Consider the following 108,932-nt stretch of genomic DNA (forward strand, 5'->3'; position numbering starts at 1 on the left):
CTTATTAGAGCTGTGATTAGATAATAACACTCCTGCAGATGCCCCTGGAGAGATGGTGGTGCTGGTGGTGTTGGAGGGGGGGGGCATAAAATGTTGCTCCTTTTTTTTTGGGAGGTGCAGGTAGGAATGTGTGAAGGAAGTGTTGCTTGGATGTCAGGCGGTGGAGAGAGCAGAGAGGGGATGGAGGACCAATGCTGTTCGGCTCTGAGCCAAAAAAAGGACACAGCTCTCAACCCGTGTGTGTGTGCGTGTGTGTGTGTGCGTGTGTGTGTGTGTGTGTGTGTGTGTGTGTGTGTGTGTGTGCGCGTGAGTGTGTGTGGAAACCTCAACAAGAAGAGCAGCTAAGGTACACAGAAGCCATGATCTAGTTAGAATGAGACAGTCTTATTGGAGTCATGATTAGATTATGATATTCCTGCAGGCCTCATATATGGAGAGAGGGGGCACATAAAAATGTTTCTCTGTTTTATGGTAACATCACCGGCGGGATAATGAGGACCCTCCACGGTCGGTCAGGAAAAGGTTTAGACTTTGTGTCAAAGTGGTTGTTTTTAAAATTGTGTTCCACAGGGCGCCGTTTCGGGGTCCTTGACTTATTCCCAGAGGGGACTCGACCCAGCAGAAATGAAGAAATCTGTAATTCAGTTATAAATGAATTTGTCCAGCATTGAGAGAATGTTATGGGAGCGTAGCTTTGATATCCAGATGTGTTGATCTGTATCAAATCACATTCATCAACAAAAATCTCTCTCAGATAGAATGATTAGAAGGAGGTCTGCGGCCGTTATCCTCCGGGTTGATGTGTTGAAAACATGTGTGAACGCCTGCATTAGGGTTTGTACTCTGCCTGCTGCTGAGACAGTGCCAACTTTAGTGGTTATGTAAGACAAGTCATCCCTCTGCCCCTCAAGATGTTCATTGCATATGGGCCTGCTGCCATTATAAATTAACATGGCGAACAGTGTGTGCTTTTGATTCTTGTTCCCTGCGTGATGTATGGCTGAGTTCGGAAAGGATCGCCGCTCGCGGATGGCGTCCCCTCGTTTCTCAAACTTCCCGCGGCTCCAGATATTTTTCGGACATCGGCAGCTAAACAGGAAGCATGTGCATTAATCATTTTCAGTCAAAAAAAGAAAGTCCTCCTACTCTGAGTTCTGTTGTGAAGATGGAGGCAGGCACCTTCATATTTAAAGACACTGATGAATTAATCATTCTCCCAGACTGTGCCCAAACAACACCTAATGGGCCACACGGCACAGAGAGCATCCAGGCCTTTTTATAAACTTTGGTTTATGAAATCATGGATATTCTTCATGCATTTGACTCAGAAATAGTCCAAATGCACAATTTTTAGAAAACAGCTCAGACTGTTATTTATTCATAAAAATGCTAATTACAGGCCTCAGATGGGTTTGGCAGAGGAGGGTGGAGGTGCACTTGAATTACCTTAGCTTAAGTGGATCCGAATTTGATCTTGTGCTTGTTGTTATGATAACGGTGAGCAAAGATCGAGACAAAGATTTAGAGAAACGTTTAAAAATGATCACATTGAGGGAGCATGCGCTGATGTTCCTGCTGAGCATTTCATGATCTACAGCAAAGATTTGACCATATTGACAAAACACTAAAATCATGTCACTTCTCACATGTTACAATTTAGCAAATGGACAAAAAATATGTCAAGAGTCCTTTTGTGTCAGGATTTATTTCACTGACCACACTGTCAGCTCCATGACCAATAGTCTGTCACACTGACAAATAATGATATCTTGTCAGTCATCACATACTTGAGAAATTAAGCAAGATTGGACTTTATATGAAATTACATTAAATTGGAAAAAACGTCCTGTGTAGTTTAATGAATTAACACCCCATAATTACATGTCATTGCCCTCGTCATTGTTCTGGAAACAGTGACGGTGAAAGGAGGATGGGGGATGGAAAAACAGCCGTGTTTGGAACCCTGCAGCGGTCGATGATTGACTGATAAATGAGAGTAAACAGTGACCTCTGTTAACTGTCACAGCAGAGCACAGAGAGAGGCTGAGACACACAACAGAAGAGGACAGGGACACAAGATACAGAGGAGAGGAGAGGAGAGGAGGAGAAAAGGAAACAAATGGACTTGAGAGAAGAGATAACTAAAAGCAGCAGCCACTGTCAGACCCGAGACCTCGCTTCCTGTAAAACAGGCGCTGCCGTGACAATATCTCTTATATGTGGGGCAAATTATTCACTCCTGCAAGTGCACACAAAACACACTTTGGCACTTGCTTTCACACACGGATGCTGTAAAGCGGCAAACATCACACATGTGCGGACATATTGAGGAAAGTAGACCGAGAGACGCTGGAGGGGAGAAGAGCCCACGGAGAGAGATTAACAATGACGAAGAACATGGGTGTCAACTCGATAAGGGAAAACGTGTCCGGGTGCAAATTTTAATCTAATGTTTTTAGGAATAACACGAAGAGCAAAGTCAGAAATTTTGTTTAGAGTTTATTTGCCAAATGTGAGACAATTAGTTGTTTCCACCAATATTTGGACCTAAAAATGCATTACATTGACCATTTAATAGCATATTTTCATGAGTCTTGAGTCATTTTCGACTCCAGGAGCACTGAGGGGGTGCCGTGTAGATCTGGTTCTGCTCTTCCCTCAGCCCTCATGCATTGGTTCCCTGCTCTTTTGATCAGCTATAGCCTTCGTTCTCTTCTCTTCCACCACCTCTGCTGAGCAATTAAAGGCTAAAAATACTGATTGACACATAATAGAGATAATAGATTCTGCACAGGGATCCATTACCACCCATTGTATTATTGCAGCCAAGATGAATTCGGGCCCTGAAAAGCTAAGAGATTTTTATTATCTGAGCTCAAGCAGCAACCTCCAGGGATAAAAGAAGTAGCCAATAAGAAGTGACAAACTGCAGTTCCTCGAATGGCCACTTGAGGCTGGCTCTAAAACCGAGTCCCCATAGACCCCCATATTTAAATACATATAACTCACTCATTTTAATTATTTTAATGCTTAAAGTTATGCATAATTATGGGCATGAAAACTAGCCGCTATGTTTTAACCAAGCTTTATTTGGCTTGCCTCAGCTCCACCCTGATGCCACCTCTTTGCCCATTTTTGGACTAGCAGGGAGTTTGGTGGCGTCAGGTACTGCCGAGATGGCGACGGCCACTGTCCCTGAGCTTCACAGTGGCTCTTCAGAAACCTGTCACAGAGACTACACCCATTGTTTCATACGCTTTATGGGTGTACCTTATCAGTTCTTCAAGGCTTCGAGCAGCTACCACCAAAATCAGCCCATCACCAATAATTCAGTCCAGTTCCTAAATTCAGGATTGCGTCCCTCACCAGAAGAAGAGACGGGTTGTCCCTCTTGGCAAGGCAAGACAGAGGAGACAGACGCAGGCATTGCTTTAAAAAGTACTGTGTTTGTGCGTCTGCTCTGTCTTGTCTTGCCAAAGGCGACAGACATTCAAAGTTGCCCATAGCTCACGAAGTTTTACTTTCTCAGCAGCAGCAACAACGCAGAACATAGGCAGAACTCAACTTCTGCCAAACTGAGTCCTGTGGCAAAACAACAGGACGGGTGCTGTCCAACGAAGAGTTAAAGCCACGCAACCGGCCATCGTTTCCATCTGCTATGATGACACGGTACTCACCAAAGTTATTGCTGACATATTTGAAGCATTCAACGTTGGACATAAGTGCAAGGGTCAAGAAACAAATTTATTTAATTACATTCAGACGAGCATGATTTAAGAAATGTGAGCGATAATGTGGTCAAACTGCACTGCAAGATTGTGATTTTGTTTAAATGGTAATACCATAAACACAACATGGCTCATGCTTCAAGTTTCAGTTTTAAACAAAAACCACAATCTTTCTCTCACCTTGACCGAGTGTTTAGTTGCTACAAGCAGACATTTTATTGGAGGAGAAGACAAATTAAATACGATGCCAGTGAATGATTTGCAAATTCGCTGAGTGTCGACATTTTGCAATTTGCCAGGTCTGTTTATTTACAATATATCCAAATTGTGTTGATAAAAAAACTTTATATTGCGATCAAAACTTATTTGCTGTTTCTAATTAGCAGTATATGAATGCAACGTCTGGGAGACGGAGTAGAATTTTTAGGGATTTTGTCATTTTTAATGGACGTGTGACAAACAGGAAGTTAATGCATCTTGGCTCATAGTTAATGAAATGAATGTGAATGAATTTAGCTGTGAGCACATGACATCTGGGAGCCTGAAGACCAGGGTTCAGGAAGGCATCCTGCTCACACCATAGACACTGCATGCAACCCGGTACTCCATATGAGACACAGTATGTTTACTAATGTGATATCTTCTCATTGGATATGCAGCCATATCGTTTCATAATAAAGAGCAGCACAAACATCCCACTTAATTATAAAACCGTCTTTGATTATGTAATAAAACAATATTTCTCTTGGGAGTTGATTTGCTGTACTTCAGCTTAATGGGATGTAAATTAAATGGCTGTTTATTAAATCTGAAGTTTAAAATTTAACTGTAAAAATGAACTTTTGGACTTCTTTCCGTCATGTGTTGCCAGCTCTTACGTAATACTGTCCTGTATTGGCATATTGTGTCTAATGAGATTACGTATCATCTGTATGTATTTGCACTTTTCTTCCAAAAGTCGTCTCTGATCATTCTCAACCTCATCATGATCACTTGTTACCATGACAACTCCCTCATAGGACCAATCGCCCACCTCTCTCTCTCTCTCTGTCTTCTCTTTCTCTGGCTGTCTCTCTCTCTTTCTCTCTCTCTTTCCTTCTCTTCATTGTCTTTGTCATGACTCCCCCTCACCCATCAGTCACTGCCATCACCCACTTTAATTTCTCATCAGAGAATTCCGATTGCTCTTTTTACCTAATTTATTCGTTTTTCTGTCTTTCTTTGGTACTTTCTTTAATCGGATGGCTTCAGTGGAGGAAAACTCAGCAGCTTCTCCTCTCACCCGCCATCACAGTCACAGCATCTGGCAGAGAACCCCTCCAGCAAATTCAGCGAGGTCAGTCCACTATCTCGGCCAGGCTCTTTGGGGGATTTTCCAACCCCCCACCCTTAGCCTGGAGCAGTTTGGACAGGCCCCGTATGCAGTATGTGTTAAGGTCAGGAACCTCAAAGTCCTCTGGTGAAACTCAGTGGCAGGAGCTAGCGGCTGAGGTTTTAAGAGGAGTCTTACACAAGCTGCTACTTCTGAGGTCAAAGGGGGCTGCACTGTGGAGGGAAGTGCATGGAGCGCTGGCAACCAACTGCTTCCTGGCATGGCTGGGTCTGGGTCAGCGTGCTCTTTCTGAGAAATGTTAATGTTTGAGCACTGGGTCTTCTGCATGATGGGTATATAGACGGGCTTGCATTGTTGAATTTTGTCCAAAGTCCAAGTTGGACATTTACAAGAAGAACATTTGGTGCGGCAGCATTGGGTTCTTGTGCTCCGAAAACTGTTGGCATAGCCTCAAACAGGATCTGAACACAGCTGAAACTTTCAATTTTATCTTTCATCTTGGAATTTAAGCATTTATATAAATTATGAATTCTTTTACAATCGTGTTTGTATTTTGTATGGGTTCATAATTTATCCCAACATTTTTCCTCAAAGTGACTAAAACATTTTCTTTTTGTTATCAGTGGCTGCTTGTATATGAATGGGCGCATAGTAATGAACCCACAGCAATTTATCACCAGACTATGCAGCTACCTTCATCTCTACAGAGCTTTATAGCAGCTCTCAGCTCCCTGTTTTGGTTGGGAACACTGTAATGTGTGAAATAGACATGAAATTTAATCTATAGGATTTCTGTACATGCAGACAAATTTTCATGAGCATGACTTTTAAACTAATACATTTCACTTGGAAGTATCTTTCATGCCTTCCACTGCGGTGTTAGCAATAATAACATTAAATGCACAACGACTGGTTAGACTTTCAAAATAAAGCTCACTGAAGAGCATTTCTGGTGGCGGTCGAAGTTTAGGCACCAAAACTACTCTAGGAAAAAACACAGTTTAGCTTAAAAGAACTACTTTCTTTTTAAATAACCAGCGCCGACCAGTGGTTTCACACAGGACTCGAACCCCAGCTGTGTGACAGTCCTGTTTTCGTTCTTATGCAGGCTTTCTTGCTCTTTACATAATGTTCGTCCTTAATTTGAAGGTTTGGCTGAGTATCATTAAAAAAATAGAACATCAGTGTCCTTGCACATGAATCTCCAGACTTTAAACTTAGTGACTGTTTCCTGCACGGTTTCTGATACTGAGCTGTTGGAAAAGACAACGCCGTACACCACCTGCCCACTGTGACTCGTTAGAGCCAGACATTTCCTTCAAGAGTTGGTGGAGAGAAAAACAGAGCTAAAAGGAGGCTGGTTAACGGTGGCCAAAAACAAAATAAAAATGAACACTATTCTCCTTTGGATCCACCAGATCTGTCAGTGAACCAGTTTGCCAGCAAGTTTTTGTTGCTGCCTTAAACACAAACTCATGCTTTACCTTTTTATTCTGGCTTTCTGAGTATTTGAGCAAGCAACAGTTGCTTATTTACGCATCCAGTAGTCACGCAGCAGCAGTCAACATTATCATTCATTTGGAGTCATTTTGTGTCCACCTGATGAATGTAAGTCCAATATTCAGTCTATTTTACTTCTGTTTGTGGTCTAATGAACTCCTGAGAGAAATATCTGCCTCTGTTGCTGCTAAATGTTCCACCAGCTAGACTCTAACTGTGTCTGGTGCTGGGCAGGTAGAGCAAAGCAGGTTTTTAAAGCTTCCTGCCGTGGCTGAAAACGTCACTATGAGAGCTGAAACCAGCAGTGGAAGAAACACTCAGAACTTTAATTTAAGTAAAAGTGGCAAAACCACAGTGTAGAAATACTGTGTTACAAGTAAAAGTCCTAAATTCAAAGTATTAGCATCAGAATATACTTAAAGTACTAAAAGATACAGATTGGTCCATTTCAGAATAATGTGAATTATATTATTGGATTATATTTAGTGACGCATTAATGTGTGAGCATCAATTTATTGTTGCAGCTGGTAAAGGTGGAGCCACTTTATATTCTGCTGGGTAGGTTAATCCATGAAAATACATCCTAATTTATGTTTTCATTATATTTTGTGTTATAATCCGAATCAGCAGAGTAACTAAACTATAAAGTTAATGTAGTGGAGTAAAAAGTCTAAACTGTGTTTGAGTGAATGTACTTAGACACTTTCCACCACTAGCTGGAGCTCACTGTGAAGCTGAGGGAAGCTGCAGATTCAGGTCATCATCTCTGTATGTTCGTCACTATTAGCGACCACTTGCACGTCGTCATTGCTTTCAAATTGTCATTTGATACGTCGTTATTAAAAAAATATTGATTCCCGCTGCTTTAAACTCTGTGTGCACAAGCATCCATTCTGTCTGAATGTGTCTTACTAACATAACTGAGCTTGAAAACTGTTAAATTTAAAGACGCTCCTGTCCTTAATTTAATTGCTGATTAGTCTAATGACCTCTCAGACCAATGAGAGCTCGCTGGATGCCTCTTATTCTCTGACTGGTGGATGTATATTTTTGTCTAAGTGAATGATTTTGTCTCAGTTATGGATATTTGGGGGCTGCAAACGCCAGTTTGTATGGTGGGAGAAAAGGGTCTGACTCACTATGTGGAGGGTTGGTGGAGTTGATTTTACTGCTATTTTGAGATGTGCACTTCTTTCCTTCGGTCTTCCTTTCTTTTTTTCTTCCTCGTCATATTTACTGTTCCGTCACTTCTTTTCCTGTATCTCTGCCGTTAGTAATGTCTCATCCCATCCTGTCTCTAGGAGTTACAGGAGCCACAGCGCCAGGAGACTAATCTAATCATTAAGGGCCTGCTCTTGAGTAGTAAATAATTTTTTTTTGGCATATCACAAGGTTTGCGAGTGTGTGTGTGTGTGTGTGTGCATGTGTGTGCATTTACGAGTGCTGTGTAATTCTCCTCACTGTTTTTCACCACAGTCCTCCGAATCCCCCGAGGACAGCAGCAGCAGCCCCAGACCAATTTTTGTTCTTTCTTTCTTGTTCTACAGTGACACACCATGCTCTATATTTCACGTCACTCCGACTAAACTGCTCTGCTGTTGAGATGTCCACTTTAAAGCTTGATGCACTCCTTCTGTATGGATTTGGCTGCCATGCCAGCAAAGCACTTTGCCTTGAGAGAGGAATTAAACGCCTGAGGTTTTTCTAAGATAGATTAAATAGGGAGGGGAGCTGAGAAGGCTGGGCTCATGGGAGGGGCACTACCCAAATATAGAGAACCTGCCAAATGCCAACGGGTGTGGGCGAGGAGGCTGGCCTTTCTGATGTGTGTGTCTGCACATGTGAGTGGGTGCTTGCATGCATTATGAGGATTTGTAGGACGTGTGTAAAAAAAAAAAAAAAAAAACATATGCCTGTTCCTGTGTGTATGGGTGTGAGCTTGTGTGCAGGTTATATGTGTGCAAGATTCAGTGGCAAACATTTCAACATTATCAAACATTATCAAGTACAAAGCAGCATAAAAAAGGAATGGTAGTCGAGTTTGAGAGCTGCTTTGTGCTTATTTGCTTTGGCATTGAACTTACTCATCTCTGTCTTACTGATGTCTTCCAGTTCAGGGTAAGTGAAGCGATCGAGTGAGAGATAAAACAAAGGCAGATAATGCTCAGAAAGCCACGCAGGAGCGGGTGAGGATGACTTGGAATGGGAATTGCGAAAACACAGCGCAGAGCCGAGCGAGAGCCGGAGGAAGGTTTTGTTTGTTACGCCTCACATGTTTGGTTACTCAAGCTAATGAGCAGCAATTAGACAGCAGCCAATTAACTCTGGCCATCAGACTGAGACCGAGGGAGATGAAAAGAGGAGGGGCGAGGAAGTGAGCGAAGGGAAAAGAATTGGGGAGGGGGGTGACCTGGGAATCACAGGCGCTGGAATCTGACGTTCGTGTGTGTGATTGCATGCAAATGAATCGTGTGTGTGTGTGTGTGTGTGTGTGTGTGTGTGTGTTGGTGTGTGTGTGTGTGTGTGTGTGTTCCAGCAGGGGGAGCTGTGTAGGCCCATGTCACTGTAAGTGCTCTACATGACCATCTGGCTCCCACTGTCAGACTGGATGCTGAACTTATGCTTAACTCTTTCACTGCCAGCATCTCTGTCACATCTATACGATAAAGACACACGTGAACACACACCACGTTCGCCTCACTGAGGACAGTTAGAGATAAGCACATATTTAGCGATTATCGTTATTAAATACGCTGGAAAACGGGACAGTTCAGGCCACAGGATCGGAGGTGTAAATGATTGACGATACAGTAGATTCATGCAGACGCGTGATTCTGAAGCTTCCCTGGCAGCCTGTTCGCTGACCAGATTGTGTGGCTGCTTCAGGCTGTGGAGAAGAAAGCAAATGGTTAATTTCTCATTCTGACTGCTGATGCAGTGTTCCAGCTGAACCCCTTGGAGAGTCTCTCGCTCTCGCTCACTCACACACACACACACACACACCTACAAATACACACTGTACTGTAGTGCTTGCCATTCTTCTGAGTAGCCCGCTGCCCTCCCTTTAATTAGGCTAATTGAAATGCGAGAATAACCATTTTCTTGATTGCTCATTATTTTGGGGCAGTTTGAAATGAAAAGAATGCTTATATATGCGGAGGCCAAGAGAGGCGGTCTTACCTCTCTCCTTGGTTGACCCCGTTGCTTGGCGCAGATGAGCCTGGCCCCCGCAGGATGAGGGCAGAGGGCCGTACTCCAGGCCTGCCTGAAGTCTGCCTCTTCATCGAGCCCTGTTCTGCTCTTTTGACTCCTTGCACCTTTGGCATTCTGGCCTCTACCTTGCCTCTGCATTTCCAGGGGGAACGTCCCCGGCCGGTGGCCTTGGTGTTGTTTAAACAAGAGAGTCAGGTGGGATTTTCCAGACATCCTTGAGACAAATTGTGAGAGACGGTTTGCGCTTAAGTGCTCTTGGCAGGTCTACAGGTGGTTGGGCGGCTTTTCCTGTGTTCTTAGCTACTCCGCAAACCCCCAAGCAGGCCCACTGTTGGCCCTTAGCTGTGACAGGAGTCTCCCCAGGGCATCCTGAGCTTATGGAGAGCGGGGGGGAAAGAGAAAGAGAGAGAGCGAGAGGGGATTTGAGGGAGAGAGATAGACGCCAGAGTACATCTGGAGCAAGGAGCTGGGGAGTATATGTGTGTGTGTCTGTTTGACAGCCTGAGAAAGTGTTCATATGTTTCGTGTCTCCCTGACAAGGAGGTGAGTCATTCCCTCAATACACACACACTAATGCATCCACCCGAGCATGCACACAGATATCCACACACACACAGTCTTATACACACACACACACACATCTCCAGCTATCGACTAGACTGCACGGGGGCAGATCACACGCTCATCATTAACCCTGCAGAACCGGCTGCAGCAGCGTACAGTAATATTCACCTCGTGATGTGACATTTATCATATGTACACATACGGAGTCATTTGCCTTCGAGGAGCTATGTGATTTCCTCATTAACTTCTCGAAATGTAATGAGTCATTGAACCAAGTTCTATGGCTCTGTTAATTATGGCCCCTTTTCAGCAGCTCTCTCCATGGCAACCTAAAGTTCTGCCTGTCACCACATGAGAGATGAGGGAATAAAGACATTTTCCCATTATGCTGCCACCCCAGCGTGCATATTTCTCCTCAAGACAGGGGTTGAGCTGCTGATCTTTCAGCGCCCTCTGCTGGCAGATAAGATAACATCTAGCATCAAGTTGTCCTCTGTGCAAGGAAAGCGAGTGGTAACTATTGACATTAGCAGTGCAGCCGCTGATGATCGAGCAGTGTCAGTAATATAATAGAATAATTATACAGTTTTGGTTCATGAACAATTAGAAATTAGTTTGTAGTAAATTTATTTTAATTTAAAGAGGTCATCACTCCTGCACTGAGTGGGTGTCCACATGTCACCGAGATCAAGAGCTAATACTGTTGAGCAGTTTGTATTTGAAAGCTCAGTTGCATCAAATTGAATATCATGAGGCTATTAGCATGCAAATGAGCTGTTTCCACTCATTATTGTTCTGACAAACAAGCACCTGGTAATGGGTGCGCGTTTGCATTGCAGCTACAGTATGAAATGAGCTTGAGCTAATGAATGTAAATGAGCAGAGTTCAGAGTGGGGTTTGGTGAGAGCCGACTAGTTTGCTCCAAACAGCGTGATTGGAAGATGCTAACAGAGCATGTCAGAAGTAAAGAAGTTGGGTACAAGATGTAAATTGAAAAAGTCCCTATCTCTAAGTGTTGCTCTCACCCTTTCAGTGTTTAAAATGACTGGAGCGTAAAAACAACTTGCTACCCTTCAGCTCTTCCTCTAATATGACAGAAAAAGACATTGAGCCCTGGATGCAGATCAAATTTCTGCACCACCAATTACAAGCTTCTGTGCTGTGTCTAAAGTGGCCCACAGGTGATGCTGCCAAGTAAAATGTCCAGAGAGCTCTTGAATTTCACACCATTTGTTTCCTATCGTGTGTTGTTTACATAATCTTTATTAATTGAGGTACGAATGAGGGCCAGTTTCATCCCGAAAGACTCCAGAAATGAAGATGAGTGTGATCTGTCACAGTATTGGCAGAGAATTTACTGGTAATAACCTTTTTCTTTTAAGGGTTTGGTGGATCAAAGCCAAGACAAAATACAGTCTACACCGTAAGCGAGCTGGCAGAGCACTTCACTGCGGGAAACGAATACACAGGTCGCAGACTCGGTTTGTCATTCCCCATAAATGTACTCTTCTGTTTGTCGAAAACAAGATGAAGGATGACTCATGACAAAGGGACTTTTTCCCACTCGCCAGTCGACCACTGCCTGTGGCGGTGTGACTTCCCTCACTGCAGACCATTTTTAGGTGTCGCGAGGGGTTTATTCATTGGTGAACTTCTTTTTGATGGATTGTTACAGGCAAAGCTGCCTGTTCATTCCTTATAGTGACCAGCTGTCCCTCGGTGTTGTCAAGGTGTGCTGAAATGAAGTGGAGCACCAGACATAAACTGACAGGTGGTGGATGGCGAGGACGCACTGTGGTCTTCGTATTTCACTACAACAAATACAATTTTATTTAATTTTCCATCTTATCATATGACAGCCCATTACACTAGAGATTAAGATTTGAATAATATTATACCTCATTGTTTAGGGGTCCCCTCAAAATGATGATCTTAAAAGATACGAGGACACTCATCCACTCTTCTATGACATGCAAACCTGTAAGCAAAACCACTTTATATCTCAGGATATATTCCCAAAACTATGAATTTCACATTTGGATTCGAGTAAGAGAAGGCTTCCTCGGCCCACGCTGCACCCTTCCACCAAGTTTCATGAAAGTTGGACGTGTAGTTTTTCCATACAAACTAACAGATAAACAAACTGGACGAAGACATAACCTCCACGACGCCGCTAACTATCCTCTGCAGCTCTTATCGGCTTTGCAGCACATTATCATCAGTTTCAGCTCCTTGTTAGCGGCCCACAGCCTCACTGTTTAGGTTTGCTCTCACTGCAGGCAGCTAATTCAGAGAAAAAACTCTAAAATCCTGCTGTTCACTGCAGACAGACACAGTTAGCAACTAGCTGGTGAACACAGTGAAGCACTTCAACAGCTAAAGGGCCAAATATTTCCTGCAGCAGCTGGTAGAGAGCAAAAATGAGTTAAAGAAGAGTGAATATTGGATTTTACCAGGCGGCCAGAAACATGACTCCAAATGAACGATGATGTTGCTCGTTAACTGGGAGTAAAGGACTGTCAATGTGGACAAAGAATTAGTTTTTGCAGGTCAAATCTTTGATGTTTCTGCAGGAGCGTTTTTAGGTTGTACTTCTGCTATTTATAGTATAAAAAATGATCTGAGTACTTTTACCGCTGACACTCCCCGACAAGCTATAGTCTCAAACAAAAAGCACCTGTTTTCAGTGTACAGGTACTTTGTGTTCTTCATCTTTTGAAGGTTCTCCTTTGTCAGACATATGCCGCAACGGGAAGGGCGTCAGAGCTCAGCTGAGCCTGTCTTTGTGACTACAGATCCGTCTACAAGCAAGAAAACTGTCATCAGGTGAGGAAATTCCTTCCAGGGTGACATCATTATCTCCATTACTCCCGTGGAAACAGACATTCCTGCATTCTCCTGTCTGCTTGTATTTACTGCAAAACTCAGTGAGTGTATGTGCGTGTGTGTGTGGAGAGAGAGAGTAACAATACACCAGGATTTATCATTGCACGTCTTGCTGTCGGCTGGCTCAAATATAAACACTAGTGTGGTACAGTCTGCTTGGCTGATGGCCATGTCTCTGTGGTGGCATCATCACGATAAAGACCAGTGTTTGACCTGGACACACTTCTCTTGACACGGACACGAGGCTTAAAAGTGACTGTTGTGTACCAGTGTGTGTGTGTGTGTGTGTGTGTGTGTGTGTGTGTGTGTGTGTGTGTGTGTTTGTGTGTGTTACAGCTGACAGCTCTGCACATGTTTTAACATCCACAGGCAGGACTTCAGGATGCCGGAGGATGATGGCATAGTGACTCACAAACTCAAACACACACACGCACATGCGCACACAGACACAAACACACACACACTCATTATTCCAATATTAAAATCAATAGTGCTTATTTTGTTTGTGTAAGAGTTTAATTTTATTTCCAAAAGACAGGCAGCTTGCAAAAGAAAAAAAGGATTGCATAGTTTTACATGACAAATAAAGACACACAGCACCCACACAGAGACTGTCGAAGGCCAACGACGAGGCAAACCCAGCAGCTTCTGGAGGCTGTTTCCTTACTTTGGTACAGTATAGCAACAGATGATTAGATATTACAGGCAGACGGGAAAACTATCTGCTCCCCAGTACTTATCTTAAAGGAACAGGGACTTGCTGAGAAATTTCAACGTTTGGTGTCAAACTGTGAATCTGATGGAGAGCAGAATCAGTTTCATCTCTGAACGTTGTGTGCAGAAATAGCTTTGCATCTGGCACACATTTAGACCCGGGGCCTGTTTGTCAAAAGCATCTGGATGCTTTGATGAGCTTAGTCCTAAAATGAAGATCATTTTGGCATTACGAAGTTTGTACATAATGGATCCCAGCTCAGAGCAGAGACTGGAAACAAGGAGAAACTCCAAACTCGCTCCATCAAAATTAAAAAAAAAAAAAAAAAAGATAGATGGACTGCACTTTTCTACACTGGCTGACAAAATAAACCACCAGCTCTGCAATGAATGGACAAATGTGTTTTCCTCCTCAACCTCAACTGCCCACATTTACACATAATGTCAGTGATAACACACAACAAGGTGTCCAGCTACAAGAAAATAATGAATGAAGAGGAGGCAACGAAGGCCAGTATTCTCCAAGTCAGAGTGCATTATTGTGTTTACACCACGGCCTCAAACCAAATGACAAAAACATTATGTGTAGATTTTCATGCATTTTTAATGTTGGTGATGCAACATGAAGAAAAAACATTATTATCACATTTGCCTGCAGACTGTTACCTGTTGACATTAAGTATTTTGTTGATTTGCCAATATAAGATGATACCAGGCACCTGCCAGCCAATCAGTATGTTCTGCTGGCAGATTATATCTTGTTAGCGAGACATCTAGTCATCAAAACATCTGTATAATAGTCACGTCTAAGATGTTGCATGCAGTCACCAGGTCAGTTAAATCATGAAGAAATAATCCTGTTAAATAAAGCATTTCTTTAAGGACAAAGCCTTGTGTTTGAATTTCTGTTTATAAAACCTACGATAACTGATTGTTTTGGCAAACTGTGAACACAACACTGACGTACTCTCACCTTTCTAGCTGACATGTTGAACTTGATGGCAAACAGTTCCCCAGTTACACATCCAGCAGGTACAGAGCAACACTAGCATTCATTTGGTGTCACGTTATCGGCCAGCTAATTAATGTAAGTCCAATATTCACACTCTTCTAGCTCTGTTTGTCTTCTCCAGCAACTCCTGAGGGAAATACCTGGCGATTTAGCAGCTAAACGCTGCTCTGTGTTCACCAACTAGCTGCTAACTGTGTTCTTCTGTCGCTTGCTGCAGAGCAGGTAGAGTCCAGAGGCTTTTATTTAGAGCTTTTCAGCTGAAAACTGCTGCCTGTTGCGGCTGAAAACGACACTGATGGGAGCGGTGAGACTGAACCAAAAGGTTGTGGGCCAGAAAATCAAAACAATGAGCTGAAATATCTTATAAAGTCCCGTAAGTTGAGGGAAACTGCAGAGTCTGGGGATATTTCTCTGCAGGCATGTCAAATCCAGCTACTTCAAATAGATAAACAAGATAGAAAATAAGATATCACTGGAGTTCCAGGAATGTGTGTTGCTGCTGCCAGTCCAGCAGTTCCTTTCTGTACTTCACACATAGAGATGAAACTGATGTCAACCTTCGCGTCTCACTGCGTTTCACATGCAGCACATCTATCCAGCTCACTCCGCTGTATGGCTGCCACAGATTAATCCTAATCACAGTATTAGCATCACTTTCTTCACGAAGCTTTGTGAGCATTTTAATAGCAATGTGTTGAGACAATAGCAGTCCTGTAATGCAATTTCAGCACCAAAAAGTTCGTTATATAACATACTGCAGCATTTTGTACCTTTTTTTTTTTTTTTACATTAAAGCATTGTTTATCATATGGCTTCAATACAAGTGGTCTATGCATACTGTATATATTAAAACATTTGTCGAAATCCTTCAAGAGATTACACAACCTGCGTAGTTTTTTTAAAATCTCTGTGTGCTAAAATATCCACCTAAGCACGATCGCACTGCACCATCACAAACCAGATCTTTGGCTACCTGGTGTTGCTCTTTACAGCACTGGTTTTCGTGACTTCACAAATGAAACGATTCATTTCCAGCCTGGATACATGAACTAAACCACCTCGACGTAGTTGGCCGGGTAAAGCCCCTCCCACCCGTCGTCCTTCATCCCCCGGCACCATCCCTGATCATCCTCATCCTCGATCTTCACAAACTCCTCACCTGCAGGGAGACAGAGCCATTGCTTTTTTTTTAATTTTTGAAAAGATTAGGATTAAATCTAACATTTTTTCCCCCAAAATTGACTAAATTCTATTTCCTTGAGTAACTGATTAATAGTTCGTTTTATGAAATCTCACAAAATAGCAAAAAATGAGCACCATAGTTTCCCAGTGCTCAAGCTGATGTCTTCAGGTACAGAACCAGTGAATTGTTGTCACTTTTGCCTAGAAAGCTTTTAAATGATTAACAAAATAGTTGACAATTGATTTCTGCTGATCAGCTACTCGAGTAATTAATTAATCATTAAGACATTTACAGTTGGGACATAGATAGAAAGCCAACTTATATCAATTTCATGCGATAATGTACACGTCCGCCTGCAGTTTATAATTGTTGCTGCACACAGTGCGGTTCAGTCGGGTGATACATGTGTGTTTACCTGCTTTTAATGACAGCTCATCTGTCTCCTGGCCAACATAATCATACAGAGCTCTTACTCTCACTCCTCCAATCATCACGCTGGTGGAAGAGACAGAAAGACAAAAAGAGGAGACAGACGATTGGATGTTCGATCAGCCACACAGCTTCAGATCAGCGTACGAACAAACGTCCACTCTGGGATGAATTTACCCACCTCCTCTCTATTGTTCCTTTCTTTTCTACTTCTTTCTTCCCTTTTTTGGCTTTCTTCTCGGGCGTCCATTCCTAAAAAGACATTTGAGCACAATGTATCGCATAAATTGAGCTTAATAAATTCGACTAATAGAAACGGTGTGATGACCCGTGCCATGCACGGCGGCTTTGTTTAGTTTTTCTCTTGATTCTTGCCAATGCCTCAGTTAGTTAGTGCTGTCTCAATCACGCCATGTTTTATGTAAGAGTTTTTGTATTGTCTTAGTCTCTACACTTGCCCTGTCTTGTTTGTAGATTTGTTAAGTTTCCCATTGTGTCTTGTGTTTTGCCTGGCTTTGGTTACTTCCTGTTTTATTTTGAAGGTTCATGTTATGTGTCTTTGTAATGCTTTACTTCCTGTGTTTTCCCTCCCGTGTGATTGTCTGATTGTTTTCACCTGTGCATCATTAGTGTTCCTCCCTAGTGTATTTAAGTCCGTGTCTTCCCCTTTGTCCTTGTCGGGTCGTCGTCAGCATTACCCTGTCTGTGTCTCATAGTCAATTCCATGTATCCTTGTTACCCATGTTCCTTGTTAGAGTCCAAGCCTTACCATAGCCCTGTAAGTGAGTGTTCCTTGTTGCGTTTCTTTGTTCTTGTCCGTGCCGTGAATTGTGTGATCGTCTCCTTGGTTTGTCTTTGTCCTTTGTTTGCCACAGTTCCCGCATGTTGTCTTCCGCCTTGTTGTACCCTTCTGTTTGAGATCCCACGCCATAGTCCTTTTGTTAGTGTTTTCTGTTGGTAGATCTAATAACCTAGTTTCTGTTTTCCCTTTCCAGTTCTTAGCATAGCCATTGTTTTCCTCTTGTAAGAGTGATTTTCCGTTTGACTACTTTTGTTATTTAGATTCTTGTTTCTCCATTTTCTAGGAAGATATTTTGAGTTGTTAGTTTTTCATATCTAGTTCTTGCAGTTGGTCAGTTCCCTTTTTCATAGCCCTTTGTGCTTTCCTCCTTCAGGAGCGTTTTTGGTTTTCTAGGTTTGTAGCCATAGTGTTTTAGTTTTGTCATGTTTCATGTATGTGTGTTCTTGCATTGTCTTAGTCATGCCATGTTTTATGTTAACATCAGTTGCTAGTCTCGTCTGTGTCCTACGTGTCTTGTTCCAAGTTAGTTCTTGTGTTTTCCCCGAGATTTGGTTTATGTTGAATTAGTTGTGTTTAATAAATTTGTTTATTAGTTGAAATCCATAGTCTACGTCCCCTTTGTTTGTCTGCATTTGGGTTCAACCCTTAGTACCCCTCTTAGTTCCCCTCCTAGTTTCCCCTTAAGTCCCCACCTTCCTGACAAACGGTTGGACGCTAACATGATGAAATACCTGGAAGTGAGGCCAGTCGGTGGGCATGCCGGGCCCGTGGGTGTTTTTCCACCAGCGCAGGTCCTCGTGCTCATCGATGGCCATCAGTGTGTTGTGGAGCTCATCATACACAGCTCTCACACTAAATGAGCGGTGGAGAGTAAATAAGACATAACATAAGACTTAACATAACATCCAACTGCTATCACTGCTTACATATCACCTGACACAGCGCTCACACTTTAACTAGCTGAGGCGTTTAAACAGCTCCGAAATTTAAATAGCTTTTTATTGTTTGCAGTTCAACTTCCGTCACATCTTAATCTTTAAATAACAATTAAACTGCTTTCACCTCAATGGACGTTTCAGCTGCTTTTATTGCTCAGACACTTTCTGTCATTTATGCTGCTTTCATCTCTTACACTGTAAAATTCTCATTGCCTTAGAAAAACTAAGTACATTAATCTTAAGATTGTGAGTTAGCAGGACTTATTAGTTATTCTGAGTGTGCACTATTTAAATTAATTAATTAAACTAATTTAATTAAATTAGCTCATGATTTTTAAGGTCCACTTCAAATTAATCAAATAAAATAAACTAATTTATTTTGCTAATTTTAATCGCTCGCTTATTCTAGTGTCAGAAAGAAGGATCTGGCCTCTTTAAATACCAACTGGAAGAAATAATTTGTGAATACTTTGACCTGTTAAACACAGGTGTTATCTGAGCCAAACAAACCACAGTCAAGAAGCGGCAAGACAATTTCACAAATGCTCAATTCATTGTTATTTCCTGCATTCAAATATCAGCCTAATGGAGACAGTTTGCTTAAAGTGGTGCTCATTAGGATTTACAATGCATCGTAGTCTAAGCATGATAAAATAAACATGCAGGAATGTAGGAGGTTGAATACTTTATGGCGCAGCTGTATAGTTAACGACATGGTAATCATTTTAATTTAACCTGCTGATGTTTCTCTGATGGTTATACCGTAACTAAAGTTGATCTAAATTTCTAATTGGCAGATAATCTCCTTGCACTGCCATCCAGAGCATTTTAAGTAAGTGTTACCCCAAAACTAAGAAGATTAATGGAGTATATAATTTCTCTCATCCACCCCACATCCCCCTGTGGCCCCTGAAGATTTTATAAAGTAATTAAGTCGCTGTGGAAGCTATTTCCTTTATCAGCGTGGAAGTGAGTCACTGAGAAACACTTGTGCGCCATGTGTAGTGGAACAGCATTTAATCACATCTTAAGTAAGTCAACTTATTGATTTTAACATGCTTAGCTCTAAACACACAGGCAGACACAGGACGGAGAAACAACAAATAAGAAAATCTATCCCACCTGTTTAACCCCTGATTGTGATCTTCATCTAATGAGCAGAGACAGCAGCTTAGCTGCTCTCACACCCAGCACACACACATGCAAAGCGCCATGGCTCACCTCTCGTTGTTGGTGATGTCCAGGTGTTTGTGGATGGAGAGGAAGGCCTGTTTGAGGAAGACAATCCTCTTGCGCTCCTCGTCCTGCGATTGGTCAAAGATGGACTCCATCTCCTCCATGTAGCGTGGAGCGTAGCGGTTCACCTCCTCCAGGACTTTCTCATAGCGAGCACGAACCTGGAAACATTTAGACATACTTTATATACTCTGACCCCAACCCTAACCCCTTATTTCATCTAAAAGAATTAAGAATAACGCAAAAAAAGATCATAACTTTTGTTGAGATCGAGTTCTCAGTGTGGAGACCTTCCTCCCAACTCTTCCTCTTGGAAGTTCACCACCATTTCCTCCCACTACACTGTTTCGATCCACTTTTGCTAGCTAGCAGCCTTGTTCCTCCCTGCCTTTAGTTGGCATGAGCTTGGCTTCCTGGCGTCATGGATTGTCAATCAATGAAATAGCCTAAAACAAGCAGCATCGTTGTGAGCTTGTGTGTGTGCAGGAGATACTGAACACTCACAAAATAACTGCTCTGAAGCACCATGAGTAGTCAAAAACTGCTTTTAATCAGTGACAAAAACTGATGAAGAGATGAAGACTAATCAACAGTCCCAGTCACTCATTAAGACGCAACATGAGACCCTACCTTCTCGGCCTCCTGCTGAGCCAGCTCTCTCTCCTCCTGGATCTTCTTCTGTTTGTCGATGGCGACGTCCGGGTTTCCCTGAGCGTGTGCCTCCCGCTCCCTGGCTGCCTGCTCCTTACGGCTCACTTTGTGGTACGCATTCCTGGCTTTATCCAGCTGTGGACAAACCAAAAACTAGATTATCTACAGCTGTGGTTGGACAAGGAACATATGTCTGCCAAATGGACATGACAGCAACGACCATCTCATGCATACAAAACCAATCCAACCTGTATGTAAAACCTGAGATGCACCTGCCTCTGTAAAGCATCTTAGCCAGAATATAAACTAGTGGTGTATTAAGTCTGTGTGGTCTAAATATAGATCTTCAATTGAGGCCATTTACTTAATGAGTACCCATTTGTGATGCTGCAGTCACTTTTAGTATGTATGAAGTATTGATTCCCTGAGGGGCTTGCGCATATTTTTGATGCAAATATGTAATTTTGCTTTTGATGAATGTCCTTTGCTTTCAAATCACAGACAAGCTCTGATTCAAGTGGCTCATTGCTTTTGAAGGCATAAGAGAAACTGTTGTGAAGTGGGTATCTTGCTTAAAGGTCTCCGTTCAGCGTCAGTGGAGTCCTGGACTGGATGGGAAAACGTGAGCTGAGACTGCGACAGACAAAATGCTCCCAAAAACAAACACCAAAATGCCGCGACTAGAGGAGCTAATTAACTATCTAACCCCCAAACTGATGTTAGAAGTGCATGTGGTGAATATTTGTTTGGTGGCTTGCTCACCGAGCTAAGGTGCGGGATAAGACGTGTATTAATTTCTTGAGATAAGAATAGCTGGAAAGCTCATGTGGGCTGTTGTTCAGGGTCTGAGGCTCTTGTGCTGTGTAGCATGTTGCTGTCTGGCTCTGATCTGCCTATGATAGAACACTGCTGTAGTGCTTTATGCAAGATTTGATTTTCTGTACTGAAATAAGGTACGAGAACTCAACAGTATTCCCCCAAATTAATGCAAAACTAGGGGCCATTATTATGAAACCCAAAAAATGATTTTTTTCCCTTTGTTTTCAATTTTTTTTCTCAAAGGAGAAGACAGAAGACATAAAAATTCACTTCAATTTCAGCTGGACTTGAACAGGTGCAGTGGCATCAGGCACTTTACATCTTTGAATGTGACTCTGTCATCCAAAAATGAAGCCTGGATTCATCTATTTTATATCAGCTTTTAATCATCAGTATGATCCTTAAAAATTCAGACCTTTTTAAGTCGTTTGGCCCACGGCTTTTGAGCACGTATAAAGCCCGTCTCAGTGTCCTGGGACTCCTTAAAGCCTCCAAATAATTTCTTGTGGAAGGTGTCTTTCTGCCAGGTCCTGACCCGGTCTCCATCCTCCGATACCAGGGAGCGACAGATGGAGGCATGTAAGGAGGCCAGTCGGTCAGCGGAGGACAGAAAACACTGCCAAGCCTTCAGAAGAGATCCATATAGAGGACCTGAGGGAGGAAGACGAAGACCAGGGAATCACGAATTCCTGAAATGCTCTTTGTACTTTAGAAACAATTCTGATGACTCGCCACTGTTGACATGAAACAGCAAATCAACACTAGAAGGTGGACCGAGCAGCTGGGGTCGCAGCCACAGTACTTACTGGAGTCCACGACGGGCTTCCACTTGTTGCTCCATTCACTGAGCTGCTGGGCGTACTGCCTCTCCACGCGAGCTCTCTCTTGGAAACATGCCACGATGTCATTACAGGCCTGGAAGGCGTCCTCTGTTCGCTTCACAGTGCGCTGATAGTTCCCAGGCTGCCAGCACACAAAGACAGGGGAAGAGCTTCTGTTAACAAAAAATAAACAGGGAGGAGGGAGGTCCAGTGGAGTGCTTTAAACCTTGACACTAATACCCCACAACTAATTCCTCAGATTGAAAAAGCGAAAAAGTGGACGCCGTTTTTGCCAGTGTTTGACACTGTCCTTTCGTTTCTTTTCTCTTTTGATGTCGCCATCTCAGCGCCAGAGAATAGAAAATCATACATCTGCTCACAGTTTATTCCTGGCAGAGTGGCAGCAGCATGTAGACCATGAACTGATTCAGACAAATTCAATTAGAAACTAAAACTGTACGCTGAAACGGTCCAATCTAGCATCACTCTTCCTCTCTCACTGCTACTACTACAGCTGCTCATACTGTTAACATGAATTTTGCTAGTCCTATTAATATAAATACTTATTCTGCTAATAAAACGATTGCATCTACTGCTACTGCAAATACAGTTGCCTGTACTGCTATCATCAGTTGTCCCTTGAGCACTACTACTAATACTGGTACTAAGATCATTACTCCTTCTCTTTCTGGTACATAAACTTTATGTCTGCAGCATTTTTCAAAACAATAGTATAGTATGAATATGCCTGGAGTTCAATGAGAAGACTGACACCACTCCCATGACTGTGTGGCTGGAAACAGTTAGCTTAGCTTAGCATAAAGACTTGAAACAGTGGGAAATGGCTAGCCTGGGTCTGTCCAAAGGCAACAAACCCATCTGCTAGCACCGCTAAAGTTCAATAATTAGCTCATTATATCATGTATGTGTAATCTGCACATACACTGAAGTGCAAAAACGAAGGGAAGTTATGTGCCAGTTCTTAGCAAAGTGCTGTAACTCTCCAGAGTCTCTTCAGGTCTTTATGTTAAACTACTAACTGTCCGCTGGCTAAGACCTGAGCGTGGCATTGATCAAAAAGTGCATTTCCCAAAATGTTGAACTATTCCTTTAATGACTGCTCTGTTGCATTTGTTTGCTGCCAATACGCCGTGCGATTGAACTGCAACTGGCACAGCTAAATGGAATGCAGCCATCGATAATGTTATTAGTTAATCTGTGTTTGGCAAATATCCAACATGTGAAGTGTCTTCTATGAGAGCCTCTACGTGCTCTGTATTCTCTGTTCAGTCAGTCAAAACGAGGTCCAGCTTGAATCCTCATCTCCTTTCACAGCTGTGTCACTGCTGCAGCCGTCTAAGGTCAACCCCCACGTGCCACAAGTGACACTTTACTAGCATTAGGTTTCCTGTGGTGAAGTCTAATGCCGGCAGCAGCACGGGGTGTGGTCGCTGGACGTGAGGATGATGCCGCGTCCGTAAAAAGCTAGACAGAGAGGGAGAACAGGAGGGCAGCAGAGGCAAGGCCCTGAGTGTAATAACATATCTGCAGCAAATGTGTTGTTTGTAGATGTGGTATTTGGAAATCTCTCTGCAATTTTCCTGGCAGCCGCCGTCAGCTCCTACTCAGCACTCACTCCTACTCTCTTTTTCACTTTCTGTCAGACTTTAACTGTTAGTCACTGACACATTTAAGCAGCTGAAAGTTTCTGGACACCATATATGTTGTCGTGTTGTGTTAAATCATCTGAGGCAATGCACTTATTGCAAATACCATAAAATCACAATATGTGCGTAAGAAATAGACATAAGTGAGCAGAACTTTCTCAGGGCTGACATTTTCACTTGTCAAACAAAGGTGGAACTAATAACATCAATTACTCTAGAGCTCCAGATACTGGTGTTGTGCATGCTGGCTCACTGTCATGGTTTACCAAGAAAGAGACATAATTAATGTTATTATACACCTGTGCTTTATGTCTGCATTTTTGGTAACAGGGAACTCTATCAGACTCATCAGGCCAGTATACCTGTAGCTAACACTCTGCACACTTTTAATTTACATTAATGCATTAGCCACAGCGCTCTTCCTTTTCTTTGGCAAACTCCCTGTAAGATGATATTTCATTCTGCAGAGAAACAACTGCTCACTAACTGCGAGCAGACCTTTGCTTCCCACATGACTTCCATTTGTATTCACCAAAGACCTAAGTCTTTGCTCTGCAGCTAATAGACAAAGTCTATGATCCTAATGGGACTCTTAATTAGTGGTTAATTAGATGCAGGTGCATCGGAAAGGGCAACCTGTTTAGTCTTTATAGGTCCGATCATTTGGGTAGCACTAACACAAATGTGCAGTACATTTCCTGCCACAGTTAGCTTTAAGCAGATGTGTGTTTGTCTCATTTTAATATTTTTTCTCTCCCTTCAAAATAATGTTTTTCAATATTTTTACTCTTATTTTTCAGGTGTGTCAAGTGTCACCTGGTCGTTGTGGTTAGAGGTTATAATACAGCCTGTATGAAAATGTGCACCCAGAATGTAAAAGTGATTTATTTTCATGCTAACAGCCTTCACAGAAAGCAATCACAGCGCTTAATATGCTGTTAATGAAACACTTTAGTTTCCTCATGCCTTAATCATAATCAATTGGGGTCCTTCTCATCAGAGCCCCCCGTTTCTCCCCTTCCTTTCTTTCGTTCTGTCTCTGTTGTGGTTTGCACTGACTCTCCTCGCTCATCTGAGAATTAAACAGAAACAGCTGAGGAATCCGGTTTGAGGCCAGCGGCGACGCTGCAGAGACCCAGACGACCAATCTCTGAGGCGGATGCAAATCCGCTACCAGAGAATCTGTCCAAGCAACAAGATGCGGTATAAGAAAATGGCCTCAGTCCTCGATTGAAAAATCACATTTCATATATATCTGATCCGATCCGCACTGTAAAGCATGTCAGTGCCCAGAAAGAGTGCTGGGAGCCACCAGCAGAAGTAGAGCAGCAGGAATAGTAATATTAGCAGTTATTGAGCTACTAGTAGCTTTATTGAGGCAGCAGCATAGAGGTTGCAGTGATAACGGCAGCAGTTCTAGTACTAGTAACGAATCGTTAAGGTTGTAGCAGCCCTGGTAGTTTTAATGGAAGTAAAGTACAGAATTTGAATATATGATGACAGTCTGTATAATCAGTAGTGACTGAAGAGGACGCTAGCAGTGTAATACGGGACTCATACTTTGTAAACTCTACAGAAGTCGTTGTTATTGCAAACCTCTTGAAGCGGAGGGGATATCGCAAATCGAAAAACAAAAGAGCTTAAGTTTGCAGTGTGATGACAGACAGCCCTTGAGCACGGCGGCAGGATGACACAGACAGGAGCTGGCCTGGAAACACATTCAGCACAACAGGAGGCTGCCAAAATTACAGGAGGGGAGAGATGAAAGTGGGGCAGCCCATCGAGGCCAACGGGAGACAAAGCCAATATTAAAGCGGCAGCACACTCGGATTAGATAGTCGGGCACTTTGAATGCTGGAAGTGTTTATGGCGTTAAAACATTGTGCCAAAACAAAACTGTGTCTTGTAAACAGAGTGCAGAGCAGCTCAGAGAATGGAAAATAAAGTAATGTGGTGTTTGTTACGAGTACTAAATTACAGTAAAGAAGATTGAGGCAGTTTACAATTACAAGAGTTATTTGCTATGAAAAAAGAGTCACAGGCATTTCTTAAGATTTATGCCAACATGAAACAAGTTGATATGTGCTGTCAGTGTAATTCATCATGTGTTATAACATCCTGCGAGTTGTTCTCAGTGAAATGGTGCAGGGTGCTGCAGAGGAACGAAGCTTCACTGAGGATAACACATGCATCTATTTACTGTGGCACTTTTTATTTCATATTCATTCATCTCTTTGCTCTTTTCTGTCGAGATTGGAGCTACGAATGAAAGTCATCAGCTCTTATAATAACAGTGTCCTACAACGTCGACTCCAAACAAATTGGGATGTTGTGTAAAACATAAATAAAACAGAATGTGAGGACTTGTTGATATCCACTGAATTGAAAACAGCACAAAGACAATGTATTTAATGTGTCACCAGATCAACTTAATTTATGCTAATTTTGAATTTGATGTCAGCGGGATGCCAGGAAAAGGCATTCCACGGGTAAACAGGTTGATTGGTAGCAGGTGATAGTATCATGATTGGATATGCTCTGATTCACTTTCTTGCAAGAGTTAGATGTGAAGATCAGTACCATTCTCATGTCTGTGTGGTGTATACGGCCTTGTTCAGACCTCCAGCCCAAACCCCTGTATTGGCAAACCAGATCTACAGATGTGCCTCAGTCCGGATGTTGTAGCCGCTCGGATTTCAGAGTGTCTTTTGCATGACTTGCAACGCGAAACAATCTGCCTGTGAGATCAGATTTAAGACAAATCTAATTTGCCTGCAGACTGAACAAAGCCTGTAGAGCTGCAGCCTGTTAGCTTTGCCAGTTAGCATGGACAAAAAACGGGGGGCCAGCTAGTCTGGCTCTGTCTGAAGTACACAAAATCCACCAACCAGCACACTGACAAGTCCCTGATTAACACTGGGGTCTTGTTGTCAGCGAAGGAATCAGGAAGTCACTCTCAAACTATTCCTTCGAGTCACTTAATGTGATCTGAACAGGGGTTGAGCATTAGTTCATTATGAAACTTTTTCTTATCCAGCAGTGCTTTAGCAGAATGATGATGTTGCAGAGAGCAGTAAAAAAAAAACAAACCTTGTCTTGGTTCCCCAGAGACGTGACCTCTGTGCTATCCAGTCTACTTTGTCGAGCAAACACAGACAATCAAACACCTAATGAGCTGAGCATTATCACTAAAACCTTCCCGGAGAGCAGTTAACCCAAGCGAGGCGATTCAGAGGGTACAGTGGTTACTGCTCACATTTTAACCTGAAAACACGGCCTTGTTCACACTGCCTGAATGACAAAACCGGTCTGTCTGTTTTGACTGTCAGGTCACTGAGAGTTGAGAAAGCAGGGGAAAGGATCGCTCTTATCCTCTCTCCCTGAGACAAACAGATAAAGACAGAGCCACAAAACACACCAACACACAGTCTTACCATCCAGAAGCTGCGATTGTTGGCATCCTCGGGGCTGTTTTCTGAGGGCAGCGTCGACATCGTGTTCTCTGAGACAGGAAAGAGCGTATGATTAGTTTCAAGTATGGTCTCGCTGCCTTTTAATCTGCGCACTGACCTTTCTGTAATCACCTCACACGTGCAGGTAATGAAGGCTTTGGGGCTTTATAGCCACACTAGGAGGAATGAAATGTTATCTAAGTCGGACATATTTAAAATGATCATCTCTTGATGCTACATTTTGGTTCGGCAGACGTGATCCCATTTCAACAATGTGTGTGACTTACAAATTAATTATAGATTCTTGCCTGATTATCTCTCGATTTACATTGTGCACTGTCAGTTCACAATAGCAGCAAAATCCTTCCATATTGGAGACAGAGGAGAACCACATATCCATTAAATCCTTGTCCTCTCAAGCCCCACAGCTGTGTCAGATGAACTCCATTACCCCTGTATTGATCTCAACCAGGTTACAAATATGCTCACTTGAATTGCTTTTAAACTGGACTTTTTAATTTAATTATCAGTCAAAAACGTCGATACAAAAGTGAGACAATATTTTTTGTCATACAATTCAACTGTGAATGTTTAGTTTGGTTTAAGTCTCCATTTGTGCAACTACCATGAATGTTGGAGGTATCACCATTTCAGCAGCTAATATTAACTACTGTATTTCAACAGTTTATCCATTACTTTTAGCTAATGCTAACTATTTTAGCTCTTCATTTACTTTTAGCTAACTCTTTCAACTCGTTATCTACTTTTAGCTAACTTTTTTAACAGTTCATTTACTGTTAGCTAATTACTGTATTTCAACTGTTTACCCATTACCTTTTGCTAACTGTTTTAGCTGTGTATCTACTTTTAGCTAGCTACTCTGTTTATCTACTTTTTGCTAGCTATTTTAGCTGTTCATTTACTGTTAGCTCAATACTGTATTTTAACTATTCATCCATTACTTTTAGCTAATGCTAACTATTTTAGCTGTGTATCTGCTTTTAGCTAACTATTTCAACTGTTTACCTATTACCTTCAGCTAACTGTTTTGGCTGTTTATCTACTTTTAGCTAACTACCCTGTTTATCTACTTTTAGCAAACTATTTTAACTCTTTATCCATTACTTTTAGCTAATGCTAACTATTATATCTGCTTTTAGCTAACTATTTCAACTGTTTACCCATTACCTTCAGCTAACTGTTTTGGCTGTTTATCTACTTTAAGCTAACTACCCTGTTTATCTACTTTTAGCTACTAACTATTTTAATTCTTTATCCATTACTTTTAGCTAACCATTTCAAATGTTTATCTGCTTGTAGCTAAGTATTTCAACTCTTTTATCAGTTTTTAGCGTATTATATCTTAATTTTCAGCCATCTGCTTCAACCACTCATCCATCTTTTTAAGCTAACTGTTTCTCTTTGCTTCTCTACTTGCTTGCTAAGTATTTTTCATTTTCTTAGTGCACCTTGTAGTATTCAGGTGTTACAGCTGAACCAACATGTGGACATATTTATTAATCAAACTGTAATATCAAATTCCTTGAGATATTCCACAATCTTCCCTGGCCACTGCAGAAATGCTCTCTCAGACACAAGCACCTCTGGTTGGTAAAAACCTCTTTAAAACGTATATCTATTTGAGGGTGTATATGATCTGAAAGCATTTGATATCCCTTCAGATAAATGACCGCTGCACTCTTGTCAGGACTAATATGAAGCCATACAGCAGGTGTAATGTGTCAGTGACCGAATCATATAATGGAGGCTCTGTAAATAAAGATTTGTGGTTGCTGTTGGAAGTTGATGTGTACAGTAAATTTGAACCATGAGGTATACAGTAAATCGAGGACAGGCGTATCCTGTCCCAGCATTCCCAGCTTTGAAACACGAGCTATCCTAAAATAAACCAGGGGTAAAGGTCAACACAGCCTATCATTCACATTCATTTTCTTCCTGCGCTGGTGCCCTTGTCTGCTCTTTTATTATTGGAAAAAGAAACACTTGCTCATGTGCTCTCATCAACAGGGACTGCACATGAGTCCTAAATCACTACAGTCTAAAAAATGTCCCATTAGATGAAATTTCGGAGCATTGGGACGGCTCCGAAGGCCCATTGCTCCAAAATGCACTCTCCCTTGTTTTCCCACCGGCATTCCATGAAGTCCCGCCCTACTCTGCCTCTGATTGGCTCGTTAGAGTTAGATGGTTGGTTAGATGTTTAGAGTAGAAGAAATGTCAGGGTCAGAGCCAATCAGGGGTTAGAGTTAGAGAAAGGGCGGGCATCATGAAATACAGGTGGGAAAAAAACAACATTTTCAGAGCAATGGGACTTCTGAGCGATGGGCGTTTATTCGGACCAACGGGTCAACGGAACAATGGCGTGGCTGCTAACTTTCAACAGACGTGAGCATGCACGGCAAGAGGTGAAGGAAATATGTAAAAAGTTCCTGTTTGCCTCAAAATCGAGTGATCTACATAAAGTATTTGTGGTGTTTGAATGTTTCTTTATGCTCATGTGGTTTCACTTCCAAAAGAGAAACTTTTCCAGTTAAATATTTAAGCACACAGCAGTTTTGCCTGCTGGTGTTTCAAACCCTCTGTGCTCTCGGAGCTGAACTCCACCCAGACAGCCTTCATGTCTTGCCTGTTTTTCCTCCCTGCAGCCATCTCTCCCCGTGGCTCTGTGCAGCGCACAATCACATTCAATGATTTTCCTCCACATTCTGCTGCTCACGGGGAATCACATGCTCCAGAAACAGCACAATGCCCTGCCTCTCCCCGCCTGAATCTTCCTCAGCTCGCTGCTGTCATGTCTCCACCACCAAGGCCTCACAGATTACACAGCACTGACATCTGTTAGGGGTCAGAAAAATAATGAATCGCCTCCCTTTTAACCCCCGACCCCCACTTCCTGTCGCTTTGCTGGCTAACTCTTTAGGGTATGACTGTGTTCGGGTTCTCAGAGGAAAGTGGGGGTGGGGGAGCTGTGCTGCCTCTGCCAATTATCAAATAATGTGATGCATTCCTGCAAGAGTTGCTAAGTAGTCTCCAACCTTCTGACACAAGCAAACTGCTTGTGTGAGTTCAGTCCCGACTGTGAGTAAGATTTAACCTGTATACACACAAGAAAGTCCCAGAAAAGTCCCATCTACTATCTTAGCAATGATCTGCTTGTATGCCTTTCAAATCTGCTTTCATGCTCTTTACAAGCAGCATATCTATGTAGAAATAAGCTGTGCAACTGCGTATCTACTGGACTGAATCTGACGCCACCTTTCAAACTTGATTTCATCGACTTTATAATCAATTTAACATCCTCTAAAGGGCCCGGATTGGCCCCATATTTACTGTACTGTTAATATGTGAGTAACCAGAAATCTAAAATCATTTTAAAATGCGTATAAAATTCAACAATTGTGGTTGGAAAACCCTGACTGTTGCTTCCAGCTGGTCCTCTGAGACTTGTGCGACATATCGCCGTATTTCCAGCTCGAGCTGCACAAGTTTAAAGTTTTGAAGTATGTGTCATGTCATTGCATTTGCATGCGACGTCATCCTATAGGCCCGACGCAGAGTTTACTGTGTAACTTACCACCTACCAGCTCAGATCTAACTCCACCATGTGTCCTGCAGACTTTTTATAATCTCTTGGCAGGTCAGACAGGAAATTTGTTCCCCCAGTTTTCAAACGTCCTCGAGCGATCCGGTGATCCTTCCAAACTATCTGAAACTCTAACTTTGCATGTGCAAACTTCACAACAGCAACGTAAAACTGAGGTGCGTTCGAGTGCTGAGAGCTTCCAACCAGGCAGCTCTTTCACCCTGTATCCTGCACCCAGTCTGACACACACACACACACACACACACACACACACACTCCTCCCCCTGTCCCCATTTCATCTGTCACACATAACTCACCACACACACACACACACACACACACACACACACACACACAGTGCATAGAGGAAATATATAGTAACAAATGAACACACAGCACAGAAATAGGAGCTCCGTCGCTCCATCAGCTCCATGGAGCCGCTCCTTACCTCTCTAAATGTTGGGGCCCTCTCTGCTTCAGCCCCCTTTCTCTTCCTTTGTTTGGCAGCTCCAAACTTTTTCCTTCTCTCCTCTTCAGTCTTTGTGCAGACGTCTTCGTCTCCTCTTCGTCTTCTTCGCGCTTCTCCTCGTCTCCTCCAGCTTTGATTTTCCACCTCGCCGTGGACAGTGCTGCTCCTGCTCTTCCCCTTTCTTTGGCCCACTGTTTGTGTCAGATGAGTTGGCTTCTTTCTTTTTTTTCTTTCCCTCCCTCCTTCTCCTCCCTCCCTCACACCCTCCCCTCCTCTCTCTACAACAGCTGCAGGGAACTTCTCCTCTTGTTCTTTCCTCTTCGCCACTTGTTGGAGATTGTCGCTGTCTTTTCTCTCTCATTCAGCCGCTTCACCTCCCACTGAGTACTGTCAGTGTGCTATATTGTGGTTTTTTTGTTCTCGTTCGTGTGTGTGTGTGTGTGTGTGTGTGTGTGTGTGTGTGTGTGTGTGTGTGTGTGTGTGTCTAGGTGAGTCAGACAATAACTGAGTCAGCCGCCACAGCCTGTGCATGAACCTGTGTGTGTGTGTGTGTTAACTGGTCCATTAACTGTGTTTTAACTATTTTACAAAGAAGCAAAAGCAGCATGACCAGATAAGGGAAACTCCATCCCTCTGTGATGGTCTTTACCCCCCCCTTTCCTCCCCTCAAAATTCCCTCAGGATCGTTTGTAGGCCTGCCTCCACAGCTGGAGGACACATCCGGTGTGTGTGTGTGCATGTGTGTGTGTGTGTGTGTGTTAAAGGTAGAGGTTCTTTGAAGTCAGAGATTCGTCCACGCTCTCACATCCCGCTCTTGCTTCATGCTATGTGGAACTTGTGAAACTTGGCCCTGCCGGGACACGCCATGCAAACAGACAGCTGTTATACGTCGCCGTGTTTACGCCGAGCTACAACCTGCTCTTGGAAAACAGTAATCCTGTGTTAGTAATCCTATAATCAGATCTGGAAAGATAGTAGCTGGATATCATGACAACACTGTGATTAAAATGATAATAGACATAGACGAGAGAAAATGTCAACAAGTGGAAAAAGGGCCCTGTTTTGTGAGTTCAGTTAAATCCAGATTCATCATGTAGTGACACAGCCTGAATCCCGACAGGCAGGTTAAAGAAATATTACAGTGATTCCACCTCCAGAGTGGCCTTCTTCTTCTTCTCCATCTTCTTCTTCTTCTTCTGGTCAGTTTTTCAGACAAAGAATCAAAAAGACCATGAAATGTTTTAGTACAGACAACATGTTTACTCTGTTAGAATTTGTTAATGTAAAAGCATCTTTAAATTTTGCTAAAGAAAAAATCGTCTCAGCACAGATGCGCTTCTGTTCTTTCACCAAAATCATAATGGACTTTAAAGACGTCTCTTATTCATATAATACGAAGAAAAGTGCAACTATCAAGCCCATGAAAAGTACTTAAATGTTCTGATAAGTTTATTTTGATGTCAGTTAAATTTTGCTATTGATCCACGGTTTCATGTAGAACAGGCTAAAGGAAAGCAGGCGTCATAAGAGTTTTTTGTTTTTTTTTTTTTTTTTTGAAAAGGCATATCTTCCGCCACCCATTAAACGCTTGTGGTCCGTCTGATCTAAAACAGAAGCTAACTTCCTGTCTCTCACCTGCTCTTACACCCGCATGTGTGATCATTATGAACTGAAGACAAAACTTTGCACAAACTCAGGTAGTTGTGTTTAAATTGATTAATTGTTTCAGAGCCTCTGACACTCAAAATGATGACATCTGCTGGTCAAACCTTGTTACTGCAGCTGTACAGACATTCAGTGTTGAGTCAAAAATGTATAGAAATAATTAATTGACTGACTGATTGATTGATTGATTGATTGATCAACTGATCAATCTAATACAGAGTTTAAAGCTCTGCTTTCAAACATTAAGAAGATTAGTACAGGGGTGTAGTGGACTCTGAACCACCTGCAGCTAAATGCCGATAAGACAAAGAAGGACAAGGGTGGATGTGGATACTGTGCAGGACTACAGGTACCTGGGAGTCCAACTGGACAACAAGCTGGACTGGGCTAAGAACCCAAAGGCTGTTGAGTGGTGTGGCAGCAGGCCGAGGGCCACAGTTCACAGTGAGTAACTGCAACTGCACTCAATAATTACCTATACTCTTACCCTCATTATATATGCAAATTATGTGTTTAAATTGTACATCATATCGTAGTCTTCAAAGTAAATTTCTCCTTTAAAGTAACCTCTCTCCTTCTTTGTAGCTAATTAAAATAGATAAGAAAAAGATGAAAGCCAGGACGCCCTCAGAGAAAGTAGAGGAGTAATTTGTAGTCATGTAGGCTGCCGACAGATTCTTTCTGACAGTTACAGATCATAGATAGTTATGTGTATGTAGGCTGTAGTTATGCACTGCGATGACTAGAGGGCAGAAATGTGTGTTACTTTAAACTCCCACAGATTGTTTGGCTCTGAAAAAAGCTGTGAGATTTGTTAAACCTGTTGTGTTTCTCTTTTTTTACCACAATTATGTTTTGACAGTATCAACATGCGTATTTAAAATCATGAGTATTTCTGCCCTCTAGCGGTTACATGCGATAACTGCAACTTTTCGCTCATAGTAAAGTTCAACGTAATAACAGGATCAGGCTTTTCCGGTTTATATTTTCAGAATATAACATTTAAATATACATGTAGTTACACCGTGTGACCACCGGAGGGCATCAGTAGCTATATTTATTTCAGACTACACCACGTATGTAAAAATCTTGAATGCAAGGTGAAGCTAATGAAGCTAATAAAACATTATTATACGGTTGTATTGTTCACTCATCTACTGATTACAATATATGTTAGCTAGCATGAAGTCAACTGAAAATAATACTATATGAAAATATATATTTGTTACATGTTTTTAACCGAAGCTTTTGGCTATTTCTGTCCTTCATCAACTTTCAAGTAGCAGTCTGGAGCTTGAGGGTAGCTCATGATTATGATTGAGGAGTGGAGGCAGTTTTTGCTTAAAAAAGCAGCATAAATGATCACTGATGGAAGTAAAACATAACATTTTGTTTCGGAAGTCTTCTGCAGAGGCATCGCGGACAACAGTTTCGGCAGTTAAAAGGTTAAACGGAGAGAATTTAGACTTGTTAATTCGTAAATGTACTGTGTCGCTCTCCACTCCACTGGGTGGCGGTAATGCGCTAATAAAAGCTGACCAACAACCGCCAATACTTAAGAGAAGAAGAAGAAGCACCAGCCGTAGTTAGTCATTTGCTACCTTCCTCCTGGACCAAACATCACTGTTGGAGCTAGTAAGCTAACTTTATTAATTCATAAAAGATTGTTTTTGTCATACATATATTTAGAATTATGTAGACTTATAGCGTACTGTAGTGATAACTAATTACACAGCCGACCGCTTTTCTGTTCTGTGAATGTAAAACGTTAGCATTCATCGCTGCGATATTTAATCAGATTAACGTATATGTTAAACTTTGATTCAGGTTGGCAGCAACAAACAACGGGGCCGTTTGTGAAAACGGCTTTTTCAGAAAATATGATAGGTGGATAAATTCAGTTGTGTGCCGAATTTAACAGGGTAACATGTGGTTAAGACTCGAAACATGTGGCCTCTTGTAGGACTCGTTTTGTCTGGGGTTGGACGTGGCAACATTAAATCGAAGAATCTCAGAACTGGGTTTCGTTGTTGCTTGTTACTGTTATTAATATTAGTGCACAACAGCAGCTGAAATCGCAGAACAGTCGGTCACATTGCAGGCCTGTCTCCACGTGGTGAGCCCACCTGGTTACGTTAGCATGATAGCTAACAGTGTGAAGGGCTACAGGGTCAGCAATCAATTGATAAATAGGACAAAACATGAATGACTTAATGTTCTATCAGTTAACTCAAACATCGCTTGAATGATCATGTATTTTATATAGAACAGTAAATGTGGCTTTTCTCTCCCCTGATGACTTGCACTGGGCTCTGAGTCTGTGTGGTGACAAACGTGCATCTTTGGCCCTGACAAGCCAGAGTTTCTGAGGAGAAAACACCCGATGATGCTCACAGTTAATGTTCATGACAACCCAGTAACACATGCTTCTGTCCTTTCAGGCCACTTTCCACAAGTGGAAGCCCTTCCAGACTGGACTCAGTTTCCTCAAAGGTATGAACAACGTGTCCTCACAGTTAAACATGATCTCAGCACATCTACCAACTATGAAGGCAGATGCTGTTTTACAAAATCTTTTGGTGAAACCTGTTAAAACAAAGTTTTCATAGTTGAGAAAGGTGTAGTTATGATATCTGACCACTGGAGGGCAATGGGTGCTCACGAGTTTACACATGATACTCATACTGTATGAAAGGTGCTAAACAAAAAGTTTATTATGAGAGTCAAATCAGAACTTCTGTTGAGGACTTCAGAATTAAAACTTAAATTAGGCAGAAGTGTAGATTGGATGCTGTGTTCATGGCGGACTTAAAGAGCCCTTGTTCATGGTGGTCCTGGGGTTCTTGGTGTGTTGAAAGCAAAGCATCGCTGCATGTTGCCACAGTACATCTTTGCTGAAGGTCAACACTGTGAAGGTTGATGTTGTATTGAACCTTGTCAAAGTTGTACCTGCCAGCTACTGCAAACCAGTACTTCTGCTATTTGCATGGATTGCAGTCATTCCTGCAAGTTGTTTAAACTCAAACGTGAGTGTGGATTTAGCTTCTTCTCCCCTGATGACTTGCACTGGGCTCTGAGTCTGCATGTAGACAAAAGTGCATCTTTGGCCCTGACAAGCCAGAGTTTCTGAGGAGAAAACCAGTCCATGTTGGCCAGATTGGAGAATTATTGTGACAATGCTTTAACTCTTGCTCTTTTTTTCTGGTCTTAAAGGAAGTGAAGCCACTCAGAAACTGGACTTCAGGAAATCAGGTTTGTGCCATATTTCATCTTTTGGCTGTTTCGTAGCAGACACTGAGTGCTGATCTCTTGTGATGCATTGCACTGGGCTCAGAAAATCAGTGTTGACAGAAGTGCAGCTCTGCCCCTGACAAGGCAGAGTCTGAGGAGATGAGTGCTTGAAACATGTGTTGGACCTAGTAGGATTATGATTATGCTGTCTGAATTGTTTTCCTGACCGCTGTTCTCCTGTTTTTCCAGGTACAGGTCCTCCCAGCAGACATTGCCTTTATAACATGTTGTAATGTCACTCTCTTATAGGTTTTTGTTACAATGTGCATTTGTTTCAAAGCATTATGTAAACCTGGATTTGCTCTGATTTAATAAAGTATACCTCTGCTCCATTTGTTTTCTTCTTTTATGTAAAGACATATTAGAGTAGGGCACAGTACATTGTAATTATGTAATGACTTGAGAGCCACTTTGTCGTTGGGTGTGTCGCTCTGAATTTATTCAGCTGCAGCATTTATAAATGTTTGTTTTTGTCAGTGTGCCATTGCTTTGAGCAGGGAGAACCTGATACTGAAGTGCACTGATTTTTGGTAAAGTGTAATTCAAACGGTAAAATCCATAAGTCATGAACACCAGGTGTGTTTCAAGGTTAACTTGAGTCACTTTAATGTTTTACAATATTCAGATTTTGCTGTTATGAGCAGGGAAACAATAGATCATAGCCTACAAATATGTGTAATTTAGTACAGTTGTGCTAATAAATGCTCCAATTAAAGATGGAGTATGTCAATACTCCCATCTGTCACAAGGCAGAATTTGATTTTTGGAAAATGTCTAGACTATCGATCCTGCTTTGGGGAAAATCACTTGATCATTGACTTTTATTTAGAGACAGTGGTCGGATGAAGCTATTTATTCTTGCCATCGTGTGCCCTTTTCAGTCATGATAACTGACATCAGTCAAACAGCCCCGGATCCAAGGTTTACACCCCCTTGAATGTTTGGCCTGATAATAGACACACAGGTTTCAATGGTTTAGGGTAAACCTCCACACCTGTGACCTGTTTCATTGTAATTAGTGTCTGTGGTTTCTCAGCACTTGAGACTCCTGCTCATTTCATCCAGTTCTGCAGTGACTGCTGGATACCGAGCCACAAGGAAAGTCGAAGGACCTCCAAGAAAAGGTAGTTAAACCTAATAAATCAGATAAAGAATGTAAAAAGATAACCAGAGATTTGAAAATGCAGATCAGTGGTCATCAAACTGTTGAAGTGGATAACTCTGTTGACACAAAGACACAGTCAGGTAGACCGGCAGTGATTTTAGGCACAACTGGCAGGAAAATTGATCAGAATGTAAAGAAAAACTTCTAGAACAAAGTGATTTAGAGTGATGAGACGAGAACTGAACTTTGAGGTCACAACCAGAAAGAGAAGGCTGGTACACATTGTCCAAATAGTCTGCCAGGTGGATGGAAATGTTTGAGCAGCGAATCAGTAATAAACTTAACGGATACTTAAAGCAGAGACATGCTAGCTGAGTAGGGCAAACAACTTTGAAATAGACAGTTCACAGTGAAAACCAGGGTAGGTGTGTTGATGCTGGAATGAGTCATATAAATATATATATCCACCATGATTATTGTGAGAAGGAAGAAGAAAAAACATAGTCCAAGCCTTTTATAGCTGCAGCTACAGACAATTAAGCAACAGGAGAGCAGTGCTGTATGATCCATCTGATGATCGGAAGTCATGTTAGATCAAATACTTTCACTCAGAAACATGTAAAAACTGTGGTATAAAAAACAGCAGCAAGCTTTGCACTCTTTCAGGTGTATGCACATCGTAAGTCAAAGTTTGTATATAAAGTTTTATTTAACTTTTAATATCACTGAGTATAATAAATTTGTAGCTCTCTCCGAAATGCAGATTTGTTGATGTTAAGCATTACTGCAGCACTCTCGGGCCTGGAGCAGCTGCCTGTGCAGTCGACGCTGCAGAAGATCCCAGAAGAAGGAGCTGAAGAGAGTCGGTGAGTAGAAAAGTTTGAGGAACATCGTCCACTTCCTTCAGCATTCAGGTGCAAATGAAACGTTTGACTCAAGAAAACACAAAACATCAGTTAGAACTTTGTTTCTGTAGCTTTATTATAATTCTAACAATTTATTATCTCTTAAAACATTTGAAATTCATATATGTTTATATGAATGTGTGTATATGCGTATCACATATACATATATATTCTGTAAGTTACCTTTCATCAGTTCATATTCTCTTTTTTTTTAAAAGATCTCTTAAAGGAAAAAGAAATGCTTTCCATAGAGTCAGACCGATTCCCTCAGATCTTTGTCTCCCGACAGCGACGTCGAGCCATCGCTCTCGATTATAACTTCTAAATGCAAAGAAAGGATTAAAAACAATTGTCCAAAAACCAGCCACTTAACGAGAACGCCACTGTATCAGCGGGAGATGTCGACATTTCCTATCCAAAGTTATTATCCGGCCCTATTGACACTAGCAAAGTCCTGATAGCAACGAGCAGGGTCTGGCTGCGGATCGGGCGGGAAGCCACATTCTGCTCGCTTCGCCCTTTTCAGGAACTGACTTCCAAACCTCTAAAGGGAGACGTGAAAAGCCACAGTTGCTAATGGAAATAGGGTCCTTGCATAATATGCTGGTCATAAACGGTGAGCTGTGAGCGTACTGGCGCGTGTGAGCGACTGCAGAAGGTGCTTTGTACAAACGAGAGGATGCAAACGATGAGCGAGAACCAGGCCGGAGCTCCCGGACGGTGGAAGGGGGCAGATGTGGAGAACGGGTCGAACTGTATAGAAAGCAGAACAGTTAAATAAATACGTTGTACCTTTTCTTGTTAAACATTATTTGGAAGACAGAGATTGTTTAGAACTTTTGAGACTTTTTTTTTTTTTTTTTTACATCTTAAACCATAATTAGATGACCATTATTTTCATCGTCCTTATTGCTATTTCCCTTTGCATTCAAATATAATCTCTCCAGGACCACCAGCACAAATACAGAGCCAAACCCCCCTCGGCGACCTTTGCTCTTCCACGTCTGTAGCCTGTGTGTGTGCATGATCTATGAAAACTCATTTATCTCTTTGCAAGAACAGACTGAGTATAGCAGGGCCGTGAGGGGAGGAATACCCCCCCCCATCGACACCCCGGTGTAAGACGCACGTTTGATATGTGTTCGAGGACTCAAAAGCAGCAGGAGAGGTGACGTGTTGTTCAAGGTAGAGAGGTCATGAGAGAGCCCTTATATTTGATCTCAGCAACAGCGAGAAAAGCAGGACTGAGGTTACGATGGGATGCGAATGTGCTGTGGAAGCTGATGGGAAAATAAAAGGACGTCAGCGCGATGCATGGAAGAAGAAGAACATCTGATCGATTGAAAGGGGGGTGAAAAAGAACTACTGCTTAAACAAAGTGAGAATTTTCAGTTTTGTGTATCGCGGGCTTCCCCGGAGTAACAGCTGCTACATTTTCAGCATCTGCATATGATCGAGTGGCAGCAACCTTTTTAAGAAGAGCGAGGAAATCATATCTTATATTCATAAAGGTCAGCATGTAATTTTGATTAAAGCTTTTTAGTCTGACAAAAGAAAAGCAGTGAAGAGGAAGTGATTCGAAAATGTGCTTCACATTAAGTTGCAATGCTTCTCGTCACATAGAAGCAATGTTAAGGGTGCGTGAAGTAATATGCATCTTTCAATTCAAAAATACCTACATATATATTTATATTTATATATATTTAACCAACACGATTATCTTCACTACACAGTCAGAAAATACACTGGCTGCACAAGAGCGACTGAAACCGGGAACTCTCTGAAGCTCTAATAACAGTAAGGACGATGAGAGTAATGATAAATAGTAACAATAAATCTCTTCATATCAATATCAGTATTCCAGTATTCCCGTTTAAAGTTTAAAAATCGTAAGAACAATCATAGTATTAAAACTCGATATAAGCGTTTCTCTCAGGTCCGCTCGGCTGCTCGTTTCCTCCTGGATTTTTGTCGAGAGAGAGGGGCCACTCCTGGAAGGAGCAGGGGGGATTGGGTGGGGAAAGAGCAAGAGAATGGCAGTTTTTCCTCTTCCCCTCCCCTGTCCTGTCCAGTCTCCCTCGGGTTGAAGGTCAGGATGGGTGCACAACAGACGCCTCGACGCTGAGGAAGTCTTTCTCTGTGAATAAAATCCTCGGGGGGATTTCTCTTCGTTTCCCGTCTAACCGCTGAAAGCACAGTCCGTCTCCTTTTTAGTTTAAATACATCTCGGATCCAAACATATAGCGTGTGTCTATATAGAAGGTGTCCCATAAACTCTAACACAATCACCTGTAAGTGCTTGTGTGTATGTGTGTGTCTACATGTTGGTGTATGCATGCAGGCATGTATAGTAGTATCTCAGGTGCCTGTGAGTGTGTATCAGTGTGTTTCTTTTTTCTTTTTTTTTCTTTTTTTGTTGGTCTGGGCACTTATTTTTGCTACAAATTTGTGATACAGTGACCAGTCTGTATATACGTCATTATAAGACTTAAGATGATAAAGAGCTATAGAGAAACACATAAGATCCAGATCACAGGACCCGCAGTGAGGACAGAGCCCTACCTGTGGTGAGGTAAAAACGAGACCCTAACCAATCAAAGCCGAACACACAGCCGGCCCCCTCGGCCCGAACCGAGGGCGCCAGATATCCGTCCGCGCACTCGTCACCTCTAAAAGACGTGGAAGCTGTCGTGATACGCTGCCCTGCGTCGTCCTGCGTTCTCCCTGCGGACAGAGCCCCATCCTGCGGACATTCAAACACTCACAAGCTAACGTCCACTCACGCGGGGAGGGGTTGTCTTTGATTGCACTCTAAATGGCATTCTTGGTGTGTTCCACTCTTAAACCTGAACAGATCGACCCAGTCTGCTGATTGGTAAGAGGACCACAGAACGAGATGGCTGCACGATGGCGGACACCCTTCTCCAGTTCTCCTGCTCGACTTAAAAAAAAAAAAACTGGCTTTTGATTGTTCCTCTCAGGTATTTGGTTCTCCACTATCCTCCACTCACACTCTCTGCTGCAGCCACAGTGTCTTCGTATGCATCCTGGATGAAAGTGTGTTTGTGTGACTCTGCTGATTGGTGCATGCACGTGGAGGGTGTACTTGTGTGAATCAGCCTGCCACAACTGGGGAGCGCCAGCCGGTGTGTTTCTGGATGGTCAGCCCTTTTTCCGTCCCTCTGTTTCCACCTCCCTTTGGGACTTGACTCCCTCGTTCTGTCGCTCTCTGTGTGAAATCTGCCCCCCCCCACCCCACCCCTCATTTGTTGTGTGAATCCACCATGGATAGCAGCAGTTGTGTCTTCCTCCCTCATTGACTCCGCAGCCCCTCCTCCTTCCTCGCTCTCTCTCTTCCTGCCTCTGCGTTTGCAGCCTCAGCTCCGACTCCCGTCGTCCCTCCTCCTCTCAGTCTGTCCATCCCGAGGTGAGAGAACAGAAATAGGAAATGGGCTGCTGGACAGCCTGAGGACAGAAGAACAAACAGGGGACACGAGTGATGTTTGGTGGCTTTTGTGAAATGCTAATGAATGGCGTTTATCGTCTTCTCTTGTGTGACTCATGCTTTTCAAAATGGAAAGAATTATCTGTTCATTAGGAAAGTACGACTGACTAGACTGAGAAAACATTCACACACTCGATGACTGACAACAGCCGGCCGTCACCACGGAGGCGGCAGAATATTTAAATCCACGCTTTAAGACGTAGCGATAGTGATGTTACCATAAACTAATGAGACTACAGTCTTTACAGCCTCTGTGTCACGACCACGTCTTCTAGAAGTGGGCGTTGTTTAGGTCAAACTGACGTCACACTTGGCTGCTCTGACTCATTAGTTTCACCTGGGGCAGAGAGATTTGTGGGCTTGAGTCGGACTTGGAGCGCGCCGCGAGGAAGACGCCGAAGGTGAGACACTTTTAGAGACAAAAAGAGGACAGTTTGTCTCACTCCACATTCAGCCAGGTCACATTTTCGCATGTAATGCAGCGCGCAGGGACAGCCTCTGGGCTCACTAGCCTTAGATTTAAGATTGATCTCGAGTCCAGGTTAGCGTAGCAGCACGACACCCGGTGTGGTCAAACCTAGTCGAACGCTTTAGCACAAAGCAGGAGTGGACTGTCCCTCTGGCGCAAATGGAGCGTAAGATGGTGAAAATGGAGTTATTCCACACACGTTTATCCTGAATGACAAACAACAAGCTGAACGATAGAAGGGAGGAAGAAGATTTTATGGCGTCTTAATTTTAACAACTACTAAACAGAACACTGGTATGACATGGAGGCAACCAATTATCTCAGTCATGGTTGTATTTGTTTAGAATAATTACGTCATTAGCATGCTAATGTTAACTGTTTTGATTCAAATCGCGGAGCAGCCTGGACGACAGCAGCGTTGTTGAAATAGACAATTATATATTAGTTGTTTTGTTTTTTTTTACAGTTGGTTACATGCATTTCCCAACGCAGAGTTCACCTGAACGTAACACAACACTACTGCCAATTAGACTGCTACATCTACAGCTAGACAAATAGAAAAACACAGAACACACTTATTGTGCCATGTAGTAGTGAGTGCCTCGTTTCACTGCTGGATCACCTGATGGAAGACTTGAGCCAGGTAAGGAAAGGAAGCAAGAGGAGAGGAAAGAAGGAAAGGAGGAGGACATCAGGTGTGTTCTGGATGAGAAGTTGTGGCCAAATGCAGAAGAGAGGCTTGAGTAGCACTGCTATTAATCTATCTGTAGTTATCCAATATACATGTACGTATAGTGGATATATGCATGTTTGTCTTATAGTGTATTACAGGAATTACTTTATTTATGGAAAATAAAGCCAAGTGGAGCATATTCAGCAGTATTTCTGATAATGTTTTGTAGCATTTAACATATGGTGGCACAATCCATGCAGTAAAAAAGTATCCTTTTTTAAAAATTCAGAATCGCTGCATTCACCAAATGTACAATAATCATAATAAAATAAGCAATGCTATGCAACATAGACTGTTCAGTATTTATATGCAAGCTAGGAATAATACAGTAAATATGCTGCATTATGCTGCACAGCGTATAGTAACGGGTTGCACTTGTTTTTATGCAAAGTGTTGCATTACATTTTTTGATGTGAGATTAACTGTTGAGCTGCATGTTGGTACAGAGAACTGTGGAAAGTTTTTCTTAGAGAGAAATGCATGTAACCAACTGAAATTATTCCAAATCACTGCGACAATCCCGCCAGGACACATTTAAGGAGCATCTGTGCTCACTGTCTATTGCGACTCTTCCAATCTAATAAATTAGTCATAGTAGTCAGTTGCCAGAGCATTTGCAGCCATACCTGTCCATTACGGTCCTCAGGGCCCGCTCTATGTTCATGCGGTGGCCTACACGTGTCACACCCAAATCCAGATAGTCGTCCTTGGTTAGGGAGGGCAGGTGGGTGCCGTCAATCTCGTTGTCTAGGAAACGCTCTCTGTGCTCACCCAGGTTCAGGTATCCTAGCCAGTCTGCAACGTCATACTTGGTCCAGTAGGGCAGCGGCTTGGAGGCAAAAGGCTTTGTAGGGGAAGGGGGCGGTAGATGAGGATAACTCAGGCAGGGAGGTGGAGGGAGAGGGTGCAGGGGTGGAGAGGAGGTCCCGGACAGGAAGTGAGTTGGAGAGAGGGATCGAGAAACAACTAAGGTGGAGTTTGGAGGTGGAGGGGCACCGGAGGGGGCAAAGAGGGGAGGAGAGGGCGAGAAGTAAGGATCTCCAAGAGGGTTCCCAGGTGACGGTGGGGTGATTGAACCTCGGAGGTCATAGATGGCGCTGTACAGGGGTGTGGTGGGGAGGAGTGGAAGGGATGATGGACGCGGCGGACCCAGCTTGGGCCTCTCTGATGGGGAGATGAGGGGGCTGGGCGCTCGCCTACGCTGGAGCATGTGTGATTCCGCTTTACGGGACTCGCGACTGGGGATGAACTGGAATTCTAGGGCTTTGGTCCGGTAGACAGGTCTGTGTTTTGGGGAGGTGGGGTAAGGGGAATAAGACGTCGGGGACAGCGGGGAGTGTGAACGTGGAGGCTGAGAGGCAGCTGGAGGCTGAGGAGACGGGGATCGTCCCCAGTTGGGGTACTGGGAGGCGGGGGTGGGGGACGGGGATAACGATGGCTGCGATAACGAGATTGGAGAAGGTGACTGGGATCGAGCTGAGGGCGGACTCAGAGCGGAGGCAGAGTCTTCTGAAAATCTGTGAATGGAGAGGAAGAAGAACTGTCACTACAGAAAAGATGGATGATAGAAAACCGACAATAAACAAGCAAACAATGAGATGAAAAACATGCACGCACACGTTAACGGAAATGCTGGTAAACCAGATTTTTTTTTAAAACCTGTGGATAAAAATTATTTCCAACTGTCAAAAAACATCTTCGCTCAATCAGTTATCAATCAAGTTTAACAAAGTGTCCTCTCCTTGCTTGCTGTCTCACAACAGGCTGGAAATTCAAGCAGGTATCACAGTTTTATGTTCTTCCTGACAGAAAAAAAAGGAATGTGGAAGTGGCTCTATTACCTGTTTCTGCTTCTTAGAGAAACATGGAAGAAGCCAGAGAAATAAAAGAGAGGTTTACACAGTGTAAGCAACACTTGCACAGCACATGAACAGACAGCACACTGATTTTCACACAAGGCTTGAACATCAGTCGTGGGAGGCAAAGAACTCACACTGATTCGGTCACACAGGTGAATAGAATGGCAATGCCGTGCATCAGCAACAAGAAAAGATGTGTTTCATGCTGTGGCGCTGAACTTAGATGCAGAGTTTTCATGTGTACCTGTGTCTGCTCAGAGGTCTCTGGCTGCTCCAGCTGTCCTTGCTTCTTTGCTGCAGTTTGCTGCTCAGCTCATTTATGATGCTGGGCTTCATGCTGGATACGGGAGGGTAAATCTTCTTCCCCTCTAAAAGCGTCCCCGACTGGCCTCCGTCACCGGTCTGCCCCTCGCCCCAGAGAGGCTTCATCTCTGGAGTGCGTGGGCGGTCAAAGTACGGTGAAATGGGACGTCCCAAATTCTGCATGTCTCTCACCGAGTACCCATCCTGGCCGCTTTCGTCCTCTGTCGCTCCGTCCTCGCCCTCCTCCTCCTCCTGCTCGTCCCTTCGTCTGTGGGAGTGGTAGGATGCAGGAGCGGTGCTGGTCTGTCTGTGTAGATCGCCGGTGCGACCCTCTCTGAACCTGTTGGTTTTTGGGTAGGTGGAGGCTGCTGCTGTGGCGTTCTGCATTTCGAAAGTTTGTCCGTCCAGGTAGCTCATGTAAGACTCCAGAAAATCTCCTGCCCTTTCCGAATCCCCTGTCCCGCCTCCCATCCGTCCTCCAGCGTCACCTCCTCTCTCCCCCCGGTCCAACCTGTCTCCCCGGACACTGGCTCCACTTAGAGCCAGGATGCTGTCCAGGTGGTGGTCACTGCTGCTGCGGCTGTCCAGCTCTTCAATCCCAGAGTCCACCACTGTCTCCTGGGACTCTCCTTTTTTCGCAGCAGGGGGAGGGCGGTGGTGCTCCCCTGTCCTGCGACCGCCCATGATGGAGGTGGAGGATGTTGTATGCGTGGTGTGTGCTCTCTCGTGGTAGAGCTGCGTGGAGGTGCTTGTTGTGGTGGCAGCAGTGGTGGTTGTAGTGGCACAGCTAGCGGTCGTGGCATGTGAGGCAGTGCCCCTAAGTGGAGCAGAGGTGGCAGCAGTGGAGGAGGGCGCTGGCGGACCACGGTAGGCAGGGGGAGGAGCAACTGTGTGCAGGGGAGGCGTGGGGGAAGAGCGCCCAGGAGTGTGAGAGCTGTTGTAAAGGTGGTGAGGGTGGGACACAGAGAAGGGTCTATGATAGGATCCGGGAGGAGGCGGCGGTGAGACAGACGGGGGAGGCGGAGGTCCTGCTATCGAGGTGGGCTGCAGGGTAGAGGGTGAGGAAGGAGGTGGGGGGTTGGGCGATGTTTGGGAGGGGGAGGGTGCAGACTGAGTCAGGTTAGCCACCTCACTGTCGTAAGATGTGAGGCTGGAGGCAGTGGAGTCCCCCGCCTGAGGTGAGGGCAGAGGCGTATGAGCAGGAAACCCACTCACAAATGGTTCTTTTTGGGGGGGTGGAGGTGGTGGTGGTGGTGGCGGAGGAGGAGGAGGAGGTGGAGGGGGTGGGACCTGCTGTTGGCGGGAGGTCAAGCTGTTGGCGAGCATCCCGTGTTGTGAGTACCCTGATATTCTCCCTATGCCCCTGTCAAAGCTGTTAGCAAACTCTAACGGAGGTGGGAGGGGGTCTGCGTAGACAAACTCATCGTCCGCATCAACTGACGGGGCAGGGGGAGGAAGAACCATCAGGCCAGTCCCAGTGCTCCCAGCCGTGTTCCCTGTCTGAGTACCGGTAGGTGGAGGAGAAGGAGGTGTGAGGGATAAGATATAGGCATCAGCTTGACTTTCCATCCTGAGAAACGAGGGCCTGCGAGGCTGCTGAGACTGGGACGCTTGCTGAGCAGAGCTCTCAGCGGCCGCCGCACTGGCAGCGGCCTGCTCCGCCCTCCTCATGAAACCCTCTCTCTCTTTGTCCCGCTCCCTTTCTCTCGACAGCTCCCTCTCCCGCTCCCTCGACCTCTCCCGCTCCCTCTCCTTGTAGGTCGGCTGATACGGCTGAGACTGGTAGTGGTGCGTGTGGACCGTTTTGTCCTCGGAGAAGCGAACTCGTAGACCCTCGCGAGCCCCTCCTCCTTCACGCTCCCTCTCTCCTCCACCGCCTTCTTCACTCCACACACTCCCGACTCCTCTGAGGATTCTGGGCGAGGGTGGGCGGCCCACTGTGGCCGTGGTGGCAGCCAGAGAGGACGAGGTGACCAGGTAGGAGGAGCTGGAGGACTGGGCGGCGGACGACACCGGCTGAGAGGAGGCAGCAGACGAGGGAAACACCACACTGGACATCTGGCGGCTGAAGTGGTGCTCTGCTCCCCTCCTTAACCTGCTGTCATCCCTCAGAGCACGCTCTCTAGCAGCCAGGGCGAGGCCTAGTGGCGATGTGGGGTCAAGAGCCTTCCCTGTTAAAGGGTGAATGAATGTGGTGGTGGAGGGTGCTGGCTGCCTGCCCGCTGCTGTGTACAAGTCAGTAGGCACAGACTTAGGCTGATAGTCCAGGGCAGGTGAGGAGTACTCAGGTAGGCCAAAGGCTGGAGGCATACTGCGCGTGTGATGGATAAAGGTGTCCCCAGAGAACATGCCATCGTCTATAGACTTGGACGGACGCAGCCGTGTCGATGAGCTTTCGGCCTGTGTGCTAAGCTGTTGCTGTGACACCTGAGTCCTTGTTACTCCTCCTATTCCATCACTCACTCCTCCAAGGCTCACATCCTCCTCGGCAGACATAAACAAGGAGGCACTCTTTCTGCGGGCTTCATGAAACCGCTCCCTGTCTCTGCGGGCTGCGCCGACAATGGCAGCCCCAAACTGGCTGGTAAAGTCCAGGTTATCCTGGGCTCGGATAGAAGGCAAGGACGGAGGCGGCGGTGCTGGGATGGAGGGCGGGGCAGGTGGCTGTGGAGCGGGAGTGGAGGGAGGAGGACCATGGGGTGTTTTGGCTTCATCTGTCTCCCCTGATGCAGGAGCGTCCGCCTCCACACTGCTGCCCTGGCTGCTGCGTCCACTGCTGCTGGTTGAAGGGGCCTTGACAATGATGGTGGGGATGGGTATGGAGCTTTTCTCCACCGAGCCTTTGTCCCCCAGTGTACCCTGGCCCATGCGCAGGTCCTCCACCTTGGACTGCTTCACCAGGGGTCCCTTGCCTCTCCGAGCCCCTCCTTTAGGACCGCCTGCTCCAGCCCCAGCTGCACTGCGGTCTGCTCGCTGGGGTTGACTCTGGGTGGTCTGTTGTTGCTGGGGCATTACAGTGGCAATGCTGGATGGGGGGACAGCAGTGCTGTAGCCTCTCCTAAGACCTGCCGCCTTGGCCCCTCCACCAGCCCCTAAGCCAGCTCCAACAGGCTCCCCAGTATAGGCAACCTTCCGCGAAGCAGTCCTGCTTTGAGCAGTGTGGGCAGCTGCGTGTGCATACGGCGTTGTGTGGTCCACCACTCCACCGCTGGGGCTAGTGCTGGGACCACCTGCCCTCTCCCTGCCACCATGGGTGAAGTGCACTGACTGGGAGTAGGGCTGGTAGTGTGCAGAGGTGGATGTTGACTGGGACACGGAGACAGAGGGCTGCTGGGACGTCTTCGCTCTCCAACCTAGTGGCGGAGCCGAGGAGAACGGAGGGTCTGGTGGAGCCGTGGTGGGAGGTGGGGGGATGTCGTCTGGGCCCGGCACCGACAGACTTCGAGCAAACTTCATGGCTGGAGGATGCAGGAACTGCTTCTCCTCCTCAGGCACCCCTGCAGTACAACATGCACAAATGAAGAAGAAACAAGTTGGAATGAAAGAGGGATTTACAGATGGTGTAGAATTAGAGTAAAAGAGGCTGATGAACAAGAAAAGAAGAAAGTTTTTTTGGGCGAATAAGAGTGGAGAGAAAAAGGAGCCAGAAAAAAAGGAAAGCTGAGCGTAATTTTTTGAGAGTGTCTGTCTAAATCTGCCTGCCCGTCAGCGAGTCTGTCCTCCGTTCTCATGTCTGTTAGTAGGTAAATCAGTTAGTTCTATATATTCTACAGACAAGTAGCAACTAGGCAGCATCACACAGCAGCATTTGCTTTGTCGGTCACCAGAGAGCACACTGCTAATTCAGGGGGGGACTTAGCAAAGCCTTAGTAAGCAACAAGCCAGAAAATAAGCCATCAGAATAAAACAAGGAGATTAACGGCACTACTGGATATAACAAATAGTAGTAGGTTGAGTATAAGACAAACAAACATCTTATCTCTATAATACAGGTATAGTAACTTGAACAGGTGAGTGTATAACATACGATCAGCTACAGATACAAAGTGCGCACATTTTTGGCCACAGACAAGACATTGTTGGCCACAGACAGACAGGTCAGCACAGTGTAGACCTGTACTGGTCCAGAGGACCGACAGACAGGCGGATGGAGGGGCAGACAGAAAAAACAGACAGCCTCACCGATGGATTTCTGCCGCAGCATACCGTGCGGTGGGCCGTGACCTGAGGTGTACTGGCCACGGTCATAGCCGAGGCCCAACCCGGATGACATCATCCCCATCCCGGCCTGATCTGCGAAGTTTGGCTGAAACGGCAAAGACGTGAAACAATAAGCTAAGTTTGGTGTCATTTCTCAGTGTCTGTCACACTATGAGTGGCCTCATTGCAGTGCTACTATTCAAACTAATGGTTGCATCAAGCTTTTTAAATTCCATATTTTATGCTGTCTGCAACTCAGTTTCACGGCACACAGACACTCTTCTCATTCTGATGGCACATCACAGTACACAGGTTAACATACTGTAGCATGTTTCACAGTACGCACCTCATTGCCATAGAAGCTGCGCACCCGGTCTCGCTTTGGCCCCTGTCCCCGTGTCCCCGGCACCTCATTGGTGCTGATTGTCTGCTGAGCTGCTGCAAGAATTTCATCTAATTTATCTGAGAGGAAAAAAAGAGACAGGAAGAGAGACAGAAGAAGAAAGAGACATACGGCAATGAAACAGAAAAATGGACAGCGACAAAATGACAGAAACACTATGCGGAAAGGGACACACTTGATGGAGGTGGGTGAGAGAGAGGGGAAGAGATTCAGGAAACATCCACTGACAAACATGAGCTCCCTTACTCAAAGCCATCTGATAGACTGTCCTCTTCTTCTCGGTAACTTGTGAGGATTCGAATTCTAAAAGGAAAGAAACTCAGAATGAGCCCAGTAAGTGACTGAGCAGTGACTGCCAAGTCATTTTGGACAGACATAAATACAATGCCTTAAGCGAGAGTGTACCGGAGCATACCTGATTTTTTTTTCCAAGGGGTAGCAGCTGGAAGGAGGACAAAAGGAGACTTAAGTTTTGGCAGGAGTAAAAGTGCGATAGTGTTGTTACAGTGAATACTAATCATATTCCCCGGAGCCTGACAAACTGAGTCACCTCGCCAGGCTTTTCGATCTCCCATGTAAAAGAACGTACATCACGCCCACGCTTTAAGACGGCTGAAGTTTGCACACTTATGTTACAGTAAATATGCTGCACACACATACAGTATGCCGCTTGCTGTTACACACACACACACAAATGTGGAATTAGTCTGAGGCTGACTCCCACCTCTCTCCACTGTTTCATGGTTAAGATCCCGCCAGCAGTGAAAACAGGAGAGAAGAAAAGACAGAGTTAGCGGTTAAAGCAGTGAACAGTAAAGGAGCAAGTGGAGGAATAAAAGATGACCCTTTAGTGTTTGCATCCACTGGTGTGAGTGAGCTTCTGTGTGTGGACTGAACAGCCATACTTACACAAACATACGTACACAAACCGTTATATTCCATAATGTGTAGTTTATTGAGCTTAATAAAACAGAAATTAAATTTTAATATGCAATGGTTAAACCAAGCATGAAATAGTTTTGAACTTCACGTTCATTTCATCTCTTACAACTGCACTGCACAACTCCTTTCAAAATAAAGCCTGAAGTTTTGCTGAAACACGTGTCCAAACATATTTAAACAACGCTTGAAAAGGAGTGTTGGACAAAACAGCAATTTGTGGACTTAAGTGCACTGCAGGATCATTTCCATTTTAATGTCCTTGTTATCTTGCAGCATGACTTCTAGGTGAACTGGGACACTGCACCAATCACAGAGGTGAGGCGTCACAGCTAAATGAATTCGAATGCATTAGAATAAGCATATGGCAGAGCCTGACATGGCTGCATCGCACATTGTGCTCCGCTCACCTTCATCCAGAAGGAGGCGAAAGCAAAGAGTACAGAGTCCGACTGCAAATTAAGCCCCAACATCTCAAGGAACCTCATATTGAGACAAACTAACTCGTTCATTAAAAAGTTTAGCATTATGTACTGACTGATACTGAGATTTTTTAGGCTGATACTGATATTGATATTTGGGGCTTATTAATTATTAGCTGGTAGTAATTTTCTAAACATAAACACTTAATATAATCAATTGGTGGGTGGTTAATATTTTTTTAAAAGAATTCTGAGGAGGAGAGTGGGACATTTCACATCTGAAAACTTAACTTCTACTTAACTTTTCTATTAATTTCAATTTCAATTAATTTCTATATATTGGTGATAGTGAGGCAACTGGTCTGCACAGTTTCAAAACAGCAGCATGGTTACTGCCGGTTTTCTCAAAATAACTCTAAAAACAATGGCTTCCTGCAGCACAGGATGCAGCGTTTTGATTCATTTGTGGTGGAAGAAGAGCACCTTCAATCCAGCAGATGAGGCTGTACTACAAAATGAGCATGGTAGTTTATTGATTGATTGATTGATTGTATATGTACTGTAGCACATTTAAGTTACTCTATGTATTGAGATAATGCACACACACAATGCTAGTGGTAAGATAGTGGTGTGTATAGAGGCAACTAGTGGAGGGCAGGAGGTGGATTGGTGTTTCAGACTGGGTGCTCATGCTTTGTGCCGGTCAGGTGAGGTCACACCACAGAGAGCAGGAAGGTGAGGGGAGGAGATGAGGGAGGAACAAAGCAAAGGGCTGACCTCTACTCGCGGGATAAACTTTAGTCACATCCAGACTCACACCAGCAGGCCAGGACTCGCTGGAGCTGCTGTGGTTTAGTTGCAGTTTGGACCGGAGACAATGCTGAAACCAGATCTGAGACCAGCTGATGAGGGCCTCTCCACCAGCAGCTCCGCATGTCATCCGCTCTCATACATCATCAGCCGCTCACTGGGCATGCTCAGAACCAGACGGCAGCCGCAGCGAGCACTATAACCGCTCAGAATATGTAACCCAACCACCAATAAAACACCGGCCAACGTTCTCATCTGCAAATGGGGGCGGTGACCCTCATCCATGCACTCTCCTCCCACTATTTTTGCCTCAAATAGAGATGGCATAAGCATAGCCACACATAATGTTGTTACCATAGAAACAGACCTGGAACAAAGTTGTTGTTTTTTTTTTGTTTTTTGTTTTTGTTTTTTCTAAAAAATTACTCATCTCAATAATTTCATCCTGGGTGTGATTTCTTCCAAATGAATCAAAGACGTTTTCAGAAGGATAAACGATATCAAAGGACATATTTTGAAACTCGCTCACTGATACATGAAGACCAGACACTTTGCATGATGTCTGTGTCACCTGGAAAACTCTTCTCAGGTGACGCCCATTCCCCTGCAGTGTTACCTTGGCAACAAATACTTGCTGAGTGTGTGTGTGTGTGTGTGTGTGTGTGTGTGTGTGTGTGTGTGTTGAGCAGAGGGGCTGGTAGACTGCTCTGTGGGCGGTGGGGTTAAAGCCGTGGGCGGGCCAGGGAGCAGTGGGGGGTGCAGGGGGGTAAGAGGTAAGAGAAGCGGGCAGTGAAAGAGGGATCACAGGGTGGATGGCGACACTTTTTCTGGGTGGGGTTACCTGTAGTGGGGGTGCTGGAAGTGACAGTGTGGAACCTCTGAAAGAACAGTGAAATGCATTGAGACCGTCATCTTTTTTCTTTCTGTCACTGAGTAACTACGATTTCTCCATGTCTGCTTTCTTACTATCTAAATTTAGCCCTAGCTCAACTCCCCTTCACTCTCTGAGCATCTTTAGCAGCCCCCAACCCTCTGGTTTCACACCGTTCCTATTATTCCCCATCACCTCAGTCCATTTCCTCCCAGTAACTTTTTATCTCACCTTCTTCAACTTTAAAGCATTCCCCTGTTTGTCAACATCACCCTGTCTGCTCTTCATAATTCTTCCCTTTTCACTCCCCAAAAGTTTATCCAAGCCGCTTTCTTACCCATCTCCTCCAGTTCTGAAGTCATGGATTTGGATCGTAGGGCGATAGCCGGAGTGCTCAGCCTTTTACTCTGCTGCGGGACTGGAGGCGAGGGAACAGACAAAGGCAGCGGTCAGTGGAGCTGGTCAGCAACAGAGTTCAGTTACCACCAGTGTTCACCTGCAGTAGCACCCCAGATAGACTCTTACTTTTCTTCCTCGAACCCTCCTCCATGTCAGGGTTGCGGGTTACCATGACAACCTTGACCATGAGGCTGTTGCCACCTTGCCGGATCATGTTGACGACCTGTCGGTGACCGACCTTCACCACATTCTGACCGTTCACCTGAAACAGACAGAGACAGATCGGGACAAAGAGTTACTGAGGTTAACAACGTGACTTACGCATTTTCGCTCTTCGGCATCATCTACGTCAGGCATGTCAAACTCATTCCATAAAGGGCCGTGTGGCTGCTGGTTTTTGTTCTAACCAAGAAAGGGCACACCAGGCCAACCAATCAACATCAAGGGATCACTTAGTTATCAGCTGAAGACTGAGATCAGCTGATTAATTGATTCCAGCCTGGTGTGCTCCTCCTTGGTTGGAACGAAAACCTGCAGCCACACGGCCCTTTATGGAATGAGTTTGACATGCCTGATCTACGTCAATAAAGCAGCTGGAAGTGAAAACTGACAGGAAGAGATAGAGTGAAGTGTTCAGCTAAACTTTATTTATAAGAACAAATGTCACAGTATAATAAATAACAGAGAGTCCACAACTTGAATTTTGAAATCATATGTGTGTGTGTATATCTACTGTATGTATGTATGTAGTATCTCAAAAACAGCTTTAGAAGAATTTTAGTGAAAAGTGAGGCCGAATTTGTGGATCCGTGTGTGAATTCAGAAGTTTTAAAAACATTTTAAACAGAAAATTTGGATGGAAATTGGGATCCAGATCAAAGAACAAATTTTCTATAAGTTCAGAAATCTCTACAGCAAATCTGTCAGTGCTTTCAAATCCAGCTGGTAATGCATAAAATATAAATCACGGCAGTACTTCTATCAGGAAGTCCCCCATCCTGAGACCGGCTCTCCAGGCGACACCTCCCTCGTCCACTGACTCCAGGTACTGCAGGGCAGGGAAAGCCGGGGTGGGAGTGAACTCCTCGATGGGAGTCTGAGCTGGAGACACCATGAAAATACGAGAATGCATTATTATAACCTGTGATACAGCGTGTCATATATGATGAGATTAGAGTGTGATTGCGGGGCAGAAAGTTTGTGCTCATTTCATGTCTCTTACCTTTGGCCCCTCTCAGCACAAAGCCAAAACCCTCGCTGTCTTTCTTCTGCAGAAGCACCGTCTTCTCCTTGATTATATAGTCACTATGAGGAGGAGACAGAGAGTAAGAGAGTTAGAAATAAGACAAGAAAGAAGTGGAGGTCATGTGCTGTGCAGCCTCGCACGTCTGCATTCACCTTCTGTCTTAATGAAGAGATGATGGGTGGAAAGCCAAGGTTAAAATCCAGAAATCCCAACATTGAACTTGCTTGTTTCCCCTTCCCACTTCCTGTCCCCCTCTGATGACATCACCACCAGCACTGGGCAGGAGCTCTTTTCAACAGTATGCACGTGTGAGTGTTTAAATGTGGAGGCATATACTCACCAACATACATGTGTCTTTTTATTACACTCTTCCTGATACGTTTCCATCATATTCCTGCTGTACGTTTTTGACAGCGAGCCCAGAGTTCGTTTCTACCAGAACCTCAGGGAAAAAGAGATGCTATATACAGTACGATGGCGCTGCTTGTTGCCTCAGCAACAGCTAGAACTGGACGCAGGGAAACTTGCTCGGGTAGGTCCACACACCAGAGCCAAGCCATGTAATGGTACGCTAGTAGTCACTGACAGCAGAGAACAGGTGCTGCACGCTCACAGGTAGAGGCTGTACTGTGTGGTATGCTTTCTGTTCAGACAGGAAATATGCCAACAGTGGATGAATGTAACTAAATATATTTACTCAAGCACAATTTTGAGGTACTTGCGCTTAAGTATTTCCATTTTATGCTACTTTATATCACTACTGAATTGAATTTCAGATAATATTTCACAACTACAGTAACAAATTACTGTTCATATTAACAGATTGCCTTAAAAACACAAAAGCTTCTAAAATACAACACATTGCTGAAGATTTAAGCAGTTTTATCTACATTTGTGACAAAAAACAGTGTTGAGCTGTTGAGAAAACTGCTCAGATAATTTTATTTAAGTAACTGATCAAAGCCCAAATAGGTAAATGTATGCAACAATTCACAAAACACAGCAAAGATGAGAGAAAAGTAAAAAATAAAATAATGCATTTGTCTTGTGACCCTTTGGAGGGGGCCGGCCCTAAGGTTGGGAACCACAGGACTAAACTACTTAATTCTAGTTATTTAAATTAAAGCTAGCTCCACCTCGACCAGCTAAAACAGTTAATTGTTACTAATGCATTGATGCTTTGGTAATAATAATCAACTAATGTCAAATATGATATTATATTGGTCACAAGAGCCTTTTTCTGCAGAATGAGCACATTATTTTGGATACTTTAAGGACATTTTGCTGATGCTTTTTCTTACTTAAGTTGGATTTTGAATACATGACTTCCTGTATGGGATATTTTTACATTGGTCTATAAGTATCTTTAAATAATAAAATGCACTAGTCCATTAAATACTAAAGAAAATGTAATCTGTATATTTTTTCTCAGTTGTATTGTAATGACAGGATGCTTGTATTGTCTTTCTTGCATGAGAGGTCAGAGAACAACACACGAATGCTCAGCTCCTTCGGTTTAAAGCGGTTTTGGTGTAAAGGCTGCTGCCCTCTTGTCTTGTTATGAATGGAGAGACCATCCAAGCAGCCATTCAGTCAGTCAGTGAGTCAGAGAGGTATATATACCATGTCAGCTGTAACGTACTGTAACCACATGCTGATAATCCCATCGTGCACCGAAATAGTCCCAGCCCACTCCATCTGTTCATTCCTCTCTCTCTTCACTGGCTTTTCCTCTTTTTCACATTTTCCCATCCTAATGGCCCTGACTGCTCCATACCTCTCTCTCTATACTGGCTTCCTTCCCTTGTTCTCCAAACTTCTACTCATTTTTTTTCTAATCACATTTCCCCCTAATGATCTTTTTCATTCAGCCTATTGAGTGCATGATGCTCTCCACAGGCTGTGAGCCTCTCTGTCTCTGCCAAGGCTCTGTCTCTTTGTTATTCTTGTCCTCTTCTGTTCATCTCTGCTGGCCAGCCCGAGAGGGAACGACTGAATAAATGAGCACATACTGTACATGAAAACGCACACAAATCTTAAGGTAGGACCAAGCGGTGGAAGTACAGTGGATTACGATTGGGATTTAGGTACAAAGTAATGCAAACGCACACCCTACTGTAGGTGTTTGTGTGCCCTGTCCCTGAAGGCAACACAAGCAACAAGTCACTCCATGAGGACTCAGCATGTGTGCAGACAACAAGTTCAGGAAACTTTACCATCAACAGCAGGCAGATCATATTTTTGCACCAGTTTTCCTACTGATTGTTTAGCTTCATGGACAGTAGTTCAGCCCAGTCTAAGCATAATGGATTACTTCTGTAATATGAAGATTTATGTAACCTTTATTTGAGAGACTGCTTGATTAAATGCCTGAAAAACAACACTTGAAGAACTATTACATCCATCACTGAGGCCAATGATAAACTCCAAAGTAATAGACTTTCTTTATTCTAAACAAACGGTGCCTTTTGAGTGCCTTGTAACCAGCTATATTAACTCATCAGAATGACAAAACATTATGGGAGGTGATACCGATGCAGCAGAGAATGCAGAGTATGATCGAAACTTTGAGGAGCGCTGCATCGATGCACTCAGAGCCTTTCCCACAGCCAACAATCACCGAGTACAAAGTGACACAAGCAAAGCCAAGTCATTCGCGATGTGAGCAAATAGTTATGTCAACTCTTCTACAAAGTCTCTTTCTCATGAAGTCACTGGAAGATGTGTCAGATCATAACTGTGATGTTTATGTTGCACTGCTTATTCCCATACTGTGTGTGCGGTTGCACTCAGGGTTGTATGCACAGCAATTATCCCTTGAATCCCGTCCAACCAGCGCCTACAACCAACTCAGGCTTTGCTGTCGTCAAGGATGTCATCAACTCTCAGTGTCATTAGCTGTGCCCCAGTTCAGTGGCTGGATCCTCTGAAGTCTGAATTTCTAGACCGAACGCTCCTCCAAGTGCAGCTGAGAAATTCATCCCACACTTGCTGACAACCAGCGGATCCTTAGAAGCTCCCATTGTCCCCAAATCCACTGGCCGCTGGTTAACTGTTTAATAGAGCGTTAAGGCGACTTGTAAAGCTGGGAAATATCACATGACCAGGTCATATTTAGCAGGCGTAGGTGTAAATCATGCAAGTCAGGCAGCCTGGTAGCAGCCTGGTAATGAAAAACAGATCTTAAATTAACACATTGACACTGTTTATATATGTGGGTGTCCATAATGTGCTTGTTAAACTTGTAATGCAATAAGCTTGTTCCAGTTTATCACTCATAGCAGTTTCTTTGTGACAAACTCTGAAACTTGCTTTCTTCACAACTTGACACCTGAACACACCATTAGCTTAGCTCTTTGTGAAGCTACACCAGCTTATTTCAAGAGAAGAGCATGTTCAGCCACTCAGGCTTGTGGACTGGGGCTCGATGATCGTGCCACTCTATATCAGTGATCCAATGTTGCCGTCAGTATCTTAGATGCAAGCGAGTGAGCTGGACAGCACAGCGTACAACGTGTCTCATACTGCATACCTAAAGAGCCGAGGCACTACACAGGTTTGGCCAAGCAGGCTTCCACAGAGGTGTCAGAAAGAAACTGGAACTTGTCATGCACGCTGCATCGTTAAAACTCCCTCACCATACGCTGTTTCCAATTTGTCGGCAGTCTCCCTCCCTCCCTCTCACTCTCTGTCACACACACACACACACACACACACACACACACACACACACTGGTAAACATACAGAAACACGCCACACACAACACAGGACACAAGAACACATGCAATCAACCAGCCAACAGAGGATGAGAAATGTCTCTGCCTTTTTAATGGACAGCAGCAAACACACCATCCATGCACACATGCGCGCACACACACACACAGGCACGCAAACACACAATCAATCTGCACATCAGTAAAAGCAGCAAGCATCACTTGTGCCGGTGCAGCATTGCTGGAGGACGTTTGTTCAGAGAGCGATTCAAAGCAGAGAGACAGAAGACGACACACACACACACACATGTTCGTACAGAGGAACACAGAACGGCTGCACTGCTCATACACCGGGCTGTGCAGCAGCAGCTCGCATCCGTCACACACACACACACACACACACACACACACACACACACTGAGATGCACAGAATCAAATACATCCGTCTGCAAGCATGCATTGCAACATCTGTCAATCCATCTAATCGATCCTGCCCTGCCATCCATGATGTCCACATGCATCCCTCCCTCTGCCCCCCCACCCCCCATCTCCCCCAGCAACTGGAGGGAGAGAGGGAGAGAGAGAGAGAGGGAGGTAGGAGAGGGTAGGGGGGTATAAAAAACCATGGCAGGTACCTGTAAATGAACCAGACGCTCCTATTCACAGGGCCGAGCGACGGCCAGGAAGAAGAGAGGGAGAGGGAGAGGGAGAGATCCTCCTCGCCGCATGCCCCCATCGCCATTTCCTCCCCTCCCTCTCCTCCTCCTCCTTCTCCTGCTCCTTCTCCTTCTCGTCTTCCAGCGAGACAGCAGTGAGCGCGAGCCGCGAGATAGGAGAAGGAGGAGGAGGAGGAAAGGAGGAAGAGGAGGAGAGAGAGATGGAAGAAGGGAAAGGGAGAGGGCCGAGCTCTCCCAGCCCCTTCATACTTAAGACAGAGAGAGAGGAGGAATAGGAGAGAGAGAGATGGAGATGGTTCATTGTGACTGCGACACAGAGAGAGAGAGAGAGAGAGAGAGAGAGAGAGAGAGAGGAGAGGGAGAGAGAAAGAGAGAGAGAGAGAAGAGGAGCAAGGGCAGAGGGAGGGGGAATAAGGTGGCTTAAAAAAAGGAGAGAGAGAAATGAGGTAATTTAGAGGGAAAGAGTGAGAGGTGATTGGGTTTGTTTGCAGGGGGTTTCATGCACTAACACACGTGATCAACTCACACACAACCACCGACACCACTCGCTACGCTCTCTCTCTTCCTCGTTCTCCGTCCTCCTCCTCATCCGTCTCTCTTCACCTCCTATGGTTTATATGTATAGTATTCACTCTGCCTATCTGTCACTGTCATGATTTCCCATTCATAAAAACAGATGTGACTGAGATAAGTCTTCGCTATACAGTCCTATCTGAAACAATTCATTCAAAGAGGATGATAGGAGGGTCCTGAAGTTTAAATGACTGAACAGGTACCATCATCATGCTGTGACATAATGATAAAAGATGAGTCAAATTATTATTATGTAATATTACAAAGAGAAAAGCTCACAGGAGCTGATTTTCTCTTATTCATACAGGAATGAATGTGACTTGAGATGCTTCTGGAGACTCTGCTGCTGTCCTTTGCCTGCTCTTATTGACCCCACGTGCCTTTAAATCACACTTAACTAACCTCACCCACCCACTTTTTTTTGCATGCTTTCTCTCCAACCTCTGACATGCACGCACACACACACACACAGACACACACACACTATCTCATCACATTTGCTGTAAACAAAGCATGAATGAGAGGGTAGAGCATGGGAAGGGGGGAGGAGGAGGAGGAGGAGGAGACGCATCGACGCAGACAGGAAGAGGCGAGAGGACAGAGAAACAGCTGGCGGGTGAGTGGCGGAAGGAGGAAGAGGAGGAGGAGGAGGAGAAGGAGTGAGAGGGAGAGAGAGAGAGAGGTACAGATTCTCTCGAATTGGCACTCACATCATCTCTTAGTCAGAGCCTCCTTCCATGTATGTCGAAGCTGTCCTCCGTCGACTTGCCCTCCCTCCCTCCTTCCTTCCCTCGCTCCGTCTCTCCCTCTCTCTCCTGCCTTCCTCCCGCATTCGAGGACGATCACAGCTCTTGTCCCCTCTCCTCTCACATCTCTGCCTTTTTGTTTCCCTCCCTGCATGTCAGGCTATACCGCTGTGATCGCGTGTACAGTATGTGTGTTTGTGTGTGCATGCATGTGTGATAAGACAGAGGGAGAGAGAGAGAGAGGGGGGGGCATGAAAGAGAGAGAGGAGGGTGCAGGAAAGCAAACAGAAGGTCCACATGATTGTGTATTTATGTGTATCTGCATGTCTGCCTAATGTGTGTGCATTACCATGTGTGTGTGTGCATCCGTGTATCTATCATATGATGGCCAAACCTGAACACACGCTGTTTGAAAATGATCTCTCAGCCAAAAAGTCAAGCAATGTGAAGTCATACATGTTTGAGAAACGTTAAAAATTATGTCAAACCACCTTTTTGTTGCATATGCACGAGCAAGAGGCAATGGATGTGTCTTACAGGACACCACAAAAGCGCCGCAGCAGTGTTCGGCAGGCCACGCTGCCTCTCCTCCAAACTCACTTGTCTTTATTTGACCCACCGTTGGCCCAAAAACGGTCTCGTGTGGGCTGGGAGGAGCAGCAGCATGTACAGATTGTGTACAGTGGCTTGTAACTCGGTCCGTCCGTGGCAGTGACACAGAGATTTGATGAGCTTTGCCTTCATGGCTTTCATCTCTTTTACTGAGAACAGCAGTGTTACAAGTGTTTTGTAAGCTAGTTCAAAGCTACATTTCCAGCAAATTCAGCAAAGGCAGCAAAGGTAGAAATATTTTTCTGCAACTAAATGCTGTAAAATAGTGATTATATTATGTGTATGTGAATTAGTTAAGTACATATAATTAGTTAAATAATATACAGCAGTATTATGCTCTTACGTTAATCAGAAGAGTCAGCGATACGTGCTGTATGTTGTTCATCGGTTATGCAAACTCATAGATGAGGTAAGTTCTCACTCCAATGAACATTGAAATTAATTTACTGTAAATGCAATTTGCTTTTAAGCTTTGTGACTGGAGCAATTATGGAGGCAGAGAGAGCTCAAACACAAGAAACTGAACAAATGAAAAGACGGTGTTCATCAGTTTGAGCAGCTAAAGCAACATGCTGCAAAATCACAAGCAAAGAGAGAAATGCTGCACACACACACACACACGCACAACTGAAGTTTGTGGTGATCACTGATGAATGCTTGTAAATAGTAAACAGAGCTACAGAAATTACCACTGCATTGTGAACAACTTGCAGCATTTCTGTGTTTCTTTTCTTTTCTAAATGCTCCCTACGTCAAAGTGAAGAAGACGTTTTCTTCATTTGCTTGTTTTTTTCTATTTGCATGTGTTTTCTTCGGTTGCAGTGCGTTTCACCCCCTCGGCCACCACGAGATGATGACCTTTCATGAAAGGAGGTCATCGGTTTAATGAAACATCACATCTGAGATGCAGAGATTAATAGCTAAATTCCCACAGTAAGCAGACATTTTCCTCCTTTCTTTAATTGGATGCTGCTCACAACAGAACAGATCTGATTTACTGAAAGTATTTTCAGATGATGAGCTTTGATAGCACCCAAATATTCGAGCGTGTCTCATCCTGACTGAGTAACTGACCTGAATTGGCAGTTGACGACCTTTATGCCATCATAAATACAAGTGTGATGGTTGGAGGAAGAGGAGCAGAAACAGAGCAGGTGATTAAAGATACATCTGAGGTGTCAGACTGTCACTGCTGGTTCCCGAGTCATCATACCCCTCACTCCTTGTGTTCTTCTTCATGTAACCGCCACACCACATTACCAAGTTAAAGTAGTTCATCTGGCTGACGACCGGGTTTCAGTGACCACGGTCTGTTATAATGTCACGGCTTGTCCTGTGCTGTAAAAAGATATATCCAGCTGTCAATAACAAGCCGTGGGCGGCACAGATGAGGATCAGACACTGCAGATGAGATGAGTCTGTTTATTAAGGATGGACCAATACGTTGGGCTAATGTGAGGCGTTTATCAAAAAACTGGATATCACATCCAAATTCTTCCAATGAAACCAGCCTTAAATCTGCCTTGAATACTGCAGAACTTAGAAAGAGGAAAGTCTTCTTCTTACAGATGAAAAGTTGAAGAGAATTTGCAGGTAGGGGCTCACGTGATGTGGTCTGACAAGTCAGCTATTTGTGGCTACTATTAGCCAATGTTAGCAAACTTCAGGTAGACACTGCTCTTAAATGGGAATTAGTGAACCTGACTTGTGCAAGAAATTTTTTTATGCACATTCTGTAGTTGTCACTAATGGCCACAGCCACACTCTGAAAGAATAACCAACTTATTCTAGTTTTTCTGGCTACTTACAAAATCTATTCTCCTTTTCAACACACAGACATTTCTACTGCAGTTGTGAGCAACACAGCAGCACTAACATGACTGATTCTTTTGAATTGAACTCTAATGTGAACCAAATTCAGTCTCATCCATGTTCCACACAATCAAATCCTTATGTGTTAGCAACGGGAATCAATGATCTACCGGGATGCCAAGGAATTTCACTATCACCCAAGTAATTTACTTAGTAACACTTGCTAATGAGCACAATGAGTACAGCTGAGGCTGAATGTTATTAGTTTTGCAAGTATTTAGTCATAAACCTGCTAACCTGATGGCATTGGATAAAAAGTCAGGGGATCACAAACATCATTAGGATTCCTCTTGGAACCATAAATGTCTGTGCAAAATTTGGCAACAGCAGTCCATCCGATAGTTTTTGAGATATTTCAGTCTGGACCAAAGTGGTGGACCCAGCGACTGATGAACCGACTGACATCCGTAATGAAAAATAATCAGTATCATATGAGCTTGGAAAATTCGTATCGGTCTCGCTTTGGTCGTCACAGACAGAATGAAGTTAAACCATGCACAGAGGGCATCCTTCTTCACACTTTTTTCTAACCTACTTTGGCCCCTTGTTGCTTGCACACAAAAAAAAAGCGCCAATGCATATGTCTCTTTTCACCCATTTGTAAACAAAGAATGCCTTTCTTCCTTCATTCAAGCAGTTCATCCCCCTCTCCAACCCTCCTCTGCCTTTAGAGCGCCCTTCACTGTCTGACCTCCAGATGGAGACACCACAGGGGAGAGCGGGTGATAGAAAGAAAATTAAAAAGTACAGGGGGGTTAGTAATACAGTGATGAATAGAAAGCGAGGGAGGGATGCTGAAATGGTCAGGAGATGTGGCCAAATATAGAGGGTTGAAAGGAGGGATAGGTGAGATATTACATGTAGTGAAAAAGGCTGTGAAAGTAGGCCCATGTGAGGGCGGCTCTGAGTCAGCCATGCCTGCCTGCCTGCCTGCCTGCACGGCCAAACAAACAGTCTCGGGCTCCGTCTATGCTGCAATGCACGGCTTTAATTATCCATGATGTGTGTGTGTTAGCGTGTGTGTACAAACATATGTGTGTGAGTTTGCATGGCTGAGCGCGTCGCTCGCATGAAATGTCGCCGCTGATGAAGAGCACGTTAATAATAAATGATAATGTGCGCATGTGAATGAACACAGTTACAGAGGGGGGTTAAGAGATAGGGAAGCGAAAAAAGAGAAAGTTGAGGATGATGAGTGAGAGAATGAAGAGCGAGAGTGAGAGAGATTTCACGTAAATAATACATGTGATTGATAATGGCTTTATTTCTATGTAAATAATTCTTTCTTTGCTCAGTCCAAGCCGCGGACACTGAAATGAGTTTGCCTCAAAGCGACGCCGCGCTCGCCGTCGTGCAGATGCAAGGCATTAAAGGGAATGACATTCTATTAGGCTGAGTTAATGAGCAGACGTCACACGCTCAGAGTCAATACAGGAGAGTTTTCCCCCGCTCATGTGTCAACAAGTCGCTTCCACACAAGATCCGGTTTCAGTCGTGGGTTTATGCTCAGAAAGATGAAGAGTTTTCTGGTGATGTTCTCATGCTGATGGAGTCCCAGTGGGTGGATGACTATCTGTATCAGCGCAAGAAGCATAATGACCTTCTATTAAAAGTCAAAGATCTCAGCTGCTGCTTTAAGATTATTTATGGTTAGTCCCATGACGCGGAATTACATATGCATCAGTTCACATAGTTTGGTCATCGAGGGCAGTAATGATAACCAGGTCACTGTATAATTGTATAACGCAAAGAAATTTCAGACTTAGTCATCAGAGTGGTCTGAAAGCGCCTTCACCATCACCGTCAAGTTCAGCCCACCTAAAAACTGCAGCCTGGCAACGCGGCTCTGCAACTCCGAGCCAAAAGGCAGACACACAAAGGAAGGAACTTACTCTAAAACCCCCGACATGACAAAAATCTGCCTGTCTGCCCAGGTTAAAGTCAGCAAAACCGGCGAGTCAAAACACAGCTGGTAAACCTGTGCCTTGAGGATGGCTCCAGTTTGAAAGCAGGCGGATCAGCTTTTGGACCCGAGGCAGTGAACCCTCACACATCGTCATCCTACCGCATGAATCACTCACAACACATCACATCACACAAGTCAAAGCACCACTGGAATGTATGAATCACTGCGTGAATCATCTTATCTGAATAGATGTATACAGTATGCTACCGTACAAACAGATCCCCTAACAACATGTGCAGTGTTTCTAAACACCGGAGCAGAGGGGTCACAATGAAAAGGTTGTCAGTGTGATCTGCACCAGCTGGGAGGAAGGAAGTTACTCTTAAGCAAGGCACTGATCTCCTTCTCGTCTCAGCAGAGGAGACCGATGGTGGAAAGAGTCGTAAACCTTACCACTCTTAGGTGGAGAAATAATCTGAATGTCACACTGTCCTCCTCTTAACTTTTATTTCACCAGGATGTGTCAGTGTCTTAATGGGATGCTTCATTCTGGTCCTATGTCACACCAAACGAGCACTGAAGCATCCAAAGTTCCTTTGTGTTCACCTCACCTACCACTCAAGTGCGACCTTACCCTAAATTAACCGCACCTCTAACCCCTTTAGTTATTTCCTGCCTTGCTGCTTAGAGAATCCGTGCAGGTTTCTTCGGATAAACCTGCCGTTTTCATCCAAAGACGCAGTGATCGGCGGTGCAAGGCGACTTACCTGGGAGCGTCAAAGCTGTCGTAGGATCCCACAGTGTAATGGCGGAACAGCCGTTTGGCTCGTTCTCCGCGGCTCTCTGAAACACAAAATCCCAGCGACATCAGCACGGTGGCACCTACGTTAAATCTATTTTCAAGGCTTATTTTATAGCAGTACCACTGCTGTGTTATTGTTGCTATTGTGAAGCACCTGCTGCATGTCAGTTCTCTGTTGTAAAGCACTTTGAGCAGCATTTATTGTATGATATGTGCAATACAAATAAAGTTTATCATATTATTACTATTATTATTATTATTATAGTTACATTAACATCACAAAGAATCTCTCTTTTACATTTGATACCAGATGTGCAAACTATACCTGAACTAGTGTAAGGCTAATATGATTACTAGTGGTTAAAGAACTAGTTAATCGATTGACAGAAAAGTAAATAAAAACATTTTAACAACTGATTAATGGCTTAAGACACTTGTCAAAAAAAATCAAAATTTTAGCTTCATGTCACTATAAATTAAACAGTTTTGACTGTTGGTCAGAGAAAACAAGCGGTGTGAAGACGTCACTTTGGGCTCGAGGAAGTTACGTCGGGCATTTTAAATTATTTTTTGCCATTTTATTGCTAAAGAATTAATTGAAATAATAATCAATAGACTAATTAGAAATTCTAATCACACCTTTTTTTGCAGACCTAATCTAATAATGTTAAATTTTATGCAGAATTAATTTATGTGGTGAAGCAAACAATTCACCATTTTGGGAAATAGACTATTTGCTTTCTTGTTGAGGGTTAGTTGATTGATACCACTCTCATGTGATGATGGGAAATATGAAGCTGCAGCCAGCAGCTAACTAGCTTAGCTTAGCTTAGCGTTAACACTGGAAACCTATACAAAAACTGAAATAGCTAGCTTGGCTCTGTGCAAATGTGATGAAATCCACCTACCAGCATGACTTAAGCTTGCTAATTAACAAGACGCACCTTGTTTGTTTAGCATGTAGGAAAACTGAAGTGTAAAAAGGACACATTGTAATTCTATGGGGGGGGGTTGTGTGCTGGACTATTTCCTGGCACAGAGCCGCGACTTCCTGAAGTTTGTCATCACTGTGAGGTGTCCTGACTAAAAGGTGTTGTTTTTTAATAAAGTGATGCAGGATGAGCCTGCGTCTGCGTGTGTGTGTGTGTGTGTGTGTGTGTGGTGGTGATGATCACCTGATCTGTTGTCTTGGCTTCGAAGCATCACTTCCTCCACACAGTCGGAGGGGAACCAGCCTGTGCGACCCCTGACCGTCCCCTCCCAGTACCCGCCCTCGCCAACACTCAACACTAGAGGGGGCGCAGGAAAGAGCAGCATGTCAGGAAAAGGCAACACAACACAAACCAACACACACACACACAGACACCAATGAGAAATGAACGCACACGAAAAGACAACAACATTGTACGGACAGAAAAGAAATCATGTGGACACACACACGGACATGCAAACCTCCTGCATACTCACCAAGACGTACATACCTGGCAACACCTTAGACTCACTCACAAACACACACATATTCATACCTGCAGACATTGAATACAAACATATATAGAGACCTTACACTCACGTTAGGACATTTTACAAACTCAAATGAAGACTCTTGGATCTGGCCTGGGTGCTGATCTGTCTGAGACCAGGACACCCCTTTTACACCTGGTGGTAACATGCATCTAGGTGTTGTTTATCAATTTTACCATTTTAGGAGAGTAATTTATTTTCTTTTTGCTAGGAACGAGAAGTCATAACTGTCTGGTAAACAGAAAAGTTACAGCCAGCAGCTGATTAGCTTAGCTTAGCACAATGACTGGAAACAGGTGGCGACAGCTAGCCTGGCTCTGTCCTAAGGTATCAAAATCTACCAGCACCTGTGAGGCTCACTAATTAACGTATCACAATATATAACACATTTAGTGAGAGAGCTTTTAGTCACGTTTAGCTGATTTATGCTAAATTGGTTTCGGTTTACAGTCAATCCCTGAAGAGCTGCACCGCATCTTGGTCAGGTGGCTATAAATAAAACTCTCATGGGATGCTCATGTGGCATCCTAAACCTTTGTGTCTGCTGGATGCATGGGAGGGCATTTTGTTTGGTAACACGTTAGCCCTAACACCTTAAACCTGGGTTTAACTGGGCAGTGCTTGAGACGAATGATAGCATTAGCTGTGGTGTTATGATCCCTGGATACGTATTTGCCAGTGTGGTGATAGCTAACGTCAGGTAGATGAACTAAACCTTCTTGTGTCCAAAATACTTCATCAGTTAACTAAACGGTGTTAGCTTAAAAGCTGCTAATTAAATCTTAACTCTGAAATTGTTAAACCCCTGCAGTCAGCAGCTTATATATTACAAGGAACTATTTGAGGCTGTGCCAAAGCACCAGACAGAGAGGGACTACTGCACATTTACATCTTTTAAAGGTGTCATGTTAGTACCAGGTGTAAACATCACTTCCACCCTGACAGACACTTTGAATTCACATGGATGACAGTTTTATGCTGCAGCACTCACACATATACACAGCGAGCGTAACACACCGACCTTTGACCCTGTCTCCCTTATTGAAGCTGATTTCTCGCTCTCCCTGGGCGGTGTGCGATCGAGTGGCTACGAACACTCGTCCCGGGACGGCGCTGTAGAGGCGTCGCCGCTGGCCTGCGGTTTGTCCAGCTGTGCTGGCAGGAGCAGGTCTGGGTGGGAGGGAGCACACGGTGGGGCAGATGAAAGGGTCAGTCTCTGTTAAACTGCTTACGTCGGACTGCGAATTTGAAGATTTTTAAGACTTTGTCACTTCTCTATTGTCATCAGGCTTTTCTCACTGGAAAGTTATCTAAAAAAAACATATTCAAGACTAAATCCTATACATTTAACCACTTTTAGAGCCCTTTAAGACCTTTATTCACTTTAAAAAATATATGAAGGACTCTATTAGGACCTACGGGCATCCAGTGGAAATTCTCAAAAGTACTTTAACAAGCCTTGATGAACTCACAGTATTATGTGCTTAGAAAAGTGGGAAAGAAGAGCAGCATCTTGTCCTCGGGTTTTACTCACCCCTGTCTCCGACTCTGCCTGCTCCGGTCCTCCTTGTCCCCGATCCTCCCTCTGGACGGGGAGCGCGTCCTCGCCCCTCTGGGACTGCTGGAGCTCCGCAGGGTTCCTGTATGCTTATAGCCCTGTGAGAGACAGAGGGGAGAAAACTGAGTTGACATGCTACAGTAAATCAGACCATATACTGTATATTTATTCACATGATAATCTCACATTATTGTAGCTACATAGAATTTTCTGTGTAAGATATCACGTTACCATTCTAATACTGAAAGGTTTTACACAGTTGTCTGTTTTTGTTTAAAGTTTCTGTATTAATTTAAGGATTTGATTTATAGTTACTCTAACCCGAGTGCATTTTCTATTTTTCTTTTCTATTATATTACCATCTACTGTATCTTCATCTCTGTTGCTATGACAACATAACTTCCAAAGCTATTATTAATTCTAAAAAGTCTCTGAATGTGCTTTTAAGAGTGCATAAAGTTAATTAATGTTTGCATTATTCAAACAAAAATATAATAAAATGCGTAAACGTAAAGACGTAAAGAAGATGATGACGAGAGCCTGTGACGCCATGGCTTATTTTGTTCCTGTAATAATATCTTTTATCAAATCATGTGTTCACAAAGTGGTGAACCTCGCTCCGTCCTCGCTTGTGAACCACTGAGCCTTTCCAGGATGCTCCTTTCATACCCAATCATGATGCTATCACCTGTTACCAATCAACCTGTTCACCTGTGGAATGATCCAAACAGGTCTTTTTGGAGCGTTCCACATCTTTCCCAGTCTTAAGTTGCTCCTGTCCCAACTTGTTTGAGACGTGTTGCTGCATCATGTTCAGAATAAGCAGATATTTACAAAAATCAATGAGGCTGATGAGCTAAAACACTAAATATATTGTCTTTGTGCTGTTTTCATTGTATGTCAGAAAGGATCAGCATGATATCACGTCCTGTTTTATTTATGTTTCACAGAGCACCCCAAATTTAACCCCAAGTTAATTTCTGCTTCTACGCTTATTCCCTATAATTATTAGCCACAATGTAAATGCCATCAAATCAGTAGGGAGAACATTCTTACAACAAATGGCAAAAGTTCATAAAAAGTTCACATGGCTTGCTTTGAAACTCTCACAGAAGCGTGTGTGTCTGTCAAGGGCCACCCTTATGAAGATATCCCATAATAAGTTATCTCGTTATCTCGAGAAATCAGCCTGTTGTTGTCTTGAGATAACGATATAATTAATTTGTGATCTCATGATAACAGCATTGAAAAAAATACTTCCAAGCCCGGCCTCGGCTTCCGTATGTGCAAGAAAGCGAGACAGAAGTTGTTGCATTGAGTACTGTTGCCCAGCAGAGGTTGATGAAGGTCATCCATTATACTGTATGATGTCCTTTCAAATTTAATCATTTGTGTATGAGGACGCAGCTGCTCAAGCCTGTGCAATGGAAATATTCATTATCTGGGCAATATGAATGAATGGATCTACCCTTAGCTCGTCTTTTATTGCAAGAATTAAACATCTAGAACTGGACAACTCAACTGCAATCCAAATCACAAGCAAGTTTTGAAGCACCAAACATCACTGCAAATTTTCTGGTGAAGCAAATACAGGAGTTAAAATTGCCAAAATCTCCCACTCAGATGCATCCAGGGTAGAATAAAAGAAATAAAAAAAAAATATGCACACATTGCTATTGTGTATCATGCACTTTGTTTAGCTTCCCTGGGTTTAATATTATTGCATACAGTATTACTACATTTTGTTAAGTGATTGATTGTTGATGCACATGTGACGCATTATATGTAGGCGGGCTAAAAAAAATGAAATTAAGCTGTGTTTTGTAGTATAGAGTCAATCAAACTGTGAAATGCTAAATGCTAAAACGCATTCAAACACGTTCTTAGACGAGTCAATAAAATCCATTATGTAAGTTATCAGTAATATGTGTAGTGTAGGTGTTCATTGGGAGTGCCTATTTTGAGTGACAGCGACTAAATGGACTCTTTTATCAATATCAATAATCAATCTGTAACCTCAGCTTTACACACACACACACACACACACACACACACACACACACACACACACACACACACACACACACACACACACACACACACACACACACCTGCACAGAGACGATGTTGGTCCCCGGGGCGTTGGGCACCGCCATCCAGTCTGGCAGGTTCATGCTGCTGTCACTGTTGGCCCGGAGGAAGGGGTGAGGGTGGGGTATTGCCAGCGTCCGGGCACTCTCCCGCCTCTGGGGGGCGTACTTTGGAGACTCCACAAAGGGAACTGGGAGATGAGGGGAGAGAGGAAAAAGTCAGAGAAAAAGGTGGGTGTAAGATATCAGATTTGTCACCACATCCTCATATTCTACATACTTTAATCCAGTATATTCTATTTTTCATTGCTGCATCCTTTTATTTGCTGATCAAAGGGCTAATTTCCCCTGTCAGGATCCAATGAATCAATCTAGATTAGTAAAATTAACATTACGGGACATTTCACATCTCCAAACAGGCAGGGAAAATTCACACCAGACCTCGGCTACTCACCCACATCTGTATCCCGGTGGTTTTTGATGATTTCTCCCAGCTCAAAATGACCTGACATAACAGCCACCTGATGAAAACACACACCGAGACACACACTTTGGACGCACTCATATGGCAAATGCATGCACAAAATGAAAGAGTGGAACAAACTGTTCACTATTTCTCCAGTAATTACAGTAGGTCGCTTTATGGGCGCTTTTAGTGAAGCATTATTCTTCTGTATTTTCTAAATGACACCATCGTGTTGTTGCTCTAAACTTGCCCCTCTAATGGGCAAATTTACAAGCGATAGAAACCAGATTCGCAGAAGCAGAATCATTTTTAATAGAAACATACAGCTCACATTCCCCTGATGCAGGAAAGATGGATGATCTGCACACAAACACTGGAGCACACTGTAATTGTTCCAATGATTAATATCTTATTTTATGCATGTGCTTTGCTTAGGTTCAGTTTTGATGTTTTCTTCTGTAATTATAATTCTGCTTCAACATAATATTCCAGTTAAGCGCCTGTGCAGATTCATCCAGTTTGTGGAATATCAAAAAAAACGTGCGAGTACTTTTACGCAAGAACATATTTGTTTATTTTTTCCACTATTGCGCAAATGCTTTTGACCTACACAGGTCAGTACACAATCCAGAAAATTTCAAAGCTTTCTCCCTGTTGTCTCCTTTCTTGTTCTCTCTCTCGCACACAAACATAACAGATTGCCTCAGCTGGCTTTTTCTGCGCTGACAGAGTTAATGTATCCATATTAAGGGGTCACATGCAATCCTGCCACCTGGGACCTCTGCGTGCATCGCAGCACAATAATGGTTTAAAGTGAAATTAGGCCCTGGCACTTTCTGCTACGTTAACTTAATAAGACACTAAACCATACAACCACCCAACACGCATAATTACCCAGCCAGGCACTCAGCCATTACCTGAAAGGGGGTCTGCCCACTGTTGTTCTTTGTGTCTTTATTTGCTCCCCGGTAGAGCAGAATTCGTGCACAGCTTTCCTGCAACAAATAGCGTTGATTAATGTACATTAAACTCAAAATCTGTCGCTGCTTAATGTAGAAATGCATGTAATTTGTTCACATGTACACACTGGCTTTAGAAAGCACTTTTCTCTTCTTCTGGCTTTGTGCTGCAATCTTACTGCTGAACTTCAAGCAATCAGCCCATCTTTAAAGCAAAGTGGGGTGAAGAGTCAAGAAAGTTATGAAAAAATGGAAAGTTATTACTAGTTTGGCAAATTTCAAACCTGTTTGTTGACAAAAAGCTTATATCATGCAACATTATTCCCATATTGAGCATCTTGAGGCAGACTGTGATTTATCATATTCAGCTAGGTATTTTTTTTAAAGTTGTTTTGATTTCATCATATTGTAATTGGAACTTGAGAATTAGGGTGTTTTCAGGTAGGTTTCAAGGCAAATCAATCATTTAGCAAAGATATAGAGCATTTATGTGGCTTCTACCGTATGTTCAAGGATTTAAGATGTATCATCACAACATTTTCTCCACCCTGCAGAAGCCGACATTTGACCTCTATGAAAAAGTGTGTCTACCTTGTTGTATAAAGCACAGATGTGCAAGGCAGTGTTTCCAGAGGCATTCTGGGAGGAAGAATCCGCCCCATAGAAGAGAAGGTGCTCCAGATGCTGCGCGTTGCCATTCTGACAGGCCTGAGCGAGGATGAACAGGTCGAGTCCAGAAAGATGTGGAAAAGAGAGTAATAAGGAGGTAAAAACAAGATGTACAGAAGAGTAAAAAAAGAAGGATTTATGTGGTTGTTTAATGAGGAGAACAGAGAGGCAGAGAAGCAAACAAGGATGAAGAAGAGACAGTGACACAGAGAGAGGAACAAGGTGACCGTTATGAAGTGACACCACATTTAATTAACACCAAACTCAGAGGGTGAGAAAACAGAGAGAACACGAGTGACATCCAATAATAATCGTCACACATATAGAAACAGTGGAAATCAAAACTGCATACATGATCCATCTTAACTGGTATTACTATTTAATCAGAGGGGATTTATGTTGTTATCAGTCATGCCATCGCTGCATGAAAGGCTCATTTCTGATTGGTTGGCAGCTCTCCACTGCAATGAGGACACTTTGAACATGTTTTAGGTCGACGACCCAACAATGGATGTTAATCAATTTACTTTTATTAAACTTAATCCAGCTGTAGCTAATCATTCATTCATTCTCAGTGTCAATGCTAAACTAACAAATCTCACTCAAACACACACACACAGAGACCAGATTATAAGATGGAGGCTGGAGGAGCTGAAGGGACAGATGCTGATGAAGTGTGGGTGATCGCACTGAGACGAAGAGGCTGATACCTTAGTTTTTTCTGTCCGCTTCCCTGCTGGAATATGAGGCCACAGAAGCAGGATGGGTAGGATGGAGGGTGAAAGGTGTCCGAGACAAAGGATGAGAGGTGCAGTGTTTCATGGCATGAATGGTTTTGACGTAGACACCGACGCTCGTACATACGCAGAAACTGGAACACAGAGTACACTGGCACATTACAAATAGGATGCATGCACACTTGTGCAATACAAACAGCAGAGACTAAAACCCCAAACAACCCAAGGCAGGACTCTTTCCTTGTGCTTTCATACCACATCCCTAAATAGACACGAATATAGGCCACTGACCCCATTAGAGTGAAAGATTTCGCCCCAAGCACCCTCTCACAAAGTTTTGCTGTTGATTCAGTGTAGAATTAAATGTACACATAGCACATGGGAGACTCTTTTTATATTTGCATCCATATTCTCTTAATTTCTTTTATCTATCACCTGAGAAAACCCCTTTGCAGACCCTCTGAGGAGCCTCTAGAAGTCTTAAGGGACATCCACACCCATACCTGATGTGTCTCGTCCCAGCCGTTCTCGTCCCTGATGCCCAGCTTGGCGCGGTGGTAAAGGAGTGTCTCGCAGCAGGACGTCTCTCCCCCGGTCAGCACAGTGTGGTAGAGTGGTGTCAGCCCTCGCCGGTCCTTATAGTCCGGAGATGCACCCAGAGACAGCAGGACCTGCAGAAAGAAAGACACAGCAGACAACGTACACCTCAACTGGAATACTGTTGATGAGGGAGTCAGCAAAATAATCTAAGTTTTATGAGCTAACGACACAACAATAAAAGAGCAGCAAGGAAAAATAAAATATTAAGGTGGTTTCCAATTTCAAGTGGAGGGAATATTCATGGAACTTTCAATCGGGATGGGAGCACACAGCCGGGGGTTCAGAGAGGTCATGCAGCACCTCAGGCTGGAGCTCATTCTGCATGCAGTCAGAGTTTGCTGTACGTCTTCACGCAGTTTAGCAGCTGTTTCTTTCCTTTGTGAAAAACATGGACTCTGACAATGCAACACATGCAATTATCTCCCCCTGAATGAGCTTCCGCTCTATAGGCACATGTCTTCCTGGATATTTGGGAGCTGAAATTCCGGGCAAAATGTAAATGCGCTGCTCACCTTTAAACCAGGCAATCTGAATTTTAATGTCTTTTTTTCTGTCTGGTTGAATAGAATAATAGATTTTTTTATTCTCCTCGTGTGTATTTTGTGCGTACGTGGGTGTGGATTGCTGAGTGGGTCTGTTTATTCTGTCTTCAGCTTGTTTGCTTATACAGTAACACAAATGAAGATAACCCTGCATCAGTTTCAGGGCAAGTATCCATCCTGCAGATGTAGACCCGACTGTAGGTTGGATTTCTGCTTTTCTCATTGCTCGCTGTGATTAGATTACAGCTTTTCTATAAAAATGACAACATGTGTGAACGTTTACCAGCAGGGCCGTATGGCGGTGGCCTCGAACAGCCTTGTGTATCGACGTGAGTCCATCTTTGGCGCGGAAGTCAATATGAGCCCCTCCCTCCACCAGGACCCGGATGGCCTCACCTCCACCTGGCTCACACTGCACCGCCAGGGACAGAGGAGTCTCTGGTGGACACACACAAGGAGATTCAAACAATAATTTAATTTATTGTGTTCCAGAGCAGGAGTCTCAGGGTCAAATGATTAGGTGGCCAGATTGTTTGCTCCTCGGGAGGTCGCTTGAACACAACAATAAATTTCAACTATTTACACTCTTTCAAGCATTTAAACTCTTCTGTCCTTGTTTTGAGGTTATATTCTTGAACAACAGCAGCTTTCACCTTGCAGGTCGGACATGAAACGAACATATTAAACTTTTCTACCAAAGAAAAAGCCCTCTGTGTATCCTTCAGCTGGAGGCCGAACAAACAATTCGAATGCATTTCCTCGTAAAGCATGACTTAAAATATCTTCAAACCTGTATTGTTTACATTTATCTTTACAAGCTCGCTTCTTCACTAGTGATGAGTCATTCATGAATGAGTTGCCCCCTTTAAGAGAAAGATGGGAGCTAGTGCTAATGCTAATGCTAATCTATCTGTTAAATTCAATCCAGAAACGTCTTATTTTGGTAATAATATTAAGACCCAAGCGTGGTGAGACTACATGACTACATACATAACTACATACATTACTATGCTGCCTTGTGCATTACTGCTAACAAACCAAATACTCCCACGGGACACTCTGTAAAAACACTGGTCCATATGCTACTAATGATCAAAAACTCCACTTCTTTAAATATGAAAAATATGAGTCTTCAGGCATGCTAGCAGCTCTTTGGCTGTGCTTAAGCACAATGGTGGCACAACTGCAGCTAACATCAGCAGTTTACCATGATCACTACTTAATTAATCAATATATTAGACAAAATACATTAAAACAAGTAGTCAGTTTTAACAATTAAATCCTCAGCATCCCACCATCATTAGTGGGATTTAGGAGTGATTTAGGTTTTATTCCCAGATTACTCAGCACTGACTTCTGGAAATTTACCTCTCGGGATTGGTTTCATCCGACAGGGTAGCAACGACGGCTTCCAACTAAACGCTGAAGCTGTTTTTCCTACCGATGAGTTGATACTTTGCCAAATACGCTGACATCAAATGAAGCCACAAAGAAACTCAATAGAACTATTTCAAAATAAAAGCACTGCTGTGCCACAACACCTTTAAACTTGATCAGTACACTTGAACTTCTCAAGCGAGACACTTCAATGGCACCTTCAAGAAGCAAAGCGTTCAACATGTTCCCAGCCAAAACAGGATGCAGAGCGCTGGCTGCCATGGCGACAAGAGAATTTTTGGCAAAGAGGAGAACGACTGAGGGCTTTTATCATCGAACAGCGTCTGTAGATCTCAGGTACAGATAATTTGGGGCAATATTTTGACTGTGCCTCCTCTGAAGTTACCATGTCAGGACGACTCAGGGAATGCCCATTAAGTGTTTCCGTTGGCAGAGATGGAAGCAAGCCCCCACTGACAGGAGCCACTCTGAATATGGTAGAGCTATTTCATGTCCTATTAAAGGCACCCAGTGTGAGTCTTCTGCTGAGCAGGAAAGCATGAAGAAAGAGCTTCAGGAAGACAAGCAGGTCAAATGTAAAGAGTGTTAACAATGGTGGGGGTCTCTACATCCCAGGACCAGTGTTTTTTTTTGGCTTTTGGCTCCTCTTTGCCCTGCACACACATAACAGCTCCTGAACTAATGGTCAGTACATCTCGACACGACTTCACAGTAAAGAAAGAAGAAGAAATCATCTGAAGGCCTGAAGATGCCATTTTCTGTAGATTTTGGTTGATCTTAAACAGCTTTTTAACATGCAGATTTAATGAGTTTTGCAGCAGACTTAAGCTGTTTTAATTCAAGGTTATTGTTAAAAAGTCATTTTCTACACTTGATTTTTGCTGGTACCATCATATTTTAGTACATGGCACAGAAACATCAAAGCCTGATGTCTAAAGAAGCAAGAACCAGGTGAAGTATCATTGTCAGGTGTCCACATCGAGGTGAGTGGAGCATGCTGGTGAGGTGGGGTTCATCAGGGCTCTCTGTTGCCCCCCGGTGTTATGAGGTGGAAGTGTGTTTCACGCCCGTGATGACAGGCTGTGCTTCGTGTTTTGACACTTGCTCCCAGAGCGGCTGCAGCGACACAGAGCAGCACACCCAAACTGTAAATGAGCCGTCTGCTGCGCCCCCTAAGCACTAACAGGATCCGGGAAAAGCCACCGAATTGCGAACAGCACTGGCGCAGATCCTTGACAAAGTGCTAGGCCAACATACTGCAGAGCTGAGGGCAGAAAACAGAGGGGGAGGTTTGTTATTTGCAGGGAGTTTAAAGGTCGAGAGTGAACGGCAGAGCCACAGGTCATAAAGCTGCTGGCCACCAGCGCGCTCGTTTGGCTGAGAGGAGGTGGTAAACGGCTGGGGGTGATGAATCTCAAATGCATGCTTGTAGGTTTGATTTACAGACAGAAGAATTAAATAAACAGAGAGCGACAGATGAGGGAAGAGATTTACGGCGTGTGGGTGTGTAGCTAGATGTATGTACAGTATATGGGTGGATGAAATCTTTTTTTAATCACTTTTAAATCCAAAATCTTCATTTCGATTCCACAAAAACAATCTGTTAGACGTTCGGGGGAGTTCTCGTCACTGACCTGTTGCATCCTTTAACAAACAAGTAAATAATATTCTGCAGTCCTGATTCCTTTCACTGAGAAGCAGCTCTGGAATCTAACTTCTTGTCATTTAGTATTCTGTGTCTTCAAGGCACCTCGTGAACTTAGTCTAACTCATCCCCAGCAGGTGCATCAAAGCGCTGAAGCAAACAGCTGGAATAACAGTGCATTACTGCAGTCCAGACAGCCATTATACACTCGTTAACGGTCAATTCCATAATTGATTTTTGAGGTTTTAAGTCCTTAGATATTCAATAAGGTTACTTGAGACGTCTCGGCTGAAGACTCGGAGGGTAACCAAGATTTCTGTGAGTGGAGGAAAATGCTAAATGACAGAGGGGAGGCGACAAGTCCCCAGGCTCTGTACTCCTTACCTCCAGTGTCAGAGTCCTGGTAGTTCGGATCAAGGCCTTTGTCTATGAACTTGACCATCTTGTCCACAGCGCTGGTTTGGATATAATCCATGAATTTCTTCAGGCTGGCCTGCATGTGGAGGGAAAAGTGCTGCAGTTTTACAGACGACAGACAGAACTCCTTCGGTCTTCATATATAAACATGTGGATGCACTAACGCTGACATGCAGACAGTTCACTCATGCTCCTCCAGTACTTTCACATGACTGAAACCTGCAGCTGAAACCCCTCAGAGATCCAACTTTGCGACAACTGGGTTTCATACCTTAGTGTGCAGTTTGGCCAGTTGCTTCTCATCCAGATTGGTCTGTTTATACACCCTGGTCTTGTATCGAAACTAAAACCCGCGAGAGAAAAAGAGAAAGGAAGTGAAGAGTTAATCCTAACACAGAGAGCGTTTGTCCTTAATTCTCTTAGCTTTTGGCCTAGATCCACAAAATGGGGCCTGCAGATTTATTGTATGGAGAAGCTTTATCTGGTTTGCTATACAAACGTCCTCTTCTAACTCACTGAAGACAAGAATTGTGAAAGAAATGGTCTGGCTCTACAGCAGTTTGAAGGCTGTTTAGAGCCTCCACTGGGTCATAATACAGCATGAAGAGAAGGCGACTGTACAGACTGGATAAGAGATGAGTGTTGCACTAAGCAGAGCAGGGAAACTGAACGGTTCTGTGACACCCCTCTCAGAAGCGTGTATAAAAACTTCATTCATAAAGCAGGTTTTTGATAACCTGCTCTCACGTAAATAACAGAAGGAACAGCTACAGCTGATGTGGTCTAAACTGCTGCTCATCACATCAGATTCTCTTTTTGACCACTGCATCGTTGAATAACAGTGACATCTTGAGGACAAGCAGGCTGCATCACTTCTCTATTGTGGAGCGCTGAGTCGGACAACTGTACCTCCAAATATGGCACCCCTTTCTCAAAGGACTGTGGGTACTCTCTGAGCAGCCTCTCCTCCTCCAGGAACTTGGCATCGTGGCCGTCCGTGGCGGGCTGGAACAGGCCATAGTTCAGGACGTCCCGCAGAGACTCGGTCAGGGAGCACAGCACCTGCTGCTTGGCCTTCCACACCGTGGCGTCTGGGTTAAACCGCAAACATTTCTGCAGGAGAGAAGTAGCAGACATAGCTCAGCTTTAAGTTCATAGAGCTTTACTTCTTAACAAATATGTGCACATGACATAAGCACAAAAAACAAGGTAAGAGAGAGCAACAAAAGCAAGTTAACAAGAACTGAATGAGAAGAACTGATGCTCAAGGTGCAGCCAGACTCATTGTGTGCATCAGTCTAGACACTGGAGGCCATGATAGAAACAATCTGATCACTTCAAGTTAATCTAAACAAAAAAAACAGGAGTCTAAGGCTGCAATCTATTTGTCTTGTGACCCTCTTGTGGCGAGGCCCAACCCAAGTTTTAGTTTAATGGTTGGAAACCATTCAACTGAACTGTATCAAGTAGTTGAAACTAGCACAATGGTGAAATACCACGCCTTGAGGCATCAGTATTAAAAATCCAAAATGTTACATGCATTAGTCACAGGAGGCATTTCTCTGCAGAACCCTCACTTTTACTTTTGCTGATGATGCATCTGTACATTTAATTCAGTAGGATCTGGATTATAAGACTTTTACTTGTAATGCAGTATTATTAGATTGCTGTATTGGTACTTTAAAGTAAAAAAAAAAAAGTGCTTCTTCCACCACTGGTTTCATCTGAATAATTTGCAGAAGACAAGTCTGGGAAATTTCTGAGCTCATTCTGAGCCTGTGACAGCGGATGCTCTAACATGACTGACTGCAGCACACTCAGGCTGTTCTCCATCTGAACCAGCAGGGGGAGACAGCGCCAGAGTAAAGCGGGTGATTCCCAGTGGCCTCAGTTAGCACACAGGATATGAATGGCAGTTTGGTGCAGCTTTAAGTGTCTCCGGTGGGGTCGTGAGCGGCCAAATGCATATTGGCTCAAAGGCTCAGTCAGCAAAGTGGAACGTAACTCACTACACAGATGGCTGACAGAGGGTTCTTGGCATTGCTCTCTCTCTCTCTCTCTCTCTCTCTCTCTCCATTGCCAGAGTGGTGTCAGGTTTTTCTCTGACCTTGAGGCAGCAGCAGGATGATTGGCCCATTCAGAGTCCGGCCAGCTGCAGGGATCCTTGCCTCTTACTGCACTACTGCATGGGTTCTTGTCTCTAGCCAACACTTATTCTAACCCAGAACATTCTCTCAGTCATTGTCACTCATCTTAATCTCTTCGCATAGACACACATTTCTGTGTGTGAGTGCGCGTGTGCATGTGTGTGCGTGTGCATGTGTGTGTGTGTGTGTGTGTGTGTGTGTGTCCTACAAAGAAAGGAGATAAAACCCAGCACGGGGGTTTTGTGCAGAGGAGTAACATAGCATTTTCTCCCTCTATTTTATCCAGTGTCTCCGTTCGCACACAGCCAACCCGGTCGCCATGGCAACCGGTTCATTAGTGGAGCAAGCTGCTTGTTGCCATAGAGACATCCCTGTGTTCCCTAGGAGATGGGGTACTGGGAGGGTGTGCATGTGTTTGTGTGTGAGCCTGTGCATTAGGGTGCATGGATTTGTGTATGTGTGTGTGTGTGTGTGTGTGTGTGTGTGTGTGTGTGTGTGTGTGTGTGTGTGTGTGTGTGTGTGTTTTAGAGCAGCGTGGCGAAAGAGAGCAGCGTAAAAGGGAGGGGAATGTCTAAGACTTTGAGTATGAGAGCGAAAGAGGATGAAAAGGTGTGTCTGTTTGTATTAGATTAGGTTTCACACACACACGGATGCAGATGCACTCACAAGCCTACACACTGCACTTACAGTTGCAATAAAGGACGCAGGCAAACACACTTTAAAATGAATCACAGTCACAGCAGGAGAGAAAGAAGGGTAAGGATTTAGTTACTATGCAGGAGGAATATTCCCACAGTCAAGCTAAACAATTATACAACACTGGCGATTACAAAATAAAAGAGGCTGCTTTCGGCCTGAGAAGCTTCAGATAGTTGGCGGCCATGCTGCTTATTGATCTGCGTGCCTCACAGAATATGACTGATCCTCCAGCTTCTAATGGGCTCGCCAATTAGGGCTCATCTGATTCCTCATCCCTTCCAGGCCTTTGAGATCCAACTTGACTCAGTAAACAGATTTCCCACTGAATTCTCCCTACATTGCAGATATTGTTGTACTGCTATTAATGCAATAGCACAGCCCGTACACTGTGCTTTATTAAAATCTTGGCTGTATAGTCACAGGCAGCCTTGCAAATTGTTATAAGCCTCCAATGGTGCCCTTGCAGTTGAGTGTTTGTGGCGCCCTCTAGTGGTCAAGGAGCTTTTGAGATTAAAAAGACTCCTGGTTGTTGGTTTTTTATACTGTTTCTGTACAATGACAATATTGTTTCAGCGTCAATATCTACAAATAAAAATGGCGACATGATTTTTGTCTTTCCAATTCATGCTTGTTCATGCAGGTATTCTGGCTAATCAGCGCTTGTTGACTAAATTACAAAGAGCACTTACAACACGGAGCGCCAGCAGCTGGTACTCACTGTATTTCAGAGGAAGTACACAGATCTTTTACTTAAGTAAAAGTACCATTCAAACAGTGTAAAAACACTCCTTTACAAGTAAAAACTGTACATTCAAGCAAAAATACAGATGAATTATCAGCTAAATGTACTTTAAGTATCAAAAGTAAATGCGATTGTTCTGCAGAGAGAGGCCCCCCATGAGTGATTTGAATAACTGAATGACTGAATGATTATACAACATATGGTTATATAAGATAAGATATAAGATATAACTTTATCAAACCCCGCCAGGGAAGTTCTGGTGTTACAGAAAGCAGCAATAGTAGCTTGAATATAAAGAGACTAAAAATACGAAATACAGAACAAAAATATGTATATGTACATTCTATGCCATTGCTCGAGTTAAACAGTCCAACAGCTGTTGGGATGAAGGACCCGCTGTAGCGTTCCTTCTTAGGTGGAAGCAGCAGTCTGTGGCTGAATGAGCTGCTATGATATTATTAGATTATTTATACTGATGCATCAGTGTAAAGGTTGCATTTTACTGTTGTATCTGATCAAGGTGGAGCTAGAGCTAGAACTACTAGAACTACTTTATATACACCTTAGTAGTTTATTGCAGTGCTTCCCAACCTGGAGGTCGGGTTCATTCCAGGGGGCACAAAATAAATCTGAAGGGGTCATAAGATGATTTATGAGGCAGGAGAGAAGAAAAAGCAAAGCTCTGACCCACCAATCTCTATTCATTTTTTAATTTTTTTCTAATCTTTGTTTTTTATGTGCAATATTGGATAATATGATCTTTTTGGGCCTCAAACGGTTATTTATATGAAACCGAGACGCTTAGAGGCAAAATCTCTCTTTTAGTGGAAATGTGACAAGAGGCCTAGTGAGACACTGTTTCCTGTAAAGCGTCATCAATCCAAAAAGACCTTCATCATTCTTTGTTGAATGTAAAATCTTCATCTTCTCATCTAACAAACTGCACTTACTCAGAAACAGGATGAATCAGGATTAACACTCACCTTCAAGCAACTATAAATCCTTATATATTATATATGGTGGTGTATATTACTTATTATATAACATGATCCAGGTTTGTGAGCATTTCTGTGCAGGTGTATCTTGACTCCTCAACATCTCAGCCTCTCATTTCTGAGCATGAACACAGTTCTCGCTGTCAGGCCTCTGCTGCATTCTCCGCCCTGCAGGATTCAGCTTCTCCCTCTGATCACTGGTAATGGAAGATGAGCGACAATACAGTCCAAGCTCCACATTACCTGGCCTTCCCTTTTCAGCGTGTCCATCATCATTACATCATGTGCCATCATTTCTTAGCTTTACTGATGAACTTCTAGTCACTTGAGCTGATGATGACCATGCACATGTGGCCGAGACACCTGGATGACACTAAAACCTGGTTTTTATCAGAGTATTCCAGGCTTTCTCAAAACCGGGTTTGTTATCCAGATATATATACTGTACTGTTATGTGGTATTTGTGTATTTCCATTTAATGCTGCTGTATACAGAACATTTCAGAGGGAAATATAGTACTTTTTACTCCACTCTGTTCATTATTACTACTACTATCAGGTGGGTTTTATTCTATATTTGACCTGATGTTTATTGTCTATTTGTTCTACTTGCTCTGTTTTCCACCTCTCCTGTTTTATTCTGCTGCTGTAACAAGAGAATTTCCCTGGCACGGGATCAATATAGTCTTATCTTATTTCACATGAATTTTCAGTCCCTGTTACGTTGATTCTGTGCATTTTTAGCACCTGGCACATGTGATTTCTTTGTAGTAAACCACTAAACCTGCATTTCTTGTATGAAAGGTGCTGTTCAAATAAAGTTATTATGATATTCAGAAATATTATTTTGCATTGTGTCATATACAAAATATGACATGATGAGGTCATTTTTCAAATTAAAGAGTCCTTTTGTAGGTTGTAATACCTTAAGTATATGCTTAGAATGCTTTTTACTTAAGTATGATCTTGAGTGCAGAGCCTTTTCTTGTAATGGAGTATTTTTTACACAGTGGATGAAGTAAAGGATCTGAATACTTCCCACACCACTGCACCTGGGCAAAACACTACCAGGAAGCTGGACAAAACTCCGATCATAACTGTGCTAGTTGTCATATATAAATAAACTGAAGGTCACAGCTTGTATATAGCTACACCTTTTATATGATTTTCAGATTTTACATTAAAATCTTAACGCAGCTTTAAGTCCTTCTGTTTCTCTTGTGGTTTTATCATTATGCAGACCAAAAATTCTGTCTTGCCTCCGAAAGCCGTGATCACACTTTCCCACTCACATACGCCCACTCACTCTGTCCATGCTGCTCTTTATCTTCCCCTGCCTATCTCTATCTTATTCTCCCTCCTCCTTCCCTCGCTCGCCATCTTTCTGTAACAGCTCTGTCACTTATCTATGCAGAAATAAGAGTCGCTGAGAGTCTCCTCTCTCTGTGTCTATCTCTGTCCCTCCGGCCTTTTCCTGCAGGCCAAGTGCAGGGGGACCAGAAGCCTTTAATGAGATCTATGGGGAAATAACCCCCCACCAAACACGCACACACACACACACTCGCGCACACACACACGCCAGCCATGTTGCCATTTAAGTCAACTTCCTCTCTATATCTCTCTCTCTCAGCCACTCCAGCCACCCCCTTCCTCTCTACAGCAGTTGAGAAGAAGAGGGAATTAATTTCTTTTAAGCATTCCTGTCATCCCCTCTCTGCCTTGTTCTCTCTTTCTCCATTGTCTCCATTGTCTTTCCCTCACTCACCCTCACTCACCCGTGCTGCACTCCCCCCCCCATACTTCCCTCTCTATTATCTCAGTCCCTCTTTTCACCTTTGGGGCTCACCCCTTCATTAACATACAACCTCTCCACAGCCGAAGAGAGGACGCGGTCCACACATCTTAACTAGGCGCTGAAATATTAAGTGTGTGTGTATCTGTATCAGAGTGGAAGTGGTTGTGAGGCCAAATCCTGCCTGAGGGGCTGCTGCTTGTTCTTCAGAGTTTGCAAGAATCCAGCTCAAGTCGAGCCGCAGAGAAAAACTCATTTGTGTCACGCTGTTTAATGCACGCGGCGGGCGAATGCCAACGTGACTGCGTGTGCGTGAGTTTGACAGTCTAATAAACCTGCAAACAAAACTGCCTCGACCTCCCGCTGTGCCCGAATCACAGCAGCTCGTGACACGCAGATCCGACTGTCGCTGTGCACACAGTTAATGGACCGGTGTCTTTTTCATCAGCCACCAGTGGAAGGATCAGTGCAGGGTACAGGTCCACGAGCCTCATCAGCCCACACCAACACTACACAGCTGTTATTTCAGCGACGATAGTTCAACATGAGCAGGCCAGAATATTTTAAATATAGTCGGGAAAAGGTTGCTGAAACAACTATAATATGAAATTTAGGCCACAAAAAATATCTTTAACCTGCAAATATTATAAAAACAGGCATTACCGACAGCGTTGGAGGAAGTATTTAGATTGTTTGCTTAAGAAGAAGAAGTAATACCACACTGTTAAAATACTTAACTAGCAACATGTACTTAAAAATACTCATTATAAAAAGAACCCGGTGATTATTATTACTGATGCATGTAAGCAGCATTTTAATTTTCTACATCTTATTTGTTGGTCATGCATTTTGTTTGTCAAATTATATGAATTAATTATGAATGCGGTGAAGTAAATTACAATATTTCCCTTTGAGACGTTTTGGAGTGGAAGTGTAAAGTAGCATAAAGTGGAAACGCTAAAGTATCTGAGTGATGCTGCTTAGCTACTTTCCACCGACTGAGCCGGGAAACGTGAAGCAGGTCAGGAGATTTTTGGATGTGTCGGTGAAGCCTGGGCAACATTTGGTTAAAAAGTGAGTATTTTAGAAGAATGACAATATTTCTATGTGAATCATGTCTCTACGGTAATTAAGTACTTCAAATGTTGTCGAACAAACGCTTCATGTCACGCAGACTTCAGCCCCGTCCGAGACATCGTTTGACCAAATCACCAAACCGGTGCTGACTGGGTTCACTGAGGTTTGCATGATAAGTTTTCCTCAACACAGTTTCCGTTTGACCCTCTGTAGATAAAATGGGGCAGGATATCAGCTGTCACAGTGCGAAATAACTTTGTACACAGCAGCCTGGTCTGTCTCCCTCTCTCCAGCGTGAAAAGATTGAATCCATCCAACTGAATTTCTCCTTGACCTACAACAACCAACGACTAAAGCCCAGATTTTCCCTACATGTAGCAACGGCCCAAATCCCCTGTTGACAAATGTAGTAGACTGATCTCTCCCTCGCTCTGTCGGAGAACCAGCAGTGCCATCTTGAGTGACAGCGACTCGAGAGAGATCTCCCCAGTAGGCCTGTGCAGCTCTGTTACGAGTTTTGAAGCAGGTAAATCCCACCGAGGGGAGGCAGGATGCCTCACCAGATGTTTCCTCTGAAGGGCTCCGTGGGAAGGTTTCAGGGGAGATTAGCAAACGCTGACCTCTTGGCAAAAGTCTGAGGGTGTTAGCATTTGCCATGTCGTAAAATATGCACAAAAAAAACGTAACAAATAGGCACTTAACAGCACAAACACAGAAACAATGATTTAAGGCCTTTTTCTGTGGTCTTCATGCCATTAAGAGCAGATTCCATTTTAGCACTTTTCTGCATTTATGTATTCTTATTTATCATTTATTAACTATGTTTGAGGACTCCCTGCTAAAAATAATGGTTTCTAATATGTAAAAAAAAAAAAGAAGAATATTAGCCAGCTCATATATCATCATCAGTTTTCTTTTTTACGCCAGATGTCAGGATGGGCCTGATGTGCAGCAGTCCCACCGGACCCATGACATAAATTGCCATGTCGAAGTCAGCCAGCGAAGATTAATCTGGGAAATCAACTGCATCGAACTCATCAACACTGATTGGTGAATATCCAGCACAGAGCTATCCTTCATATTCTGGCAGAAAACGTAGATATAACACTAATTACCAGCGTTCGCATGCGTGCTCTCTGCATTACTGCTCTTTCACCACTCACTCCATTCATAACATTAGCGTTTGCATGCTACAGTCACTCCCTCGTCTCATTAGGACACAATTAACGAGCAATTAGGGTTTATTGAGGGTGGATTATCTGACATGTACAACAGGCCTAATGTACAGGGACCGTAAGGGGATATTACCCAACACCAGTGAGAGGAGGAGGACGGAGGACAGGGGGTGAACCGGAGGGGAGAAAAGTGAAGAAGATCAGAGGCTTTCATTCTGAATCTGGGAAGTGGAAAATAGCCTGAAGAGGCTGAGTCAGGACAGGACGAGAGTGAGAGAGAGCGGCTGAGTAAATGTCACAGTGGTGGTGGGTTATAACTGTCGTGACCTCGGGGGGCAATATTTACTGAGTCAGTACATCTTGGCAGGAAGTCTATAAGGTCATGTTTGAGTTCTTTCATATGTTAATGTTTATCTGCATGTCTGAGCTTATGTAGCTATAATTCATACCAACGAAGAAGAAGAAGAAGAGTAGAAGAGTAGAAGAAAAGAAGAAAAATACAGTACAGTTGGATATATCGGATCATTATTCCTCGTTTTTGAGTAAAGGCTGCACATTTTCTTCTCAGTTTCATTGCCTCATACGCCTGCCAATCTAATTAACATGATTACACTTGTCAGTCTTGAGAGAATACAGACATCACGACAAACAGAGTCTGCAGGAAAACATTTAAAGATTCAGACGCTCGATTAAAAAGTTCTGAAAGGAATCAGAAGAAGAGAAATAAACGCTGTAAATAAAGTTGGCTTGTGGTCAAATCCTTCAGCATTGAATTTTTAATTTAACTTTGAAAATACATATTCATTTTTTTTATTTCCACCTTATTGCTACTGAAAAAAAGGAATAAAAAACAATTTGCATAAAAATCTTTGCTGTTAAAAGACTCGGAGAGAAAGGTGAATCTGTCCTCCCACAATGGCTGAATTTCCTCTGCAGTGTGGTTTTTTCGTTTTATTCTGTTAACTGATCTGAAACAGCAGCAATAGTCCAGGTGGGCCAACATTTTTTGTGTGTGTTACTCTTCTTAACAAAGTAAATGGGTGAATTTGACAAACGTTACACATTTATTTTCAGGGATGAACACGATACTGAATATCTGTGATTTATTCTGATTTATCTTGAGTGCATACTAGAAAATACTTATTGTGGGTGTCAAATAGGGATTTTTGTAGTGTCTTGTGCTGTTTTGGGGCATTTTTCATCCTGGAAAGGTTCATATTTTCATTTAAAAAGTGAATATTTACCATATTTAGAAGATGTGAACATTCTTAAGTGTAAGGATGTAAAAAAATCAGGGTAAAATATTCCTTAAAGGCAGCAACCAAACACTTTCTGTGCTTGTTATTTCTATTTCTATGAACTTCAGTCTCCTTTCGCTGTTGTTTATTTCTGCCTGCTTCATTTTATCCATCTCTGTCTAACTCTCCTTCCATCTATCTACCTTTATCTCTTTCTCAGCTCCTTTCTTTCTGCATTGATCTGCTTCTATCTGTGTCTGCCTCCATTTACCTTTATCTCCATCCCGTTCTTTGTACTTTCATCTGCTCCACCTTTTTCTACCTCTGCTTCCAAACACCCCAGTCACAGTGCCACACTCTACCTCCATCTGTCTGTATGTGTCTTTATGCAAGCGTCAAGCAATTTCTGAGGTTTTGACCCCAACCTTGAGTGAGCATTCACCCCACAAGCAGTCCCATTTATCCATCGTTTCGCAATTAAACTTTGATGCCGATTTGTTAGAATAAATAGGGAATGGTGAATTATTTATGGTTGGGTTTAAAAACACTGAATCAAGCACACTTGCGTATCCACACACACACACACGCTGCTGAAAACACCCATGCACAGATCAATAATAAATCACACGGCAGCAAGAGGGAGGAAGAAGCGTTGAGCGAGGCATTTATAGAGCACTGGGATGGTAAATATAAAATATGGACTCGCATACACACAGGCGCTCACAAATACATTTATTTCATTTGCAGCTTCTTTCTTGCTGATGAGTTATAAAGCCGAGGCATCGCAGAGACCACGATCTCTTAATAGAGAGGAGAAAAGAAGGCAGGCCGCTAATGTCTGAGCGACGCGGCCTTCTGTTTGCCGAACACAAAAGACAGTCTGGTTCAGCTTCAATCTGGCTTTGAGCAAAGATGCACACTCTTCTGTTTCTCTGCTCCTCCCTTTTCTTCCTTTTTTCTCCTCTGCACAAAAACACACACTTGGGCGCAGCCCCTTGCAACCCAGATCCCCTGGTCTTCGGCACAGTTGAGTAACTCCTCGTGATTCACTCGAACAGATCAGAAAAAGACGGAATAAAAAGGCACAAAAGATGCCCGGCGTAATTTTTCAGGAGTGGGAGAGTGGTGTTCTGTAGCTACATGGAGGCAGCCGCATCTCCATCTCCCGTGAAGCCAATTTAGACACGCTTCTGATGGAAGCTTTCGCGCTGATGTGATGTAATGGAGAGCAATGGCGGACCGGTCCATCGTGATTCTGGACAACCCTCTTAAAACCAGTCACACCGAAAAGGTCCTTTCACGGCATGCTTTATCGCTCCATTTAAAAGCTCTTTGGCGACATTAAGCCAGAGGCAGCGCTTCCCCCTCTGTTCCCCTCTCCTCTTCACTTCAACTTGCCTCCCCTTGACTCCCTCTGAATCCTTTCTGCCTCTCAGTGTTTTTGAAATCAAATCCTTGCCCACATATTCTCATCGTGATTGCTCTCGTTGTGCAGTTTGGCTTGGCCCCTGGCTGCCTCTCTCTTTTTCCCTGGAGCTGGGTCACCTTGAAAGTCTCTCTCACCCTCTCAGATCAGTCACTTTGCTGACGAGTATTTGCGCTTCCCTCGGTTTTTCCACTGGTGATGCAGTGAGAGAGAGAGAGAGAGAGAATCAAATTGACGTAATGCGCCCAATCTTCAGAGACTCTGTGTGTTTCTGGAGCACTGCACATTGCAGGTTTTGACTGAACTGACCCTGCACACTGTCACACACCCATGGCAGATTATGACATGAAGGGCCCCGGGGCACAAACACCGAACACGGCTCCCTCCCACCTAAACATCACTCCTCAAAGTCCCGGAGCCCGTGCTGCACGATGTTAGTACGAAGGCACAAACATCCCGCCCTTCTGAAGGTGTTATGAAGGTCTTCCTGTTGTGACATCTTTCAAGCGAAAGTGAAAGCTATTCCTTCAGTTTCTCAGGCAGACTCCTCACCAAGGCTTTTTACTGTCTAACAAGAAATCCATCCACTCATCCATTTTTCATACCCACTTTTCCTGTGCAGGGTCACAAGAATGATGTCAAACAGAGGCCCTGTATTAGCCTAAGCACTTCGGGTATGTTTTAACACAGCGTATGTTTGAGAAACACATTTATTTGCTTTCTTCTAAGAGTTAGATGAGGAGGAACAACACCACTCTCATGTCTGCACAGTAAATATGAAGCAGGCCGGCAGGTAGTTTAGCTTAGCATACAGATTGGAAACAGGCGCAGAGCGCTAACCTGGCTCTGGCTCTAATTCCAGAAACAGTCTGGCCCATAACGCGATGTGAAACACAGGCAATTGTCATTTTTACTCCAGCAAATCTCTGGTGAGGATGACCTACTTTTCACGAGTATTCATGCATGTATGAACTTATGTGAAATACAAAGAGCTTTCCTTCTTTAAGTGTTGAAATAGCTACCTAATAATTGGTGGTTTAATTGATCATGCATGTTGAGATTGAGGTTCTTTGCGTAGTGAACTCATTGGGGTTGCCATGACTTTGAGGTTTTGTGGGAGTGTGTGGCGACAGAACTGACCGTTTGCTTTATGTCTGGGATGCCGATGCGGAACACCATCATGGCGATGTGGGCGTCCTCAGATGGCGCTGAGCTGGAGCTACGTTCCTTCAGCCTCCTCTGCTGCTGCTGCTGAATGTGATTGGCTGGCTGTTGGTGTGCGGACCCGGGGTTGGACGAATAGGGGTTTGTGGTGTGTCCAGGGTTTCCTGGCCGGATCTGTCTGTCCACGGTGGGTCGTCCGGCCAGTTTAGCTGACTGCCTGTGTCCTTCACCCCTGCCCCCTCGTGATAGGCCTCCTCGCCGGACCTCCTCCACCATCTCCTCCTCATCATCTTCCTCTTCCCCCTCCAGCTCGCCATTCTCCTCCTCCTCCTGGTCCTCATCACGCTCATCTTCTTCCATTTCCTCCTCCTCCTCTTCCTCCTCCTCCTCCTCGTCCTCTGCCCCTGGATAGAGATGGCGATTGTTTCCCAGCATCCTTTGTTGCTCCTCGTCGCTGGACAGGGGGCTGAACGGCATCGTCATGGCGACAGAGAGGGCGGCACCAGTGGTAATGCCATCATTCCCAGAGAGACACTGCAACAGGGGGAGGAAAGAGAAGACGTGTTGAAAACAGAGACAAAGAAAAAGGTCTGTAAGAAGTGAGTTCCTTCCTGGCTGCATCCAGGCCTCCAAACCACATATCTCGAACAAACTCTGTCTCTATGGGAACAGACTGCTTCAGTCACAGACGAGCAGTTCCTCTAACCCTCACCGCATGATGACATACTGTTCACACCTCATGTATAAATGAACCCAGTTGTGCTGTTAATTTTCAGCTTCCAGACTCTCAGACATCCTTCCTGTGCTGCTAAACCCGAGATTTGCCTGCAGATAACTGATCCTTCACAAGCGTTCTGTGTCTGACACCTGAAACGTACCGCTGTTCCTCTCTGAGCAACAGAACTATGGCCGTTTGTATTACACTATTTTGGAATACGCTCCTACCGAGAGCACGACTCTGACATGTACTACAACCTGACATGATAAAAACAGAACACTATCGTTTGCAAACAAAGCGTTTTAACTGACAGCAGTTTTGGGAAGTATTCCTGAGTCTATGTATTAATGTTCTTTATCCAATCATGTGTTCACAAAGTGTTGAACCTCGCTCCAACCTCACTGTGCCTTTCCAGGATGCCCCTTTCATACCCAATCATGATACTATCACCTGTTACCAATCAACCTGTTTACCTGTGGAATGATCCAAACAGGTGTTTTTGGAGCGTTCTACAACTTTTGTCAAAAGGGATTAGCAGATTATCACATTTTGTTTTATTTATATTTTATTCATGTTTTACATGACGTCTCATCATTTTTTGAATGGTTGTACGTTAGCACAAGCTTATCATTTCTACACAGGAAAGATTTCCTTGACCTTTATTGAACATGGCCAAATATGAACTCTTTCCACTTTGGACTCCTGAAAAGCTCTCTCAGTGGCATCTTCGGCCAATTATATCAACTCTGCAACATAATCGTATGATAAAATAGGCAGATTTCCCAGAAGATTCATTCTCCCTCGAGGCTAAACCTTTTGATTTCAATGACTCCATAACCTTCTGTCAGGACAAACCTAGCCTCACTACTGGTAAAGCAACAGAACCGAGAGAAAAGCCAGCGTGCATTGTTCCAAATGTCCTGCATGTTCATATTGTCGGTCGTAAACAACAAGGACCAAATATAATGAAGCTGGTGAGATTTCATACTCAGACAATATCCTTGAGCAATTGAATTGCCCCATTGTGCAATTGAATACCTATAATGAGAGGGTCTTATGGTTGCAGTTTATTAAGGCAGTATGAAATTAAATGGCAGATTTTGTTCATTCAGTTGTGTGAAAAAACCAACATCATCCTATGTAAACTAATATATCAGTCTAACTCTGCACAGCAGACCATTCGTCACTGCATATCAGCTACATAGACACTAGTAATGGACGACAGCTCTTCATGTGATAAACTATACACTCTTTTGCTCTGGCCATTAGCCCCGAGAGAGCCGAGAAGCCACTTCAGAGCACAAGCGATGCAGCGCTGTATTCGAGTACAAGCTGAGCAAGATAACAGATCTGTCCCTGGTGGCTCCTGGTTGGCTCTGCATGCTGTTTCAGGATTTTCAGCACCACTACATTCTGGACAGCTCCACGCAGAACCAAACAGCACAATGACAAACGGCGAGAGAGCCCACACTCAAATCCCCAGCAGAGGGCCGACCAATCAGCAGAGAGAGCTGCAGCAACACCAAACAAATCTGATATGACAACTTAAGGACAATTTTAGGTATTTTAACTTCACTTCCTTAATCGTTCTACTTGTCCACATTTAAGACTGAAACACTTTACAAACCTGCTTCCAAAAAAGTTGGGACGCTGCGCAAAACATCAAAGAAACCAGAATGCAGCAATTTACAAGCAAACGGTTTAACAAAGTATTCCTGAGCTCACGTATTAATCTCCTTTGTCCAATCATGTGCTCACAAAGTGGTGAACCTCGCTCCATCCTCGCTGTGGATGACTGAGTCTGAGGGCCAGGATGCCCCTTTCATACCCAATCATGATACTATCACCTGTTACGTCAAACATTAAATATATTGTCTTTATACTGTTTGCAATTGAGAATATGTCAGAAAGCATCAGCAAATTATCACATTCTGTGTTATTAATGTTTCACAGCTGCTTTTTTTTTTTTTTTTGGAATGAGGGTTGTACTTTATGCATTTATTTGATGGCTATAGCGAGTTACTTTGCAGATAAAGATTTTAAATCCAACAATTTGAACCCTGACCGCAACAGTGATAAACATTATGCAAAACCAAATTTCAAATTTCATTTTCTCATCTAAACACTCATCTATTCCTCTGGAAGAAATAACAGTTTCAAGGTGCTGTTTGTTTTCATTTTACTTCAAATGAATATAAAGTGCAGAATAATGAGGCAACTTAAAATTGCAAATGGCGTGTGTGTGTGTGTGTGTGCATGTGTGTGTGTGTGTGTGTGTGTGTGATGAGGCAGCTGAGAGGCATGGGGGAATCAGAGCCATGTTGTAAAGGGAAAAGAAGTGTGAGACATATAGTGTCAAGGCTGTCCTCATGGGACACTGAGATAAAATGACTGGCTGTCCACTTCGACAAGAAACAGGAAGGGAGGATAAAAAATGATGAAGAGCCACCATAAGAAAATGTGAGGACCCAGTCTATGGCAAAGAATATTAGGAATTAGGCTGAATTCCTTTTGAAAAATAAAAGCATGGCAGCAAAAAGAGAATATTGCTATTTTCTCTAATCTCCAAGAATTTTTTTTTAATCAAGTCTCATTTATTTGATGTCAGCAGAGTAATAGCTACCTACTTTGTGTCTTGGAGGCAATATGTCACATAAATTAAACTCTTTTACAGAATTTCTTGATACAATCCTTCACAAAAACTCAATTTTAAGCCTGAACGTGAAGCTAAACGGCTTCGATAAATATAATCGGCCATTCTTCTATTTTTTGATTTCTTCTCACGTCTCACACAAACACACTCAGTGCTGGACCGGTTATGACAAACACTGACTTTCTGGCAGCGTTTCTGCCTCCAACTTTTGAACGCCTATTAGCAGGAAAACTTCTGTTCACAGTCATGAAGAAAGACGGAGATGGCAGACGAGTGTGCAGCAAACTGTAGAAGTTTAACAGACACGACATCCAGATTGTATCACCCACAAGAACCTCAGAGGATACAGACTTGTAATACTTGATAACCAAGGACAAATGGTGACTTAATCATTATGACTACTTTGTGTTCTGTCATTATTGATGCATTAACCTGTACATTGCATTTCAAATACTACTTAATGCACTCGTTGGTTGTTAAATCCACAACAATATATCTTATTCTGTGATCTCATCCTGTTTTGCAGTCGTAAATAGTACCCATAAGATAAATGCTCTGAGGCAAATAGTGCAGTACGTCAAGTATAAAGTCGCATGGAATTTAAGTACCTAAAAAAGGACTTAATTACAGTATTTGAGTAAAGGTAAACATAAATGAGCTCTTATTATAAAGTTGCTGCAGCTATGTAAATTGCATTTTAAAGCTTCAGAAAAAGGTTAAATAGCTCCCTTAAATTTAAATGAAAATTAATGAGGACTCTTATATAAAGCTGTTTCTGACGATTTAGAGGAGCGCTGGGGGAACGGAAGAGAAAATCACAACATTAAAGCAAGCTTGTGAGACTAAACAGAAGAGAGAGAGCGAAGATGACAGGGGAGGAGAAGAGGGCTGCAAATCATATTGTTGGAGGTAATTGATGAATAGAAGAGACAAGGACACAGAGACAAAGAGGGAGGCTGAGGGAGGAAGCAGAAAGGTTGATATAGTCTTGTCAGAAAGCTGACCAACCAGGAAGAAGCACCTAAAGAAGATATGATAATAAATGGCAGTGAACAATCCATATTTTTGCATAGTGCTGAGCAATCAAAGATAGGGGAAGCTGGAGAGGAAGACGAGGGAGGAGGAGGACAAAGGGGGAAGCAGAAAGGTAAGAAGGGTGTGATTAGAGAGAGAGAGAACAGTAGCAACGATGAAGAGGAGGGAAAAAAAGAGGATGGTAATAAGAATGTGAAGGATTTAACCAAGGTGAGAGGAGGCACATTGCAAGCAAGGCTACCAGCTAAATGCTAACACATCTTTGCCTAGCGTGTTAGCATTGTATCTTTTGCTAATTATCAGTGATGTATGGAATGAGTTTTGCAGCTATAAACTAAACCATTGGACAAATTAAAACTTTCACCTGATGCTGGTGCTAGAGGAAAGGAAGGATCACCAAAGTTACTGCAGGTCATACTGAGTGGGATGCGGATGTGTGTGCCAAATTTTGTAGCTATCCATCCAATAGGTGTTGAGACATCAAAAACACGAATGTAAACCTCGTGTTGGTGGCTTTACTGAACTCCACAGCAATCCATCCGATAGCTGTCATATACTGAAAGACAATTCTCAACCTGGCACTAAAGGAAAAATCAAGAGGATGACCAAAGTCAGTTGCATTCATCCTCTGGAGAGCATGAATGTCAAAAATTAAACCTTCAATTGTTGTCAAGATATTTGCCTCTGAGCCACAAATATCAAACTCTTGTTGGTGCAAATTTTGGTGCCAAGTCCATCGCATATTGCAATATCGCACTGCATGGCTGAAAACTTTGACCTGCTCATTATACTACAGGAAAAGTTAGAGGATCAGCAAAATCTTTAGGATAAATCCTCTGGAGAACTTGAATATCTGTTTCTTATTTAATGACAGTCCACGTGCCACAAATTTGAACTTCATGGTGGTGTGAAAGGAGAGGTCAGAAGATGCCAAATCAATCCCCTGGGGACCACGAGCGTCTATCCTTCGAATAGTTCCACAATAGACCGACATAACCATCCACAAAGCAAGCATGAATAAAAATATGAGGGGGTTAGAGCACATCACAAAGCAAAGGTGCCAGAGAGACAAGAAAATGACACACTTGGTTGGACGAGATAGAACAAGAGTGAGAGGAAGAAGAGGGAGGATGGAAAAGAAAAAAAAACAGCAGATATAATGAGATGGAACAGGAAAACAAAGGAAGAGCGAAGGAGAACAGCGAGGAAAGGAGTGAGAGGTGGCTGTGAAATCAGAGGTGTGAACTCACAGGGCCGCATGGCGGAGAGCAGAGAGGAGCAGAAGGCAGAAAGGATGAAGATGGGGTCGAACCGTGATGCCAGCGCCAACATTTTTTTGGTTGAAGCTGCCAGAACTAGCATTGATACTCTTATTTTTATTTGAATCTGGCATTTCTCCACGTTTTCATGCCAAAAAAAAACTGAAAGGCGTTTGTCTTTCTTTGTATAATTATATTTTTGCCAGGTTAGAAAAGGCTCTGAAACAGCATATAGATGCTAAAACCCTGCACTGGAAGCCATAATGAATTGTATTTTATGTTGAGGAGCTCCTTAAAGCAGGCAGAGGTAGGCTTCACTGCAGGTTTTACAGACTGACACACTGTTGAGTGAAATCCACCCACACCGCACTGTGATCGTCAGGCTTCTGAAAGTGGCTGGTGTGACAGACCTGTTTGTCACGCATTCTTCGCCATCTAGTCATGTTTTTTCAAGGCTGATATTAGCTAGATATTGGCTGATCCCAAGGCACCGAGCGGAGAAAATGAAGGTGGAGTTAAAAGGCTGGATCCAAACTTTTGAGAGAATCGCTCACCGTCAATTAAGCCGGAGCAGGTCAGGACGGAGTGAAAATTATGAGAAAAAGTGATAATCGGTTCCCGAGAGAAAAGCCATGACTCACACATAAAAGACCTTCATAATGAATGCTCTGCGCGTGCGAGCTCATGTGTGTCTATCTGAGCGAAGATGAAGAGGGCGATGGAGAGATTAGATATCGCCTAATGCCAACAAGTGATAATCATCTCCTCCGCTTCACATCTCACTGTCATGAATCTTTATCTCTCGCTGTTCTCCTGGGAGAGCTGTTTCAGTTTCAGGTCACATCTTTAACACTTTCAGTCAGCTCGGACAACTTAAACCACATTAACCCTGCTGACCTTCACCTCGTTGAGCAATCAGACATGTTAAGGACACGAGGGAGGTAAGAACAGGATGCTCTCCACCGGCTCGGCCAGAGAAGGAGCCGGAGGAGGACTCTTGTGCACATGCTCAAAGGCCCCAGCAACACAAAAGCCTGCAGAAGCTTGCACAACTTTCCTGGCATGTGCGCTGAACTTTCTTGGAACGTGGCCATCTTGGAACAGGAACACCGTGCCAAGTTTTTCTTAATTCATCCACAGGAGAAACAGCTAGCCTGGCTCTGTCTAAAGCTAACAAAATCCACCTATCAGCACCTCTAAAGCCCACTAATTAAAATGTTATATGTGTTTAATCCACACAAAAGCCGAGTGTAAAAATGAGTCCTGTGCTGGGCTGTTTCTTGGCTGGGAGCAGTGACTTCCTGCAGTCTTGTGCTCGTCGTGAGGTTTGCAGACAAACAGGCTTTAGCATTAGTGAGTATTAGAGGTTAGTGATTTATCTGCACATATTTCCATTAGATAATCTGTCAGTTCTGCTGTATCTTAGTTTTGCTGTTTTTTGTGAGAAGCTATGTGATAATGCACTTTGAATAAACCTTGGCATGATTCGGAGGTGCTGGTAGGTGGATTTTGCTGCTGTTGGATAGAGCCAGGCTAGCTGTTTCCTCCTGTTTCCAGCACTTGTGCTAAGCTAATCAGCTAGCAGTAGTTTCATATTCACTGCACAGTCAAGAGAGTGGTATCGATCCTCTCATCTAAGTCTTGGCAAGAAACTGAATGAGCTCATTTCCTAAAATGTCAAATTACTCCTTTAAATGCAGCCATTTAACTCCATTATTTAGTAGCGACAGGACAGATCACCTGAGCTTAGCATGCATGCTAGATGGGAAACTTGACTTTGCCAGCGGTTTATGTTTGATTGCATGCCCCCGCCTTGGCACATTTGCAGGAGATTCATTTTTTTTACGGTTGCAAACACCCGACAGCTGTTATATTTATCTGTTCTGTCAGCAGTGTCGCCTTCAATAGCGCTTGTTGTGGAGTCTCAGATTTGAGACACAGCAGCGTGTTATGCACTCACAGGCTCACAGCCACTCTTGCTTTTTATGATGTGTTTATATGCAGCTGTGTTGTGCGTACAGTAATGTTATGTCTGAACTTTAATCTCACCTTTTGGTTGCTTTTTACAGCATTTTGGTCACTCTAAACTAAAAATCTATATATGATACACATAGATTTGCTTTATGTGTGTCTCTATAGGCTAAAATTACAAATCTTGAACATATCTGCAGAAACCCTGACACTGAAACATGAATGTTTAGTTTAGGTTCCAGGCTGGAAATACCTCAGGCTGACATCCCTTCATTTACATTTGGTCAGTCTGCCAACATGACAAACGGAAGGCTTGAATACTTGCTGTTTTTTGGCAGGACTGAAATGTTTTTGGGGTTTTTTTCTCTCACTTTTAAAATGCATTGTGCATTGTTGCATTGTAATCAAGTAAAATGCGAGCTCCACTTATATGCACTCAAGCTAAAATCAACAAATGAAACAGGTGGCAGCGGCTCGGGTGGTAAAACACTCTTGTCAGAAAGGAAACGTTAAGATATTCATGGATGGGGAACAAGTGAGATGAGCCATTTAACATCTGTTTTAAAGGACGCAAAGCTCACAGGAGGAAGTGGCATGTTAAGTAAATCTGTGTTTTGGCAAGGGAAAGACGGTTATGATCACTGTTTGTTAACTCGAGACGCCAGGTGTAAGTTTAATCCAAATAAATGCTGCATGCGTGCCAGCGTTCGCACACTCACGCCGCACTTGAACCTAGCATCGGCGGCAGAAGCCGACGAGCAGAGGGAAATGGGGTTATGAGGCAGCATTTCTGCTTCTACTTGAGGAGTTTTTATGTGACAGAAGTGAGAGGGGAAATGAGGTAACTTTGCCGGATGACTTGCTGGAGTCTTGACCTGGTTCTACTAAGCTTCAATCTGTCAGAGGTCTGTGTGATGCCATCAAAAGACTGATATCCCACCAGCACGGTGACATTTAGCCTCCCTCCCGCTCTCTTTTTATCAAACACATATGTATCTTCATGTGCTCTCTCACTCCCTCTCTTCCTGTCTCTCTCTCTCTCGTCTCTCTGGTTCACCGTCTCTTGTATGTAGGACATAGCTTGTATATAGATAGATATTTTCAGTGTCTTGGTCCCCAGGAAATTTCACTGGGAAACTTCCAAAGAACAGATCGCCCCACTTTCCTGCCACTAAACTGGAACGGCCAATTTCCCTCCCTCCTTGTTTGACATCGACACACAAAATGGCACTCTGATGCGCACAAATGGACGCCACAACCCCCCTGTACATCCTGTTTGTGTGTTTGTGCAAGGACTCATGTACACATGCACTACCGCAATCCCCCATGAGGCTCTGGCTGCAGATGGATAAAGGCTAATAATGTGTGTAAACTCTGACCCTCTGGTCAACTGAGCACATATGTGATCATCCTCCAGCTCTAAGGCGTCCACACGGGAGCTGTACATCACGTAAAATGTCAGTCTAAACTGCAGGCACCCATGAGAGCGTGAGTGAAGGAGAATGAAGACGTGTCTTCTACGCACATTCTGATGTAACCATCCCTTGTGCTGCTAAACTAGGGTGAGCGCCGGTGGAGGAACCTGGTTTGAGTTTGAGAGGAAAGGGTGGGTGTACCGCAGCATCACTGGTGTTCTCATCATGGAAATTTCGCAGAATTAGGCCCAGGACACCTCCAAAAAGAGCACCAGCACATTTGGTGTCCCAGAATCTCCCTTCCGTGCACCCTACACCCACCACCTATCCCCTCACATCTACACTCAGCATGCCAGCAGCAGCTCCAACAGCCGTGCTAGCAGCTATGTGAGACACAGCTGCATTAAACGCTAATGCAACATGCTCACAATGATAATGCTAACATGCTGAGAAGAAGGCATCTTAATTCAGCATGTTAGCCTGCTAGCATTTGCTGATTAGCACCGGCTAACATTTGGTAATGTACATAAAGTACAGCTGAGGCTGATGGGAGTGACATACATTTTGCAGGCATATCATTGTAAACCTGAAAATTTCACCTGAGGACGGCACAAGAGGTGATCAAGGGGTCGCCAAAGTTATTACATTCAGGATACATCATCTGGGAACCATGAATGTCTTCCATGCATCTAATGCCGATCCAGTGGATGTTGAGATATTTCACTGGGTAAGAGAAAACGCACCATGTGTGCAACAGTTCATGCAATCCACTGAACAGTAGAACCGACCAACAGACCAACTTTGCCTGGTCTCATTCCTACACAGTCAAATAGCAACGTTTTCACGACCCTCAGCTTCTCATATAAACACACAAGGAACCCCTTGGTGTCTGTATGAGATACACCAGGCTGTCAACTAACTCCAACGTAAACCCATCCGGCAACTGATCAACCTGACGTAGCAGAGCAACAAAACCAAGTCGTTTTCTTGCCCAAACCTAACCAAACTGCAAGCATTTGACAGTTTGTTTGACAGCGTTAATCACATGTTAGAACGTCTCTCTTGCAGGAAAGCACACAGATGCTCAAAGTCTTGGAGGAGCATGACAAGGCAGTATCAGTGCCTGACACCTGGAGAGAGAAGGTGTTGAAACGACTGGCCTTCTACTTTCAAACATCCACCTCTGAGACTATAGAGTTACTTTGACCCATCTTGCAATGGCCAAAACACTCCAACTGCAAAACAGTCGCCAAGACATTCATGCTTACAAGAAATCAAAAACCTTTCATGCCGACAATAAGCCCAAAGACATCTATCCAATTCTGCCTCTCTGATTTTTGAGCATCAAAAGAAACAGGAGTGTAGTACAGGAAGCGGATTTAGAGGCATGTTGGGGAAAAGCAATAAAACAAAACCCCTGAGGGCCCCCTATATATAGACAACAGTGGATTATAGTGAAGATGTGAGTGGGTGTACGAAACTACACAAAAGACACGAGAAAGAAATGAGCATGTGAGCTCTTCCTGAGGGGTATGAGTGACCTCGTAGCCCATTTCCCTGTGGTTCATAACGGTGTTTATCTTCGGATACCAAACCTTGCCTCTCAACACAGGGGCTCTTAAGGTCCTTTCAGTCCAAATAGTGTTAAGATCAATTTAATAAATGTTAGCTGGAAGCCCGGCAAGTCAAATCTGAGAAATTATAATCAGCATTAGTAAGATCTCTCTTTGTCTTCATAAAGCTTCTATTCTCTTTCGCCTTTGTGGACTGTACAGCTCACCCGCAACATCAATCTGGATGTAAATGTTATTAGTAGGTTGCTGATGTCAGAGGATTGCTCTTCTGCTTCCTTACTGATCAAACAGAGGTTGTCAAATCTTGATAGCTGACGCATGTCTCACACAGAGCGACCCCTGTTTGAGCCATGTGCGTCAACAAAAGGATCGTAGGACTGCTGCACAAGTTAGTCAGCGAAGAGTTTGCAAGAGCTGATGCAATGCAGTGATGTATGACAGCACATATAAATACTGCATATCTGATTGCAAGAACACGCATGCACTTTATCATAAGGCAATCGTTTTTCTGATCGTTTGGCCTGTATAATGTGAGAAAATTGTGAAAATTCACAATTCACACTTTCAGAAAGCCAAAGGTCACATGTTCAAATGTCATGTTTAGTGCAACCAACAGTCCAAAGCCCAGATATAATCCCCTAACTACCACATGCAAGAAAGAAAGCAGCACATCCTCACAAGAAGAAGCTGGAACTGGAGAATGCTTAAAAAAAAAAACTATTCAAATAGTTGCTAATTTTTCTTCTGTTGAAATATATCTCCTTGATTAACTGACTAATGGTGTAACGGTCTTGTACAAGCACAAACATTATTTCTCTGCATGCATGTAAGAGGCCACACTGTTTGCTTAAGCTTCTCTATTCTCCACAGATGAGATGAAGACAGTCAATCAGCTGGGGAGCCAGAGTGCTGAGATCTCATTCAAATAGCCTGCTAATTAATTAGCTTTATTCGTCATCGCCATTAAATCTCTGTGGGATGGCTCAGAATCTGTACTTATTTTCTGCTAGCAGCTATATATGCTGCGTGTATCAGAGCTGAGTAATATCCTAAATCAGACTCATGTCACTTGTCTGGCTGAAGAGCTGAAGTGGTGGCTCGGCTCAGAGTGACAGGACCCACTTGCTGCTATCTGGGGCCGCGTTGAGGGCCGCGTTGAGGCTATTAGTTGGCAGCACAGGAGGGGTTCATGAATAAATAAGACACAATCGGAGTAGCTGTAGGGGAGGAGACTGCCCGAACATACGAGGGGCTGTGAAATATTAAAGATGGATGCTGTTTCACGGCCGCAGGCGTCAAATGGGAGCCTGACCATGTGGCACCCGCCAGGTCGTCCCTTCTTGTTTTCTGCAGCTTCACATTCACACGAGCCTGCTGGATTTCTGCTTTGCTTCTCTCTTAAGAACGACTTCCTTTGAAGTCCTGTCAGAAAGTACCAACCGTCAGCACAGTCGGCGTGGCAATGGAAGTTTTGATCTCGACCCGCTGGGAGTTGACCAAAGCCGGGGCTGTGATGAGCGAGCAGCTCTGACAAGACTAAAAAGCCAGGTTTGAAACGATGGCTGGCATTAAACAACTTGAACCAGGAGACACGAGGAGTGCTGTGATTCACGCTCACTCATACGCTCTCTAACCGGACAAAGCTGTCAGGGGTTTGAAAACGCCTTGTTTGACCAACTGAAGGGAGTTTTTTTTTTAGCTCCCTGCGGTTCAGCAGCAGCTGAATCAGCACTTCTTCCAGGAGGGTCTGTGGCTCCATGTTTCAAGGCTTTTGAATGGAAAATCTGTTTCCTCAGACAGATACGGCATCTCAAACAGACACATCACCTAAACACATCCTTTAACCACTCAATACTGAGTAAGTCCTGGTGATGGGATTCTTCCATACAGACTAAACGGATACCAGTTAACCATCAACACATCATTGTCACAGTTTAGCTGAAATATTTCTTTTCTCACGAGTGACACTCACATAACGATCACACATTACTGCAATCAGTTTATTTACTCAAGTACTTAAGTAAAACTTTGAGGTACTTCATACTTATATTTCACCATATTTCAGAAGCAAATATTAAAAGCTACAAACACAATAATGCATCAGTAATTATGATTACATAATATCCAGCCCTGATCCCAAAACAGTTGCACAGAAACTGTTTACTGATGACAGCTTCACAAAGAGTCCAATCCAATCATGTGCTCACAAAGTGTTGAACCTCACTCCATCCTCGCAGTGAACCACTGAGCCTTTCCAGGATGATTCATACCCAATCATGATGCTATCACCTGTTACCAATCAACCAAAAAAACAAATCTATTGTCTTTGTTCTGTTTTCAAATGAGGTTATATCAAAAAGGATTAGTAAAGTTGCATTTCCTGCAGAATGAGGACTTTTACTTTGAATATTTTAAGTACGTTTGGCTGATAATACCTCTGCACTTTTTATTTTTACATGGTGGTACTGCAATTTTACTTAATCTGAGTCACATTGACTTCATGTTTATTTGGACAGTACGGCAGTTGCTGCGTGATATGACCCTCCTTTATTTCTTCACATCCCTGCTGTCTCGTGCATGAACAGCTTCACCTCCTTGTCCTTCACTTCAGTAATCCACTCAGTTTGATGTGTAGCTGCCATCTGTGTTTCGTCTTATCTAGCTTGAAAGCGACAGACCGGTAACAAAAGAAGCAGAGAAGCAAGCGAGCCATAGATTCAATCAGGCTTTGTAAAGTCCAATCACAGAGGGGGAAAGCCATCACATGTTCGCTGTTTTAATCTAAGCTATGTAGGCCAATCAATATGGCTTCACATCAAAGGACTCCTATAGGCCATATCCCCTTTGCTTCTATCCATGCATTCTTTCTCCATTTTCAGCTTGCTTCTTCTTCTCTCTCTCTTCTACTCAATCTAATTCTATAGCTCGGCCCGACAACCTCGACAACTTTCCAAACGTCAGCAGCACTTCCTGTTTTTGTTCTCCTCCACTGATTAAACACCTTAACTTTGCAGAGATCCGAGGAGGACATGTGTTGTGTTGAGTGCGAATCCCTTTCCCTTTCAATTTCACATCCAGCACTGTTTACCGTGAGGGACCTCACACTGTCTGATGTCCAGGCGAGCTGGCAGGATGCACCGCATCTCATATATCACCTCCCATTCATGCCATGGCCCCCTTCCATCGTTACTATAAATACTGCCAGCTGTGCTTCCATTATTAATGCAGCAAGACGCCCAAACCTTCCCTGGCCCGAACATCGCCGATTCATCATCTCCCATAAACTTTAAAACACCCACTACTGCCTACTGCTGGTGCAAACTGACACACATAAAGAAGAGGATAAGCTGTGTGCACACACACCAACACACACTTCTGTCCATGACAAGTTCATTGGTGGAGGAGGAGGCAGGCAGAGAGGCAGAATCAGCATGAAAACCAAAAATAACACGTTGCATCTTGATGACAGATCAGTTACTGTTTGAAAAAGACTGTAATACAATATGGAGGCAGAGGGCTGTAGCTCAGTGGTGAATTGAATTAGGCTCTGTTCTTTTTTGCTGGGACCCAGTAACAAATTGAGATATTACTTAAAGAGGTTGCAAAGAGAGGAAGAGGAAACGACAAAATGTTTTTGTAACATCGAAGCTAATCAAAGTATTAGAAAACGTAAAGTCAAAAGCTAAATCCCGCAGGCTGGATTCTCCATCAGCTGCAGCTGTTTCCCCGACACTGGTGACAAAAACAAGGCGATGCAGCTCGACACCTTTCAATCACAAGTAGCAAACCTGACACCGATTCGAGTTAGCACAAAGCACCGAGTCACAAAGAGTGACAGCAACGTCAGCAGAGATCTCAACAACACCACAAAGGTCCTGGACTGAACTGACAAGCTAGTTGACATCTATTTTAACATCTGGACAACTTTAACTACTGACTGAAATGTATTTATTAAGTGATGTGGAGCAGGATAGACGGGCACTGATATTCATTCATCGTTAATATCTGTTTGAAAGTGCAGCATAGCCGAACGGGATCACTTACTAACCAAAAATGATTTGATTTCAATCTATGCCACAATGCCTTCTGCAGCTTACACATTTCACAGTGAATCAAATAAGCCTCTCGCAGATGGAAGAACATGAAACTCGCTTTGGTTGGATACTCTTTGAACGCCGCACACGATCCTATCAGGCTGCAGAGCTGCACTTGAGGCTTGTGGGAATAACAGTGAGAGCACATTTCGGGTTTCCAGCAAAAAACATGGAAGCGTTTGTGTGTTTGAACTCACTGAGGCCACAAAAAAAGAGTCAAAATTGCAGAGTTCATTTTTATATAGAAATCATTGCATCACAAATCCACCTACCAAAGAATTTACAAATTATAAAAAACAAGTAAAAATCAAATTTTAATGCTCCTAAAAACCATGAATTCCAAAGTCTTATTTACCACCTGAAAGCTGATATGAACAGTGCTGACGGGTAAGAAACTCTTATCTACTGTCTTTCTCACAGGACCTGAATGCAGCGTTAGATCCTGTGGCTGATGCTTATGCTGCTGCCTTCAGTCTTGCACAAATACACACACACACACACACACACACACACACACACACACACACACACACACACACAAATCACACCCCACCCTACACTCTGATCATCATCCCGGGCCTGCGCTGCTCCGCTGTCGCCATGCATCTGCTGCTACTAAATATAGCAACCCCACTTTGATGATGCAGCGGTGACTGTTGGGAGAACTCACAACCCCCACTCTGCTCCCCCTCTTCGCCTCTCAATGGCGCAATTAGCCCTAATAAACTGAGAGTGCATTCATGATGCATGGAGGAGTCTGGCCAAAGCCCTCCAAACACCCCCCAACAACCCCCCTCAATCCTCCCCTCTAATTAACATGGATGGAGTTTTTGCAGCCGGACAGATGTGATCGGTTTGTGAGGAGAAGATGGAGAAGGTGACACAGAGAGCAACATAGCATTAGAGATGAGTGGTGGCTATACAGTGTGTGTGTGTGTGTGTGGTCGTGATGGGGGATATCCCCTTAGGAACCAAAGCCTGGCTGGGCTTCAGGACAAATACACACACTCACAGACAACCAGAAATGCTTCATATCTTGCAAAAACACTGAACAAAGCACAGTGTCCACCATGATAACCACAACTTGTGTAAGTGAGCGTTTCTCTTTTGCCAGTCAGTGTAATTCTTACATTACTTTATGCGTAAAATGTCTGAGGCTGACATTTGGTGCTCGGAGTGAAATAACTCCTCAACTATCGAATGGGTTACCAGGAAATTACAGATATTCACATCCCCCCTCAGGATGAAGTCTAATTACTTTGGCAATCCCTTGATTATTAGCGCTCTCAATATTTTATTAAGTCCAATACTTTGGTTTATGACCAAACAGTTGCACAAGTATTGACATTACCATTAGCCTCAGCTTTGTGTTTCATGCAGATTACCTAATGTTAGCATGCTAACAGGCTAAACTATGATAGTGAACATGGTGAACATTATACCCGCTGAACATCAGCATGTTAGCATCGTCACTGTGAGCAGGTTAGCATGTAGATGCCAGCATTTAGCTCAAAGTACTGCTGTGCTGTACAGTAATATTAGTCTTGTTTTAACATATTAGATGATAATAACAACATATGTGTCAGTAAATTTCACTGGAAAGTAAAACACTGAATTATCAAGCAATTACATAGTAGCCTTGATTTAAAAAATACAAATATAACTGTGATAAAACTATATCAAAACACAATACTGGCTTTCAGATGCTGCGTAATGCTCGAGCTCTAGTTAACAGAGAAGCGACAACCATCATCGCACTATAGAAAGATCACAGACAGCCCAAACAAAAGACATCACAGTATTTAAACTGTTTTACTGAGGCCCAGCACAGCAATGAGCGCCTGCTGCCAGCAAAGACAGAAACTGAATTTTAAAAGTATGTAAAACGCCGGATTAGCATTGATTTTGTTCTCATCTAACAGAGAGCAGTTTGAACACTCTTACTGCTAAACATCACCTCTCTTCAAATCAAAGGAGAGGTGTTTCATGGCAGACAAGCATCAATTTTCTACATCACGCCAGGTAGAGAAAAATGTACTGTTGGTAATGACGGCCCCTCTCTCTCCCAAACACCCTGACAGCCTATTAACACCAGACAGAACCATCACTCTGGTATGATGAAACAGTCACAGACGGTGAAATGATTAATAGAGACCGAGACAGAGTGACTCGCTAAGAGATAGGTGGATAGAGGTAAACGACAGGCGGAAAGGAATAAGGAGAAACCAGAGAGAGGACAACGCTGAAGTAGGACAGAGCACAGGGGAGGCCTGTCTGTCCCAGATCAGTCGTTTACTGCCGGCAAGAGAGGGAGAAGGAATGAGTGAGACAGGGAAAAAAAGAGAGAGAAAGGAATGAGAGAGTAAACGAGATGGCTAAATCTGGAGTTATGAACTACATCCCCCCCTGAGCAGCGTAGCAAATATTGAAAAGAAAGTTAAGCTCCACTCCCTGCACTTGGGCAAATATACCAGGAGAGAGACTGAAAACAATACAGGCGAGGAAATAAGGCTCTGACAGGATGTCAGCACTGAACAGAGGGATAATTAGTTCAAAAGACGCAGCGTTTACCTCCTTTCCGAGCCCCCGTAGAGGGGGATTCTGAATGAACATGCTTGAAATAATTGAGAAAAATCAATTAGGAATCAACATGAGCAGCATCTTTGTCAGGGCCCGATTTTCCTCTTTGAGACAGGTAAGCTCTGCCCTACTGTGCTGACAAATCCTATTTTTGCCAACCTTTGTTGAAGCGAATGAGTGGCGAGGAGAGATTTCGGTCCCCTGATCCCCAAAGAGGGAACTGCACGGGTGGAAATGTCAACTGTGCGCTGTCCTCTGTGTGTGTAGTGGAACTAAAGAGTCGCGTTCCACAACACTTTCCGACTGAGGAGGAATTAACGGTATTTCCCTGCTAACGTGGGCTGAATGTTAACTCGCCTGCTCGGGTGGCAAATCATGGGTGCCTGCTGGACCTTGACTCTCTTTGTGCCAAACAACATCTGAAGCACAAGCGACAAGAGAGTCAGTTAATCAACACTCAGCAGTCAAATTAACTGAGCTTCCGAGGAGTCAAACGAAACAGATCTGGGCTCAGCTGAACTGGGTCGAACTTCTGAACCTCCTCACGCTGACCGACTCCTGTTTGATGCTGAGTTTATGCTGTTTCTCCCATCATTCAAAGGCATCAAACAGTACAAACGAAGAGCTGGATGTTCAGTCTCTTAACATACTGCCTGTTGATGAGGCGAGTAGCAATAATGCTGTGAGCTAGTTGGAGAGAGTTGATCGGATTTTTCTTGCTTTCCACCAGCAAAAAATGTAATAGAACATTTTTTCAGCTCAGATGGTAAAACAATTTGGCATCAGTCAACATGGTTGACTACAGTTGGCTGTGAATAGCTTTTATATTACAACCACAATTCCAAAACATTGTAACGCTGTCAATTGAAAACAGTAGAAAGTCAATATATTTAATGTTTGACCTCATCGTAAATATCTGCTTATTCTGAGTTTGATGCAGCAACACGTCTCAAAGAAGACAGGAGCAACAAAAGACTGGGAAAGTTGTGGAACGCTCCGATTTGGAACATTCCACAGGTAAAAAGGTTGATTGATAACAGGTAGCAGTATAATTGGGTATGAACCATCCTGGAAGGGCTCGGTCATTCACAAGTAAGGATTGAGCGAGGTTCACCACTTTGTGAACACATGGTTGGATAAAAGAGATTAATACATGGACTCAGGGACACTTCGGAAAACCGCTGTCCGCTAGCCATAAGTTAGCCTGTAGCGACTGCTTGACATCAGTATGTGATGAGTGTGTTTGAAGTTAAAGCACCACTCAAGACTGAGTCATGCATCTGTAGCACCAACACTTAAACAGAATAATCACTACACAATGTCAAAAGCACTTCACTTCTATGCATCATTAAAGACTATACGCTCCTCCAAACCCAGCATCAGGGCATCAAAGTTTTCCCTGTTCCAAATTGTGCTCATGGTGTGTAATGTTGGCTGTCTCCTCCAATGATCCGCCCTGCCATCCTCTAGCTCCACGTCCCTGAGGCGACACATCACATACAGCGCATGAGCTGCATGTGCATGTGT

The 108,932-nt window shown here is 43.7% G+C and overlaps 2 protein-coding genes, 1 long non-coding RNA gene and 3 other non-coding genes across 7 annotated transcripts; 4 read left to right on the forward strand and 2 right to left on the reverse strand.

The window, feature by feature from the left end:
• Positions 1 to 13,737: 13,737 nt before the first annotated feature.
• On the reverse strand, positions 13,738 to 31,198 carry si:ch211-51c14.1 (protein kinase C and casein kinase substrate in neurons protein 3). Of its 2 annotated transcripts, none has more exons than XM_041956917.1 (10): positions 31,002 to 31,198; positions 26,932 to 26,999; positions 21,816 to 21,972; positions 21,425 to 21,660; positions 20,170 to 20,325; positions 19,525 to 19,700; positions 18,097 to 18,217; positions 16,745 to 16,815; positions 16,550 to 16,629; positions 13,738 to 16,110 (listed from the first exon to the last, which is right to left on the reverse strand). In XM_041956917.1, exons 2-10 carry the CDS (start codon positions 26,989 to 26,991, stop codon positions 16,001 to 16,003), a joined length of 1,167 nt encoding a protein of 388 aa, XP_041812851.1. In that variant the 5' UTR covers positions 26,992 to 26,999; positions 31,002 to 31,198; the 3' UTR covers positions 13,738 to 16,000. The 2 variants fall into 2 exon arrangements, with proteins under 2 accessions (XP_041812851.1, XP_041812852.1); XM_041956918.1 differs by lacking the exon at positions 31,002 to 31,198 and adding an exon at positions 30,552 to 30,744.
• A 3,059-nt stretch (positions 31,199 to 34,257) lies between these two features.
• Positions 34,258 to 36,302, forward strand: LOC121621424. The gene is made up of 4 exons (XR_006007627.1): positions 34,258 to 34,322; positions 35,129 to 35,180; positions 35,901 to 35,939; positions 36,168 to 36,302. It is a non-coding gene; the product is annotated as an uncharacterized LOC121621424 (long non-coding RNA).
• On the forward strand, positions 34,972 to 35,063 carry LOC121621533. Its single transcript, XR_006007644.1, has one exon. It is a non-coding gene; the product is annotated as a small nucleolar RNA SNORD88 (small nucleolar RNA).
• On the forward strand, positions 35,733 to 35,824 carry LOC121621532. The gene has a single exon (XR_006007643.1). It is a non-coding gene; the product is annotated as a small nucleolar RNA SNORD88 (small nucleolar RNA).
• LOC121621534 lies at positions 35,991 to 36,080 on the forward strand. Its single transcript, XR_006007645.1, has one exon. It is a non-coding gene; the product is annotated as a small nucleolar RNA SNORD88 (small nucleolar RNA).
• Positions 36,303 to 41,317: 5,015 nt separating the features above from the next.
• Positions 41,318 to 90,589, reverse strand: shank1 (SH3 and multiple ankyrin repeat domains 1). Its single transcript, XM_041957216.1, has 27 exons — positions 90,083 to 90,589; positions 78,562 to 78,765; positions 77,924 to 77,995; positions 77,620 to 77,728; positions 74,476 to 74,630; positions 73,554 to 73,721; positions 72,236 to 72,352; positions 71,603 to 71,680; positions 70,674 to 70,740; positions 70,241 to 70,410; positions 68,106 to 68,227; positions 67,593 to 67,741; positions 66,226 to 66,339; positions 65,016 to 65,091; positions 54,124 to 54,206; positions 53,878 to 54,002; positions 53,028 to 53,163; positions 52,840 to 52,920; positions 50,185 to 50,193; positions 49,876 to 49,902; positions 49,707 to 49,763; positions 49,404 to 49,519; positions 49,040 to 49,163; positions 46,501 to 48,354; positions 44,798 to 46,467; positions 43,322 to 44,217; positions 41,318 to 41,453 (listed from the first exon to the last, which is right to left on the reverse strand). The coding sequence occupies exons 1-27, from the start codon at positions 90,587 to 90,589 to the stop codon at positions 41,366 to 41,368; spliced, it is 7,374 nt and encodes a 2,457-aa protein (XP_041813150.1). The 3' UTR covers positions 41,318 to 41,365.
• Positions 90,590 to 108,932: the final 18,343 nt, after the last annotated feature.

Source organism: Chelmon rostratus, chromosome 17, assembly GCF_017976325.1.
Source record: "Chelmon rostratus isolate fCheRos1 chromosome 17, fCheRos1.pri, whole genome shotgun sequence".
Classification (NCBI taxonomy): domain Eukaryota; kingdom Metazoa; phylum Chordata; class Actinopteri; order Chaetodontiformes; family Chaetodontidae; genus Chelmon; species Chelmon rostratus.

Bases quoted from the DNA above. Each gene is read 5' to 3' on its own strand.
- si:ch211-51c14.1 (XM_041956917.1), bottom strand. From the start codon at position 26,991: ATGTCGACGCTGCCCTCAGAAAACAGCCCCGAGGATGCCAACAATCGC. The intron at 19,701-20,169 runs GTAGGGTCTCAT...AAATGTTTCCAG, and splicing joins CTCAGCAGGAGGCCGAGAAG to GTTCGTGCTCGCTATGAGAA. The intron at 18,218-19,524 runs GTGAGCCATGGC...CCGCTCATTTAG, and splicing joins GACATCACCAACAACGAGAG to TGTGAGAGCTGTGTATGATG.
- shank1 (XM_041957216.1), bottom strand. From the start codon at position 90,589: ATGACGATGCCGTTCAGCCCCCTGTCCAGCGACGAGGAGCAACAAAGG. The intron at 78,766-90,082 runs GTCAGTTCTGTC...TCTCTCCTGCAG, and splicing joins TCCCAGACATAAAGCAAACG to AAATGTTTGCGGTTTAACCC. The intron at 53,164-53,877 runs GTACTGCCGTGA...TGTCTGTTTCAG, and splicing joins TGGGGGACTTCCTGATAGAA to GTGAACGGTCAGAATGTGGT.